The sequence below is a fragment of the Leopardus geoffroyi genome, chromosome D1, assembly GCF_018350155.1.
Source record: "Leopardus geoffroyi isolate Oge1 chromosome D1, O.geoffroyi_Oge1_pat1.0, whole genome shotgun sequence".
NCBI classification, from domain to species: Eukaryota; Metazoa; Chordata; class Mammalia; order Carnivora; family Felidae; genus Leopardus; species Leopardus geoffroyi.
In genome coordinates, this window is record NC_059329.1 from 61,250,553 (window position 1) to 61,374,893 (window position 124,341).

General features: G+C 38.2%; 7 protein-coding genes and 3 pseudogenes across 8 annotated transcripts; 4 read left to right on the plus strand and 6 right to left on the minus strand.

Moving 5' to 3' along the window:
* Window positions 1-7,670: 7,670 nt before the first annotated feature.
* LOC123602467 (olfactory receptor 52A1-like) lies at window positions 7,671-8,621 on the plus strand. The gene has a single exon (XM_045486951.1). The coding sequence runs from the start codon at window positions 7,671-7,673 to the stop codon at window positions 8,619-8,621; it is 951 nt and encodes a 316-aa protein (XP_045342907.1).
* An 8,070-nt stretch (window positions 8,622-16,691) lies between these two features.
* Window positions 16,692-22,824, plus strand: LOC123602468 (olfactory receptor 51G2-like). 2 transcript variants are annotated; one of them, XM_045486952.1, is made up of 2 exons: window positions 16,692-16,731; window positions 21,923-22,824. In XM_045486952.1, exons 1-2 carry the CDS (start codon window positions 16,692-16,694, stop codon window positions 22,822-22,824), a joined length of 942 nt encoding a protein of 313 aa, XP_045342908.1. The 2 variants fall into 2 exon arrangements, with proteins under 2 accessions (XP_045342908.1, XP_045342909.1); XM_045486953.1 differs by lacking the exon at window positions 16,692-16,731 and having other exon boundaries at window positions 21,892-22,824.
* A 4,157-nt stretch (window positions 22,825-26,981) lies between these two features.
* Window positions 26,982-27,941, minus strand: LOC123602470 (olfactory receptor 51L1-like). The gene has a single exon (XM_045486954.1). It carries the CDS (start codon window positions 27,939-27,941, stop codon window positions 26,982-26,984), a length of 960 nt encoding a protein of 319 aa, XP_045342910.1.
* Window positions 27,942-43,803: 15,862 nt separating this feature from the next.
* Window positions 43,804-44,781, plus strand: LOC123600426 (olfactory receptor 51G1-like). The gene is given in 1 exon segment (XM_045482485.1): window positions 43,804-44,781. A coding segment is annotated over 1 exon segment (978 nt).
* An 8,052-nt stretch (window positions 44,782-52,833) lies between these two features.
* LOC123600427 (olfactory receptor 51L1-like) lies at window positions 52,834-53,793 on the plus strand. The gene has a single exon (XM_045482486.1). The coding sequence runs from the start codon at window positions 52,834-52,836 to the stop codon at window positions 53,791-53,793; it is 960 nt and encodes a 319-aa protein (XP_045338442.1).
* Window positions 53,794-57,756: 3,963 nt separating this feature from the next.
* On the minus strand, window positions 57,757-76,390 carry LOC123600428 (olfactory receptor 52Z1-like). Its single transcript, XM_045482487.1, has 3 exons — window positions 76,123-76,390; window positions 74,723-74,900; window positions 57,757-59,153 (listed from the first exon to the last, which is right to left on the minus strand). Exons 1-3 carry the CDS (start codon window positions 76,388-76,390, stop codon window positions 58,136-58,138), a joined length of 1,464 nt encoding a protein of 487 aa, XP_045338443.1. The 3' UTR covers window positions 57,757-58,135.
* A 6,812-nt stretch (window positions 76,391-83,202) lies between these two features.
* On the minus strand, window positions 83,203-84,662 carry LOC123600429 (annotated as a pseudogene).
* An 11,967-nt stretch (window positions 84,663-96,629) lies between these two features.
* Window positions 96,630-97,568, minus strand: LOC123602471 (olfactory receptor 51V1-like). The gene has a single exon (XM_045486955.1). It carries the CDS (start codon window positions 97,566-97,568, stop codon window positions 96,630-96,632), a length of 939 nt encoding a protein of 312 aa, XP_045342911.1.
* A 5,901-nt stretch (window positions 97,569-103,469) lies between these two features.
* On the minus strand, window positions 103,470-104,389 carry LOC123600430 (annotated as a pseudogene).
* A 9,390-nt stretch (window positions 104,390-113,779) lies between these two features.
* Window positions 113,780-114,807, minus strand: LOC123600431 (annotated as a pseudogene).
* Between the last annotated feature and the right edge of the window lie 9,534 nt (window positions 114,808-124,341).

Consider the following 124,341-nt stretch of genomic DNA (forward strand, 5'->3'; position numbering starts at 1 on the left):
ACCATACTGTTTTGATTACTGTAGCTTTGTAATATATTTTGAAACCAGGAAGTGTGATGCCTTCAGCTTTGTTCACTTTGCTTTTCACCATTAGCGATCTTTTGTGGTTACACATAAATTTTAGTGGGTTTCTTTTCTACTTCTGTAATAATGCCACTGAGATTTTGATGGGAATCACACTGAATCTTTGATCACTTCGGATAGTACAGAAATTTTAACAATATTAATTCTTCCAATCAATGAACATGATGTCTTTGCAATTATCTGTGTCATTTTTTATTTCCTCCATCAGCATTTTATAATTTTCAGCATACAAGTCTTTTACCTCTTTGTTTAAGTTTAGACTTAAGTAGGGGCACTTGGGTGGCTCAGTCAGTTAAGCATCTGACTCTTGGTTTCGGTTCAGGTCATGATCTCATAGTTCGTGGGATCAAGACCCACATTGGGCTCCATGCTGACAACATAGAGTCTGCTTGGGATTCTCTCTCTCTCCCTCTCTCTCTGCCCCTCCCCTGCTCTCTTTCTCTCTCTCTCTCAAAATAAATAAACATTTTATAAAAAGTTTATTCTTAAGTATTTTATTCTTTTTGTTGCTATTTTGAATGGGATTGTCAGTTTTTCAGATAGATCATTGTTTATATATCAAAACACATATAATGCGTGTATATTAATTTTGTATTGTGCAACTATACTGAATTTATTTACCATAATAAATTAGAAAACTTAAACAAAGTATTCACTAGTAACAGAAGTAGCCATGGATTCTGGAATTTATTCTTGTCATGTTAGTCTTCAACTGGCTCTCCATCAGAGGTGCTAAACTCATTTATGTGTATTGGACTGGAAGGCTCCATCCCACATTGTCCCATATTATAATTGCTAATTTCCCTCAATGCCTAATTTTTTTTAGTTAGGACTCATTTCACATCCTCTAAAAACAGAGATAACTGGTTAATATTACACCATGTACTAAAGTTGAATTATTCAGATATATATTTACATGCATATGTTTATATAGCATATGGATATGGATATGGAACTATCCACTCAGTATTTAACTCAATATACATGCTTCCCAACCTGAAAACAAAGGTTTTACAACCAATTTTGGAATAAGTCATTTTCCAACTATGTAGAGAACAGTGATGTATTTACAGAAGCCTTCAGTTTCTGGCCTACAACGAAGTGCCCACTGTCCCAGGTAGGATGTTTCATTAAAAGATCTTATCAGAATTGAATGTGTGACAACAGAGATCAAGTCTTGCAACAGCATGAAACACCTATTTGTGCCCATATGCATGGTTGAGCATGGTGCCTCCTTCCTCACCACAGCTCCTTGCACGAAGTAAAAGAGATCTCTCTTTAAAGTAACAACAGGGAAGACACAGATAACAGTTATGGCCAAACAATGTACACATTCATCTGGCGACTCAGAAGTTTGGGGGGCATTGCATGGATTATCTGGAGGAGATAAGCAGTAAGAAGGGAAAAGACCCACAGAGACATGAGACAATAAAAGGAGGATTCTACTATATCTTATTGATCCAAGCAAATATTACATTATTTCTTGCTTAAATGATTTCAAACACTTTTTTAAAAAAATTTTTAATGTTTGCTTATTTTTGAGATAGATAGACAGAAACAGAGTGCAGGTGAGGGAGGGGCAGAAAGAGAAAGACACACAGAACTTGAAGCAGTCTCTGGGCTCTGAGCCATCAGCCCATCACAGGGCTTGAACCCATGGACCACAAGGTCATGACCTGAGCCAAAGTCGGTCACTTAACCGACTGAGCCAACTCATTTCAACTGATTTCCAACTGATTTCAAACACTTTTAACCTCAATTCTCAATACTTTCATAAAACATTTTCCTCTTCAAATACATACATATATTTAAATATTTCACTGCTCAAAACATGATATGGATTACTGTGGCAGATACAGTTAAACAGCAGGTTTGTGTATAAATGTGTATATGTATATATTTACATATGAATGTATATGTGTGCATACACACACACTAACTTGCTTCTCTATCTTCTACAATATTCCATATCATGCTCTGAAGTGTAATAATATTTAGTATGTACAGATACCCACAGCCTGTTTCAAGATGCTTCCTTTGCCAAATCCACCTTTCTGCTTGAAACTCTTATTACAGTTTGACACTATTAGTTTAAATTTATAACACAAATAAAATTTAAGTGAAAGTAATCTGTAGCAATAAAAGCCAATAAAAGTTGCTTGGAGTGGAGAGGGACTTGGACAATGACTGGAATATAGCATGAGGGAACTCTCTGAAGTATTGAAAATTTTCTGTATCTTATGTTGGGTGATGGATGGTTACACAGTAGTATACACACATTAAATCTCACTGAACTGAATAATTAAGACTCATTATCTTTTTTTTTAATTTTTTTAACGTTTATTTATTTTTGGGACAGAGAGAGACAGAGCATGAACGGGGGAGGGTCAGAGAGAGAGGGAGACACAGAATCTGAAACAGGCTCCAGGCTCTGAGCCATCAGCACAGAGCCCGACGCGGGGCTCGAACTCACGGACCGCGAGATCGTGACCTGAGCCGAAGTCGGACGCTTAACCGACTGAGCCACCCAGGTGCCCCAAGACTCATTATCTTTTCAGTGGATACTGGGTTGTCAGGGCTAGTCTGTAAATTATACTACAAGTCTTGTTATGGCCTTCTCTGTTTCTTTTCAGTAAATACCAAGTTGTAGAACTGCTGGGTTATAAGGGAGAGATGTGTATTCCTTTGCAAGAAAAATTCAAGGAGAAAGAAAGAAGATTAAACTATATTAATATAGGACCTGAATAGGAAAAACTGGATATAAAATATTATTTCAAGAACTAGGCTATAAAAGAAAATGAGAAAGGTCTCTAAAATATTTCTGGGCTAAAGATGATTGTATTCTTTTGATGAGAACTTCACAGTGATAGGTGCATATTGAAGAAAGGAGAGGGAAAAATTAAATACTCCAAAAGAACAGACAAATGATAGAGACCTTTTGAGAAAATTGAGATAGGCATAAAAAGAGAGAGAAAAGAAAAAAAAAAGGAAAAGAGAAAGAAAACAAGAAAGAACTGAAAGACAAGAGAGTGATAAAGAACAAAATAAGAATCAAAGGGTAGAGAAAAGAAGGTGGGATAATGAGGTGAGCAGGAAAGAAAGATGTCAGCCTTTAAGAATAAATTCCTGAGGAAACTGGGAAGAAAAAAAGAAAGGAAAAATCAATGAAAGATGACAACTGATAGCACATGAAAGGATTTTCTTCTCTTCATAGACCAAATTGATTTTGTACGGGTACTGAAGCTGGACCAAAAGTTCTAAACTTGGACAAGTACTCACAACTTAGTATCAAAAAATAAGTACATAAGTAAATAAACAGACTAGTGATGGTATCACATGAGACAGAGTGTCACACAGTTGATCCTCACTCAGAAGAAAAATATCTGGGCGGAAATCCTGCATTTTGGTCACTATCATCTAAAACGCAGTAACCCGCAAGCTTACTAGAGAAAAAGTTTGCCGCCTTCACACTGCCATCAGTTAATAATGATTTACTATGTCAAGTGAGCGAATTAAAACTCTGAGTCAGAAAGTAGCCAACACTTGAAATATCCTCCAGTCTCTAAGAGGGATAACCCATTACTGACAAAAACCTATAAAACTTGTCCTCTGGGGTTTGGGATGTTGTTACTAAATTTACTGCCATCACCTTTCCAAAAAAACAGAGAGAGAATGATACATTATTAAATATCTCAATGACCAGAGAGGCTTGAAGAATGTGGTCCTTGAAAAAAAAAAAAAAAGTACTTAAGGTTTATTGGAAGCTGAAAATTAGTATAAAATACTAGGCAACCGGAGTAACATTGTAGGAGGATCAGGAAGAAGAGAAGGTGATGAAATGCAAACAGTCTATCAGTAACGTAGCGGTAGCGGGAAAAAGGAGCGGCGGGTAGAGCAAGATTACTATAATATTTATCAGCACGAGAATATCTACCATAGTACTTCATCTACAGGTCCTGCCAGATAACAGAGGGTGGAAAACATAATGACACTTTCTTTATCTTAAGAAATCTCCATTTCCCGTATTCTAGTGATCTCACTCCACATTAGCTTATGCTCAACTTTCTCTGAAAGTAACGCAAGATCAGAGAGTTACAAATTCTCATTCCAGGAAGACTCCTTCCTTCTAGAATTCACAGTGCTCTCTGGACATATGTTGCTGGGCCAGACCAACACACTCCTGGGATCAGAAGGATAATGACACTCCAGGGGAATCAGAAAGGTAATGATGCTCTGGGATCAGCTCAGGCACTCAGGAAGGCCTAGCATCCTTTCCTTTAATATCTACCTCTGCTGGAAATTTTGCTGGAAACAAAGATGCAACTAGCCTATGCACATGCCAAATCAGTCCTCAGCTCTCTCCAGGTAAGGTTCTGCCCCTACAGTTTGGGAACTGGGAGTGAACAAGGGGCTGCAGTGGGTGTTTATCTTAGGAGAGAATGGATAGACTGAGGTTTTAAAATCTGGCTTTAGTCATTCATTTTTCTGTCCCTTGTCATGCTATTTCCATTCTCTGTGCTTAGAATCTTTCATCAACAAAAGAATTTGGGGGGGGGGGATTAATGTAAATCTAATATAATTTTAAAGAATTTTGCAGATATCTTAGTCCCATCTTCTTCTATTTATGGCCCTCGAGTAATTTATGATACATGCAAAGTGTTTTTTTGTGATTCTAGATACTGGTTACTTTATGCCTGTTAACCATAATGTTCTCAGGTTTACTGAAAATAAAGGATGAAACAATCAGCCACCTATCTACCCGCACAGGCAGATGTGGGGTGTTTGGGTGATATGAAAAAGAGGAGAAATACAGGAACACTGTAAACCATGAAAAGTTTCAGTATCTGCTCCATTTACACAGCATCTTAGTCCTTTTTGTGATGGGGCAAGGATACCCTAACCTCCTTTCTGACCTCTTGCCTCTGTTGGAGCTCACCTATTAGAATCTCTTTCTTCTACTCAGTAACTAACAATGAGCCTATCCCTTTTATGATAGCATTTATGTTATTTTGAAAGCTTGGAGTCATCAAATTCTGCCTTTATTGTTTCTCACTGTAATTGTATTTAATGTAATTCAGGTGCATTTTATTCCTATGAACTCACAAAGTCTGTAAAGGACTAATTGTTACAAAGATTTTTTTTAAGTCAAATGACATTTTGTAACCGCATGGGAATTTACAGACTAGTTTAAGACATCACCTTCTTATTTTGGCTGTGGTCAATCTTATATATAAGCAGATGGAAAAAAATGCTTTAGCTCTGGGATTTTCATCTTCTTGTAGGATTTTTTTTTTCATTTCTATCATCAAGGAATTTTCACTTTTGTGTGTTTTTTCTTGTCTCCTTGAAATTGTGCATCCTATTTCTGTCTTGACAAAACAGTTAGTCCTTTCATCAACTGTTATAAATATTATGTGAACTGTACCAACCATTGATGTATTCTCCATATGATCTCATTTAGCTCTGGGGTAAATAAGGATATTGTTCTTAATTTACAGATGGGTAAATTATGGATGATGTGTACTCTGGCAAGATTCCATAAAAGGTAAATGTGTGTATGTGGTGGGGGGTTCAGGGTGAGTAGCCAGATCATCTCTCAGACTTTGAAACCCTTGATTTTAACTGCTTGCTGATTACTAGGTAAATAATCTGATAAAGACATTATCATCAAGTGGATGCAGCTGAGCATAATATTTATTTTTGCCTTTACAGTATCAGCCAGTTAGTGAACCATTATTTAGGGGATCCTGATTTATTCAGATTTTGAGATTTTTCTCTTACCTTCTATCATTTCTGGCAACTCACATTCATAACTATTAGGAACACCCTCCACACATTTTATCATTTCTCCCACCACATACTTCCAAATACAACATGCGGACATCAGAGGAAATTATTTTTCACAATATTTGTTGCTTTAATCCATATCTTATGACCACTTTGACTATTGTTTGCTCATTGTATTGTTGCAAACAAGCAAAGAGATCTCAGTGTCTTTCTATCATTATTTTTCATTCATGTAAGAATTATTGCACCAAAAATTCCTTTGATATCTCCACAGATGTGCTTTAAGTGACCATTAAACTGCTATTTTTATGGCCATTTTCAAGTGATTGCCTCAGAGAGAAAGAGAGACTTCCACTGCTGTACGTAAAAGGCTCCATTTTCCAGGGCGTATGAATGTGACCAATTCAGAGGAAATCTCTTTGTGGGAGTGATTTCAATAAGTGTTTTGACATGAAAATACTATAATAAAATGTGAACTGGTTTAAAAGTAAGAGTATGATTAATGAAATTAATGAATGGCTTCATTAATAAATTAATGAAGGATTAATGAAATTAATGAATAATGACATTATTGGGAAAAAATGAGTTTCTTAAATGCAAAATTTGGTTCCTACTAAAGAGAGCTTAGATTAATTCTGTAAAAAGTATAAAACCAGGGTGATGTAAGATTAGCTCATTATATTCAAAGGTGCTTCAGCTTTCAAATAATAGCTAATTATCATAGTATAGTGTATAAAAATCTTAATAGAGAATCATAGTATAAAGTTATTAAGGAGAAAGTAGGATCCCCAATGTGGAAACCAGAAGGAGGTGTAAATTTACCGAGTGCTCCATTGACACGTAACTTGGGGGAAGAAAACATCACACTCATTCAGCAGTGTGGTATCTCCAAACTGGATAGGCTCTGCTTTTGACTACATCGCATCTTATTTTTAGTTGTTACTCTGTTTAAAGCATTTCTCTGTATTCTTCTAATTTCCTAAGCCCCTCTGTAAACCACATCCTCTATATTCCACCTTTCCTTCTCCACTCAGCAAATCTCCTTTACACCTAAGTGAACTTAATCCATTCAGAGAACGAACCATCCCTGGCTGCCTTTGAAAACAGACCACCTTCTTCAAATCTCCTCTAAGGGCCACACTTGGCCTCCTGTTAAACAGTGATTTGTTCAATATTTTTATGTGAACACTGAGTGAATGTAAGACAGCTATACGCTCTCCTACCAATCCCCATTGGAGACCTAATGCTACAGACTCAGGGATATATAACCTGCTTCCTGGGACCAGGAATAGTATTGGTTGAGGGTGAAGGCTCTCGTAAGCTACATACTTACCCACATGGGGACAGAAATGGGGTTCTTTTAGGTCCACAAGATGCCCAGATGGAATCTGCACTTGCAGCAAAACTGAGCTGGCATCTACAAGCAAATAGAAAAGGAAAGCCTACTGATGGTGTTTCAAACAGCCCAGCCTAGAGGTCATGATAAATACAAAAGATCAGTGTTCTCAGACTCATGGTTTCCATTTCCACAAAAAATAAATCAGAAATCCTGAACTTTCCCCTGTTCACCTATGACTTTACTAGTTTGAAGGATTGTTTGCTACTCTATGTTGGCATATAGAACAGAACCTCTGAATAATTCAGCCAAACAGAATAATCAGCCCTCCAAAGACTGAACTTATTTCTTTAATACTAAATGTGTCTGAACGATAGAGGGATCTGTGTCCTTTCATTTCGCACTCCCACTCTCTTTCTGTAGGTATGAGAATTAGTGGTGAAAAGAGAGATCACGAACTTCCATGGCATCCATTAATATGTCATATCTAGACCCCACAACACTGATGCTAATTGGGATCCCCGGACTACAGGACGTGCAATTTTGGATTGGATTTTCCTTCTTTGCAATATGCCTGGTGGCTCTTCTGGGAAATACTATTTTACTAATCATCATTCCTACAGAACACAGCCTGCATCAACCCATGTACGTTTTCCTGGCAGTGCTGGCAGCCACTGACATAGGGCTCTGTGTAGCCATTGCTCCCAAGATGTTGGCCATCTTCTGGTTTGGCTCATGCTCCATGGCTTTTGATGCTTGCTTAGCCCAGCTTTTCTTCATTCATGCCTTGCAGGGCATGGAATCTGGCATCCTGCTGGCCATGGCCTTTGACCGCTATGTTGCCATCTGTGATCCACTGAGGCACACATCCATCCTCACACCATCCATCCTGGTCACTATGGTGCTGGTTGTGGCAATTCGAGCAATGGTGCTTGTTGGCATTTTACCAATTTTAATCAAAAGACTACACCTTTTCCATTCCGTTGTAATTGCTCACTCCTACTGTGAGCACATGGCTGTGGTCAAGCTAGCTGCAGAAGACAACCGAGTCAATAAAACATGTGGTCTCCTAGTAGGTTTTACAATACTGGGATTTGACATGATTTTCATCTTCATTTCCTATATCCTTATTTTCCAGGCTGTTTTTCATCTACACCAAAAGGAGGCACGGCTCAAAGCATTTAACACATGCACAGCTCATATTTTTGTTTTCCTTGAGTTTTATATTCTTGCCTTCTTCTCCTTTTTCAGCCACCGTTTTGGACATGTTGCTCCTTCTACCCACATCCTTCTTTCTACCATCTATCTCCTTGTGCCACCTGCACTCAACCCTATTGTCTATGGTGTAAAAAATAAGGTAATTCGTAAGCGTGTGGCACAGATTTTTCTTCTGAATCGTCACTCCCAGCAGTAACCTATTAAATGCTTATGCTCATGTAAGAATACTTTTGCTTCCTAGGGATGAAGACAGGTTGAACTCTGTGTGCACATTGTTGGGGGATTCACTTCAATGTGTGCAAACTTAAGAGATACATTAAAAGGTATTTATTTCACAAACTATAGTTAGAATGAAATAAAATCTGTTCAGGTTAAGACTGATATTAGCGGTCTTCATTCATTTTAATTCTAATTTTCTTTCTCCTGTCCATCTGTTTTATTTCATTTGCAATTATTTAATAAGAAAGCTTACTTAATAAAATGTAACTTCACAAGTGCCATGCCTCTGCCTCTTTCACGACTGCATATTCAGAGAAAAGAAAGGTCAATTTCAGAGTCGAAAATAATGTTGAATCCTAAAGAAAAAAAAAAATCCTACCTGAACTGGGATCACCTCAACCAACAAATGCCTCTGAGATGGTTTGTGGTCAAGACCAAATTGTGCATAGTTCCTAGAGGCAAACTTCTGATATCTGAGGTTCTTCTAAATACCCTGGCAAAGATCTCTTTCCATAACGGGACCATCACTTGCCCTTTTACAAAGTCCACCACTGCCCTGCCTTCTTAACAGCCTGTGCTCTGAGGTTACCTAGCTCCAAGGGCCAAGAAACACAACTTGCCAGGATATAAAGGAGAGTTACAAAACACAAAGTTGCATTTTGCTAAGTGCCTAGAGCAGTAACATACTTATAATTTAGCTAAGTGCTTTAGATTCATTATCTTGCTTAAATATGGCCCCAAATAGATATGGTTTATCATTCCCAATTTATATAAGAGGAAATTAAGTCTCAAAGGACTATTAGTTCTTAAGCAAAGAGTTATGAATATCACACCTGTTTCTCCATTATAGAGGTCATTATTTTTACACAGAAACAGGCTGAAACTAATGAGTAAATTTTTCTTAGATTAGTGCCCAAACCAGGTATGTTTTCTTTTTTCTACATATCTATTAAACAATAAAATTCCCGGGGTGCCTGGGTGGCTCAGTCCGTTAAGTATCTGACTTTGGCTCAGGTCATGATCTCCCAGTTCACAGGTTGAGCTCTGAATCGGGCTCTGTGTTGACAGGTCAGAACTTGGAGTCTGCTTCCTCATATATTTGGAAAAGCAAAGATCAATGAATGTGTTTCATGAAACTGAAATTTACATATGAATATATATGGCTTTCAATTAGATATATATTTCCCCCGTCAGAATTATGGTCATAAGTACCTAAACTTTTTTTAAAAGAAGAAATAAAAATACAATACCAGATTTCAAGACGTTAAAAGTTAGAGAAGGAACAAATGGTGATAAAAATAGATGAAACCAAAACAATAAAAATAACTTTAGAAATAGTTATTTAGAAGTTTTACAAGGTAGATTTAATAATTAAACCTAAAAGTATGACTTTTGAGATCATTAGTATATTTAGCATATCAAGATATGGCTAAGAATGAAACCATTTTTGAAATTAATAAAATGTAACTTCACAAGTGCCTGATTCTATCTCTTATATGACCGCATATTCGGAGCGAAGAAAAGGATATTTTGAGGCAAGAAAAGAACATTTCGTTCAAAGCAAAAAAAAATAAATAAATAAAAATCCTACCTGATCTGGGGGCACTGCAGACCTCCATCCGCTGATTTAGGGCATTTGCCGTCTCCTGGAGGAAGCCACCCAATCTCCGCTGGTATCACCTCCTAACTAGCAATTCAGCAGCACCTTCTAAGGCTGTTCCATCCCTTGTAGGCCTACAGCTTCTGGGTCATGTGATATGTAAGAAGACTAACAGGTGCCATGACCACTAGCCCAGAGCTACATCTCCAGGCTACAAAGTTGGATGAGATCTTATCTGGGAGGATCAATTGCTTTGTAAACCTTCAGTTACTTTTGTTTGCTGAGGTCCTAAAAACAGAGAAGGCAATTCCATAGAGTAACTGACTGAATACAATCAACTCCAATCATGATGAATTGCTGATTCTTTCAGGGCAAAAGAGGTCCATTGTAACTAACCTGACACTGAGTGGCTGGTTGGTGTCCACATCAGCTGTTTCTGGAAGGCTGCACATTCAGCAGCAACGATGACAGTAGCCCTGGTGTGTGGGGACCCACACAGTTGGATTCATGCACAACTTCCATCTCTACCCTCATGTCTACTGCATACGTTTCACACTTGTTCCAACACTGAGGGTGACCGATGACAGAGGATGACTTCTGGCCACACCATTCTGCCTAACTGGTTGTTTCAAGCTCCTTCCATGCTTGAAGCTCTCTGGTGGATATTAACTGTAAACACAAACACCTTTACGCGGGTGTCCTCTGCTTTGGGTCAGCTGTATGTCTCTTCTACAGAACGCTTTTGTCCAGTGTTTCATTACTTCTCTGTCCAACCTCCTGACCAATTAGTCTTTCACAATTTTCTGGCAGTCTACATATATTCTTACCGCAGGTCACTTCTTTTTAAACACCAAAGGATGATCGGGTACACCTCCTGAAGCTGTAACTATTGGGCACATTTGCCTTTGCTGGAAGTTCCAAATCTCAGGTGTGTTTCCCTTCACTTTTATCTGCCAAGGACACTCCTGAGTGCTACTGTAGTGTAGAGGCAGTCTATTTTACTCAATCAGTCTAGACATTTCTTTCTCCTTTAGCTGGTCATAAGTAACTATTATCGGACAACAGATGTGACTTGAGGGAGAAGTGGAGGTATTAGGAGTGATAGTCGATGTGGCGACCTGGAACACTGGCTTGTGCTTGTGTCTTCTGGCCCCACTTGTCCCTGATCCAAGGTAAATGATTCCCATCTTATAATGAACTGGGATGAACCACATAATTTTCTTGATCTCACAGAATTTGGGGAATCATAGGTAGTCTGGCCAAATAGTCACATTTTGTTCCATGGGCTGGTGTTCTGTATCTCTGTACCTACCAGGGTCAAGTAAAATAACAACAAAAAAATTGTTAATATTTTGTTTGTTTTTATTTGCCTAAGAATTACTATTTATATTCATTTCCAGATCAGCTCAGAAGTTTCTTTAGGTGAATAAGAAAATTGGGTCTGTTTCCAAAATAAAGCACATGGGAAGAGAGAATTTCCTCCTTGATATTACGGGCGAACTACCTTCTTAAGGCTCTCAATGACTTATTGTGGAGGGAAGACAAAGGAACATATTCAGTACATTATTTCATTAATGGGTGCCTGGGTGACTCGGTTGGTTGAATACGGAAACCTTGACATGATCTCATGGTTCATGTCAAGCCATGCTGAATGTTGAAATCTTGGTCATGATCTCACGGTTCATGGATTCCAGCCCTGCACTGGGCTTTGCACTGACAGTACAGAACCTGTTTGAGATTCTCTCTCTCTTCTTCTCTCTCTGGCCCTCCCTCACTCATGTGAGTTCTCTCTCCTCTCTCAAAGGAGATAAACATAAAAAATATATATTTCAATAAGTGGGTAAGGGAAAACATAAGCTAGAAACCTTGTTTCTCTACTACTAAAAAAAAAAAAAAAAATACATGAAAAAGTGAACAAGGATCCCAGCAACCCAGAGCATCTGACAAACCCTTCTAACCCATTCTCTACACTGTCCAGTAATTAACATATTTAAACACGAACCTTTGCCAAGTCATCTAAGATTCCTAAAAATGCATCAGCCTCGGTGTTGAACTCACTGAAACCTGGTAAATCCTAATGGTATCTAAAGTACAGCAAGCTAGAGGAAGAAGATCCCAGTTGGATGGGATGAGTAGGAAGGGCAGGTGGTCTCTTGCAGGTTGGAGAATGTTGCCTGCAGTAAATGCTGCTGCACATGCTAGGTCCTTGCTAGACTGTGAACCACAGGGAAAGACCACGAACAGAGTTGGAGTTCACAGGCCTCAGGCATGTAGCTCCCAAAGCTCAACCACTTCTCCTCAGGCTGGCTACAGAGAGCAGATCCCCACCACGCCCAGGACTGAGGGTGTGCTGGCACACTAACACCTCATTTGGGGGCACAAACATGCAACTCATACTGCTTACCCTCCTTGGTGCCCATTTTCTATCACCTGTTTTAGAGATGTTCAATGCCTTGCATGAACATAGCATAGTAAGTTTCCTTATTGACCCTCAACATAAATACTGTAACATTGTATCTTTGCTGAGAGAGTGTAAGGAAGGTCTTGGAAAGCAAGCTGACAGCCCAAGGCCTGTGGAAATAAAAGGGGCCATAGCTGGGGGGAATAGCTCATCAAGGACTGCTTTGGGGGAAATCCTTTCATACACTACTAAAAGGAGAGTCCAAACACCGTCAACTCTCCCGGGACTCCTCCTCCCTTTACTGGGGATTATAGACAATGAAGTAGGGTCGGCAAAGGGAACAACAGGAGGCTCCTGGCAGGAGAAACACCTCTGAGAATGGTGGCCAGAAAGAGTTTCTGGAGAGACAGGAGGCTGGCACAGACGTGAAAGGAAAAGGTGGGGGTGAGTGCAACAGGTAAGGACAGGAGAGTGACAACACAGACAAGGCCAGAGCCAGAAAAGGAGTGGCTCAAGAATAAAAGGAACTATTTTCCCCCTAAACATGAGTGTTTCTTGCACTAGGACAACTTGGACTTCACCAATGCCTAGCTTCACGGGGCCTACGGTTTGACTCATGGCACAAAACAATTGTGAACCTGTGCTATAGCCCCGGGCTACTTTCCAAGACAGCTACAGAAAACCTGCCTTGCTATAAAACTGAGTCCCATTTCTTTTTCGTCCCTCTCTGCCTTACTTTTTTCCAACTTCCCGCCTTCCTGGGGCTTCTCACCGGGTCAGACGCTGAGGGCCAGGGATGAGGACCCAGGGCTACATCCAACACCGGCCCACACAGGGAGACAGGGCCACGCGGTCAGCCGGGGATAGCAGGGTCGGCCAAGAAGGGCTTGCCTCAGAGTGGACAGAGAGGACCCGATTCTTGGCTTCGAGATCCCTCAAGCCACCCTCACTTGCCTGCAGGATCCGGGACTGCATCGCCTCCGCTGTCTCTCCACTGTTTCCAGGCGCCCCTTTCCTGCCTCTGGAATCTTTCCAGCCAGAGACTTCCAGGAAGCACTAAGGCAGCCAGGCCTCGCCCCTCCTTCCGCCGCCCCTCCCATTGGTGGAGAGGACCATTTCCCAGCCAATCACTTGCCCGAACACCTGACTCCACCCCTCAATCCCAGGCTGGGGATATGTGATTGGCCAGACTGGAAGAGCTCTCACCCCTCCCACCTCAGTAAATTCTGTTGGCCTGGGGCCGGAAGAAGCACCTGAGTTGGGTGCTCCATTCTTCTCAGGGGAGGGTGCCCTGTCCCTGGAAACTCAGGTTGGCTTCAGAAACTGCCGCTGCTACTGGTTTTTGTTAGTTTTAATGGTGTATATTTTTTTCTGCACGTGGCATGGCTTTTCTCAAGTATTACAGAGGTCTACAATGTGATTCTCTACTGGAATTAACCATAAATTCCACATGATATCTTTCCACTGGTAATATTATAACAGCCTAGAGACTGCCAGGTCCATGGCCTAAACCCTCAGGCTGTGTACACTGCAGCCAAGACCTGCTTCGTAACTCTTTCTTGCTTTAAACCTAACCCGAAGGTTAAAGTCTTTTGTGTGACTTGATAAATGGTTTGCAGAAAGAATTCCACCTGCAAAATATATTGTCTCAAGCACATGAAAAAGTATACCATGAATCGTGCTTAATTTTTGTAATGGAAAATGTCAGTTTCAAACATTTATCCTTAATTTGAGAACATGTCTGAGACAGCCTCTTCAAAAACTCGCTGTTGAAATAATCCACTTAATATTCAGAAGTTTTATTTCCCACTCTTTCGAACACATGTGTCTTACCAAGGCCGCCAACAACCTTTTCAATTATGGCTCAACGAATCTTTTAACATGAACCAAGATGACATCCTCCGTTGAAAATTTTGGGATGGGTATCGGGGAGGGCACCTTTTGGGATGAGCACTGGGTGTGTATGGAAACCAATTTGACAATAAATTTCATATATTGAAAAAAAATAAACACATCAACAAAAATAAATAAATAAAAGAAAAAAAAGAAAATTTTGGGCATGACTATATTTATATTATGTTGTTGTTTTCTTTGTGAGTGTGCACTATTTATTAACTTTCTTTCTGATAGGATTGAAAAATAACACATCTGCCAGATCAATATCTACATGTCATGTAGCTGAAAAATCCAGCCAAAACCAACTTCTGGCATAACAGTTGCAATTGGTACCATTAATTGCTTGTGTTTTCAATAGTTCACTGACCCACTATCTATCTCCAATATTTGCTTAAACAGAGACAAAACATGTAGCTATGTTATACTATATATACTATACTGTATATAATATATTTTTCTATATATATTGTATACTATATATATTTATATATAGTATTATATTTTATATACAATATATATGTATATGTATTATTATGTATTGTATTATACTGTATATAATATATTTTAATATATAAAATATTCTGTAATACCTTACATGGGTGCATAGTTGGCTAGTGGTTTATTGGCATTGCAGAGTCTCTCTACTCTATCATGTACATCTCTCTCAGCATTTTTGTACAATTGCATTTCTAGTGCTTTATTTCAGTCAGTATGGATCATCATTTTTCCAAGCTTCCAAGAGCCAAATTAGCAACTAATTGGCACCATTTCCCAAGGTTCTTGGGAAAAAGTTAAGTCTTCTGTCATAAGGGATTGCTCTCATATAAACAAACTTTCTCCATCTAACTTTTAGTCCCCCCATTGTTGTTGTTGTCATTTTATTTTCTTTTTGTGTTTTAAGCTGAATTTTCAAAATTTTCAGATTTTCCAACTCAGATGTCTCCATTTTACACCTCCATGCCCCACTCTTTCCAAAACAGGAGATGGAACTTAGCATAGAAGACTTACAAGGTTTGAGAATTTTGCCTTCCCTGGAGCTTCACTACTCCTAGAAGTTCTCTGCTCTCCACGTATTTTAGGTGAGTGCTGATTGCATTCTTCCAAGGATGTCCTCTCTTCTTCCAGCTTTATCTTAAATTAGTGGTTAAAAATGGTCTCATGTCATTGTCCTTCTCTATTGCATCAGTGGCCCTCAGACATACAATTCTGTGGTTCTAAGGATTAATGTGTTTGGTTTGTGTAGCCTTCCCCAAATGCATTTGTTACAGCTCTCTCTTTTGTCCATGTTGTTCCCCACACACTGTTATTGTATCTGTCCTTAAATAACTTGAGCTTTTCTCTACCTCCAGGTTTTTGTTTTCTTTTGTTTTTTACTTACTCTTATCCTTTCCATAGATTTTTCTTTCTCCAGCTTTTCAAAAAATGCTTCCATTATATTATAGATCGCTGCTGATGGATAATCTGATCATACTATCTAAAGTAGCCCCCATTCAGGGTGGCTCAGTTGTGTAAGCAACCGGCTCTTGGTTTCTGCTCAGGTCATGATCTCATGACTCATGGGATCCAGCCACACGTTGCGCCCCGCACCAACAGCATAGAGCCTGCTTAGGATTCTCTCTGTCCTTCTCTCTGTGCCCCTCCCCCACTCATGCATGTGTGATCTCTCTCTCAAAATAAACAAACATTAAAAAAAGTAGTCTCGGGGCGCCTGGGTGGCTTGGTCGGTTAAGCGTCCGACTTCGGCTCAGGTCATGATCTCACAGTCTGTGAGTTTGAGCCCTGCATCGGGCTCTGTGCTGACAGCTCAGAGCCTGGAGCCTGTTTCAGATTCTGTGTCTCCCTCTCTCGTGACCCTCCCCCATTCATGCTCTGTCTCTCTCTGTCTCAAAAATAAATGAAGGTTAAAAAAAATTTTTTTTAATAAAAAAAAATAAAAATAAAAAGTAGTCTCATCCTTTGTACTCTCAGAGCATCTCATCCATTTTTATAACACATTTTCAGAATGCGAAATTCTTCACTCAACTTACCAGTTACATAATTTATTTTATGTAATTTCCCAAATGCCCTCTCTCCATTAGATCAACATTTTATGAAACCCATCTGCTTCATAGCAGCCTTGTTTTTTTACTACATCCTCAGCACCTACTACCATGCCTACATTAGAGCAGAATTCTAGTGTGCATTCATTGAATGAATCTTCTTTGATTGACTACCTGGCTGACCTATTGTGTGATAGGTAGCCTAGGCTCCTGACTACTCCAGAATAAGTGTTGCCATTGATCTATAAATAATTGAAATTATTTCTTCAATATTAACTAAAATTCACACCAAAAACAAAACAAAACAAAAAAAAAAAACAAAACAAAATTCCCCAAACAACAACAAAATACTTTACCTATGAGAATGGGATCATGAGCCAAAGTCATCACTTTTATATTAAGTAGAACAGTGTAGACTTAGAATAAACATGAATATGAAGATGCTTCTGAGGGTATCAGTCTGTTTTTTCTAACTGAACTCTTTTCCTTTTTAATTTCTTTTCCTTTCTATGTTCACTGGAAAATTTTCATCATTTTTTAAATCAGAATTAATAAATATAGACACCTAAACAGTGAAGTTATTTCCAATTTACCCATCTGATTCCAACTTAAACACTTGTCCAGAAAGAAGAAATAAAAAATTCAAGGTTAAAAGTGACATGATACTTAATAAATAGACATTGAGAGAGGTATTCTAGCCACAGAAGAAATTGCTAACCTATGCTATTAAAGGCTAATTTTGAACATTATCAGGAATACAATAGATCATAAAGAAACTATAATCTTTATATCACATACCCATAATGACTTACCCTACAAAATAGTCCATATGAATATGAGTATTGAACTTCAAAAAAAGAAAAAGGTATATCACAGTCAAGAGTAGCTAGAAAAATGAATTATAAGGAAATACCATAACAGAATATTTCTCTATTTAAAATAATATATAAGGAGCAGATGGGATTAGAATATGCAAGATCATCAAATGGGAGAGGGGGCTATAAATATTTTCAAAGAATCAACTGAGTCAATTTGAACCGCACTGAGGAAACAGATAAAAGAATGGTAGGACAGTTTTTGATATCATCAGGTCTTCTGGAAGAGTGTTTTTAGGAAGAGATTTCATTTAAAAACTTTAAAAGAATTTTAGCTAGACAGAGTGAAATGAGAATATGTTACCAAAAATTCCAGGAAGAACTCTAGAAGGAACATCATGAGAGTTTCTTCATCTGTTCAGAAAATTTGGTCAAAATCATCCAGATCTCCAGGATTGCAGATTTAAAATACCTTCAGTCTTAGTGTTCAGGAGATATAAATAATCCCATCAATTAAGACCTACAAATGTACAGCATCACAATGAAAGTCAGAGATAATGAGTCAATAAAACACCTCTGATAAAGGAGATAAGACTGAACAACAGGATAGTCTTGTGGCAGCAAACATAGTAGATAAGACCACATAATAGTGGATATATTACATTATCAGGGAAATATACTAAGAATATATCATTTAAATCAGCCACCTTCCAAGCAGTTCTCCTGAGAACAAAATCTACTCAATGCTAATTAATACTTTAAATATTAAAAATAGAAGATATAGGGATTCAGGCTTTTAGAAAGAGGGTTAATATTTTTCCCCCATGTAAGTAAATGAATCTTAACAAAAGAATAGTTGATGAGGTTGTTGTTTCAGAATTTGTGAGAAGTAAAAGCTTGGAGGAATCGATCTCTGATCGTCTTGGTTCTTATAGATCATTCACCATGGATGGAGCAAGGAGGTAGATGCTAGCCACAAAGATGTAAATATGAGGAGCCATATGGCCACCAAATCTGTGAGTGAGGAAGGAGAAAAAGGCTGGAGCATAGACCACTAAGATCACACACACATGGGATCCACATGTTTCCAAGGTCTTGAGCTTAGCACCTTTGGATGGAAGATGGAAGACAGCGTAAAGGATGATAACATAGGAACATAGCATTAATATGAAATCTAAACCTCCAGCAAGGAAGGCAGCAGTCAGCCTGCAGATTCTGCAGATCCTTGTCTCTTCACAAGGTAGCCTGATCAGAGCCATAAATTCACAGTAAGTGTGAGAGATGACAGTAGTTCTGCAGTAAGGAAGCCACTGAGGCATGAAGGGTTGAGGACTGAAGAGCAAAACCCCATGGAGGACAATAGCTAGCCCCAAGTTCTTGATGACTCTATGTGTCAGGATAGCAAAATGTCTCAGAGGATCACAGATTGCCATATACCCATATACTGGTCAAAGGCCATGGCCAAGATAAACCCTGAGGCCATGTTACATAGTGAATGAATGAGAAACACTTGTGTGAGTGTTCTTCAAAATAGATCTCCCTACCATGGAACCAAAAAATGCTGAGGATTTGGGCACAGTGGTGATGGAGATGAACAAGTCAGCCACAGAGAGCGTACAGAGGAAGAAGTACATGGGGTCATGCAGGTTGGAATCTGTTCTGACAATAAAGAGAATTACCCAGCAGAGCACTCAGGTAGATAGGCAGAAGGGCCATGAGAGCCAAGTGTGGATGGCCTCCATCCCTAGAAGGCCAAGGAGAAGAAAAGTACTGGGGTGGAAATTGGTATTATTTGACAACGACATGATGAAAACCCCTGGCTCCACTCAGTCATGGGATGGTGCTGAGTCTTTCATACTCATTTGTCCATTCATTCTCTTCTGCCTTTATTTTCATTTATATAAAAGCCTTGGCGATGTTTTATACAACAAGGATACAGTGATAAGTAGGAGTGATCCCTAACTTTAGATATTAGCATTCTAATAGTGGAGAAACTTATGCAAACCAAGGATTAAATTCCCAAGTGAACAATTCAGTGAAAGTTATATGAAGAAACAGGGAGACTTATTCCACTTGTATGAGCCAGAAGATTCATAGTGAAGATGCTTAGTCTTGGTTCTGAAGCATATTGGACCTTTAAAATTAAGAGAAAACTATGACTACAATAAAGTTCACAGTCAGAAGACATCAGTGCCTCCACTGAGAAGATTAAAGAATCTTCTTTTGCTGGGTGCCTGGGTGTATCAGTCGGTTATGCGTCCCACTCTTGATTTTGGCACAAGTCATGATCTCAGGGTTTGTGAGGGGGAGCCCATGTTGGGCTCTGTGCTTGACAGTGCAGAGCTTGCTTGGGATTCTCTCTCTTGCTCGCTCTCTCTCTGCCCCTCCCCTGCTCACATGCTCTCTCTGTCTCTCAAAATAAATAAATAAACTTAAAAAATTAAAAAAAAAATAACAATCTTCTTTTGTTTGTATGTGGGTGAATCTGGAGTAGTTGTTTGAAACATAAGCTTTTATGTTTATTTATTTTTGGGAGAGAGAGAGCTCATATGATCAGTAGAAGGGCAGAGAGAGATAGAGGGGAGAGTGTGAAGGACAGAGGATCTGAAGCAGGATCTGGGCTGACAGCAGAGAGCCCGATGTGGGGCCCGAACTCACAAGCATGTGAGATCATGACCTGAACTAGGGTCAGATGCTTAACTGACTGAGCCACCCAGGCACTCCAAGACATAAGCTTTTGTCTATGGCTGCTTCCTCATGTTATCAAGCACAGAAGTGAAGCCATCATGATACACTTTTAATTGATTAAAGACACTTTCTATGAATTAAACATTATGTGGTTGCCTAAAACATATCTTTTGTATACACCTCGGCATCATGAGAAGTCTGAAACATTACAAACCAATCTGTTAGCAGAGATTGGGAGTTGTAAATCCAGGGAGATAGAAACAAATATTGCTTCTTTATAACAATCCTGCATTTTTTTCCTTTGTGAAAAAAAAGTTATGTGTTAGTGGTTTCTCACTAATTCGAACATGTTTTGTTTTCATTTTCATTCGCTTTAAACTATTTTCTAATGTTTCTTTTGATTTCTTTGACCCACAAACTATTTAGAAGTATGTTATTACTTTCCAAATATCTAGGGAGGGGGCTTCAAGGGAAATTGCTATTACTTTGGAATTATCATAGCAGAACTCTGACCTTAATTGTCTCACCCCAAATTAGAATTCATTTTCCCAGAACTGCTTCCAAGATATATTTGATGGCAATGAAACTGTAGACTGAAGAGAACAGAAGATTGTTTCCTAAATTTCACCTGATTGTCCACTATGCTACATATAATTAGTATGTATTGATAAATAATATTAATTTCATGTATTCTAGATTCTTTTTCCAAGGAGTGAGAGCTATAAGAGTGACAGCAAAATGTCTTAAGCCAGGGCATATCTCCATCTATCTCCTTAAACTAAGCAAAAATGAGGAAATCAGGAGTTAATGAAATTAGAACCTGAGTTCTGAACCTAATCTCTAATTCCCAATAGCTTCTTTCCCTGACAGCATGGGCAGGCCATCCCCCTCTATGCCCTTGGGAATCTTTGATGTTAGGAAACATGTCTAGAGCTGAGCTCATTTGGAAAAGCCATAAGTCATGAGAGAACTGAAGGTCTCCACAGGTGAGGTGACTGCTCATCTTTATCCCCACAGAACCTCTGGTGAGGTAAGGCAATGCACAGTGGAGCTCACTTGTGTACAACTTCAGATGTTAGTCAGAACTCTTTAAAGTTCATTTTTTATGTGTCCTGTGTATTAATTATGAACTTCTTGGACTCCAGTCTTATTCTTTCGTACACACCTTTAAGGTGAAGTTGAGAGAGAATAAAGATACAGAAATAATAGAGTCAGCATCTTATCCTAATAGGACCTTGGGATTATGTGTTGATAAAGATTCTAATTTAATCAGGGATATGAGGGATATGAGGCTATTCTCACTGCAAAGACTCTGTATGGATGACATTCCTACTTCCCTAACTGTCACCATCAATTGCTTTCGTGGCCAAGAAGACAGATAGCAAGCATAAGAATCAAGAGAGGTTTCTCCCCTTTCCACCTATTTCCCTAGACTTTAATCTTTAAAGTAGTTTTAGATTGTCCTTGCCTAGCAACCATGCCACAGGTTATCTGAAAAAAATGGAAGAAAAATTTAGAGACTGTTTTCATATGATTTTTCATGTCTTTATTAAGATAGTGTTATATGTGGAAATTAAATAGCTCATATGAGTTTCTTCTTATGATCTCTCGTCTATAAGTTTACTAGTGACTTCGTGTTTCTCTTTGACTACAGCTTTGAATAGGTGGTGAAGGGGACTTGTGTAGTCAACAGCACAAGCACAGAATGTAAACTTCATGAAATAAGGATCATGGCGATGGGGTGCTAATCCAGACTCTCTTAATCTATATACAAAGGTTGTTGATTTCTGCGCTCCAAATGACACATCATGGTCTTCTTCAATGGTAGTAGCTACAGACCTTTTCTTCTGAGTGGTTTCCCTGGTCTGGAAGACTCACATCCAGTGATTTCCATTTTGTTTTGTGCCCTCTACCTGATTGCCCTAATGGGTAACATCACCATCTTAGTGGTTATTAAAGTGGAACGGTCACTTCATACACCCATGTACTTTTTTCTCTCCATGCTGGCTGCTAGTGACCTTGGAATCTGTGCTACCACCCTGCCCACCCTGCTCAAGCTTTTCTGGTTTAATGTTCGGGAAATAGACTTTGATGCCTGCCTCATCCAGATGTTCTTTATCCATGTGTTTTCCTTAATGGAGTCAGGCATCCTCCTCACCATGGCTTTTGACCGCTATGTGGCCATCTCCAACCCACTCAGGTACACTACTGTTTTGACTGATTCTACCATTGCCAAGATAGGTGTGGGGCTTCTGCTACGGGCTGTGGCTGTCATCTTCCCAGGACCCTTTCTCATCAAACGACTGAAGTTTTGTAAGGCTAATGTGCTCTCCCACTCATACTGCCTGCATCCAGATATAATCAAGCTCTCTTGTTCTGACCACCGAATAAATAGCATCTATGGCCTCATCATCATTCTCATCACCTTTGGTGTGGACTCTGTACTCATTCTCCTCTCTTATTTGAAGATCCTGATTACTGTGCTAGGCATCGCCTCCCGGGAACAACAATTTAAGGCCCTTAACACTTGTGTCTCCCACATCTGTGCTGTGCTTCTGGTTTATGTCCCTATGCTGGGTGTATCCATTATCCATCGCTTTGGGAAACATGTTCCATCTATGGTGCACATTATCATGGGTTATATATACCTATTGATTCCTCCTGTTCTCAACCCTGTTGTATACTGTGTTAAAACCCGAGAGATACGTACCCGTATTCTAGGTAATCTACTGAAATTATAGCTGAAGTACTTTAGAGTCATTTATTATTTCTAGAATAATCCTTATGAAATTAATTTCTAACTTGAGAAAATGAAATATATATCACTGAGAAACATTCATATATTCACAATTCCCATGAACATATTTTTCTCTCACTCTTCTGGAATTTTTGAAGATAGTATCAATATACTACGACTTTTCATTTCCCTCAAGTAACTCGACATAGATAGATGATATATAATCGTACAAATAAAGAGTGACTTCTCAATCATCTATATTGTCAGAAAGCTCCAATATCCATGGAAGTCAGTGGATTAGTTGGAAGATGTAAGATGCAAAACATAAGGCATCCAGTAGAGGCCATGCTATCATCTGACTCGATGTAGTCTGCAATTTAACTTCTGATGACACTTCCCACAAATGTCTCTTCCATGATTTTTTACTATCCATCTTTGAAATTATATTTAATTTTTGTCAGCTTTCACTAGTGAGAGATCTTTAGATATGACTTTACAAATGTGTTAATCTATTTTACCATGCACAGGCCCAACTTCTTTGATATCTGCAGGCACACATGTAACATCTAGAAAACTAAACTAAAAATTATAGCAGACTGAAAACTTGACATGAACTGGTGTTTTGGCATGCCAGGTACTACTCTTTGTCTCATACTTTTTATTTGCTAATGAGTATTCTGCTGATTTGTGAAATTATGTAACTAAGCTTATATAAAAGTAGGCTATTGACTGTCAGTAGCTTTTGGAGAGTGTGTGTGCTGCTGAGAATATTTGATAGAGGACAGTTACTTTTATTTGAACAGCACCAACTTTAAATTGTTTTTGCCTCCAAGAAGTTATTAAAATAATGACAAAAAAAGAGAGAAATAACAGTGTTTCCAGTTGGTTGCATTTGCAGCATATCCTGCCAAGAATAAGATGGAAATATTTCATGAGTCAGGAGATCAACTTCTTAGAGGCGATAGGGCTTTATATATTCCTCTCTCTCAAGGTTTCCTGATTTCTATGGCTATCCTGTACCTACTGAAGAAAAACAAACAAACAAATTTCTACAAAATTATGTTTACAAAGATTTCCAGACAGGGGCACCTGGGTGGCTCAGTCAGTGAAGCGTTAGACTTCAGCTCAGGTCATGATCTTGTGGTTTGTGAATTTGAGCCCTGCATTGGGCTCTGTGCTGACAGCTCAGAACCTGGAGCCTGTTTCAGATTCTGTGTTTCCCTCTCTCTCTGTCCCTCTCCTGCTCACTCTCTGTCTCTTTCTCTCTCGAAAATAAATAAAAAACATTAAAAAACCACAAAGATATCTGGACATAAATGGGAATTTCATAGTATTTCTAAATGTATGGTAAAGTAGGACCTTGTAAATTTAACTATTGCCTCACCTGTGCCTGTAAACAACCTATTTCCAGCTGTAGACATTCCATTTAGACACTTTGGAAAGCCAATGAACATTTCCTACCATTGTTATTTTTAGTTTCTCATTTACCATTTTCATCTTTCATATAATTCCAGAACTCTTTATTTTTTAAACTAAATGCCTTTATCTTACCTGGGAAACAATTGTGTGTGTGTGTGTGTGTGTGTGTGTGTGTGTGTAGAGTATCTGAATATTTCTTTCATTAAGACACAAAACTTGTATCTTTCACTGAGTATTCATACTAACAAGAAATACAGCATACATGTGATCTACAAAATATGTATCAGAAGAAAAAGAAATAAATATATGGTCGTATATTATTTGAGATATAAACCACAAAGTAGACAAAAAACATCAAGGCCATGGTCTAAATAAGGAAAAATTACATAAATCTTCTGGGCAATAGAGAAAAGCAGTTTATTTTCTTTTGGAGCAACTGGGACATTTACGGTTAGACACGACTTTGAGATCAATGGCAAAGGTGAGGCTGAGACCTGCATTTGACCTGTAGGAAAATTCTAAATGAAGATCATATTATTGAACTCTACCTTGAATGTTTTTCAGTGGAAAATGTGGCTTAGTATTATATTATCCAGTGTTTTCTGACTGATAATTAATAATTTCTCAAGTCTGGTAGTGAGGTAGTTAATAGGTGTCAATAGAAGAATTTCAGGATAATTTCATATTGGTGAATTAAAATACATGACTTACTATATCCCTTTGAACTACGTACGAGGGTATGTAATTTCAGAGTTCAGGAGTACCTGAAGGCACAAATATAATTAATGTAAAAATAAGAATACATATGAAGACAAACTGCATTGATTTACATCTCTAACCATTGAGTAGCGTCATAATTATGTATCTTCACTAAAGGAATGTTCTTAGCTTATTGGTATTCTCTTACCATTGCAATAAGTTGTCTCACTTCTCTGGATCATCAACATTCAATGAATTCATTTTTGTTTTTCTCTCAGGTAAGCATATACATGTAGACTCCTTTTAATTAATAATGTGTATATTTCTTTAATCTTATTATATATAATCTCCACCCAAAATCATGGTTAGTAATGACAGTTTTATTTACTCCTCTTCTAATTCAGGTGGTATATACCTAAACATGAACAGTTATTACTTGACCACTGGAAGCTGTTGTCTTGGTATTAGTTTATATATAGTACCAGGAATGATCAAATGATAGAACAGTATTGGAGTTGCCCATGAATTTTAACTGAAAGTTAGGCAAGCCAATAGCAGTCAACATCATCTCTTTCTCTTATTCTCCTCTGTAAATTGCATAAAGAACATGGGAATCTGTGCTAAACCGTTCGGGGACTAAACAGCTGATTGCAGTGCCAACCTTGAGGCAGGGGAACTTGACATAAGTGAAATCAACTTGTAGAAGTGGAAGTATCAGGGCACCTGGGTGGCTCAGTTGGTTAAGCCTCTGACTTAGACTCAGGTCAGGATCTCATGGTTCACAGGTTCAAGCCCTGCATAGGACTCTGTGCTGACAGTTCAGAGCCTGGAGCCTGCTTTGGATTCTCTGTCTCCCTTTCTCTCTGCTCCTCCCCCACTCATTCTCTCTCTCTCTCTCTCTCTTTCAAAAATAAACATTAAAAAAAGACTTCTACAAATATTGGGAACTATAAGGCATTTTAAAAGTATCATTTCCCCCTTCATTTTTTAATTTATTTTTTTGCCTTTAAACAAGTGTAGACCATGAACCAAGAAAATTCAGTTACATTTGCAAGGTTTTTTTTGTACCACCCTATGCACAGCTATGTGCTAGATAATTTTAGAATTATAAGGAAAGATGGTTTTGTATACTGAAAAGAGTTACAGATAAAATTGAGACCTAAATCTGTAACTGTCTCCTACTACCACAAATTTATAAGTAGCTACACCTCAATGAGTTATATTGTTACATGAATGAAATTCCTCATAGCCAAATTCATCAGGGATACATTTATTTTTACATTTGAATAAGTAGTGTAGTCCTAAATTATTATTAAGATACATTTGATCCAATGGATTATAGTCACTGGCTTCATATGACAATATCTAGAGGCTTTCAAAAATTACTGAGTCTCAGTAATTATTCTAAAAAATATTTCTTAAAATTAAGTAAAGGAAAAATATGCAGATGGAAATTTTCTATTCCTGAGGGAAACAAATCTCCTCAGAAAAGGCGGAACATGTGTACAGACTTTTAAAAGATGATGCTGACGTACCATGAAACTTGATAATTTCTGTTTTGAGCATTAATATTCTCTTAAATCAAGAAAAAATTTTCCAATCTTTAAAAAAGAGAGAATAAGTGGACATGCAGATATAGAAACACATTGATATAACAATAAAGGTAATATTAAATATCCTGGAAATATAAGTATCAGAAGCAAAGAAATATGGGTTTAATATATTTAAGGCAAACTTAATGGATAAATGACCTTGAAAGGGTTGGGATCAGAAATGGGAGGGAGCAGATAGAAATGATTTCTAAAACACTCAATACCAACATGTTCATATTTAAAGGGAATTTATGAAGCACTTGTTAAGTCAATCTGTATGGTCTCAGTGGACATCAACTCTCTCCTTTTGGCCATTCTGAGGATACTCTGTTAGCTCTATTTCTGCCTTTCAGTATTTCACTGGTAGTTCTGATGCCAACATACCTAGAGCAAACAATCAGTATGTATTTACATCATTTAGACTGATGTCATCATTGTTTTAAGGATATACCTACATCATAGTAGAACTGATTTTTGTGTGGAGAAGTAGGTAGAGGACGCCTTGACGGATCTGTTTGGTCTTCACACTATAGATGATTGGATTGAGCACAGGTGGAACCAATAAGTAGATGTGAGCCATGAAGATATGGATCAGTGGGGAGGAGTGTTTGGCAAAACGATGGACAATAGATAACCCAATCATAGGCACATATAGGATGAGTACAGCACAGATGTGAGACGCACACGTGTTGAGAGCCTTAAGCCGCCCTTCACGTGATGCAATTTTTAATATAGAGTGAAGGATGTACACATAAGACACAAAAATACCCAGAGAGTCCATTCCCCACAGCACACTGATTAGAACCAACCCATATATAACATTAAACTTGGTGTCAGCACAGGCAAGGCGGATCATGTCCTGGTGCAGACAGTATGAATGAGAAAGGATGTGAGAGTGGCAGAAAGGAAAGAAGGCCAGCCGAGCCAGAAGTGGAATCATGGCACAGGCACTCCTAAGCAGGGCTGCAATTCCAATTTTCGTGATAAGTCTTGGGGTGAGAATGGTAGCATATCGTAGAGGGTGGCAGATAGCCACGTAGCGGTCAAAGGCCATGGCCAAGAGCACAGATGATTCCGTGAAGGAGAAAGTGTGAATGAAAAACATTTGGACCACACAGGTACTGAACTGGATTTCCCTGGAAATGGACCACAACACCCTGAACAGTGATATCATGGTGGGCATGGACATGCCCATGTCGGTGAGGGAAAGCATCGCCAGAAAGTAGTACATGGGCTGATGGAGCCTGGGGTCTGTCCGAACAATATGCAGGATGGTGCAGTTACCCATGATTCCAACAAGGTACAGGAGACAGAATGGAATGGATATCCAGTGGTGGAATTCCTCATAGCCAGGGATACCTGAGAGATAGAATGTGGAGGACAGGGTATTACTGGAGTTTAAGGTTGTCATAGAGCTCGCTGTTAAACCACAATCCATTTTCAGGATCGTTCCAGTGAGGAAGGCAATGATAAGATCAGCATCTGAGTCAGGAAAAGAAAACAAAACAAAACAATGAAACTTCAGTACTTTCCTATAAGCACTCTTGAATTCATCCCCAAATTTGTGCTTTTTCTTTCTATATTTCACTGCTGAGTATTGTGTGTTAAGTAAGATATCTTCTTTATAACCACAAGGAGATTCCCTCCTGACTCTCAGATGCAGACTCCTTGACATTCTCTCAAAATATGGACAATCTTCTCCTAAAGACACAACCCAGACCAGTCCACACACAATCTGATCCAGATTACATTCTTCATTTTATAATTTTCCTCTAGAATTTTCTTGCCAAGCACTACCGATATTTTTTTGTAAAAGTGTTTCTCTTTCTTTCTTCTCCTTCTTTCTTTTCTTTCTTTCTTTCTTTCTTTCTTTCTTTCTTTCTTTCTGAGAAAGAGACAGGGAAGGGAGGAGCACAGAGAGACAGGGAGAGAGAGAATCCAAAGCAAGCTCCTTGCTATCAGTCCAGAACCCAATATGGGGCTTGATCCCAAGCACCCTAAGATCATGACCTCAGCCTAAATCAAGATTTGGATGTTTAACTGATTGAGCCACTCAGGCGTCTCAGGGCTACTGATCTTAACATTAGTTTTATTTTTTAACGATTTCTGCTGTGATTTACACACAATGTCTTTTTCTGCCTAAGCTTCCCAGCTTTTTCAATGATACTAGAACACCATATGTAGTTTCTTTACAGAATTCAGGCAAGTATGGTTCAGCAGCAATTATTACTATAAGCAGGTCTTACTAACATATCCACAGTTAAACCACATATAATTGAGGCCACATGCCTGGTCTGGGATTAGCAATCCCAGGAACTAAACATGGCTTAAAGTAGACTTAATTAAAACAATTTTGAATTTTAAAATTATAATAATGAACTATGTAATTTTTAAATGTAATTTTCTTACTGTAATAAAATATATAATTTAAGCAAAGTACAGCTGCCTCTGACTCTGATTATAAAGATTCACAACCTTCTTTCTATTATGCTTCAAATCTGATCAGTCATTTAGAGAGTGGTACCTTGTACAAAAAAAAAAAAAAAAAAAAAAAAAGAAAGAAAGAAAGAAAAGAAAATAGAAAATAGATAGGGTTTGTGGAAAGATTAAGTGGAAACTCATGCTTCAAGGCAAAAACAATACAAATAAACAAAAAACTATAGTGATCAGAAAAAGCTTCTGACCTTGATCCTAAATCTTTCCTACTAAGAACAAATGAGAAAACATATTTCCCCCAGCAGATTCCAGTATTTATGTGCTCAGGAAAAACATCTCTGAAGTAAGAAAGAGGAGCCACCTCTCAAAATCCCCATCAAGCGTCCATCAAGTGCCAAGAATCCTTGCTCACCAAAATGCTGTTTTGAGAATTTACAATCCATGAGACAGATTGCTTCCCCTTGTCAATGAATAAACTGGTATCTTCCTGTCTTGTGAAGTCTACTGTCCCACTTTTGGGGGAACTTCAAATCCCCTTCAATCTTCTCTAGTTCCATGCAGATAAACCCTGATTGTAGCAGATATTTGGCTGGAGTGATAAATAATGATAATTTTCTAGGAAACAGAAGACCCATAATGTAGAAATCAAACAAGCAAGTTCCAGAGAAAAATTCAGTCTTTCTGACGAACTCATATAACAATTCAATAGTGTCCACGTATTGAATGACCTGGTGATTAAGGTCCTGCTATTTTCCTCAATCTGCCTGGTTTATTACCACCACCAATCCCTGCCTCTCTTGCCTGGGGCTTGTCTGTATAAATGACACTGTCTGGCTCTAATGCTTGCTCGATTTTCAAGTTGAGCAAATGACTTATTTCCTTCTGTACCAAAGGAGCCTCATCTGTAAGCTGAAGATAAAATCATTGACAGGATGGACTAAGATTAAAGGAGATATAGTAATCAGAATACTTAGCATAGATTCTTTATATATAGTGACCATAAAATAATGGTAATTTGATGAAGACGACATATGACAACAACAGTATTTCTTTGACAAGTCACAGGAGGTAGGAAGCTATGAGGACATTCTGAAGTATCCTTCCAGAAAGGAAACACCCCAGAGTGGGCACCTCACAAAAGTGGCCTAAATTCAGTGGAGCCATAACATAAATTACTTCATAACCTTTTTCTCCACCCCCAAAGTCTTTGGGTAATCATGATGGCCTTACTTCTATACTTTTCATTCTACTCAGTGTCAGTTGTGGAGAAAAAAAAAAAAGTCAGAGCCCAGGATGAAATGGGAAGTCTCTCCAAGAACAGGAATGAGGTCTTTGGGACTACAGGGAGCCTGGAATCTGAGCAGCCATGTTACTGTTCTCAAATTGCCACAACATATAATCACTACATTCCATATATTCACTAGTGTTTGCTCTGCCTGTTTTTCCACAGCTCCTTACATGCTGGCCTTGGTTCAATTTTTGTCCAATTCCTCTTGTTTCTGATCCTATATTTCAAATTCATTCACATGGTCTTGTGATGTCTTCTACCATTTCCTAGAGGAGGAGGATTCAGTTTAAGGATTGAATTTAAGATGTCGAACATCAGAAGAAGTGTAATTCAGTTTTAGACCTCTGAGTCATATTAACGTCACCTTAAAAATCACTGATACTTGGGATTGGAAGGGACCTTCTTGAAGGTTATCTAGTACATCCTTATAGAATTCTGGAATCCCTATTCTGTCATATCAGAAAAAAAAATAATCCTTCTCCCGTTATAAGCATCACATCCCACCCATGGACACAAAGACCACCTACCATAAAGATCTAGGGCATCCTGGGCACGTCCAGCCTGAAAAGCCCGAGTCTGGCTTGAATTCTATAGGAATGAGCATGAACAATGAAGGTATTTTAGTGAAAATTATATCATCTGATGAACTGAGACTGTCTCTCTTCTCCAACAGTGTTCTGGTCCTCCTTCCCATACTCTGGGTGTCCACCTTCCTCTCTTTCGTCTCTCAAGTGCCCCCCTGTAATTTCCTCTTACCTCCCACTTTTATTTCCCCCAGGACTCACCCATGTACTTGGGAGAATAGTTCCACTTGTCATCAGAGACCATTCTAATTCTCAGAGGAAGAAGGATCAGTTCATAAGTCTCCTCCAGTCCTTTGAGATAGGAGGCCCCAGGATAAATGCAGGGCAGTGTTTGTAACCCTGTCAGTGCCACCACTTCAGTCTGTGTTTCTCTGGCTACAGCAGAATTGAGAGTTTGGGAATACAGGGGCAAGTAGGCTATTGAGAGTCTCAAATACTCTTGCATCTATGTCTAGAAGAAACGAGGTAGCACAACATGAGATGAGATATTAGTTTGTACCCGAGATATGATGGGGCAGTAATGATTTGTGGATATGGTGCAGCCAGTGAGAGGAACTTCTTAAGGACTTAAACTGAGGAGGAACAGTGATCTACTGTCAGTTCTACTGATCTACTTCAGTTCTATTATTATACACTGGATAAAAATGAGATTCAGTTATGATCTGCCTCCCTCAAAATCATACAATAGTGGAATATGGGAAATCTCTGTTCCTTCCACTCAATTTTGCTATGAACCTAAAACTGCTATAAAATATAAAATCTATTTTCAATACCTCATGATGTGCCATAAAACCAATGTAATCACTCAGATCTGATTGACCAGTGTGGTACTTTGTTCACCGTGCCCTAGAGCTCTTCCTGATGAAACAGATTAATATGTTTGATAGGATTAAAAATAGAAGCTTTTACTCAACCTTTAAAACTCTATTTTTGGTAACAATATTGTTTTCTACATGTCTGTTGGTGATTGAGCAGTACAGCAGCCTGGCATGTGCACTAACAAATGATCAGAAATCTCTAACTGGGGTGGGAGTTCCAATTGTAATGTCAGCCCTGTGTAGTATAGGAACTACGTTTGAAAATGTGGTCTACAGTTAATTTTTCCAACTCCGGTTTTGATCTTGGCAATATTGGTCTAATTATAACTCCTAACAACTTTATCATAGGTTCACTCAACTCAGATTTGTCTATTGCACATTTGTCATGACTCACTAATCTCTAGACATTGCTGTATTTAACACTTTCAGTTGAGAACTGTTTTTTTTCATACTGATGACCTCAATATAAATAATAGTTTTCCTAAAGAAAATGTACTCAATTACTAAAGAAATTCACCATCCACTGATAGTCTATGGAAATGAGACTCTTTATACTTTAACAGTAGAAAAATCCTCACAGTTCCATCTTCGAACATCTTCTTATGGAATTACCAAACAAATGATCTGAGCCTACTGCCTTCACTGATACTCAATGCCTCATTCTTCTCCTTTTACTTTAATTTCTTTTTATTAAAATTTTTATGTTTATTTATTTTCAGAGAGAGACAGCATGAGTGGGGGAGGGGCAGTGAGAAAGGGAGAGGGAAAGACTCCCAAGCAGGCTCTGCACTGTCAGAACAGAGCCCAATATGGGGCTTGAACCCACAAAGCCATGAGATCATGACCTGAGCCAAAACCAGGAGTCAGATGCTTAACCTACTGAGCCACCCAGGCGCCCTACTTTAATTCCCTTAATATTAATTTAAATCACTCTTCATGGATTTTCCTATAAAGCAAATAAGTAATAACATACATTTTAAAACTTCTGATGATTTACATAAGCCAAAATGAGGGAACTTTAGCCTATGGAGAAATTACCATGCATATAAATGTTTAGGTAGGAGTTATTTCTGTCATAAGACACAGCACCATATATTATTTCTGAGTTACTCTGCCTCAGCAAGGGCTACACCTGAACAAATACATAGAAGGTATCTTTAGGGACAGACAAGTGCAAGAGTATTTTGTTTTGTTATTGTAAGGCCCTGAGGTGATCTCTGTGAATATCTCCTTATTTATCAATAGAGAAGCTTTGCTAAATTTTACTAATACATTTCCACATATATTTACATTCATGTATATGTATCTATATGGAATTTTCAATATGATCTTTGGGTGGATGCTAAATGAGGGAAAATATCTGAGCACCAATATCCAGAGTTAAATGTACGAAAATCCAAAAATCTTCCATTTGGAAGATCGTGATACCACCTGAAAGCTGAAGAATGTTCATGAGTCTTAGGATTGGGGTACTTAGTAAGAAATAGTGTAGTTGTAAGACAATAAATAGAGTGAGACATGATGTGAGAGAAGGTTTTTGCTACAGAATAGATTTCCTCCATCTTCTTTTCTTTTTCTTTCTTTCTTTTGTTCTTTCTTTCTTTTGTTCTTTCTTTCTTTCTTTCTTTCTTTCTTTCTTTCTTTCTTTTCTTTTCTTTTTAAGATTTTAGTCTTAATAGTTTAGGGACATGCCAAGTTACAGGGTGGGGCTTTGAGATTGAAAAGCCAGAATTTTTGATGATGTGCTACTTGCTGTGGAATGAACAGAAGGAGGTTCGTTGGCACCAACATGAAGTTCATTCAGTGTGACGACAAGGTGAGCCCATTGCCAGTGTGCCGGGAAACCGACAGCTCCTTCCGTTGCTCCAGACTCTCCACTTAGGACACAATTTGTACTCACTCTGGACCTCAGCAGGCAAGACCTGCAACAATGTGGTTACAACCTGTATGGTGAGCTTCCTTCACTTCCTTCTACATATCCAGTTAGTCAAACAACTTTATGGCTTTCTCTCCATTCAGCTCCCTCTCTAAGCAGTCAGATTCATCCAAACTTCCCCTCAAGACCTTTCCTCCACTCTGCACACTTATGGATTGGCTCCCCCTCCCCCCACCCCATGCTGTGATTGGCTGACTATACTTGTCTCATTTCCTAAGATTTTAGAACAACATTGGGGCACCTGGATGGCTCAGTTTGTTGAGCATCTGACTTTGGTTCAGGTCATGACCTCCTGGTTCATGAGTTTGCACTCCACGTCTGGCTCTGTGCTGACAGCTCAGAGCCTGGAGCCTAGTTCAGATTCTGTCTCCCTCTCTCTCTGCTCCTCCCCTGCTCATGCTTTGTCTCTGTCCCTCTCTCAAAAAATAAATAAAGTTTTTTTTTATATATAAAAAGATCATAGAACAACATTTTGAAAGTCATACTGGTCCCACTGGTCCCATAATAAACAGCCTCGCCACCGCCCCCCTCCCACATGCGTTCTTTTTTTTTTTTTTATTTTTATTTATTATTTAAAAATTTTTTTTTCAGACGCTGAACAGTATTTTATTTATGCTGCCAAAAATGCTAGACCTTACAAATCAGTCTTCATTTTTGTCTTCAAATTAAAAAAAAAGGTAAGAAGATAACCAATTTTTAATAGCATGTTATATATTACCATGCTAATACACTCTATTCAGTACTCAAAGTACTGAAGAATATGGACTTATTTATTTATTTATTTATTTGTTTGTTTGTTTATTTATTTAATTATTTCTGATATAATTTATTGTCAAATTGGCTAACATACAGTGTGTAAAGTGTGCTCTTGGTTTTTGGGGTAGATTCCCATGGTTCATTGCTTACATACAACATCCAGTGCTTATCCCAACAAGTGCCTTCCTCAATGCCCATCACCCATTTTCCCTTCTCCCCCACCGCCCCATCAACCATCAGATTATTCTCTGTACTTAAGAGTCTTTTATGGTTTGCCTCCCTCCCTCTCTCTTTGTAACTATTTTTTCCCCTTCCCTTCCCCCATGGTCTGTCTTCTGTTAAGTTTCTCAAGTTCCATATGAGTGAAAACATACCATATCTGTCTTTCTCTGACTGACTTATTTCACTCAGCATAATACTTTCCAGTTCCATCCACATTGCTGTAAATGGCATGATTTCATTCTTTCTCATTGCCAAGTAGTATTCCATTGTATATACAAACCACATCTTTATCCATTCATCAGTTGGTTTGGGTTCTTTCCATAATGTGGCTATTGTTGAAAGTGCTGCTATAAACATTGGGGTACATGTACCCCTATGAATCAGCACTCTTGTGTCCTTTGGATGAATTCCTACTAGTGCTATTGCTGGGTTGTAGGGTAGTTCTATTTTTAATTTTTTTTTTAAATTTTTTTTTCAACGTTTATTTATTTTTGGGACAGAGAGAGACAGAGTATGAACGGGGGAGGGGCAGAGAGAGAGGGAGACACAGAATCGGAAACAGGCTCCAGGCTCTGAGCCATCAGCCCAGAGCCTGACGCGGGGCTCGAACTCATGGACCACGAGATCGTGACCTGGCTGAAGTCGGACGCTTAACCGACTGCGCCACCCAGGCGCCCCTATTTTTAATTTTTTGAGGCACCTCCACACTGTTTTCCAGAGTGGCTGTACCAGTTTGCATTCCTACCAACAGTGCCAGAGGATTCCCCTTTCTCCACATCCTGACTAGCATCTGTTGTTTCCTGAGTTGTTCATTTTAGCCATACTGACCAGTGTGAGGTGGTATCTCAGTGTGGTTTTGATTTGTATTTTCCTGATACTGAGTGACATTGAGCATCATTTCATGTGTCTGTTGGCCATGTGGATGTCTTCTTTGGAAAAGTGTCTATTCATGTCTACTGCCCATTTCTTCAGTGGATTATTTGTTTTTTCGGGTGTTGACTTTGGCAAGTTCTTTATAGATTTTGGATACTAACCCTTTATCCAATATGTCATTTGCAAATATCTTTTCCCATTCCATGGTTGCTTTTTGGTTTTGGTGACATTTAGTTTTGTTGATATTTTGAAAGTCATACTGGTCCCATAATAAACAGCCTTATCCCCCCTCCCATACACACGTGCTTTCTTCTTTTTATTTTTATTTATTTTTAATTTTTAATGTTTAGTTTTGAGAGAGAGATTGACAAAGTGTGAGCAAGGGAGGGGAGGGGCAGAGAGAGGGGGAGACACAGAATATGAAGCAGGCTCTAGGTCTTTTGCTCTACCCACTTATACATTGGGGGAGTTCTCAGGACCCAAGATCTCAGCCACCAACCAATGTCAGATTCTTGACTTGACTGGAGAAAGAATTCAAAGACGAGTTAGAATAAAGTGTAAGCATAAGATTTATTACAATGCAAAAGTACACACTCCCAAAGTGGAAGCGCGGGAAAACTCAGAAAATCCAAGTGATGCCAAGTGGATGTCAGGCTCTGATGCGTATGGGAGGTTATCATTTGGGGACTAAATATTCCCATGGGGTTCTGGGAATAGCAGGGGATATCTAGGAACTCTACATAGTATTACCCATGCTCTGTGGTCGGTACTATGCAGAGGCAAATTTTGCTCTTGCGGATACTCCATACGTGGCCAGGACCTACTAGGGGTCTTCTGGCATTCCCAGTGGAGGCGTCATTCTCAGTCATTTAGTGCAGAACTGGCTTTTTGTGCGCATGCATGCTGCAGTTAAGTCTACTTGCTGTCTTGAGAAACCACAGAGCTGTCACAGGTTGGCTTAATCACCACAAACTGTCAGATGTCAGACTCAGTTCCCTTTTTTTTTTTTTTTTGTTACTCTTGCAATTATCCAGCGCTTCCCTAGTCTGCCTGCCTCACCACTATTATAGACACCTGAAGATTATGGAGTCTTGTGATAAGGAAAAATAACCCTTAATTCACGGTCCATTGAAGAAAAGATTGGAATGCGTACAACAAACTGGGCATCGATATTGAGTTACAGTGATGACACGTGTGTTTCCACTTACTCTGTTGAAGTTTCATATCCAAAATTTCTGCTTACTGTGATCATTTGTACTTCAAGGTCCTAGGGATGGATATTCTCTTTTGAACATTTAAACAGATGAATATGTTGATATATAGTTGATCCTTGAACAGCATGGGGGTCAGGGGCTCTGAGCCCTGTGCTGTCAAAAATTTGCCTATTATTTTTGATTCTTCAAAAACTTAACTGCTAATAACCTACAGTTAGCTCTACAGATAACATAAATTGATTAACACATATTTTATATATTTATTATATGCTATATTCTTACAATAAAGTAAGCTAGAGAAAATGAAATTATTTTGTGTTTTTTTAATAAAGTTTATTTATTTTGAGAGAGAGCATGCACAAGCAGGGGAGGGGCGGAGAAAGAAAGAGTGAGAATCCCAAGCAAGCGCCACACTGTCAGCACAGAGCCTTACATGGGGCTTGATCTCATGAACAGTGAGATAATGATCTGAGCTGAAATCAAGAGTTGGCCACTTATCAAACTGAGCCACTGAGGAACCCCAAGAAAATAAATGTTAAAATAATCATAAGAAAGAGAAAATACATATACAATACTGTACTGTATTTGTTTAAAAAATCCATGTATAACTGGGCTCATGCCATTCTAACCCATGTTGTCCAAAGGTCAATTGTATAATATATGCACATTTGTAGTGAGAATTATATAAACCCAGAAAACAATTTAAAAGAATACATACCCAAATTAGGAGTCTTAAATGTAGGATGGATGGAAAAAAAGTATGGGAAAGGTATAATGTAGTTGTATCTCTGTGGTTTGATTTATTTTTTTTTTTTTAACAGAGCCAATGTACTCAGTATACTTGTGTTACTTGTGTAGCTTAAGGGAGGCAAGTAAATAATGCAGTTACAATTGTACTCATCAGAAAAAATATAAACCAAGAAATTACAAAGAAGATGCGGCCTCCCATGTCTTGTAAAACATTAAATTTTTCTATCCTCTTAAAATTCCTTTTCTATATCTCTCTGCATAGACAACTGGTCATTTACTTGGTTGATGAAGGTAACAACTCTGTGTCTTTGTTCATAGTGGTATTTCTTCACACATACATGCCCTCAGTAACTTGGTTAGAATTGGAGATTCTGCTCACATATCAGTTCCTGGAGTATAATTCTAGGAACTTTGAACCACCATAGACATCTGTCCTCATTCCATATGGCACATGAACTTGTCTTTTATTTCTTGCCATTTTATATTTTATATTTTTGTATGTCTTTCTCCTTTATTGTAGTGCACATTTTTCCTTAGCAGAGGCCATATCTTCTATATTTGCCATCATTTCAATGAATGAAAAAAAAAGAGAAGCAAAAAGAAAGCAAGGGAGTGTTATTATTTTTCTGTCCAATAATGTCAGTATAAATTTAAGACAACCAGTGAATTGTCACAAGTTTATTAGATTCCACACCAATCCCCAAATACTGTTGTACATTCATAGTTTACTGATTATAATATTGAATCTTTCAGACATAACCAGGGATCAGTCTCCAACAAAAGCAAATTCTGTCAACATTTTGCTACTTATTTAACTACACGTTGGAGAAAAAAGGGAAGAGAGGAAAGAAACTTCACATCTTATTTCCATGAAGAATAAGATAAATGGCCTATAATGTATTCTGGCTAAATCTTACATACTCTATCTATCTCTGTACAATAAATAAATAAATAAATAAATAAATAAATCGAAGAGATAACAAATATGTATTGAGCATATATGAGGGTTATGTTCGTTGTATTGTAGGCATTATCCCATTTGATACTTTTTTTGAGTTTTGATTTTATATTTTAATTTAATTCCACTATAGTTAATATACAATCTTATATTTGTTTCAGGTGTACGATACAATGATTCAAAAATTTTATACATTAGTCAGTGCTCATTGTGATAAGTATACTCTTAATTCTCTTCACCTATTTTTCCCAACCCCACCCACCTTCTCTCTGGTAACCACCAATTTGTTCTCTATAGTTGAGAGTCTGTTTCTTGGTTTGCCTCTCTATATCCTTTTTTTTCCCTTTGTTCATTTGTTTTGTTTCTTAAATTCCACATATGAGTGAAATCATATGCTACTTTTCTTTTCTAACTGTGTTATTTCACTTAGCATCATGCCCTCCAGATCCATCCATGTTGTTGCAAATGTCAAGATATCATTCCTTTTTATGGCTGAATAATATTCCATTATATTAGTGGATATATGTATATATGTCACATTTTCTTTATCCATTAACCTATCGATGGACATTTAGGCTTCTTCCATAATTTGGCTATTCTAAATAATGCTTCAATAAATCTAGGGTGCATATATCTTTTTGAATTAGTGTTTTTCGTATTATTTGTATAAATTCCCAGTAGTGAAATTACTAGATCTTATTGTAATTATATGTTTAATTTTTTGAGGAATCTCCATACTGTTTCTCATATCCAATTTAATTCTTAAGGAATTTTATTGATATGTAATCATACCATAACACAGTTAAGAAAACTAGCTAAGAATGTTCAGTTCATTTGCCTAAAAACTATTCTAGTATGAATTCATTGCACTGGAATTTGAACCCAAGTAAAATTACAAATTTTTTTTTTTTTAATTTTTTTTTTTCAACGTTTATTTATTTTTGGGACAGAGAGAGACAGAGCATGAACGGGGGAGGGGCAGAGAGAGAGGGAGACACAGAATCGGAAACAGGCTCCAGGCTCTGAGCCATCAGCCCAGAGCCTGATGCGGGGCTCGAACTCACGGACTGCGAGATCGTGACCTGGCTGAAGTCGGACGCTTAACCGACTGCGCCACCCAGGCGCCCCTACAAATTTTTAATCTTTACATTAACATTGTAAACTGAGGAGTCATATAGTTACATATTGTTAAGTTAAACTATTAGTTACGTTTGGAGGAGTCAACTTAAAAGATGAGCATGTCACAGGATTTTGTTAATGTAAAATGACATAATGAATTTAATACTGTTTTAAGCTGCATGAACCATTATTCAGATATCATATATTTCTAAAATTTGCTCAGAATATGGGATTGATGCATCTACTCTCCTACCCATCGCTCCATCGGCCTTCCTCTGATGGACTGAATTAAGCAGAGATGCCCATGCATAAATTCAATTTCAAGGGAGTTGCAATCTAGTCCCAAAATAGAGTGGAGATTCTGTTGCTTGTAAAACAGAAGCAGTTGTATAATTTTAGTATCCACAGAGCCTTTTGTTCTACTAAAGGCTTTTCAGTTGAAACTTGTCCACTCCTCTGTGTATGTATCTAAGCTTAGCCAGCTATCAGAGATACAGTCAGAGTTTCCTTGAATTTATCCACCTGAGTCTTTCTTGGGCAGTCTCTGTTCCTGTGGAAATCCCCACTGTCTCATCCTGAGCTACATTCATCCCTTATGCCCATGGGTCCCTACTCCTTATGTGGCATTAGTGGCTATGGTTCTCTCAGGCTTCCAGGAACCATCTATATCCAGGAAAAACTAAAAGCTTATTTTGTCTCAGGTATATAAGTTTGTAACTCCTATGGTGCTTAGGAAGCACCATCTCCAATTTGAGCACTCCATGAGCAAGAAAGCAAGGCACTGAAAGTTAATTAAGTAATGGGGAAATGCAAGTGGCTATAGACTTGAGTAAGTCTGTTATGGGGGAGGAGGGCTAAGCTTGGAGGAAAAACAATGACCAATTTGTCAATGGAAAAAGGGAAAGAAAATGTGAGTTAAAGAAAAGAGATTGTGGGTGGTTGGACATAAGGATTTGGTTGAGGTGAAAAAAAATGAATTTTGTGGGAAAAAAATACATAATGTGGTACAGTACTATGAGAGGAGATACGTTGCAGTATTTTAGATAAGTGGAAAGAGACTATTTGAATAGAATTATGAGGAGACTTGGATTATTATACAAACAGAGAAAGAAAGAATGTCGGTAATGTGGTGAACAATGGGAACAATAATGTTTTGAGGCTTGAAATAGTAAAACTCTCCGAGAGGTACTCTGGGGGATTTGAGCAAAAGGTAAAGAGGAAAGGGAGTAGGGGCAAAATCACATGTAGAAATCCATCTTCCTTTCCCCCACACACTGGAAAGAAGGGTCTTATGAGTAATGGCAATGGCTTTCCTTTCAACCTGAGATCAGTAGGCAGCAGTTAACACATTTTAAACACAGGAATGATTTACCTTGCTGATGTCTTTAAGAATTTACTGCTATAAGAAAAATTCATTTGAGGGAATGGCTCAAAAAAGAAAAGAATTAGATGCGTTAAATGGCTAATAAAATAGTTTAGAAGAGAAATCATAGTAGTGATAAAAAGCAGAAGTGAATTAGTTAAATATTCCAGACATAGGAACAAGAGGACATGTTAGTGGGTTAGGTTGAAGTGAGAAGAGTTGAATAATCAAGGACAATGCCTAGTTTTTATATTTGATCAGCTATGCAGCATGAGTTACATTTACTAAAATGGAAATATTAAGGCAATTATCAAGAATTCTTTCTTGGCCATGTGATCTTTGCTGTGCCTTTTAGACATACAAGCAAAGATATTCAGTGGACTGTTTCATACATCCTCACTCTTGTTGGAGATTCTTAGAGCTCTTCCCACTTCACTCCCTTCTCTGCCCAGCAAAACCTTTTCCTTTCACAACCTGCCTCCCTCAGTTTTGTTCTAGACCTATCTTTTTGGTAAAATTGTAAAGAAAAGTGAGAAAACAACAGGTAAAATTTGGGGGCATTTGCAGGAGAGCACAAGGGAATTACGTAAGGAAGCTGGGAAAACATGCTTTGCAGTCTGAGTAGGAAGGGCCATTTATGAATTATATCCATCACTCTAATTCCTAGTTGTGACTAAGGATCATCACAGTACAGAATCGGGCTACTTTCTGAAATAGGGTTAACATGTTTCAGTAGAAGTTACAGAAGGTTTAGAAGCAGGGGCTTAGATTCTACTTCTAATGATTCTTTTGTTTGCTCAGTAATATTTCTGAACCCAGGCTACTCATATATAACATGGCCTCTGTTGATCTCATATAGATATTTAGTAGTTCAAATATGATAATAAATGTGTAAATAATTTTAAAGAGTCTAAAATACTCTTAGATATTGGGATATGATTATAACTCATGAATAAACTTAAGGAATTAGATAATGATAACTTTTTTTCTTCTTTATGTAAAGATCTCCATTATAGGCAAATTTCTCTTATGAAAGAATCATTGCATTATGAGGAATAAGGCATAGATGGTTAACTGATGAGGGCTTTGGTAACAAACATAAGATGTTGTGTGTTTGTTGTGATAGAAAGAAGGCATGGCAGCAAAAGTACAGATGAGTAAAATACTGAGCTAGTGAAGCGTCTGAAGGAACTGAATTTATTTTAACATTGCTTTGGTATTAGGGACTGCTCACTGTAGTAGGCTGGACTTGGATGTTGACCAAGCTAGTCACAAGGCTGCAGCAACCAGACAGGTGATGCAACCACTATTCTGGGAAATTACCATCTACATCTGTGTGCCTTTAGGCAAACCATTTAAGTCTCTAAGCCTCAGTCTACTTACCTATAACATGCCTCTCTTTTGATGTAATTGGAGATATTTTATGGTACAAATATGATAATTAAAATGTAAAAATTCAAATTGAAAGAAGACTGTGGTAAGCATTTTCAAACATTGTTTAATTACCTGTAAAATATTGTGACATAAAGTTAAGTCACTTTGTAACTGAAATACACTAAAACTGAATGAGCAAAGAAGCAAAAATAAGAAAACTAGGAGAATGGCACCAGATATTTGCAATTATAATGAGCCACTGGATCAAAGTCTGAGGGTGTGGGGGGTACTAACTTCATTAGTTAGGATCATGAGAATGTGATTGCTGATATTTTTCTTGTATCTGTTAAAGATGGCCCAATGCCATGTCTACAGACAGGAGGATTAGAAAAAGAATTGAGTTCCAGTGACACCAAAAGGGAGGCTTCAGGATCAACAAGGCTGATGTAGCTCACAAATCAATTACATCAATCAAAAAAAAAATGATAACAATTCACTTAAGTAAAACTCTGGTCTGATTGTAGTATACGTACACATAAATGAACGTTGGGTAGGGAATGTGAAATGGAAACCAAACTCCAAACACCCATATTGAATAAGTGAGGTAAGTGCTATTTATCCTTGGATGTTTGTGGGCTTCTGGTTCCCATTTAAACCAGTTTGAGGGCTCATTTATTTCCCTTTCAAATTGGTAACCATACTCACACGTGCAATGTTTTTCAGGTATCCATTATATCCTATGATATGATTTGATTAGTCTTCTAGGTTTTTCCATTGGAAAATGGATTTTTTATGATGTGTTTATTACCTAAACTTTTTACAATGTTCCTTCTTTTTAAAAAAAAAAGATGTTTATTTACTTTTGAGAGAGAGAGAACATGCACAAGCAGGGGAGGGGCAGAGAGAGAGGGGAAGACACAGAATCTGAGGCAGGCTCCAGGCTCTGAGCTGTCAACACATAGCCCAACACAGGGCTTGAACTCGCCAACTGTGAGATCATGACCTAAGCCGAAGTCTGATGCTTAATGGACTGAGCCACCCAGGCGCCCCTTCCAATGTTCCTTCTCTATAAAGTGTCCTTGTCTGAGGAAAATTAATGCTTGACATGGAGAGATCAGAGTATTGGAAAATATCCATACTTAATAACATACACAAAAATAAATGGCAAGTAAATGAATCTACAAGTAAATAAAAACAAACCAATTTATCAAAATATTAGTAGAAAAGATAGGATAATACATTATAAATTTAGAGGAGGGAAGAATATCCTGTGAATGACTCAAAATCCAGAATTAGTAGAATAAAATATTGACAGAAAAAAACATAATGACCATAAACCATTTAAAAGACCAAAAAGTAATATATTAAAAGAGGGTGGTGACTTTGGGCAATTTTTCAAAACCATTTTTCAAACTGTGTAGATAATGTGTCTACAAAACAATAAGAGAAAAGAAAAAAAACTAAGGTAGAAATATGAGTTGTCTTCTCCATACTGTGTATTTGTCTTCCTTCTAGGAACCCACATTTTTGTGGTAGGAAAGTGGCTACTTGGGACAGACTCATGACAGGTTCTACCTCCAGTATGGAACAGTCTGTTTCATTCCACCTCACTGGGATTCCTGGCTCCAAGAATGTTAATCATTTTATTTCCATCCCCTTTCATGTGTGCTACTTGATTGGAATAGTGGGCAACTGTACAATCCTTCACACCATCCACATAGACAAGAGTCTCCACAAGCCCATGTACTACTTCCTGGCCATTCTGTCCCTTACTGACATGGGCCTGTCTATCTCTACCCTGCCCACAGTATTAAGAAATATTCTAGTACTAAAAAATCTTGATACTAGGAAGATTGAGGTAAATGCTTGTGTATCCCAGATGTATTTTATTCATACTTTTTCCCTGATGGAGTCAGCTGTGCTTCTAGCCATGGTTTTTGACCGCTATGTTGCCATTTGTGATCCTTTGAGGTATTCCAGCAAACTCACTCCACAGCACACTGTGTACATAGGGGTCTTCATTATAATCAGATGTTCTGTTGTCCTCCCTGTTATTCTTGTTTGTATTCCCACACTTTCCTTCTGTCACTCGCATGTTCTCTCTCACTCTTTCTGCTTGCATCAAGATGTCATCCAGATGGATCCATGGACATTGGATCCATGTCATCCAATGATGAATGACATCTCATTCAACATTTTATGTTTGTTTGTTGTTGGATTTTATTGGGGTGTAGATTCTCTAGGAATCTTCTTATCTTATGCATTCATCCTCCATTCTGTGCTAGGCATTGCATCCTAGGGAAGGAAGCTCAAAGCTTTCAATACATGTGCTTCCCACATTTGTGCTGTATTCATTCTATATGTGCCCATGATCGGGCTATCCTTAGTGCATTGCTTTGCAAAACACTCCTCCCCCTTTTTCCACATGAACATGGCCAATATTTACCTCTTAGTTCCAACAGTACTTAACTCAATCATTTATAACATCAAGACAAAGCAGATTCGCCAAGGTTTCCTAAGGGTACTATCACACAAAAGGGTTGGACTTACTCACACTTAAATGGGATAAGATTGTCTATTATTTTGACCTTCGCATCCATTTTCTGCATTCTAAAGACAACTTGTTTAGAATTTCTTGAGCACATTTGGTGCATAATAAGTACATGATAGTTAATAAATTCTACATGTCTCTGCAGAAGAATGAAACCGGACCACTTTCTTACACCACTCACAAAAATAAATTCAAAGTGAATGAAAGACCTAAATGTGAGAGAGGAAACCATAAAAATCCTATAGGAGAAAACAGGCATCAACTCCTTTGACTTTGCCGCAGCAACTTCTCATTAAACATGTCTCTGGAGGTAAGGAAAATAAAAGCAAAAATGAACTATGGGGACCTCATCAAGATAAAAAGCTTCTTCAGAGGGAAGGAAACAAATAAACAAAACTAAAGGCAACTTCCAGAATGGGAGAAGATATTTGCAAATGACATATTAGATAAAGGGTTAGTACCCCAAATCCACAAAGAACTTATCAAACTCAGTACCCAAGAAACAAAAATCCAGTGAAAAAATGGACAAAAGACATGAACAAACACTTTTCCAAAGAAGACATCCAGATGGCTAACAGACACATGAAAAGATGCTCAACGTCACTCATCATCAGAGAAATACAAATCAAAACCACAATGAAATACAACCTCACACCTGTCAGAATGGCTAAAATTAACAACTCAGGAAACAACAAATTTTGGCAAGAATGAGGAGAAAGGGGAACACTTTTGCACAGTTGCTGGGAATGCATACTGGTGCAGTCATTCTGGAAAACAGTATGGAGGTTCCTCAAAAAATTAAAAATAGAATTATCCTATGACCCAGCAATTGCACTACTAGGTATTTATCCAAAGGATACAAAAATGCTGATTTGAAGGGGCACATGTGCCCCAATGTTTATAGTGGTGCTATCTACAATAGCCAAATTATGGAAAGAGCCTAAACGTCCATCAATTGATGAATGGATAAACATATGGTATATATATGCAATGGAATATCACTTGGCAATCAAAATGAATGGAATCTTGCCATTTGCAACAACATGGATGGAATTAGAGTATATTATGCTAAGTGAAATAAGTGAGGCAGAGAAAGACAAATATATGATTTCGCTCATATGTGGAATTTAAGAAACACAACAGATGAACATAAGGGAAGGGAAGGAAACATAAGATAAAAACAGAGAGGGAGGCAAACCATAAGAGACTCTTAAATACAGAGAACAAATTGAGGGTTGCTGGAGGGGAATTGGGGGGGGGATAGACTAAATAGGTGATGGGCATTAAGAAGGGCACTTGTTGGGATGAGCACTGGGTGTTATATGTAAGTGATGAATCACTGGGTTCTACTCCTGAAACCAATACTACACTGTATGCTAACTAATTTGAATTTAAATGCATTAATTAAAAATGAAAATAAAAAATAAATTCTACATGTGTCTATAAGAAAAATATACGATCTCGCGGTCCGTGAGTTCGAGCCCCGCGTCGGGCTCTGGGCTGACGGCTCAGAGCCTGGAGCCTGTTTCCGATTCTGTGTCTCCCTCTCTCTCTGCCCCTCCCCCGTTCATGCTCTGTCTCTCTCTGTCCCAAAAATAAATAAACGTTGAAAAAAAAAATTAAAAAAAAAAAAAAGAAAAATATTATAAGAGTTTCTATCATTACTTCCTAGCTTGAAAGCATCTCCAAATCCTGGTACAAGGAGATTTAGTAAGAGGAAATTCATTGCATTCAAAAAATATGGAGATACTTGATATTCAGGTTTCAAAAAATATGGAGATGTTTGATATTCAGGTTTGAGAAGTCCAATTTTTTCATATTAAAGCTAAGACTTACAGAAGTTAATATTCAAAGGTAACAGAGGTAATATGTAAAAGAGTGGGCAATGGTAACCAGGTACATTTTCTTTCCATTGATGCAAAGTAGACCTTATTCTCCAGATTTTGAGCTAAATCATAATAAAATAGATGCTTCAATTTAGGTATAGAATAAATAAGAAGTTTGCATTTCTTTGTTTCCTTTACTTCCATTGGAATGAATGTCAGAAAAAGCTTGGGCAATGAATTAATTGAGATAGTTTTCACAAGACCAATCTACACTTCACACTTAAAGGGCTGTATACCTATGATGAAATAGGATTAAAATTATATCAAAATCCCTTGGTTAAGTGTACATTCCTAGTAAGGAAAATGTCTTCAGAACTTTATATAAACTAGAGTAAGAGAGATGCCAAAAACTTCCCAAGACTCTTGCTGTCCCATCTAATTCCCTAAGAAATAAGAGGAAACACATTTTTAATACTGAAGCTTAAAGGTGTACACTCCAATTGGAGAATAGAATGTATCTGAGGCAATTAGCATGTCAGTTCAAAGAAAATCTAAACTAATGTTTGTACAAATACTATTTTAAATCATTCCCCCCAAAACTCCCTTTGGTTAAATAATGGGAAGCTGAAAAACATAAATAAACACCTTTTATACAATATTATGGCTAGGATTCCCTGAAAAGAAGAAAAAATATAAAAACAATTAATGAAAAAATTAAAAACTTTGTCAAACCATAGTTTAATTTTTTTTTATTTAAGGAATAAAATTATTTCAAGTAACAATGAAAAAAATAACAACAGATTGTAGTTTCCAATGATTTTAAAAGCAAAAAATCTGTGAAAAATGCACTTTAAAGACGAAATGAGATGGGAAAGCAGATTTTGTAGCAAAGGCACAGATGAATGCTAGAGAAAACAGAATGCTAGAGAATAAATATATACATGCAGTTAAGGTCGATACATGACAAAGACCTTATTTTTAACATTCTGACCACGTGGTCTTATTTCCCACAACAAAAGTCTAAGCTCCAGTGCAATTCCCTTCTACTCTGGGAAGATGATTCCCATCTACTCTGCTCTATGTACATTGCCACTTGAAGAATTGATTCAACTTTTCTTTGTGAAAGAGGCCTCTTTTCTTCTTCTTCCCTAGGCTCATTCACTCTGTCTTCTTATCTTTTCTCAGTGCCAGCTTTTTCTAACTGATGTATGTAAGAAAAATAAGCATGCAATAATTTATCTGAAGTTTTCTCTTATCCACTTAAGTAGCTGGCTTCTCTAAGTTGACCCTCAATTTTGAAAAAACAAAACAAAACAAAACATTTTGTCCTTTTTAATAAAAAAAAATGGACATCGTGTTTCTTGTAAGAAAACAATGAAGAAAAATTTACACACATAAAAACTTTGGCATGTAATAAACTCCCAGAGAGTGGTAGTGAAGGTGATCAACACAGAGATGGAGAGTAACAGAAATGTATACCAGGTAGACATGACTCCTTTGTATTAATTAAGTTTTTCTTGGAAACAGATGCCACCCTCAAACTGGATAATTTCAAGAATTTAATAAAGAGGTCAGGAGTCATTAAAAATATATACGCAATATTTAGGAAAATGAAGAAAATTTGTATTCATATTTTTATCTCTATCTGTATATATATTTATTTTATAGTATTCCAGATGAGATGTTTGCTACCATCACTAGTCCTGAAGTGGCAAAGGAAAAAGAGTTTACCTAAACTCAGGAAAGGCATCATGTGGAGAAGGACACCTGATATACACTTGTCCTTTCTGTAGAGAGATACAGCCATCATGAAGGGTTGATAGGAACCCAGGGGAGTAAATATCTAAACTGTATGTTCTTCTGTATTCCTGTTTCCAGTTCCCATCACTGACCAAGTCAAATGAGAACCCAGATAGTGAAAGGATCCATTGAGGCAACCACTATGGTCAACACACAGAGCAGGGAAGATCTGGGAAATAGACAAAGCATGCCCGTCTCACAGAAACCACTTTGACTTTCATATTTATATCCACTCTCAGTCTTGTGATTTAGGTAGTGCTTGAATATGGATATCTGCCCATCACATTCTCCCCATCATAGTGAATCATTCAAAATTGAACTTATGACCTAATATTGTCAAAGATGTGGGCAGTGGAAAATAAAATTGTGTTCTTATTTCCTTCCATTGTATACCTGAGGAATATATAGACCATATGGCAAAGGAGTATGGATACATCGACTATTGAAAATCTTTTAATTTGGGATCCTTGATTATATCAAATTTATATGATATCAAAGTGATTTCAATTAATATCAAATAAATTAAGTATAAGGAGAATTGTGAAACATCCATCCAGTGAACACAGTAAGTTCATATCATTTGCCTGGCAATCCATTGAGAAGACATTTGAAGATGGAATTGTGAGGGTTTGCAACTGTTAATGTATAGATAATGTCTCATTTCCATAGAATATCAGTGGATGGTGAATTTCTTTAGTAATTGAGTACATTTTCTTTAGAAAAACTATTATTTATATTGAGGTCATCAATTCCTGAAAAATTCCGGTTGTGCTACCTCATTTCTTCTAGACATTGATGCAATAGTATTTGATACTCTCAATAGCCCTCTTGCCCTTGCATTCCCAAACTCTCAATCCTGCTGCAGCTGGAGTGGTGGAGAAAAACAAACTAAAATGGTGGCACTGACAGGGTTACAGATACTGTTTTGCATTTATTGCAGGGCCTCATATCTTGAAGGACTGGAGGAGACTTATGAACTGATCCTTCTTCCTCTGAGAATTAGAATGGTCTCTGATGACAAGTGGAACTATTCTCCCAAGTACATGAGTGAGTCCTGGGGGAAATAAAAGTGAGAGCGTAAGAGGAAATTACAGAGGGGCACTTGAGAGACAAAAGAGAGGAGGGTGGACACCCAGAGTGTGGGAAGGAGGACCAGAACACTGTTGGAGAAGAGAGACATTCTCAGTTCATCAGAGGATAAATTTTCAGTAAAATACCTTCATTGTTCATGTTCATTCCTATAGCATTCAAGCCAGACTCAGGCTTTTCAGGCTGGACGTGCCTAGGATGCCCTAGATTTTTATGGTAGGTGGTCTCTGTGTCCATGGGTGGGATATGATGCTTATACTGGGTGAAGGATTATTTTTCTGGTGTAACATAATAGGGATTCCAGAATGGGATTAGGATTGTACCAGATAACCTTCAAGGTCTCTTCCAATCCCAAGTATCAGTGGTTTTTAATATGACATTAATTATGACTCAGAGGTCTATGGGTGCCTGGGTGGCTCAGTCGGTTATGTGTCCGACTCTTAATTTCGGTTCAGGTTATTTTTTTTTTTCATGGTTCCTGAGATCAAGCACTATTCTGACTATGTTCTGACAGCACAGATCCTGCTTGGGATTCTCTATCTTCTCTCTCTCTCTCCTGCTCCCCTGCTTGCACTTTCTCAAAAAATTAAATAAACACTTAAAAGAAGAAAAAAATATTAATCAGAGTCTAAACCTCAAATTGTAGCTCTTTCTGGGTTTTTAGTCTATAATCTGACTCCTCAAAATCCATCCTCCTTCTCTGGGAAGTGGTAGAAGACATCACAAGACCATGTGAATAAATTTGAAATATAGGATCAGAAACAAGAGGAATTGGACAAAAATTGAACCAAGGCCAGCATGTAAGGAGCTGTGGAAAAACAGGCAGAGCAAACACTAGTGAATATATGGAATGTAGTGATTATATGTTGTGGCAATTTGAGAACAGTAACATGGCTGCTCAGATTCCAGGCTCCCTGTAGTCCCAAAGACCTCATTCCTGTTCTTGGAGAGACTTCCCATTTCATCCTGGGCTCTGACTTTTTTTTTTCTCCACAACTGACACTGAGTAGAATGAAAAGTATAGAAGTAAGGCCATCATGATTACCCAAATACTTTGGGGGTGGAGAAAGAGGTTATGAAGTAATTTATATTATGGCTCCACTGAATTTTCAACTGGATGAGATGGAGATGAAACTGGCATCATTCCCACCCCTCAGGTTACCAGGTTAGGTCACTTTTGTGAGGTGCCCACTCTGGGGTGTTTCCTTTCTGGAAGGATACTTCAGAATGTCCTCATAGCTTCCTACCTCCTGTGACTTGTCAAAGAAATACTGTTGTTGTCATATGTCGTCTTCATCAAATTACCATTATTTTATGGTCACTATATATAAAGAATCTATGCTAAGTATTCTGATTACTATATCTCCTTTAATCTTAGTCCATCCTGTCAATGATTTTATCTTCAGCTTACAGATGAGGCTCCTTTGGTACAGAAGGAAATAAGTCATTTGCTCAACTTGAAAATCGAGCAAGCATTAGAGCCAGACAATGTCATTTATACAGACAAGCCCCAGGCAAGAGAGGCAGGGATTGGTGGTGGTAATAAGCCAGGCAGATTGAGGAAAATAGCAGGACCTTAATCACCAGGTCATTCAATACGTGGACACTATTGAATTGTTATATGAGTTCGTCAGAAAGACTGAATTTTTCTCTGGAACTTGCTTGTTTGATTTCTACATTATGGGTCTTCTGTTTCCTAGAAAATTATCATTATTTATCACTCCAGCCAAATATCTGCTACAATCAGGGTTTATCTGCATGGAACTAGAGAAGATTGAAGGGGATTTGAAGTTCCCCCAAAAGTGGGACAGTAGACTTCACAAGACAGGAAGATACCAGTTTATTCATTGACAAGGGGAAGCAATCTGTCTCATGGATTGTAAATTCTCAAAACAGCATTTTGGTGAGCAAGGATTCTTGGCACTTGATGGACGCTTGATGGGGATTTTGAGAGGTGGCTCCTCTTTCTTACTTCAGAGATGTTTTTCCTGAGCACATAAATACTGGAATCTGCTGGGGGAAATATGTTTTCTCATTTGTTCTTAGTAGGAAAGATTTAGGATCAAGGTCAGAAGCTTTTTCTGATCACTATAGTTTTTTGTTTATTTGTATTGTTTTTGCCTTGAAGCATGAGTTTCCACTTAATCTTTCCACAAACCCTATCTATTTTCTATTTTCTTTTCTTTCTTTCTTTCTTTTTTTTTTTTTTTTTTTTTTTTGTACAAGGTACCACTCTCTAAATGACTGATCAGATCTGAAGCATAATAGAAAGAAGGTTGTGAATCTTTATAATCAGAGTCAGAGGCAGCTGTACTTTGCTTAAATTATATATTTTATTACAGTAAGAAAATTACATTTAAAAATTACATAGTTCATTATTATAATTTTAAAATTCAAAATTGTTTTAATTAAGTCTACTTTAAGCCATGTTTAGTTCCTGGGATTGCTAATCCCAGACCAGGCATGTGGCCTCAATTATATGTGGTTTAACTGTGGATATGTTAGTAAGACCTGCTTATAGTAATAATTGCTGCTGAACCATACTTGCCTGAATTCTGTAAAGAAACTACATATGGTGTTCTAGTATCATTGAAAAAGCTGGGAAGCTTAGGCAGAAAAAGACATTGTGTGTAAATCACAGCAGAAATCGTTAAAAAATAAAACTAATGTTAAGATCAGTAGCCCTGAGACGCCTGAGTGGCTCAATCAGTTAAACATCCAAATCTTGATTTAGGCTGAGGTCATGATCTTAGGGTGCTTGGGATCAAGCCCCATATTGGGTTCTGGACTGATAGCAAGGAGCTTGCTTTGGATTCTCTCTCTCCCTGTCTCTCTGTGCTCCTCCCTTCCCTGTCTCTTTCTCAGAAAGAAAGAAAGAAAGAAAGAAAGAAAGAAAGAAAGAAAGAAAAGAAAAGAAAGAGAAGAAAGAAAGAGAAATAAACACTTTTACAAAAAAATATCGGTAGTGCTTGGCAAGAAAATTCTAGAGGAAAATTATAAAATGAAGAATGTAATCTGGATCAGATTGTGTGTGGACTGGTCTGGGTTGTGTCTTTAGGAGAAGATTGTCCATATTTTGAGAATGTCAAGGAGTCTGCATCTGAGAGTCAGGAGGGAATCTCCTTGTGGTTATAAAGAAGATATCTTACTTAACACACAATACTCAGCAGTGAAATATAGAAAGAAAAAGCACAAATTTGGGGATGAATTCAAGAGTGCTTATAGGAAAGTACTGCAGTTTCATTGTTTTGTTTTGTTTTCTTTTCCTGACTCAGATGCTGATCTTATCATTGCCTTCCTCACTGGAACGATCCTGAAAATGGATTGTGGTTTAACAGCGAGCTCTATGACAACCTTAAACTCCAGTAATACCCTGTCCTCCACATTCTATCTCTCAGGTATCCCTGGCTATGAGGAATTCCACCACTGGATATCCATTCCATTCTGTCTCCTGTACCTTGTTGGAATCACGGGTAACTGCACCATCCTGCATATTGTTCGGACAGACCCCAGGCTCCATCAGCCCATGTACTACTTTCTGGCGATGCTTTCCCTCACCGACATGGGCATGTCCATGCCCACCATGATATCACTGTTCAGGGTGTTGTGGTCCATTTCCAGGGAAATCCAGTTCAGTACCTGTGTGGTCCAAATGTTTTTCATTCACACTTTCTCCTTCACGGAATCATCTGTGCTCTTGGCCATGGCCTTTGACCGCTACGTGGCTATCTGCCACCCTCTACGATATGCTACCATTCTCACCCCAAGACTTATCACGAAAATTGGAATTGCAGCCCTGCTTAGGAGTGCCTGTGCCATGATTCCACTTCTGGCTCGGCTGGCCTTCTTTCCTTTCTGCCACTCTCACATCCTTTCTCATTCATACTGTCTGCACCAGGACATGATCCGCCTTGCCTGTGCTGACACCCTGTTTAATGTTATATATGGGTTGCTTCTTGTCGTTGTGCTGTGGGGAATGGACTCTCTGGGTATTTTTGTGTCTTATGTGTACATCCTTCACTCTATATTAAAAATTGCATCACGTGAAGGGCGGCTTAAGGCTCTCAACACGTATGCGTCCCACATCTGTGTTGTACTCATTTTATATGTGCCTATGATGGGGCTATCTATTGTCCATCGTTTTGCCAAACACTCCTCCCCACTGATCCATATCTTCATGGCTCACATCTACTTATTGGTTCCACCTGTGCTCAATCCAATCATCTATAGTGTGAAGACCAAACAGATTCGCCAAGGAGTCCTCTACCTACTTCTCCGCACAAAAACCGGTTCTACTATGTCTTAAGGCATGATCTTAGACATTGATGGCATCAATCTAAATGATGTAAACATATACTTGTTTGTCCACACTAGGTATGCTGGCATCACAGTTGTGAACAAAAGAGAAAGAGGAGGTATAGAATCCACAGAGTATCAGGAGAAGTGCTTAAAGGAGAGAGCTGGGGTCCTTGGGACTATACAACTTAACATGTGCTTCATAAATTACCTTTAAATATCAGTATATGTAGGTGTTGAGTGTTTTAGAAATCATTTCCATCTATTCCCTTTCATTTCTAATCCTAACCCTCCATGAGCACTTACCCATTAAGTTTTCATTAAATATATTAAAACCAGGGGTGCCTGTGTGGCTCAGTCGGTTAAGCTTCTGACTGTTGTTTTAGGCTCAGGTCATGATCTTCAGTTTGTGAGATTGAGCCCCATGTTGCGCTCTGTGCTGGCAGCATGGAGCCTTCTATGTTTTCTCTCTCTCTCCCTCTATCTCTGCTCCTCCTCTGCTCTCTCTCCCTTTCTCTCACAGAAAATAAATAAATAAATAAATAAATAAATAAATAAATAAATAAATCAAACTCATGTTTCTTTGCTTCTTGATACTCTGTATTTGTTTGGAAATCTTATATTGCCCTTCTTGTTATAACAATGTGTTTATATATCTGCTATTCTTTCCTTCTTCAAGATGGAAAACATTTTATCTTGATATAAGAGCATATTAGGGTTCAAAGCAGAACTTATCAATCCTTATTGCGATCAGCATCATATTTTAAAGTTTATACACATGTCTGCCCTACTAAGAAATTTAGTTTGCTCAGGAATAGAAAAGGCCAACTGCATATTTTTTATTCTCTTAATTTTTAGAAATAATTTTAATTTTATAAAAATTTGAGACTCAGTAATTTTTGAAATACCCCAGATACCGTGATATGATGTCAATGATTATAATCCATTGAGTAAAATGTATCTTAATAATAATTTAGGACATACGATTTCTTTAAGTGTAAAAAAGTACTGGGGTGCCTGGGTGGCTCAGTCGGTTGAGTGTCTGACTTCAGCTCAGGTCATGATCTCAAGGTCTGTGGGTTCGAGCCCCACATCCAGCTCTGTGCTGACAGAGCCTGCTTCAAATTTTGTGTCTTTCTCTCTGCCCCTCCCCTGCTCACACACTCTCTCTCTCTTTCTCTCTCTCTTTCTCTCTCAAAAATAATGAATAAACATTAAAAATTTTTTTTAAAAAATTAATGTAAAAAAGTACTATCCTTGGTATTCCTGGCTATGAGGTATTTCACTTATGTAACAATATAACTCACTAGGTGTAGCTACCTATAAATTTGTGGTAGCAAGAAACAGCTACAGATTCAGGTCTCTTAATTTTATCCAGAACTCCTTTCAATATACAAAACTATCTTTCCTTATAATTCTGAAATTAGCTAACAAATGGCTGTGCATAGGGTTGTATAGAAAACTTGCAAATGTAATTGAATTTTCTAGTTTGTCTGGCTATACTTGTGCAAAGGCAAAAAGTAAGCAAAGGGTACAAATAAGATTTTAAAAAATGTGTTATAGTTCCCAGTATTCGTGTATTTGTGGAAGTCTTAATAATAATCTATTTTTACCTATCTGGTTCTACCTAGTATAGCAACTGTGCTTTGAAGAGTTTGCTACTTGTAAAGATGAATATATGCTTGGTATAAAAGTGACACCAAGTCTTTATTGAATGTAAATGATTAAATAAATGAATCAATCACTGAATAAAGGATACTTTGGATATTAAAGAAAATCGAGGAAAAGATTTGACATGTCATGAACCCCCATGTCATCTACTAAAAGAGATCTTACTAACTTAAAATTAGTGTTTCAAATTTCAGTCATATGGAGCACATCTACAATTTATTTCTGCTCCCTGGTTTTCACTCAACTATGTCTGTTTGCCCCTTTTATCCTAGTTCTTGATTCTAATTGCCAACTGCCCCTGTCCTTTTAGCATATTCACTTTGAATAAAAAATGTCAACTAAAAATAAAGCTATGTAAACATCAAAATTAGATAATATTTGTTGCAATAAATAATTAAATCAAATTGATAGGAAAAATTAAAATTTTGAGAATGAGCATTACCATCAGCCACACATTGTATATGTAACATTTAACTATTGCTAATCATCTTTAAAAATTAACACTTCAAATTCAAAATATATGTTGACCTTTCCTAGTCTTTGTGCTCTAAAAAACGAAGTCTTACTAGTTTTTATTTGCTAACGGAAATGTGTTTAAACTATTGCATACTAGATTTTGCATTTTACATGCCAATAAAACTATTTTAAATGAACACCTACATAGATAATCTAAATTTTGAGTTTACAAATTATTATTTACTATATTCACTTCTTAAATTTATTATTAGTATTACATTATATTCATAAAATATATTTTACTCTAAACATTTAGAAACCAGATATATTCAAAATTAAAATATTTCTTCTCAGTAAAATACAGTTGGTAGGGAGATAAGTGAATATAACAATGAATGAATGAGTGAACAAGGTTGTATTAGGAGTTGAGAACAGAAGCATTATCCTGTTTTGGAACCTTAATGGAGGCAGGAATTTAGTCTTCTGGCAAGCATCTGGTGCTCCAAAAACAAGAAGGTCTCTTGTTCCTGCCTAGAATTGCAACAATACGACTAAAGCATCTTTCTCACTTGTACGTGGATTTATAAATTAGGATACACTATTACTCATATTACCTTGTTTGACAAAGTCTTGAGTGGTTATTTGCCTTTTGAAAGCATTCTCTGCCTTCTTGCAGAATCTGTAAGATAACCAGAAGCCAAAATATCATCAGGCAAATATGCACTGCAATTATTTTCGTAATGTCAAATGTTATCTTATAAGTTATTCATTAATCATCTTGATGCTGCAGAAGGCTCTTGGTGGCAAAACACAATGGCAAGAAAAAAATAGTAGAGAAGATCACTATCCCTTTTGTCATCTAAGTATCTGGCATTTTCTTCTATACAAAGCATTGCACTGCAAAATACTTCATTATCCCACTTAGCCATTCAGTTATTCAATCTGATATCTTAAATAATAAAAGCATAATTTCCTTAGAAAATGTATATTATCATAATTACCTGGTTACACATAGAATCTAGAAACAGCCATATACATTTGTAAAGAGAATGATAACAATATAAATATTTTCAAGACACTCCATTCAATTAATTCAACCACTAGACCATTTATTATGCTCATGATGCAATTTTTTATTCTCTTATGCCAGGGGTAGATTTTAGGTCTTTTATTAATTGACAGGTGAATATTCTCTAGAGAGAAAAGGGATTACACGCAGGAATTATGACAGATAGATTTATAGATGATAGTTTGTCCCAGCTACTATAGAATGGAATTAGTAGGAATGTTTGGTGTGCAAAAACCAATAAACTAGAAAAATTGCAGGTGCTTATATAAAAGAGCCAAATGAATCCAGTGAACATAATCTTGACCATTTGCCACGATTTATCTTTTTTGAGAATTTCCCTGACACAATTTCAACCCTGTTAATCAGAATATCAAGTGCTGTAACAGATTGATGCAGTTTTAACAATATGACCCAATATGGGGCAATTAGCCTGGCTGTGTCCTTCCTGAGTCACAGATATTTAAATTGCTTGAATGTATGCCATGCCTCATACTGTTTTTCTGTTTACTTAATCTAACCAAAGTAAGTTTCATTTGTGTGTAACCAAAATAATCTTTATTACACCAAGTATTAAAGGAGATAGCAACATTTTCTGAAAGATAAGGGAAAGTTTTTTAAGAGGAAAGGAAAGAAGTATTTAAAGTATAGGTGTTATTTAATACATAAGGACATAGTAGGGAGTTTGCTACATAAAATTATTAGCATTTGGCTTTTGACTTGGTAATGCATTTATCTATTTAACAATATTTATTAATTTTTTTTATATTCTAGGTTCTGTGGATATAATGATGAAGCTGTAATCTGAACTAAGCCATGACTTACAGAGTTTACATTTTGTCCTGTCCATAGCAAACTGACATAAAGAAGTAATTGTGTATTTAAAAAGGATATTTAAGTCCCCTGTGCTTACAGTGACATTCCACTGATTTTTACCTCATTATGTTGAGATATTCCTTGATGGTACTGAAGCAGTTCCCTATTAGCTTCCTGTTTACCCTATGTCGGGAAGACAGCATTTAGAAATGTGACTATTTTAAGCTCTATTCAGAGGTTAAGTGTTTTGAGAATGGATCTGCCCAGGTTGATTCAGACTTGACATTTAAGCCTGATCCCCATCCTGGACTTACCTATTCCTTGTTGCTTCATAACCTTTGAGTCATTTTGGTTTGTTACAGAGCCCTAGTACATGCATCCTTATCTCCTTTGTCTTTACTCCATAAACAATGGGGTTCATAGTGGGTGGCACCAGTAAGTAGAGGTTTGCCAGGAGGATAAGGACATGCTTGGGTACATGATCTCCAAAGCGATGGGTAAAGAAGGAAAAGAAGGCCAGAGTATAAAATATCAAGATGACACATATATGAGCTCCACATGTTGCAAAGGCTTTTGTCCGGGCTTCCCTAGAAGGTAGTTGGAAGACTGTTCTCAGGATTAGCCAGTAGGACAGGGAGATGAGAACAAAGTCTAGCCCTGTGGTGAGGAGAGCAGCAGTGAGCCCATAAATGCTATTGAGGGCAATGCTATTACAGGCCAACTTGGCAATGCCCATGTTCTCACAGTAGGTATGGTGGATGATGTTTTCCCGGCAAAAGTGTAGCCGGAGAATGAGGAGGACACCAGGAGTGACCACAGCCACACTCCGAGTCACCAGAGCCAGACCCACCTTGCTAATGAGAGAACCTGTAAGAAAGGTTGCATAACGGAGTGGTGTACAGATAGCCACGTAGCGATCAAAAGCCATGGCCAAGAGAACAGCAGATTCAGAGAGGAACAGAGCATGAACAAAAAACATCTGTGTGAGACATGCAGGGAATGTTAATGGGGAAGGACCCTGCCAGAAGATAAGAAGCATTTGGGGCACTGTCACAGTACAAAGGAGAACATCATTGAGTGCCAGCATGGCCAGGAAGAGATACATGGGTTCATGGAGGTTCCTGTCCCCAACCACCACTGCCATAACCAGGCCATTGCCTATCACAGCCAAAAGGTACATGAAGCTGAAGGGGATGGAGATCCAGATTTGGAAGTCTTCTAATCCTGGGACTCCAGTCAGCAGAAAGGCAGTGAGGTGAGTGGATGTAGAATTGGATATTCTTGTAGACAGGTGGCCCAAGTCTGTTACATGAAAATTAGAGAGAAAATAGCTGGAGTAAATATTAATAGAAAACACATTCCTTCATCCTAGTTAAGATCTAACCATTAATTCTGGGATAAGGAAGTAGAAACAGAATAAAATCATCTGAAAAAAATTATTAAAAATCTGAATGAGGGTGCCTGGCTGGCTCAGGCAGTAGAGCATGTGACTTTTGATCTTGAGGTCTTGAGCCTGAGTTCAAGTCCCACTTTCGGCTTACATCTTACTAAACACACACAAACACAACAAACAAACAACCCCCCCCCCCCAAACCTGAATGATTATGGGCAAACCACTTCCCTTTTATGGGGCATCTTGTTCTCTCTGAAAAAAAAAATATGAATCAGAACAATAAGTGGTAAACCTTTATTTTTGTAAACTTAATTGTTACAAACACATGATTTAGGTATATGTCTTTTGAACTTTCAACTGTGGTATGTATATAGTTTTTGCCTTTTTAACTTGATAATAATTTATTAAATACCAAGAAGTAATTTGTATTTATTTTTTCTATGTAACACTGAATAGAAGACTGGAGAGAGTTAATATTCCATTGTTTGACAAAGTTAACGGGAGGACGTGGGTTGGATGGTCAACTAATACATAATGAGTCAGCATGAAGATTCCAATTCTTATTTTCCATCCTGATGGTGTGAGTGATGTTTCCTTGGCTTACTTTTTCTACAGTAAAGAAAATGTTTTATTCTGCCTCTCATTTCAACTCTTGAAGACAATAGTTTAACTACCATGAAATTTAAACTGCTTTGCTAAAGTTGTAGTGTTATTCAAACCCTAACAAGCACAAACATTCAAGGATCATGAAATGGAGTCAAGGAAGACGAAGACAAATGAAACTCCAGAGTACAGAATGTTCTCATTCAGAACAAGACAGTCACTGAAGATGTCAAGGCCCATGATTATTCAATTCCTATTATTGAAAGACCCAACCGCAGAGTAGAGTGACTAAAATGTTCACATTCACAAACAAAAGAATAAGATCACATTTTAGCAACTTTAAAAAAAATTTAATGTTTACTTGTTTTTGAGAGAGAGAGAGAGAGGGAGAGAGAGAAAGCGAGAATGGGGGAGGGGCAGAGAGAGAGAGAGAGGGAAGCACAGAATCCGAGGCAGGCTCCAGGCTCTGAGCTGTCAGCAGAGAGCCTGACACAGGGGTTGAATCCACAAACCAGGAGATCATGACCTGAGCCGAAGTCAGATGTTCAACTGACTGAGCCACTCAGGCGCCCCCACATTTTAGCAACTTTTTAAAGTAGCAGCAGTTCTTACTTTTCATATATCAAAAAAATTTTGAATAAAAATAGCTTTTGTAAAAAAAAAAAAAAACACCTCAAATATCTTTTCCCAGGGCTTATAAAACACAAATTCAATTAGTCAAGTTTGTAATCAAATGCAATACTTTTGGTAAAGGCACCAAGTATGTTTATAAACACTTTTTGACTACAAATCATGAGAGGTTTCAAAAAGATGGATGATAAATTCTGTTTTCACTAAAAAGAACCACCAAAATCTAGAATCTGCAAAGGATCCACTTTTCATGTTACACCGCCACGAGGATGGAAAACTACACTGTAGTGCAAGATGTCTGTCATCCCTTTAATTGTTAATTGAAACCCTTTTCAGATTATCCCAACCCTTAACAAAGAAGTAGGACACATTATCACATGAAGTAATACATATTTATTCTATTGTCCTTCACACTGTCTTCACTCTCTCTCTCTCTCTCTTCCTCTCTCTCTCTTTCTCTATTGAGATGATGAAGAAAAGACAAAATTTTTCATCAAAAGGCAAAACATAGAAGAGATGAAATGGTTTTTAATGCAAGTCCAAGAGAGAATTTTTGAATGGTTGTTTTGGAGGTATAACCACAACTTTAATTAGCCTGGTAAGATTGAGGCTTTGCTTCTTTTATCTGGTTGTTTCCCAGCAGTGCCTGGCTTTGCCATGTAGCAGTCACACAGAAAATGTCAGCATATTTAAATAGAAGACATATCACATTTCAGCACAGGGATGGGCAATATGGCAGTAATGGTAAAAATAATAATTATATAGATGTATTAATGCTTACCATGTGCTAAGCATTTTCTTAAAACTCATTCTAATCACTTTACATAGATTATCCATTTTAATGGTAACAACTACTATATGAATAACTATTGTTAGTACCTAATTTTACACAGAAGGGAACTCAGGTACTCAAGGACTTTCCCAAGGTCACATCACTAAGGAGTATGTAAATCCTGTTTCAAAATCAGGGATCTAATTGCAGCACCCACAGTATTAACCACTAAACTATGCTAACTTACCTTTTAGATGCATGAGTTTTCTAAATCATTGGGAACATAAAAATGCAGATCTTGAATTTCCTCTTAGCACTGTCCACAGTGGTATTCTTAGGTCTTAAGTAAAAACGTCATGTCTAGCTTATAGAGATTCAGAGAACATGTCTATACATATATATACCACCTGCATTTTACATAGATATCTATAACAACAATTGAAATCACCTCGGGGCCAAGAAGTCTTTTGGGTATTTTACCTGATGAGTGATTGTTTTTGCACCTGAGACCCATAGTTTGTATATGGAGTAGCTGATTAAACCAACCTTTCACACTTGTGAAGTTATATTTCCCAATTTTGAAATGCATTGTGTAATTTTCCATCTCAAACCAAGTACCTGAGCAACATCTCTGCACTTTTTTGCTAGTTCAGTATGTAGTCCTTGAGGGATACTATTGCCTGACTATTCTGGAATAAGGATATCTTTTATGATAAAGACCAACTATTGAGGCTATTTTAATACATGTCCCTACATGGCCCGGTCTCCTTTAGTGACATATTTTGAGGTTATTCCAAAGGAAAAGCACGGCAGAATATTTGAAGTTTTGAAATATTCAAAATAATTGAAATATTTTAAACATTGAAGATTTAAATATATATATAATCACACATATATATATATATACATATATATATATATTACTTATAAAGCAGTTTTAAGTTTATAGAAAAATTAATCAGAAAGTACAGAGTCCACACATAATCCTTTCACTACAATCCACACGGTTTCTCCTGTTATTAACACATCACATAGGTGTGATCCAACAGTTATAACTTATTAGCCAATATTGCCACATTTTTGTTAGTTAAAAACAATAGTTACATGAGACCTCACTCCTTAAGGTATACATTTTATGGTTTTGACCATTTGTCAAATGATGACATGTATCCCCTGTTACGGCATCGTACACCACAGTTTCACTGCTCTACAAATCCCTTGTATTCTACATGTTTACCCATCCTTCCTTCCAAGCCCTTTGACAACCACTGATCTGTCTCTATAGTTTTATTTTTTTCACACTGTCATATAGTTGGAAACATGCAGTATTGGTGCCCTTTCAGATTGGGTTCTTTCCCTTAGCAATAAGCATTTAATTTCCTCTGTGCCTTTTCGTGGCTTAATAACTCATTTATTTTTACTGGCAAATAATATTCCATTGTATGGAAGTGCTACAGTTTATGCATTAACCTACTGAAGGACATCTTGGTTGCCTTCAAGTTTTGATCATTATAAGTAAAGCTTCTATAAATATGTTGGTACCAGTTTTTGTGTGTAAAATACGTTTTTACCTCATCTAGGCCCATACAAAGGAGTGTCATCACTGGAGCCTATGGTAAGATTACATTTACTTTTGTAAGAGCAGCCAAATTGCCTTCCAAAGCGATTTTAGTGATACAGTAACTATCAAAACAGATATTCCTCCACCTGCATTTTAAAGGATGGAGGGCAGTCTGACAGGAAAATACTCAGGTGAAATCCACAATATATCAGAAATAAGAGGCTTTTGGGATCAATATTACCATAGTTTATTTGTTCCCAAGGATACATGATCTGGGACCCATTTTCTCCATCTTCTGGCTGGCCATCCACTTGTGTGTCACAAACTGGCCCCATACATTGAGGGCAGGAAAAAAAGAAAGAGGCAGACCACTCTAGACAGATAAGTGGCAAGTTTAATAAGCAAGGGAACTTGCTTATGAGGCTTATCTTGGGTGGCCACAAGATGAGTAACTCCCTACACCAGCCCACCAGAATCTTAAAAGTTCATATAGAGGCCCTCATGGAATTTGGTCATGTATAGCCTCCAGGCAGTCTCAGCAACATGTTACTCTCTCAAGGCTGTGTCCTTGGAACAGGTCCTAGTCAGAAATGGTGGGCAGAATGTATATTCCAAAGACAGTGGAGTGGGTGAGAAGCCAGCAATTGCCTGGGTCTAGCTTGTGGGTTAACCAGCCCTCAAGTTCTCTTGATGACCTCCTTCAAAAATATGAACACAACATTGATAATAAAACAACTATGTGTTTCATCTTCCTTGAACTACATCTTCCAGAATTTTTCTATATCATTTCATTATTTTTCAATAAATATTATGTGTGGTTTATCTATCAAAAAAACCTCCCCTAGATTATTTACAAACATGCCTGAATCCTACATTCTTGTCTTGTGCATTTAGGCATATTTTTATGCAGCTTCCTGAGAAAGGGAAGACTAGAGGAATAACAAGATTGTGGAGATTGGAGTTCAAGAATTCTGATTTAGGGGGCGCCTGGGTGGCGCAGTCGGTTAAGCGTCCGACTTCAGCCAGATCACGATCTCCCGGTCCGGGAGTTCGAGCCCCGCGTCAGGCTCTGGGCTGATGGCTCAGAGCCTGGAGCCTGTTTCTGATTCTGCGTCTCCCTCTCTCTCTGCCCCTCCCCCATTCATGCTCTGTCTCTCTCTGTCCCAAAAATAAATAAACATTGAAAAAAAAATTTGAAAAAAAAAAAAAAAAAAAAGAATTCTGATTTAGAAGTATTAAGTTGAAATTCATATTATATACTATATGGAGATGTCAAGTTGTATGAGTAAAGAAATATAGGTCAGGGATGGTGATATGCACTTGGAAATTATCAGCACATATTATTTGTGGTCATAGGAATAAATGTGGTCATAGAAGGAAAGACTATAAATATGTAGAAGGTAAAGGCAGAACAAGAAATAGGGGCCCTACAGATCAGGAGAAAATGGGAAGATATGTAAGGAGGTAGATAATATGAAGTATCTCCACTGATTCCCTTTTTCCTACCTTCTACATTCATTTCAACAGACAGCTTTATTTATTCTACCTTTCATTGATCTCAAATTTCATTTTTAAGTTTATTTTGAGAGAGAGTGAAAGAGTGTGCATATGTGTGCATATGTGTGTGTGTGTGTGTGTGTGTGTGTGTGTGTGTGTATACATAAGCTGGGGAGGGGCAGAGAGAAAGGGAGAGAGAAAATGCCAAGCAGACTACCGCCTGTCAGTGCAGAGCTGGATGCAGGGCTCGATCTCACAACTGTAAGATCATGACCTGAGTTGAAATCCAGAGTTGGCAGATAAGTGATTAAGCCACACAGGCACCCCCGGAAATATTATTTTGAATTTTTTTATTGCTGATTTCTTCCCCTTCAACATATGTTTCTCACATCAAGGGCTTTGTCTGCTTTGTTTATTACACTGCCGTTAGTTAGAATATTCCCCTATTACCTAGTGCTAAAAAATAGTTGATTTAATGAATGAAAGAGCTGATTTAATGAGTAAATGCAGGAATGTGAAAAAATTCCATGTGCATGGTGGTGGAATAAGAGATCTTAAAACTTCTTTGCAGGGTAGTGTTCAAGCAATAGATATGTGTAGTTTTGTCTTTCTTTTTTCTATATTTCTGATACATTCCTATCATATTTTCATAAAGAATTGATCTTCTTCATATCTCTTCCTAATCAGTATAACAATAAAAATCAGACATATATCTAAGAACTGGAAAATGGCTAAATGAAGTATAAAACATGAAATTAATGAACTGTTTTGCGACCCTTAATATTGTAATTCCAAAAACTGTAGCAGTAAAAGCAGTCTTTACTGCATAATATTTTCTCATTGGAAATCAGGAATTATGTATGTGCAACCATGTAAAAAATTATTATGTAAAGCCAATGTGATTACAAATTTGAAAGAATTTAGTGTGAGAAACAGATCTGTAAAGTATTTTTGACCAACAAATACACCCACACTGAAATTAGTTTTATCGTGAGACAAATTCTACTAAAGAAATCATCTGTTTTCTTTCCCTTTTCATGGGCCATTAATAAAAATAGTGGGAGAATAACTCTGAGGATTTGGTGCTATCTTCTGTTCAAGAGTCTCTGCTCCAGCATAGTTGGGTTCCACAGGGAATGCATGCACAGCTGGGCCACTTTCTTGGCTTCCCTGAGGCAGTTCCAGAACTATTAATATAGTTGTGGTTAGCTGAAAAGGCAGTAGATTATAATACAGTCAGGTCAGCAGCTTCTGATGATACAGGACAAGTAAGATCAAGGATAACACAACCACTTCAGTGTCTCACTTCATCACTAAAAGTATGGAACATGAGACACCGAACACTTCATCAATGTCAGCAGAGTCAGAGAACAAAATAGCATTGAAGATTCAAATGTTCTCTAAGGCAATAGGAGGGAGGAAATAATGGGATGCTGATTAGTATCTTCTATGAAGGAAATTCCTCATAAAATTGACAAGATGCCATAAAATTGTGGGGTTTTTTGTTTTGTTTGTTTTGTTTGTTTTGTATCTTTCTCCTTAATTCTATCAATGCAGGTCCCGAGTGCCACAACACCTTACCTCTCTTTAGAATTCTCCTTTTCTCCAGAAGCTTTACACTATTCCCATCTGATCTTGTCTCTAGGAAAGGCAGGCAACCCAGCTGAGGTTTTCTGAGGATAAATAATGGCAGTGAAAATAAAAGACATAAAAGTAGCAGCCCCTTGACCTCCTATTTAGTCAAATCCTAGGGCAAAGCATAGACATCAATATTGTTATGTACAACAGAATCAAGGATAACCCAAGTTATTTAAATTTTTTTTAATCAAAGATCTGATAGTGAAGAATTCTAGGCTGTGATACAGAAACACCTGGAAAGAGAGGGGTTGTATCAGTTTACTCTCTTTATCCAATTCTGTATCCTCAGGAAGGCTACCTGCATATGTCATATCTGCAGTACATAATTATTGTTGAAGTGAGAAGCAGGGACTTTGTGATCTATTGAAAAAAAGTCAGTTCCTATAGTGCCACAGTGACACAGAGAAAACTATTCCAAGCAAGTATTGTACCATGTGGCTTCTGGGGAAATGGACTAGATGACAATGTCCCAAATAGAATCCAGGCTGCCTGCCTCCTTCATGTTCTTACACCTTACTACAAAAAACTCTAAGGGCATCTGAATTGCTCATTCAGACCCTCATCACTAAGTCTCCAGAAGAAAAAGAAGACCAAAAAATGGTGAGACAAGGGTTGATGAGTATGGAAAGATAATCTACACAAAAGAATAACCTCTTGGCAGCAGAGCTAATGGGCCAAATAATTCTCTAATGTGAAATGTTATGTGGAATTTCATGCTAAATATTTTAATTGCTACTTTGCATTTGTAAATTTGCTTAATTATCCATTTAGTTTTTCTTAACTTTGATAGAATCTTATCAGATTTTGCCCTGTTTTAAATAGTATGCTCTTATTTTTTTTAACTGTCCTGCCAGATTCCACTTTTTAAAAACTTTCATTATTTTCTTATTCCTATTTTTCTAGAGATTATTGTTGGTTATTTTGAAATTCTCAATTTAATACTTCTTTATTTATTTCTCTTTTTTATCATTTATATAATAAAACCAAAGAAGTCTATGATTTTACTACAAACTAAGAATCGGAATTGGCCATCCAGATGACAATGTTCTCATATTTTACAATTTCATAGGACTGTACTTTGAACTTGATTTACTCTTTCATTGAAGAGCTGCTCTGAAAAGCAAATTTAATTGCACAATGATGGGTGTGCTTTACTTACCCTTTACATACTTCTGTCTCCTTTCTAAACTATTGTATTTGCCGAAGTAAAACTAATATTCAAAATACATATTGAACTGTATATATTCAGCAAATTTCCAATTTCATTACCAAGTAATTTGAGATTTACTTTTTTGTCTGTTGTCTTATTCATTCTCAGAGAGAAAGATCAGCCTATTCTCAGTAGTTGCTAACTCCAAAATTGAGTGATATATTTATTGTCCCCCCACCCCTCTCTCTCTGCCATCCTCCAGGCTTCAGGAGTATTAATTCTATTAATTCTCTGAGCTACACTCAAAGCAAGTGTTGAGGAACAGAGCTATGAGAAGCCATGAAATTTCTATGTATTTCCTATCAAAGATGAACTTTTTCGCTTGATCACCCTTTTGGTCATATTAGACCTGGCATAGAAAGTTTTAATGTCACTCTTCTAGCTTTCATTCCTTGGAAAAGGAATCTAGAATACATAAAATTAATATTATTTATTAATATATGCTAATTATATGTAGCATAGTGGACAATCAAGTGAAAGTTAAGAAACAATCTCCCGTCCTTTTTATTCTACAGTTTAATTGCCATTTAAATAAATTTTAGAAATATTTCTGGACAAGTGAATGCCAAATTGGGATGAAACTATTAAAATTAGTGTTCTGCAGTGATAATTCCAAAGTAATAGCAATTACCTTTGAAGCCACCTTCCCATATTTGAAAAATAATAATATTCTTCTAAGTACCCTGTGACTCAAGAAATTAAAAAAAAAAAACTTAGGAAGTAGTTTGAAGTGAAATAAAATGAAAATAAAACATCTTAGAATTAATGAGAAACCACTGATGCATTAAGTTTTTTTTTCAAAAAGGAAAATAATCTTGTTTGTTATACAACTTCTTTCAAAACAAGGGTTGTTCTAAAGAAGTGATATTTTGTTTGCATCTTCCTGGATGTATAACTCCCAATCTCCGCTAACAGATTGGTTTGTAATGTTTCAGACTTTTCACTATGTGGAGAGAGATGTATACAAAGGATATGTTTTAGGCAACCACATTATGCAGAATACATAGAACATTTCTTTTATCAATTAACAGTGTACCATGATGACTTCATTTGTGTGTTTGATAAAACAAGGAGACAGTCGTAGAAAAAAGCTTAGGTCTCAAACAACTACTCCAGCTTCACCTACATACAAACAAAAGAAGATTCCTTAATATTCTCAGTGGAAGCACTGATGTTTCTGATTGTGAACTTCATTGTGGTTATAATTTTCTCTTAATTTTAAAGGTCCAATATGCTTCAGAACCAAGATTGCTCTTCAGTCCTCAACCCTTCACGCTTCACTGGCTTCCTTACTGCAGAACTACTATCATCCCTCACACTTACTGTGAACTTATGGCTCTGAATTAGCTAGCTTGTGCGGAGACAAGGATGTGCAGAATCTACAACCTGACTGCTGCCTTCCTCACAGGAGGTTTAGATTTCATATTAATCCTATGTTCCTATGTTATCATCCTTTACACTGTCTTTGGTCTTCCATCCAAGACTGCTCGGCTCAAGACCTTGAGCACTTGTGGATCCCATGTGTGTGTGATCTTAGTGGCCTACGCTCTAGCCTTTTTCTCCTTCCTCACTCACAGATTTGGTCACCCTATGGCTCCTCATATTCACATCTTTGTGGCTAACATCTACCTTCTTGTTCCACCCATGGTGAACCCAATGATCTCTATGGTGTAAGAACCAAGAGACTCAGAGATCGATTCCTCCAGGTTTTTGCTTCTCACAAATTCTGAAGCAAGCAACTCCCAACTCTTCCCTTAAGAAGTTTCTTTGGCTTATGGGAAAAAAAAAAAAAGGAAAAGAAAAAGAAAAAGAATGAACTTCTTTCTAGAATTCTGAATTCCTACATCTTCCATTTTTAATATTCAAAGTATTAGTTTAAATTGACTAGATTTTGTTTTCCTCAGATAATTTGCCAAGGAGATGGTTGACTTAGATTACTTATTCTTAATATATTTGCATGACAGTGCAATATCTCCACTATTATTTGTTCTTATATGCTATGTTTGCTCCCAGGAGACTATCCAGTCGTTCAGTCTTATTGCCTTTGTCAGAGGTGTTTTTTTATTGACTCATTATCTCTTACTTTCAGTAAGAAGCTGTAAATTTGTATATATGAGTTAATGGGATTGTTTGTATCTCCTGAACTGTTAAGTCTGAAAGCATTTTAAATATGTAATCTTGGAAGTTGGGATGGTTCTAGCAAAATATTTTTTCAACACATAAATGAGGAAACTGTCACGATATGCTTTCCAGAGGCCTTCCTGAAATCTTTTTGAGACATACTTTACTCTAGCTAAAATCTTTCTAAAATTTCTAAATAACATTTCTTCGCACACACACTCCTCCAAAAATCTTAATGGTATGCAGAATTGTCCTACCATTTTTTCTTTTTCTCTTCCCTCAGTGTGGTTCAAGTTGACTTGGTTGATACTTTGAATATATCTATAGGGGTGCCTGGGTGGCTCAGTTGGTTAAGCGTCCAACTTCAGCTCAGGTCATGATCTCGCAATTTGTAAGTTCGAGCCCCATGTCGGGCTCTGTGCTGACAGCTCAGAGCCTGAAGCTTGCTTCAGATTCTGTGTCTGCCCCTCTCTCTGCCCCTCCCATGCTCATGCTATGTCTCTCTCTGTCTCACAGTAATTGAATAAACGTTTAAAAAAAGATTTAAAAAAAGGTATTTATAGCTCCCTCTCCCATTCTTTGATGACCTTGCATATTCTAATCCTATATACTCCCAATCTATATTATAAAATAGATGAATACTCTTTTCTGGCATTTCCTTATAATTCATCTTTCTAGTTACTCTTGATTGCAATATTGCCCCTTCATTTTCCTTTTTGGAAGTTCAATGATTCACATTTGTATGGAATATCAGGTAGGATAAGTCACTGTGGGTATATAATATAAAGATTATGGTTTCTCTAAGATCTATATTATTCCTAATAATGTCCAAAATAGTTTTGTCATTAGACCCTAGTAGCATATTGTATCAAGTTCTTCTGCAGCTGGAGTACCTCTCTCAATGTGAAGTTATTCAGGATCATGAGAGTTTTTCCCTTGGTTGTTTTATTTCTTTTTTCCAAACAAGTGGGTTGTCAGGTGTCAGGAACTCCATGACCACTTTTTGTTGGCTGACATGTGATTTTGTACCTTCTCCTTTGAAAGTACCATGTTAACTGTTTGCTCATATTTCTGATTGTCTAAATGTATTTTATTGTCTTATACGTCACACTGTCTTGGTGCAGATGGAATATCCTTGCATATGGAAAATTCTAAGACAGGCAATAAATGGTACCGTTTAAGACAACTACTCTCAAGTCATACTGCTCAGTTTTGAATCCTAAAACAGCCACTTACAATCTGTGTTGCCCCTCAGGTTATGGCGCTTCTCTGCCTCAGTTTCCTTAGTGGCAAAATGGAGATATTGACTGTAGCAATTTCAGAAAATAATTCTGACATTTAAAAAAAAAAAAATTCCCTGCACGCGATTAGGTTCCCCTGGTGTTAACTTATGAGGAGTTTGAAAAGTTAAAGCATAGAATTAAAAACAATTATCCAGCAGCAGTGTTTAAATTGGAATCCAGAACAGTAAACTGAAGATAATTAGACCATTTTGGTGTCTGTTTTTATTCATTTTGATGAAAAATGCTAAAAATTTGAGTGAGCATAGAAAAGAAAAGGCTTCAAGAAATAGGAAAAGAGCACTTAGAAAAGCTGGACTGATATTCTCAGAATCATCTTCCTCATCATGTTTTCACTGAGTATACACAGGCCTACTTCAGATGCAAGTCATGCCTTTGGTTCATGGTCCCACTCTCCCTGGTAAAGTTGTGTGTTTTTTTTTTTCTTTTTGACTGTGAATTTTGGTAATATTTAAGAAGCAGCTTCAATTACTTCTAGATCAATAGCAACACTTATTCTGCAGTAGTCAGGAGCCTAGGTTACCCATCACACAATAGGTCAACCAGTTTCTCAATTAAAGATTCATTCAAAGAATGCACACCAGAATTCCATTCTGCTGCAGGCACAATGGTAAGTGCTGAGGATTCAGTAATAAACAAGGCTGATATGAAGCAGATATAATTGCTTCATATAATGTGTTTCTGATGGGGAGGGGGCATTTGGGAAATTGCATAAAATTATTTAACATGTAAGTTGAGCAAAGAATTTCACATTCTGAAAATGCGATAAAAAATGGATGCAGTCCTCTGAGAGAACACAGAATGAGGACTACTTTAGATAGTGTGATCAGATTATCTATAAGCAGAGATCTGAAATATAATGGCAACAGTTTTGAAAACGTGGGGAAGGAAAATTTCACGCAAAGGAAAGAGTAAGTAAAAAATCCTGGAGGCAGAGAAAAGCTCAAATTGTTTCAGGACAATTAGAAAAACAGTCTTGGGAACAACATAGACAAAGGAGAGAATCTTAACAATGTATTTGGAGAAGGCCCCACAAACCAAACACACTAATCATAATCCTTAGGAACACAGAATTGTATGTCCATGCTGGGGGCCACTGATATAATGGAGAAAGAGTGAAATGAGACAGCAAAGTGACCATTACTAGGCACTAGTTTATTGTAAACCTGGAAAGTTGGAGGACCTCCTTAGAAGAATGCAATTGACCCTCATTTACCACATGAGAGAGAGAAGAGAACACTTAAGAGTAGAGAAGCTCCAGGGAAGGTACAATTCTTAAAACTCATAAGCCTTCTATGTCAAGTTCAGGGTCATATTTGGGAAAGAGTGGAACACTGAAATACAGAATGGAGATATTTGAGGAGGCATACCTGAAAATTTTGATAACTCAACTTAAAAAACAAAAGAAAACAAAATGACAATGACAACAATTGGAAGAATGAATTAAAAGTCAGTTTAGGGGGTGTCTGTGTGGCTCAGTGAGTTAAGTGTCCAACTCTTGATTTTGGCTCAGGTCATGATCTCACGGTTCCTGAGACTGAACTCCGCATTGGGCTCTGCACTGTCAGTACTTGGGATTCTCTCTCTCCCCTCTCTCTGCCCCTTCCCCACTCTCTCAATCTCTCTCAAAATAAATAAATAAACATTATTTTTAAAAAGTCAGTTTGGAAAAAGCTTATGGATAATGAAGCAATCCCCTATTACAGAAGATTTAACTTCTTCGCAAAAACCTGGGAAATGGTGCTAATATTGGCTACTTTGGCCCTTGGAAGCTTCAAATAATGATGTTCCACACTTAAAGAAATAAAAATGTTAGGGGCGCCTGGGTGGCGCAGTCGGTTAAGCGTCCGACTTCAGCCAGGTCACGATCTCGCGGTCCGTGAGTTCGAGCCCCGCGTCAGGCTCTGGGCTGATGGCTCAGAGCCTGGAGCCTGTTTCCGATTCTGTGTCTCCCTCTCTCTCTGCCCCTCCCCCATTCATGCTCTGTCTCTCTCTGTCCCAAAAATAAATAAACGTTGAAAAAACTGCAATTTAAAAAAAAAAAAAAAAAAAAAAAGAAATAAAAATGTTAGAAAGCCATCTTACATGATACATAAATGTATGAAAATGCTCAGAGAGATGGGCATGTTAGAATAAGCAGATTCTAAAATACCAATAAACCACTAACCAATTATGTTCCATGGAAGATACTAGAGAACATTTTATTAAGTGAAGCCAGAATGCATTCAGGAGAGAGGTGCCAGCTTCACTGAGAAGTCCAATGATGACTGGCCTCCACGCACTAGATGAAAGGTAGCAGGTTCTGTTATAGAATTGGGAAGTAGAAGATACAAAAATAAAAATGAGCAGGTGGCAGTACTTAATCATTTGAAACAAGGTGTGGGAGGTTTTTTTTGTAATGAATGTCAAGACCAGAGTAACAGCCAAGGAGCCTGATGCAGAGAGAGACATGGAGCTGCTTAATACAGTATGACATAACTAGGCTGACATGCATTTCTCAAACTATACAACCAGAAGAAACCAAAGGCAGGTCATCAGGAAACTGAGGGCAGCTACTTCAAGATAAATGTCACAATACTTTGCTCAGTTTCCAACATGAGACATTTTCCAGATCCAGAATCCACTGACTAAATGATGTGCACTAACCATGTCTCCAAGAGGAAGAATATTGCAATAGTGTCGCAAGTACATTTGGAAATACGTGTCCCAGTTTTCTGCAAAGATGCAAAGATATCACAAAGACTTGTGTTCTGAATTGACATAATCTCAGAAATTCAAAGCATCATGATAAACTCTTATAATGAGAGCAAATGGAGGAAAGTTTAAAATAGAAGCCTGTTGCAACTTTGACTCACAGCAGATTAACAAAATTGAATCATTATTTGCATGCTTCCCAAAAGTGTATTTGGAAAGGACATACATAACCCTTAACAGAAACTCCCATTCATTCTTAGCCAAAGTATAAGAGTTATTATAGAAGAGAAAGTTAAGGAGGAGACTTTGCAACTGCCTTTACCCGCCTCCAGATAGTAAATAAAACAATATTGCTTCTTTTGGGGAATGGCAGAGATTAATACAACCATTAAAAAATCTAAGCATTACAGGGGTGCCTGGGTGGCTCATTTGGTTAAGCATCTTACTCTAGATTTCAGCTCAGGTCTTGATCTCAAGGTTGGAAGTTCAAGCCCTATGGTGGGCTCCATGCTAGGTGTGGAGCCTCCTTAAAAAAAAATTAAAGGTTGCAGAGCCATTTACCCCTTTCATATCCTCATTTAATTCACCAATCTGGCTCCTACACAAGTATAACATAGCTATAAGTATTGTCCCCGTTTAAGCAAACATAAAAGTTGGACAATGGGTTAGTGGACTATTGAAAACACAAGCAATTAATGGCACTAATTGCAACTGTTGTGCCAGAAGTTGGTTTTGTTGGATTTCTCAGGTACATGATATGTAGATATTGATATCACAGATGTATTATTTTTCAGTTCTATCAGGAAGAAAATTCATTAAGAGATCACACTCACATGGAAAACAATATCATATAAATACAATCATGCCAGGATTTTCAATTCTCCTAATGCCCTGATATAGTTCAATAATCCATACATTCTGGAGAATGTCCTCTTGGTTCATTTTAACAAGACTAGTTGAGCCATATGTGAAGAGTTTGTCGGAGGTCTTAATAAGACAGGTGTTCCAAAGAGTGGGAAATAAACCTTCTGAAAATTAAGTGGCCTATCCCAATAGCAAAGTTTTTTTTTTTTTTTTTTTTTTAGAGGCTCAGACATGTTCCAAAATGAAGAATGAATGTTTGCATCTTACACCTTTCACCACAAAATGAAGCACAATTCATGGTGTACTTTCCCATGTACTAGAGACAACATATTTCACATGTGGAATGACATCTGCAAAACCATCTATAAGTCACACAAAACACTTTAACCTTCAGTTAGGTTCAACGCAAGAAAGAGTTAGGAAGCAGGTCTTGGCCGCAGTGTACGCAGCCCAACGGTTTTGGCCATGGGCCTAGAAGTCTCTATGCTATTAGAATATGAGCGGTGGAAACATACCAGGTGTAAATTATGGTTAATTCCAAAAAAAGAAAAAAAGAGAAAAGAAAAGAATCACATTACAGACCTCTGTAATATTGAGAAAAGCCATGCCACATGCAGAAAAATATATATACACCATTAAAACTAACAAAAACCAGTAGCAGCGGCAGTTTCTGAAGCCAACCTGAGTTTCCAGGGACAGGGCATCCTCCCCTGAGAAGAATGGAGCACCCGACTCAGGTGCTTCTTCCGGCCCCAGGCCAACAGAATTTACTGAGGTGGGAGGGGTGAGAGCTCTTCCAGTCTGGCCAATCACATATCCCCAGCCTGGGATTGAGGGGTGGAGTCAGGTGTTCGGGCAAGTGATTGGCTGGGAAATGGTCCTCTCCACCAATGGGAGGGGCGGCGGAAGGAGGGGCGAGGCCTGGCTGCCTTAGTGCTTCCTGGAAGTCTCTGGCTGGAAAGATTCCAGAGGCAGGAAAGGGGCGCCTGGAAACAGTGGAGAGACAGCGGAGGCGATGCAGTCCCGGATCCTGCAGGCAAGTGAGGGTGGCTTGAGGGATCTCGAAGCCAAGAATCGGGTCCTCTCTGTCCACTCTGAGGCAAGCCCTTCTTGGCCGACCCTGCTATCCCCGGCTGACCGCGTGGCCCTGTCTCCCTGTGTGGGCCGGTGTTGGATGTAGCCCTGGGTCCTCATCCCTGGCCCTCAGCATCTGACCCGGTGAGAAGCCCCAGGAAGGCGGGAAGTTGGAAGGAAGTAAGGCAGAGAGGGACGAAAAAGAAATGGGACTCAGTTTTATAGCAAGGCAGGTTCCTGTAGCTGTCTTGGAAAGTAGCCCGGGGCTATAGCACAGGTTCACAATTGTTTTGTGCCATGAGTCAAACCGTAGGCCCCGTGAAGCTAGGCATTGCTGAAGTCCAAGTTGTCCTAGTGCAAGAAACACTCATGTTTAGGGGGAAAATAGTTCCTTTTATTCTTGAGCCACTCCTTTTCTGGCTCTGGCCTTGTCTGTGTTGTCACTCTCCTGTCCTTACCTGTTGCACTCACCCCCACCTTTTCCTTTCACGTCTGTGCCAGCCTCCTGTCTCTCCAGAAACTCTTTCTGGCCACCATTCTCAGAGCTGTTTCTCCTGCCAGGAGCCTCCTGTTGTTCCCTTTGCCGACCCTACTTCATTGTCTATAATCCCCAGTAAAGGGAGGAGGAGTCCCGGGAGAGTTGACGGTGTTTGGACTCTCCTTTTAGTAGTGTATGAAAGGATTTCCCCCAAAGCAGTCCTTTGATGAGCTATTCCCCCCAGCTATGGCCCCTTTTATTTCCACAGGCCTTGGGCTGTCAGCTTGCTTTCCGAGACCTTCCTTACACTCTCTCAGCAAAGATACAATGTTACAGTATTTATGTTGAGGGTCAATAAGGAAACTTACTATGCTATGTTCATGCAAGGCATTGAACATCTCTAAAACAGGTGATAGAAAATGGGTGCCAAGGAGGATAAGCAGTATGAGTTGCATGTTCGTGCCCCCAAATGAGGTGTTAGTGTGCCAGCACACCCTCAGTCCTGGGCGTGGTGGGGATCTGCTCTCTGTAGCCAGCCTGAGGAGAAGTGGTTGAGCTTTGGGAGCTACATGCCTGAGGCCTGTGAACTCCAACTCTGTTCGTGGTCTTTCCCTGTGGTTCACAGTCTAGCAAGGACCTAGCATGTGCAGCAGCATTTACTGCAGGCAACATTCTCCAACCTGCAAGAGACCACCTGCCCTTCCTACTCATCCCATCCAACTGGGATCTTCTTCCTCTAGCTTGCTGTACTGTAGATACCATTAGGATTTACCAGGTTTCAGTGAGTTCAACACCGAGGCTGATGCATTTTTAGGAATCTTAGATGACTTGGCAAAGGTTCGTGTTTAAATATGTTAATTACTGGACAGTGTAGAGAATGGGTTAGAAGGGTTTGTCAGATGATCTGGGTTGCTGGGATCCTTGTTCACTTTTTCATGTATTTTTTTTTTTTTTTTAGTAGTAGAGAAACAAGGTTTCTAGCTTATGTTTTCCCTTACCCACTTATTGAAATATATATTTTTTATGTTTATCTCCTTTGAGAGAGGAGAGAGAACTCACATGAGTGAGGGAGGGCCAGAGAGAGAAGAAGAGAGAGAGAATCTCAAACAGGTTCTGTACTGTCAGTGCAAAGCCCAGTGCAGGGCTGGAATCCATGAACCGTGAGATCATGACCAAGATTTCAACATTCAGCATGGCTTGACATGAACCATGAGATCATGTCAAGGTTTCCATATTCAACCAACCGAGTCACCCAGGCACCCATTAATGAAATAATGTACTGAATATGTTCCTTTGTCTTCCCTCCACAATAAGTCATTGAGAGCCTTAAGAAGGTATTTTGCCCGTAATATCAAGGAGGAAATTCTCTCTTCCCATGTGCTTTATTTTGGAAACAGACCCAATTTTCTTATTCACCTAAAGAAACTTCTAAGCTGATCTGGAAATGAATATAAATAGTAATTCTTAGGCAAATAAAAACAAACAAAATATTAACAATTTTTTTGTTGTTATTTTACTTGACCCTGGTAGGTACAGAGATACAGAACACCAGCCCATGGAACAAAATGTGACTATTTGGCCAGACTACCTATGCTTCCCCAAATTCCGTGAGATCAAGAAAATTATGTGGTCCATCCCAGTTCATTATAAGATGGGAATCATTTACCTTGGATCAGGGACAAGTGGGGCCAGAAGACACAAGCACAAGCCAGTGTTCCAGGTCGCCACATCGACTGTCACTCCTAATACCTCCACTTCTCCCTCAAGTCACATCTGTTGTCCGATAATAGTTACTTATGACCAGCTAAAGGGGAAAGAAATAAGTCTAGACTGATTGAGTAAAATAGACTTCCTCTACACTACAGTAGCACTCAGGAGTGTCCTTGGCAGATAAAAGTGAAGGGAAACACACCTGAGATTTGGAGCTTCCAGCAAAGGCAAATGTGCCCAATAGTTACAGCTTCAGGAGGTGTACCCGATCATCCTTTGGTGTTTAAAAAGAAGTGACCTGCGGTAAGAATATATGTAGACTGCCAGAAAATTGTGAAAGACTAATTGGTCAGGAGGTTGGACAGAGAAGTAATGAAACACTGGACAAAAGCGTTCTGTAGAAGAGACATACAGCTGACCCAAAGCAGAGGACACCCGAGTAAAGGTGTTTGTGTTTACAGTTAATATCCACCAGAGAGCTTCAAGCATGGAAGGAGCTTGAAACAACCAGTTAGGCAGAATGGTGTGGCCAGAAGTCATCCTCTGTCATCGGTCACCCTCAGTGTTGGAACAAGTGTGAAACGTATGCAGTAGACATGAGGGTAGAGATGGAAGTTGTGCATGAATCCAACTGTGTGGGTCCCCACACACCAGGGCTACTGTCATCGTTGCTGCCGAATGTGCAGCCTTCCAGAAACAGCTGATGTGGACACCAACCAGCCACTCAGTGTCAGGTTAATTACAATGGACCTCTTTTGCCCTGAAAGAATCAGCAATTCATCATGATTGGAGTTGATTGTATTCAGTCAGTTTCTTTATGGAATTGCCTTCTCTGTTTTTAGGACCTCAGCAAACAAAAGTAACTGAAGGTTTACAAAGTAATTGATCCTTCCAGATATGATCTCATCCAACTTTGTCGGGTGGAGGTGCAGCTCTGGGCTAGTGGTCATGGCACCTGTTAGTCTTCTTACATATCACATGACCCAGAACCTGTAGGCCTACAAACAATGGAACAGGCTTGGAAGGTGCTGCTGAATTGCTAGTTTGGAGGTTATACCAGCGGAGATTGGGTGGCTTCCTCCAGGAGACGGCAAATGCCCTAAATCAGCGGATGGAGGTCTGCAGTGCCCCCATGCCCCCAGATCAGGTAGGATTTTTTTTGCTTTTGAACAAAACGTTCTTTTCTTGCCTCAAAATATCCTTTTCTTTGCTCCGAATATGTGGTCACATAAGAGGCAGAATCAGGCACTTGTGAAGTTACATTTTATTAATTTCAAAAATGGTTTCATTCTTAGCCATATCTTGATATGCTAAATGTACTAATGATCTCAAAAGTCATACTTTTAGGTTTAATTATTAAATCTACCTTGTAAAACTTCTAAATAACTATTTCTAAAGTTATTTTTATTGTTTTGGTTTCATCTATTTTTATCAGCATTTGTTCCTTCTCTAACTTTTAACATCTTGAAATCTGGTATTATATTTTTATTTCTTCTTTTAAAAAAAGTTTAGGTACTTAAGACCATAATTCTGACGGGGAAAAAATATATCTAATTGAAAGCCATATATATTCATATGTAAATTTCAGTTTCATGAAACACATTAATTGATCTTTGCTTTTCCAAATATATGAGGAAGCAGACTCCAAGTTCTGACCTGTCAACACAAAGCCCGATTCAGAGCTCAACCCATGAACTGGGAGATCATGACCTGAGCCAAAGTCAGATGCTTAACGGACTGAGCCACCCAGGCACCCCGGGAATTTTATTTTTTAATAGATATGTAGAAAAAAGAAAACATACCTGGTTTGGGCACTAATCTAAGAAAAATTTACTCATTAGTTTCAGCATGTTTCTGTGTAAAAATAATGAACTCTATAATGGAGAAACAGGTGTGATACTCATAACTCTTTGCTTAAGAACTAATAGTCCTTTGAGACATAATTTCCTTTTATCTAAATAGGGAATGATAAACCATATCCATTTGGGGCCATATTTAAGCAAGATAATGAATCTAAAACACTTAGCAAAGTGAGCTACTACATCTTAGGCACTTAGCACAATGCAACTTTGTGTTTTCTAACCCTCCCCTATATTCTAGCAAGCTGTGTTTCTTTGTCCTTGGGGCTTGGTAACCTCATAGCAGGCAGTTAAGTCAAGGCATGTGCTTCAGATTCTGTGTCTCCCCCACTCTCTGTTCTTCTATTGCTTGCACTCTGTCTCTCTCTTTCAAAAAAATAAATAAAAACTTAAAAATTTCAGAAAAAAAGGGGTGCCTGGGTGGCCTGTAGGCCAAGCATCAGACTTTGATTCAGGTCATGATCTTGCAGTTCGTGAGTTCAAGTCCTGCATCGGGCTCTGTGCTGACAGCTCAGGGCCTGGAGCCTGCCTCGGATTCTGTGTGTGTGTCTCTCTCTGGCCCTCTTCTGCTCACACTTTGTCTCTCTCTCTCTGTCTCTGTCTCTGTCAAAAATAAATAAACATAAAAAAAAAAAGAAGGCAGGGCGGTAGTGGACTTTGTAAAAGGGCAAATGATGACCCTACTATGGAAAGAGATCTTTGCCAGGGTATTTGGAAGAACCTCAGATAGAAGCTTGCCTTTGCGAACTATGCACAATTTGGCCTTGACCACAAACCATCTCAGAGGCTTTTATTTGTTGGTTGAGCTGATGATCCCAGTTACTGTGTTCATTCAGAGCAGAGCAAAAGGAAAAGGTTCCTTTGCTATTGACGCTTAATTCCAAGGTATTTTCCAAATTCAATTTAAAGTAAGATTAATAATGATTTTGCCCATTTTTTAAAAATATTGTTTAAGTTTATTTATTTATTGTTGAGGGAGATAGTGCAAGTGGGGGAGGGGCAGAGAGAGAGAGAGAAAGAGAGAGAATTCCAAGCCGGTCCTGCACTGTCAGTGTACAACCTGATGCAGGGCTCGAACCCTCAACTGTGAGATCATGACCTGAGCCAAAATCAGGAGTCCGATGCTTAACCTACTGAGACACCCAGGCGCCCCTGATTTTGCCCATTTTATTCACATTGCTCTATCCCAGTGTTTTTACTGTGTCTGGTAGTAAGAGGTGAATAAATATTGAATGAGAGTTATTAATTTGCATAATATAAAATGAATTAGTTTCTCCTTTCTTTGGAGATCTTGCAGTAAAGGTCATGTAGAACAATTTTACATCTGAAGAAAGACATAGCACAAGTTCAGTTTTAATGAAATTCAAGATGAGTTCTTACCATTGCTATTGGAGAATTAATAGAATTTGTTCAGTGGTAGGTATCTTTATTTACAATCAGATTGTTAATCTTTTAGGACATTGGCTTTTTGAATTATTGATTCTATAGCACAGTATATATAGACATACTTCCTCTTCCAGATTTTCTTCTTATATTTTATTGTTTGGCCTTTTGGATTAAAATTGAAAATAAATCTGCTATCTAATTTTTGTATATGGTGTGATGTTGGCATTAAGATACACTTAGGAGTATTTTTTCTCCATACAAATATCCAGTTTACTCAACAACATATGTTAAAAAAGAGAGCATTATTCTCTATTGCACTGTGTGGCACTTTGACATATCTAAACAGTTGTCCATTCTAGATTTCGTGTTTATCACATTGGCCATTTTCAGAAATTTTGCATCAATACCACTTTGACAAAATGGATACAGACTTTTGCGTGAAGCACAGTGAAGCCTAGTAGGAGTACAGAGGTTGGCTTTAGTCATTTGAGGACCTGGAGGTATATTACAGAGTAAGGGAATAACTATGTACAAAACAAATGTCCTCATACTGAAAACACAGAACACTTGCCTCAGTTAAAAATCTCCTAAGGACAGGACATAATTTATATTAGTGTGTCTGTTCTTCTTACTTGCTACAACTCATCAGGGGTCTTTATTGGCATCCTCTGTGCAACCTCTGTTTGAGAAGTTCAGAGAAGATAGGATTTACACCTAGGACTAAGTGTTTCTTTATGGGGAGTCATGGAACATTCTGGCTAACATGATTGTCTTCAATTTGCTTATATTACTGTTGTAAAGTTAATTGCATTTCAAAGGGATTTTTGGAGATATGATAATGTTCTACAACCCTTTGAACACTGACCAGAGTTATAGATTGACCTGGCAAAGTGGCTGGCTTAGAGGAAGAAATCAGATGAATAAATTTAGGGCAAGAACATTTCAGTTCTAGAAGGTTAAAGCATCCATCTCATGTTAGGTCCTACTGTGAGAGTACTAGGAAAAGAGATAACTTGATTAGGCAGTTAAAGCAAGTGATTATCTGGTTGCAGCAGTAATGACAGCTTTATTGTTCACGAGTCAGTACTGAGCAGTACTGTGCACCATGGTATGTAGATCTGCAGTTGGACAGCTGACTCCGCTGTTTAATTGGGAAAGATGGCTTGGGCACAGTTTCCCTCACCTGTTACTACTCACATCTAAGGACCCAAATTCAGAGAAAGGATTATTACAGGTAGAATGAAAGTAAATTTGAGCTGAGACTTACCCTCTCCACTTATGGACCATAAAAAGGTACTAGACATGGGACGCCTGGGCGGCTCAGTCGGTTAAGCTTCCGACTTCAGCTCAAATCGTGATCTCACAGTTTGTGAGTTTGAGCCCCGCGTCAGGCTCTGTGCTGACAACTCAGAGCCTGGAACCTGCTTCAGATTCTGTGTCTCCTTCTCTCTCTGCCCCTCCCCCACTTGTGCTCTGTCTCTCTCTGTCTCTCAAAAATAAATAAATGTAAAAAAAATTTAAATGTTACTGGACATATCTGAGATAATGCGAGTGATAATGCCATTGGGGTGAATGATGATTACTGGCCAAACCAAGCCACGTCACCTGGCTAACATTGGGAAGATGTACCTGCAAGTCCATATACCAAAAGGCCAACAGGTTTTGGATTTATTAATACTAGATTAGTGTGAGGTTCCCTGGCAGGAGATGGGACAAATATTAAAGCTAAATGTCAGATCACAATGCTAGTCGGGGGTGTAGGAAATGAAACTGAGCACTTAGTGCTGCAGTGACTTAGAAACAGCTCAACGGCAGAGCTGTGGGTTGTCTCTCACTCCACTAGAGCTCCAGCTCACGGAGAATCACCTAGGAACTTCTGTATATCTGTCTGAGGGCTGCAGTTTTGGTAGAACAGCCAGACTCCTTGGCCAGATGCAACAATGATGGTGCCATTTTGACCTGGGTGGTGTTCTAGAGGCAACAAGGGTAATGCCATAGTCATCACTGTGCAGTTTGATAGCAGCTTTTATAGCGGTGACTGTTACACCAGGATATCTATCCTAGAGCCTAACCAGCATTCTCTGCTTTTATCTGGTAAGGGATATTGGAAATGGCGGCCTACAAAGCTCCCCAAAATGAGAGACACTGACTTGGCATGTTTAAAGTTAAAGCTGGGAAGTTATGAATGACGGTTTCTTACTTTGTTACTGGAAGATGACTGAGCTTTAGGGAAAAATGTCAGTAACTGTGACATGCAGCGAAAGCAGGAGTTGAAGAGAAACCTCAAGCTTAAAATGCAAATATCCCAAAAGATGTAAGTTCAAAAATCAGTAAGCTTTCGTATCAAGAAGTAAAAGAATGGCAAGTTAAGTAAATAAAAGGAAGGATGTGATAAAGTTAAAACTAGAGTTAAAATGAATGAATAGAGCTAATATCAGTCTTCACCTAAAGATATTTTATTTCATTCTAGCTACGGTTTACGAAATTAAATGTCTTTAAGTGTGCACGTATTGAAGTGAAGCTCCCAACAATGACCACAGAGTTCAACCTGTCTCCATGTTTATGACGCAGAAGCATTTTCTCCATTAACTATTTATCCACTGTTAACCATTTAATAGTTTACTGCTGGGATTGATGATTCAGAAAAAAAATCTCTGCCACACACTTACGAATTACCTTATTTTTTATACCATAGACAACAGGGTTGAGTGTAGGTGGTACAAGGAGGTACATGGTAGACAGGAGAATGTGGGTAGGGGGAGCTATATGTTCAAAATGGTGGCTAAAGAAGGAGAAGGAGGCAAGAATATAAAACTCAAGGAAAATAAAAATATGAGTTTTACATGTATTAAATACTTTGAGCCATGCCTTCTATTGATGCAGATGAAAAATGGCTTGGAAAATAAGGGTATAGGAATTGAGGGAAAAATCATGTAAAACCCCAGAATTGTAAAACCAGAAAGAGACCACATGTTTTATTGACTCAGATGTCCTCTGCAGTTATCTTGACCATGACTATGTTCTCACAGTAAGAGTGGGCAGTTACAGTGGGAAGGAAAAGACGTAGTCTTTTGATTAAAATTTGTAAAATGCCGATGAGCACTATTGCCCGAATTGCCACAGCCAGCAACATAGTGACCAGGACGATAGGTGTGAGGATGGATGTGTGCCTTAGCAGATCACAGATGGCAATATAGCTGTCAAAGGCTATGGCCAACAGGATGCCAGATCTCATGCCCTGCTAGGCATGGATGGGAAAACACACACACACACACACACACACACACACACACACACACACATGCACACACACACACCTGGGCTAAGCAAGTGTCAAAAGCCTTGGAGCACTAGCCAGACTAGAAGATGGCCACCATCTCGGGAACAATGGTTACACAGAGCCCTACATATGTGGTTTCCCAGGCCTGCCAAGAAAATGTCCATGGGCTGACACAGTCTGTGTTTTTCCAGGATGATGATCAGTAAAATGATGTTTTTCAGAAGAGCCACCAGGCAGAATGCAAAGAAGGAAACCCCAACCCGAAATTGCACATACTGTAGTCCAATGATACCAATCAGCATCAGTATTGTGGGTTTCAGATATGGCAGATGCCATGGAAGTTGTGATCTTTCTCTTCACCAGTAATTCTCATACCTAGAGAAAGAGAATGGGAATGGGAATGGGAAAGGACACAGACCTATCATTCAGAGACATCGAGCATTGAAGAAATAAGTTCAGTGCTTTGGATGACAGTTTGGCCAGATTATTTAGAGGTTTTATGCTATATGGCAAGACAGAAGAAGCAAACAGTCCTACAGAACTTCTGTTAGAGTCACATGTGAACAGCAGAAAGTATCAGGATTTCTGATGTATTCTTTGTGGAAATAGAAACCATGAGTTTGAGAACACTGATATTTGCATTTCCCATGATCTCTAGGCTGGGCTGTTTGAAACACCATCAGTAGGCTTTCCTTCTCTATTTACTTTTAGATGCCTGAGATTTTTTTCTCTTAGCTTCTGTCATTTCTTACAACTCACATTCATAACTATTAGCAATATCCTCCACACATTCCGTCATCTCTCCCACCACATACAGACATCAAAGACATTTTTTTTTCATAGTATTTATTGCCTTAATCCATATCTTGTGTCTATTTTGACTACATTATTCTCATTAATATTGTAGCAGGATCACAAGCAAAGAGAGCTTAGTGCCCCCTATTAATTATTTTTCATTAATGTAAGAATTACTGCACTAAAAGTTCCTTTGATACCTCCACACGTGTGCTTTAAGTGACCATGAAACAGCTCTTTGTATGACTGTTTTCAAGAGACTGCCTCAGAGAGAAAGAGAGACTTCCCCTGCTATATGTAAAAGGCTCTATTTTCCAGGGTGTATGGATGTGACCAGTTCAAAGGAAATCTCTTTGTGGGACTGATTTCAATCAGTGTTTTGACATGGAGACTGGACTAAAATGTGACCTAGTTTAAAAATAAAAGAATGATTAATGAAACACACACTATTAGGAAATAAAAATGAATTTCTTAAATGTGAAATTTGGTTCCTATTGAAGAGAGCTCAGATCAATGTTGTAAAAAGTATAAACCCAGGGAGATGTAAGATTAGCTCATTATATTCAAAGGTGCTTCAGGATTCAAATAACAGTTAATTATCATAGTATGGTGTATAGAATCTTAATACAGAGTCACAGTATAGTGTAAAGTTATTAAGAAGAAAGTAGTATCCCCATTGTGGAAACCAGAAGGAGGTGCAACTTTACCAAGTGCTCTGCCAACACGTAACTGTGGGACGAAAACATGCTCATCCAGCAGTGTGGTATCTCTAAACTGGATAGGCTCTGCTTTTGACTACATACTATCTTATTTTGAGTTGTTACTGTTTTTAAAACATTTCTCTGCATTCTTCTTCTGATTTCCTAAGCCCCTCTGTAAAACACATCCTCCATATTCCACCCTTCCTTCTCCACTCAGCAAATCTCCTTTACACCTAAGTGAACTTAACCCATTCAGAGAATGAACCATCCTTGGCTGCCTTTGAAAACAGACCACCTTCTTCAAATTTCCTCTAAGGGCCACACGTGACCTCCTGTCAAACAATGATTTGTTCAATATTTTTATATGAACACTGAGTGAATGTAAGACAGCTATATGCTCTCCTACCAATCCCCATTGGAGACCCAATGCTGCAGACTCAGGGGTATATAACTTGCTTCCTGGGACCAGGAGTAGTATTGGTTGAGGGTGAAGGGCTCTCGTAAGCTATGTACTCACCCACATGGAGCAACAGAAATGGGGTTCTTCCGGGTCCTCAAGATGCCCAAAGGGAATCTACACTTGCAGCAATACAATAGCTGTTTCATGGTCACCTAAAGCACATGTGTGGAGGTATCGTAGGAACTTTTAGTGCAGCAATTCTTACATTAATGAAAAATAATCGATAGGGGGACACTAAGATCTCTTTGCTTGTGATCCTGCCACAATAGTAATGAGCAGAATTTAGTCAAAATAGACATAAGATATGGATTAAGGCAATAAATATTATGAAAAAAAATTCCTTTGATGTCTGTATCTGTGTGTGGTGGGAGAGATGATGGAATGTGTGGAGGATGTTGCTAATAGTTATGAATGTGAGTTGTAAGAAATGAGAGACGCTAAGAGAAAAATCTCAAAATCTTAATAAATTAGTAGGTCGTAAATAATCATTCAATAACAGGCTGATATTGTAAAGGCAAAAATAAATATACTTAGCTGCACCCACTTGATGATAATGTCTTTATCAGATTATTTATCTAGTAATCAGCAAGCAGTTAAAATCAAGGGTTTCAAATTCTGAGAGATGATCATGAGCTCCCCCTGCCCGCCCCCCCCCACCCCATGCCACACACACACACATTTACCTTTTATAGAATCTTGCCAAAGTACTTTACATACCACCCACAGTTTACCCATCTGTAAATTAAGTACAGAACCCTTAGTATCAACCTATGAAGGTGATGTCCTAACCAGTTTATGGATTTCCGACAGTTAAAAAATTTCACATGATTTTGAAAAAATCTTGTAGCAATTATTATTTATAGAATTTGTTTTAATATGGATAAATGAAGCAATCCCACTGCACCTGAATTAAATTAAATACAATTCTTATGAGAAACAACAAAGACATGAATTTGATGACTCTTAGCTCTCAGAATAACCTAAATGCTATCATAAAAGGGATTGGCTTATTCTTAGTTACTGAGTAGAAGAGAAAGAAAAGGTTTTTAATAGATCATCTCCAACAAAGGCAAGAGGTCAGAAAGGAGGTCAGGGTATCCTTTGCCCCATCACAGAAAGGACTAAGATGCTGTGTAAATGGATCAGAGATACTGAAGCTTTTTGTGGCTTAAAATTTTCCTATATTTCTCTTTCCTTCTATATCATTCAAACACTCACATCTCCATTGACATAGGTGGTTGGTCGACTCATCCTTTTATATTTTTAGTAAACTTGAGAACCTTAGAGTTAAAAGGCATCCAGGTGACGAGAATACAGAATCATGAAAAATACTTTGCATGTATCATAAATTATTCAAAGGCCACACATATAAGAATATGGGATGAAACTATCTGCAAAATTATTTCAAATCTAAATTATATTAGATATACATCAATCTTCCTCACTCCCAATCCTTTTAGTGATGAAAAATTCTAAACACAGAGAATGGAAATAACATGGCAACGGACAGAAAAATGAATGACTAAAGCAGGATTTTAAAATGTTAGTCTTATCTGTTCTGTCCTAAAATGGACACCCACTACAAGCCCCTTGTTCACTCCCAGTTCCCAAACTGTAGGGGCAGAACCTTACCTGGATAGAGCTGAGGATGATTTGTGTTGTGCATCGGCTAGTTGCATCTTTGTTTCCAGCAAACTTTCCAGCAGAGGTAGATATTAAAGGAAAGGATGCTAGGCCTTCCTGAGTGCCTGAGCTGATCCCAGAGCATCATTACCTTTCTGATTCCCCTAGAGTGTCATTATCCTTCTTCCCACTCTTCCTTCACAGGAGTGAGTTGATCTGGCTCCACAACATATGGTCAGAGATTTCTCTGACTTCTAAAAGGAAGAAGTCAGCCTGGAGTAAGAATTGGGAGCTCTCTGATCTTGAATTAAGTTCAGAGAAAGTTGAGCATAAGCTCGCGAGGAGTTAGGTCACTAGAATGTGAGAAATAGAGATTTCATAAAATGTAGCGACAAAGCGTAACTATGTTTTCTATCCTCTAATCTGGCAGGGCATGTAGATGAAGTAGCATGGTAGATACTCTTGTGCTGATAAATGTTGTAGTAATCTTGCTCCACCTGCTTCTCCTTTATGTGCTACTGCAATTCTACTGCTATCCTCTTACTCCTATTTCTTCTTCACCTCCTCCTCTTCCTGCTGATCCTCCTACAGAGAATGTTACTCTTGTTGCCTTATATTTCATAGTAATTTTCAAGTGGACTTTAAGTACTTTGGTTTTCAAGGAAAACATTCTCCAAGCTTTCCCTAGTCATTAAGATATTTAATGAATCATTATTCTCTTCTCTTCTCTTCTCTTCTCTTCTCTTCTCTTCTCTTCTCTTCTCAAAAGAGTGGGCACTAACTTCAATGACACAATTTTTACTGTGTCACAGTAAAACCCCAAGATGAAAAGTTTTATAGGTTATTGTTAGCAATAAGTTATTCCTCTCAGAAAGTTGAGGATGTTTCAAATGTCAGCTGCTCTGATCCGGAGTTTTAGTTCAGTCACTTGACATAGAAAATTATTAATTAACTGATTGCAATATGAATGTGACAAACTGCCTGTCTGTGGCTTTCCTGCAGCTTACTGGCTTTTAGATCCTAGTGCCCCAAATGCAGGGATTTCCACGTAGGTCACTTTATTCTGAGTGAGGCTCAACTGTCTGACACTCCATTAGTATTAATATTACTCTAACATTATGTTATAAATATTAACTGCATTCTGCAATTCTTTATTATGATGAAAAACTGAATTATTTTCTCTCACATCTGCTTGGTTTTTACCACGTAGACAATGAGGTTCATCATGATGGGAACAAGGGGATACCTGTTGGGCATGGTGACACAGATGTGTGAGGGAAGCCTCCAGCCAACCTGGTACAGAATATCGACAGTATCATGGTTGTGAAACAGAGGACCACAGAAAAAGGTTGGGGAATACAAGTGTTAAGGCACTTGCACAGAAATCAGAAGACACAATCCTTGGCACAGGTTTCAGGATCAGTATGTAATAAATAAGAATAAGGGAAGAATTGATTCCCAAGTGGAGAATATCACCAATAGTTCAAATATGTCATTGATTCTGGTGTTAGAGCAAGGGAGCTTCATGATATTGGGATGCAGGGAATTAGAACAAAACATACATTAGACTGACAGAAGCATAAGCTTCTTAATAGTATAGGAAGGGATATCTCTACTGTATACAGTTCATGTTTGCCCAGTAATGGTCAAACTGACTCTGACCATTAAACTGTTGGTAAAGATGGATAGATGAATAGTGCATTGGATGCATAATGACCACAGAGTGGTCGAGAGCCATTTCCAGAATGACAACATACTGAAAAAAAAAGTGTGAATGAAGAACATTTGGGTGAAGAAAGCAAGGAAGAAACAAGAAAAGCCAAGATAAACAATTTAACCTTACACATAAGAGAACTAGAAAGAAAAAAAAAAAAGAACAAAGTGCAAGATGAGCAGAAGGATGGAAATAATAAAGACCAGAGCAGAATAAATGATATAGAGACTTAAAAGAAACAGAAAAATTCAAACTAAGAAATAGCTCTTTGAAAAGATAAATAAAATTGATAAATTCTTAAGCAGACCTATCAAGAAAAAAAGAGAAAGGACCCAAATGAAATCATAAGTGAGAGAGGAGAAAGAACAACTGACATCACAGAAATACAAAGGATTATAAGAGAACGTAATGAAAAACTATATGCCAAAAAATTGGACAACGTATAAGAAATGGATAAATTCCTAGAAGCATGCAGTCTTCCAAAACTGAACCAGGTAGAAATAGAAAATCTGAACAGATTACAAGTAATGAAATTGAATCAGTAATGAAAATAACTACTAACAAGTAAAAGTCCAGGACCAGATGGATTCACAAGTGAATTCTACCAAACACTTAAAGAAGAGCTAATACCTATTCTGCTCAAATTGTTCTAAAAACTAGAAGAAAGAAAGCTTCCAAATACATTCTATGAGGCCAGCATTACTCTGATACCAAAACCAAAGACGTAACAAAAAACTATAGGCCAATATCCCTGATGAATATAGATTAAAAAATCTTCAACAAAATGTTAGCAAGACACATACAATACATTGAAAACATCATTCATTATGATCAATTGGGATTTATTCAGGATGGTTCAATATTTACAAATTAATCAGTGTAATACACTACCTCAACAAAAGGAAGGATAAAAATTATATGATCATCTCAATAAATGCCAAAAAAGCATTTGACAACATTCAACATACATTCATGATAAAAATTAACAAAATTATATACTTTAATATAATAAAGACCACATATGAAAAACATACAGTTAACATCATACTCAATGGTGAAAAATTGAGAGCTCTTTCTCCAACATCAGGAACAAGAGAAGGATGTCCACTCATTGTTCTGGAAGTCCTAGCCACATCAATTAGACAGTAAAAAGAAATAAAGTGTATCCATATTGGCAAGAAGAATTTCAGCTGTCACTGTTTACAGATGACATGATACTATACATAGAAAATCCTACAGACTCCACCAAAAAACTGCTAGAGGTGAATTCAGTAAATTGCAGGATACAAAATTAATACCCCCAAATTAGTAGTATTTATACTAATAATAAAATAATATACTAATAACAAAGTAGCACAGTGAGAAATTAAGAAAACAACATTATTTATAATAGTACCAAAAGAATAAAATCCTAGGAATAAACTGAACCAAAGAGGTGAGAGGCTTGTACTCTGAAAATTATAAAACACTGGTGAAAGGAATTGACTACACAAAGAAATGGAAAGATATCCCATGCTCATGGATTGGCAGAACTCATTTTTTTAAATGTCCATATTACCCAAAGAAATATACAGATTCAGTTCAATCCCAATCAAAATACCAACAGTATTTTTCATAGAACTAGGACAGATGATCCTAAAATTGGTATGAAACCACAAAACACCCCAAAAGTCAAAGCAATCTTGAGAAAGAAAAGCAAGCTGGAGGTATCACAATTCCAGATTTCAAGATACACTATAAAACTGTAGTAATAAAAGTGTATGATACTGGCATACAATAGGCACATAGATCAATGGAACAGGACTTGATCTTTTTTCTAAGGAAAACATGCAGATTGGCCAAGAAATGCATGGAAAGATGCTCAGCATCACCAATCCTCAAGAAAATGCAAATTAAAACTATTCCCTTATACCTGTTAGAAAAGCTAAAATCAAAAGGACAAGAAACAATAAGTGTTGGCAAGGATGTGGGGAAAAAGAAGCCCTCATACACTATTGGTGGGATTGTAAATTGGAAAACAGTACAATTGCTTCTCGGCCTTTTGGCTAAGGTTAAGTGTAGAAAACTGTACATAGGTTCCTAAAAAAAAAAAAAAAAATTAAAAACAAAACCATGTAGTCCAATAATTCTCCTATTAGGTATTTACCCAAAGAAAACAAAAACACTGATTTTAAAAGATAAAATCCACCCCTATATTTATTACAGTAGTATTTACCTTAGCCAAGATATGGAAGCAACCTAGCATCCATTGATAGACAAGTGGATAAGGAAGGGGTAGAATGTATACACAACAGAATGTTACTCAGCCTTAAAAAAAAAAAAAAAAAAAGGATGAGATTGTGCCATTTGAGACAACATGAATGGACCTAGAGGGTATTATGCTAAGTGAAATAAGTCAGACTGAGGAAGACAAGTACCATGTGATTTCACTCAGATATGGGATCTAAAAATACAACCCAAATGAATAAACAAACCAAAAGCAGAATCAGACCCATACATATAGAAAACAAAGTGATGGCTGACAGAGGGGAAAGGGGTAGGGGATGGACAAAATAGGTGAAGGGGAGGGGGAGATACAGGATTCCAGTTATGGAATGAGTAAGTTAGGGGAATAAAAGGCACAGGATAAGGAGTATGGTAGATGATATTGTAATAGCATTGTTTGGTGACAGATGGTGGCTACACTTGTGGTGAGCACAGCAGAATGGATAAACTTGTTGACTTGCTGTGTTGTAGAAGTGAAACTAATGTAACACTGTTAACTATAAAACTTTAAAAAATGTGCACCTAGCACCTTGAGGGAAAAATATTGGTTAAATTTTCATTGTGAAAGTGACATTGGTACTGTGTAATGCTCTAGTAATGCTCTAGTAATGCTCTAGTAATACCCCATGGAAGTATTGAGTATAAGTCCTCAAACCCTCAACTGTCTGGAGAAGTGGTTTCCTTCTTAAAATAGATGTATCTTATTCTGAGTGTGGGAATCTGACTGTGTAATTAGGAGAAATCTCCTTCATTGACTGATAATTCAGCCTGAGCTGGGTCTCAATTGATAAAAGAGCAGCCTCAGGGTTCTCCCTGAGAGGAAGTTAGTGGCTGAAGGCAATGTTCCTCTTTTGGAGAGAACACATCTCTTGAGAAGTGGAAATACTTTCCCAGCAAAGAAACTGCTGCTCCAAATTTTCCATTACTGATTCAGTATTCAATTCCAGTTTCTGTGTCAGGTGCTGCTGTGGAAAAGACTGTCAGTGTCATGAGTATTCTGCAGACTGCTTAATACAGCAGGTTATGCATGAAGGCAGTATTAAATAAGTTTGAACTTAAAAAGTAAAGAAAGAAAGAGAAAGGAAGGAAGGAAGGAAGGAGGGAGGGAATGAGGGAAGGAAGGAAGGAAGATCACGTAAGCATCCATCCAGAGGCCCTCAGCATTGAGGAGATGGTGAAGGGAGACAGAGCCAGATTAGAGGCAGCTAGTATGTCCAGGAAGAGGTACATAGGAACATTTGCCTGCTGGATACCATCATGATGATCACTTTGTCTACCATTGAACAGAAGGGTACGGTGATCCAAATGTGCACAGCCTCCAGTACAAGCCTGCCTGTTATCAAAAAGGTGGAAAATATGGAGTTTGTACTCCTGAGAGGAAACATGACTTCACAGGGCTACCTGACTTGCTTGGAATGAAATGCAGTGTCTGGAGCACAGACTAATATTTCATCTAATATAGGTTTTTATAATTTAGAAGTAAATATCTGGGTCTTAAATGACTGCTAGTCTCGTTGATGCTTTTCCCTTCAACTCACCCTGATTGTATGGATAATGTAAATAAATCATTTCCTAAGATTATACCTTCTTTAAATCTACACTAAAGGAACATGTGTTTATTTTGATTGTTTTCCCCAAAATAACATGGCTCCCATTATTTTTAAAACTCCATTTTATTAACTTTATTTTAAAATTGGTGTTTTAGGGGTGCCTGGGTGGCTCAGATGGTTAAGTGTCCAACTTTGGCTCAGGTCGTGATCTCACTGTTGGTGGGTTCGAGCCCTGCATCAGGCTCTGTGCTGACAGATCAGAGCCCGGAGTCTTCTTCGGATTCTGTGTCTCCCTCTCTCACAGCCCCGCCTCTGCTTGCGTTCTGTCTCTCTCTCAAAATAAATAAACACTTTAAAAAATTAAAATTGGTCTTTTAAATATTTTAAAAGACTTTTTGAATAGTTTTAGATTAGAGAAAAATTGAGACTATAATTCCCATATATTCTTCACACACAGTGAAATTTGCTACATTAATGAACCACTATGAAAATATTAACTAAAAATTAAAATTACTCCTGGGGCACCTGGATGGCTCAGTCAGTTAAGTGTCCGACTTCGGCTCAGGTCATGATCTTATGGTTCGTGGGTTCGAGCCCCACGTCAGGCTCTGTGCTGACAGCTCAGAGCCTGGAGCCTGTTTCGGGTTCTGTGTCTCCCTCTCTCTCTGCCCCTCCCCTGCTCATACTCTGTCTCTCTCTCTCTTTTTCTCTCTCTCAAAAATAAATAAACATTAAAAAATAAAAAAGCACTAAAACATTAAAAAAATACTATGTCTTTACTTTTTACCTAATGTACTTCTTCTCTTCTAGGGTCTCATCCAGGGTAATGCATTGTGTTTCCTTGCCATGTCTCCTTAGTCTCTTGGCTGTTTCTCACACTTACCTTATTTTTGTGGACTTGAGTAGTCACGAAGATTAGTGGTTAGGGATATTGTGAAATAGCTCTCAGTTGGAACTTGTCTGATTTTGTCCTCATGATGAGAGTGGGGTTGTGGATTTTTTGGAGGAAGATTACAGATAAAAGAGATCACTTTTATCACATTGTATGAGGGACTTACATTGTCATCATGTTTTCTGACTGGTGATGTTAACCTTGATCACCGCACTCATGTCAGTTTTGAAGGTTTCTCTGTTGCCACCTTCATACACTGTTCATGGCAAATGTTTCTTTGTTCTTCTAAATTTAAAGAATATTTCTCAGTACTCAGTGTAAGACACTGTCACACAATTTTGACACACTTGTTTCCCTCTTTAAAACACTTTTCCAGGGGTGCCTGGGAGGCTCAGTCTGTTGAACGTCCAACTGTTGATTTCGACTTGGGTCATGACCTCATAGTTCATGAAATCCAGCCCCAGGTCAGGCTCTGCATTGACAGCACGGAGCCTACTTGGGATTCTCTTTCTCCCTCTCTTTCTGCTCCTCTCTTTCTCTCCCTCTCAAAATAAATAAGTAAACATTAAAAGTGGGGAGGAGCCTGGGTGGCTCAGTTAAGCATCTGACTCTTGATTTCAGCTCAGGTCATGATCTCAGGGTCCAGGAGTTCGAGCGCCACATAGGGTTCTGCTCTGACAACGTGGAACCTGCTTGGGATTCTCTATCTCCCTCTCAAAAACAAATAAATAAACTTACCAAAAAACAAAACACTTTTCCATTTGGATTCATTGACATCATACTTCCTTAATCCTTTTATTGCTTCCTTTTCAGGCTATTTTTGGGGATTCAACTGCACCCTGTTTTAATGTTCAGGGTTTTTATTTAGCATACTTATATTATTTCCTTTACTTACTCAAGTTGTCTGCTCTCATAATCTCAAATACCATGTTTATGACCTTGATTTGCAAATTCAGTATCCAGCTCTACTCCTCTCATCTGATACCTGATACCTATATCAAACCCCAGGCTGGATATCTCTCCTTAAATGTACCTTGGGTGGATCACATACGTAAAAAAGAATATTTCTAACACAAATGCCATTCACCCACACCTTCCTTATAACAGGACATTGCTATAGGATCTCTGTAGTTTCTCATTCCAAAAACCTCAACGTGATTGCCACTTCCATTTCTCTTATCCCTGACAACCACCAACCTTATGACCCCACCCATTAAACACATTTTATATACACTCACTTCTTGCAACTCCTGGAACTGACCCTTGCTCAGTCACTACTCTGTCCTTTTATTGAGACTCTTTTATCTTGTCTTCTGCTGTCAAGTCTTGGCCTTCTCATTATTCGGTACAGGACTGATGTTCTTAACATAAATGATTGATGATTTCACCATTCTAATTGCAATACATTTGTAGTCACATGTTGCCCTAAGGATTAAAACTAAATTACAATCTCATCTTTTCTAACCTCGTATCTGTCTGCTATTCAGTTTTTACAGCTGAATCTCTTAGTCATTTATTCACCTGTTTTTCGTACAGTCCAGTGTATTCACAATTTTGTTTTTCTCTTTGTTTTGCCTGAAAATTCTTTTTCTTATATTCCTCAGGTTATGTATCATCAATCTTCAAGCCTCAATTACATATTACTTCCTCAAGGGAGTCATTACTCAAGTCCTTGTATTAGATTACCATCCCCTGTCAGGCTGCCTGTGCACTCTTCATTTCTGAATAGCATTTCTCAGGATGTTAATGTCAAACTTTGCTTAATAATTTTTGTCTGTGTCACCTGTTACACTGAAGGCAAAGTACTCATTTTGCTCCCCAATGTTTTCCTGTACCTGAGCAGTGTCGTGTCTAGCACTGTGTATGTGACATTTGGGAGTACTTACTAAACTCAGTATTTTCAATGGATATTTATCAAAGTTCCAGAGATATCTCAAATGCAGTGTGTTCAACATAGCTTCCACCATCTTATCACATAAATAATATTCTTTCTTTGTCACCATCTCATTGAACAACACACCATTGACTTTACTTCACAAACCAGAAACTTGAGCATCAACTATGAAACCACTCTGGTCACCAAGCCATAAACAATTATTAGGTATGCTCATAGATCCTAAATATTCTCATACCCCTTATCATATTTCAGTTCTCACAGGCACCATCAGTTCTTAGTTGTGCTTTTGCTATAGTTTCTAAACTGTTCTCTTACAGATTTATAAAGAATTTAAAATGCCATGAAGAAATGCTAATGATAGAATGGTACAAAACAATGTAAAATGAAAAGTTTATATGCACTAAGGTCATGTCTTCATGGCATGGACAGACTCTAAGAAATAAACATTTGGAATAGAGGGATTATATATCTTTTAATTCCAAAATTCTTTAATGGGCTTGCAGTAAGTCACTAATGGGGAAAAAATAATAAAAGTGGGGGAAGGCTCAGCATCATAGTTTTAGATGTTCCTCAGGTCACCTCTAGGAATGAAGAAAGTCCAATTTCATTGTGTCCTGTATTTTGATATAATGACCAATTGACAGAATAAACAATAGTCATGATTCCAAAATTTTAGGTAGACACATGTCTAAATGGGTGGACATGTGTCTAATGCATTAGAAAGCCTCTTGAGTTCTTTAATAATCAGGTATCATAAAAGACCATGAAGTTATGACATTATTATTCAACTGGTAAGTTGTTGCACACATGGGAAGTAGCATTACTCTTCTGATCTTAAAACATTCTTGCTGATCAACCCAAGGGTTTTACTACATTTTCAGGGAACACCACTTCTTCATCCTGCTTCGGATCTGCTGGGTCTTTACACTGTAGATGATTGGATTCATCAGGGGTGGAAAGAGAATATAGATATTGCCCATGAGGACATGGACCGAAGGGGAGAGATGCTTTCCAAAGCGGTGCACCATGGTGAGGCCAATGATGGGGATGTAAAAGACCAGGACAGCACAGATGTGGGACACACAGGTCTGCAAGGACTTGAGCCTCTCCTCGCGGGATGCAATTGCCAGCACTGTGTGCAAGATGAAAACGTAGGAGATGAGAATAAGCACAGCGTCTAACAACAAGGTACAGATCACCAGAGCCAGGGCATAGAGGCTGTTGAAGCGGATGTCAGAGCAGGCGAGCCGGAGCAGGTCCTGGTGCAGGCAGAAAGAGTGGGACAGGATGTGAGGGCGGCAGTAATGGAAGAGCTTCAGGCGAATGATGACAGGGAGAATGGACAAAGCTGCCCTCATCAAAATGGCCACCATGAAATGAATGACTCTACTGTTAGTCAGGAGGGATGTGTATCTCAGAGGATTGCAGATTGCAGTGAAACGATCAAAGGCCATGGCAAGAAGGACCCCAGACTCTATGGAGGACAGACCATGGATAAAGTAAGTTTGGGCAATGCAAGCATCTCGACTAACTTCTTGGTTGAGCCCCCACAGGACCCCCAGCACCGTGTGCACTGTGGACAGCCCCATGCACAGGTCAGTGAGGGCCAGCATGGCCAGGAAGTAGAACATGGGCTGGTGCAGGCTGGGCTCTGTCCGGATCACATGCAGCACCATGCAGTTTCCCAGGAAAACCATGGCATAGATGGAGGAGAAGGGAATGGAAAACCAGGGATAGTAGTGGTCCAGGCCAGGGAACCCCGTGAGAATGAATATTGAGGTATTGATAATGGAAGCAGAAGCAGGCATGATATTTGAAGGTAATGTTCAAGATGAGATCAATATTTACTGACAGTTTTGTCAAAGTGTCTGCTGTGTGGGAGCAGTTGAGTCTAACACAGGTCCTCACACTGTAGCACAGGTCAAGCTAACGTAGACGCCAGGGAAGCCCCCTCTCCAGGAGGAGCTACAGCACAGGACGGTCTCACAGGGAAGCTCCTTGGTATCAGGTCTCAGGTTATGGGAGCAAATCAATGTCCTGACCGTTGTGGGCAAATCAGATCATGCCCTTCATTTGCTTTTAGTCCCTCTGAGCCGCTTGCAGGACACACAGCAGGTGACAGTGGCAAAGCCATTGAGAGCATAGGGCTGCTCCTGTTCCGCTGTCCCCAGGAAGCCTCTGTACGCTGTCCTGTGGCCAGTGCTTGTGACACAAGGAGTCAGAAGGCTCCGGTTTATGAGGAAGGAATGAGAGGATTGTGTGGGCCGGGTGGACCCAGGCTCCTGGGAGGCACTCTTCCCTCTTGGTGGCTGATGCAAGTGGAAGATTCCACCTGGTCACTGCAGGCTAGTGGCTCCCTGGGATTGAGAGGACTGGGTAAATGGCAGAATTTTCCAGATCTTTGTCAGGGAGAGAGATTCACTGGGTCGACTGAAAATTCAATACCTACTCTGAAGGAGATGGAACGAGGTAAACAGGGAGAAAGGGTGTATCAGTATACCAAATAATTTTGAGTCTCCATATCTATCTGAATCAATAAAAATGTTTATATAAGGCTTATTTATTTCTTCCCCAAATTTCACCTTTATTTTTCACTGAATCCTTAGTAAACATTTCTCCATTTTCTGAGCCCCTCAGAAAGGGTAACAATTGTGAAATATACCCAGAGGACTCTGTATAACATAGACCAATGATTTTGAGGAAAAAGACTGCCTCAACCTTATCCCAATTGAGGGAAAGGAATACTCTTTGGTCCAGCTGCCTCAGAATTCCTGTCTCATCTAAGGACAACAGGGACCACCATTCAAAGATTGTGCATCCTCAGCCAGAGAGGGAAAAAAAAGGAGCCTGGTGGTGGTAGAGGGGGAGGAAGACCACTGTGGAAATCCTTGTGGAGGTCACTCCTCTGAGAAACAGACCCAGTAAAATCTCAGAAGCACTAAGACGTAGTTAGAAGATTGTTGTATGCTTGCCTTCTCCATCTAAGGTCCCTTATCAGCAACCCAACAGTGGTCCAATAAAATAACAATTGATCACAGCTAAAAGATCTGTAAAATACAGATTTTCTCTAAGGAGGAATACATTGGAAAAATTAACGTCACAAGGGGTATGAAGAATGGGGACAACAGCTTCTCTATAGCTACAATAAACACAGCTCAGCTTCTAGCTGCTACAAACCTTCAGTTTGTAAAACACACATTACCTGCAAAGTACAATCAAGAGAAGTACAATAAAAAGAGGTATGCCTGTATATTGGTCTATATTATCCTTTTCTTGTAATGTCTTTGTCTGGCTTTGGTAGGAGGGTAATGCCGTTTCATAGAATGAGTAATAAAGTGTGCCCTCCTCTTCAGCGTTTGAAGAGTTTGAAAGCATTGGGCAGTATAATTTTTAAGAGTATCAAATTCAGTTTCAAACTGACCTCATTACAAATCCCAGTTGTGCCACTTTCTAACAATGTGATCAATTACTAAATATCTCTAAGCTTCAGTTTTCACCTAAGAATAAAAAGTATTAGATTTTCATCATTTGAAAAATATAAGAAATATTTATAAATTACTTAGTATATTTTTGCCATTTATTTAATTGCTCAATAATTGATTAGTTGTTAGAATTTTGTCATGCAATTCATGTAACAGGCAATTCAGAAACGTACCACTCATTATTTAATTTATCACCTCAACAATTTGTTCCTAATTTTTTATATTCCAAGCACAGGGAATGGAGCAATGGCCATGTTCTTAATATGTCTTCTCTAACCCTTCTGTTCCATCTAATTAAAATTAAAAAATATATATTTATGTTGAATGTTTTCTCTGTCCATTTAAGCACAATTTGGGTCATTAGTCAACTAAATATGCTTAATTAAGTTTTAAAATAATTGCTTTTTAAATAATTTTTAAAAAAATTTCCAACAAGCAAATATGTCTTCAGTCACCTTACATACTTGCTTTTCTGAGTTTAGTTATTATCCTCAGCTTTCTAATATTTTATGCCTAAGAATGCTTCATGGCTCTTACCATATGAAATTTCACACTTGTCCTGTGCCCATATGAAAGTGGAGGAAAGGAGAAGTATAAAAGTTTTGCAAAGCAACTATTATTTTTATTGGGAAGATAGCCAGTTTGTCTCAGACTGAAGAGAGATAAGTATTATCCTCTTGTCTGGTACTTCTGTAGAGCTCCTTTCTGCTCTCATTCTCTATCTGCTTTCTTATAAAGGGTGGCTTATGGCACACCTTCCTGAAGGAAAACTCAAAAAGTCTCAGCAATTTCCTCACTTGGTGAGTTTAGGTAGCTTTTATCAGTGTGCCTTGGACTCCTTTTGGTACTTTTTTAATGTATTCAGAGACAAAGAGAATATATGCTAATTCTTAATCTACCTGGAGGGAATTACCTGAAAACTTTTTGCAATATACCTTTGAGGGAAATCTAAATATCTGCACCATATAGGTCTACTGTTGTTGTTATAGAGATTTGGGAAGGGAATTTTTATTTCCATACACTCTGACTTCAATTACAGAATGACTATTATTACATTGTGTTTTCTTATATCTGTCTATCATCTATCTATCTATCTATCTATCTATCTATCTATCTATCTATCAAACAGATCCTTCTGTTCCTCACATGAATCTCACTTCTCTGCCTCCCATTTTCAGTTTCAATAATGACTAATCACCCCAGATCAGAGTCCGTGACATGGAAGTGTGCTTTGCTATTGGGTGATTTCCAGTTATAATCAACTATTTGAGCCATGAATATTGTTCCAATGGTCTCCCCATTGTCCAGCTATTTGACTGTAGAAAATTAGTTTCTGAGACTTTTTCTGCATGGCTAAGCAGACACTTAGCTATTGGACCAACAATGAGGCCCTTAAGACAGCAAGGGACCATTCTATGGACAGGATTCTGTAATTCAGGGTAGTGTGCTGATAGGAACATATACCCACATTAGCATGACTGCTACTACTTTTGCATTTGAAGTAGTTGAACTGAGCTTACCTTATTTAAACTGTTATGAGCCTTGTGAAGGAACAATCTCTTCACTCCCTTATCCTTCTTGGAGTCCATTAAAAGCAGATACTTTCTCATTGACTTAATCTTGATTTCTTCAGTGTTTATTCTCTGGCCACTGCTTATTCTTCCTTCCCTCGAAATCCTTGGGCAATAAAGTCCTTGTGATTGTTTTAGCTATCACCTACATACTAATTATTAACACATCCGTATTTGAAGTTCTGACCCTTTCCTGAGCTCTAGTTCAGAGCTATATATTAAGCTATTTTCTGTACATAATTGTTTAATTACCTGCAGAAAACTCACACTAAACAATGCAGAATAGAACTCTTCATCTTTTTTTTTAATTTATTCACTCTGTGTGTGAGGGGGAGTGCGTTATTTACTTTGTGGGGAGGGGGTGAGACAGAATACATGGGAGGGGCAGAGAGAGAGGGAGGGAGAGAATCTCAAGTAGGCTCCACTCAATACAGAGCAATGCGGGGCTAGAACTCACAAACCATGAGATCATGACCTGAATCAAAATCGAGTCCGACGCTTAACTGACTGAGCCACCCAGGTGCCCCTGAACTCTTCATCTTCTCGTCCATCTTTATTTATAGTGCCAGTAAAATATGCTGTCATCTCTGGTGAGGAAGCATAAGGCAAGCTGACACCCTGCAATCCACTCCCCACCCCCAGGTGGGATAAGTGTGATATTCCTCAGGCACTCCTGGCTGCCCAAGAACAAAGGAAATGACAAAAACAAATGGTTAAACTGATAAAGTCTCCATCAGTTTACAAATATTTTAGTAAATTACAAGAAAAAGGCGATCTTATCAATAGCCTAATCTCCGGAATCTCCCTACTGCTAGAGAGAAAAACAACCTTAGCTTGACAATAGCTAGGCCTCCAGTAATCTGTGAGTCTTCTTTAATGGAAATCCCTTTAAGAAACATCCTCTTGGGGCACCTGGTGGCTCAGTCAACGAGGTGTCCCACTTCACATCAGGTCATGATCTCATGGCTGGGCTTGAGAGTTAGAGCCCTGCCTTGGACTCTGTGCTGACAGCTCAGAGCCTGGAGCCTGCTTCAGATTCTGTTATCCCTCTCTCTACCCCTCCTCCACTCACGCACTGTCTCTCTCTCTGTCTGTGTCTCTCTTTCAAATATAAATAAACATTAAAAAAGAAAAGAAACATCCTCTTGACTTCATCTCCTCCAACTCCAGGGTATATAAACAGTCACTCTTCACAACCCCAGTGCAGCTCTTTCTGCCCAAAATTATAATTTTGTTGTTTTGTATTTTGTGTTGTAACATCCATCCACTTACTACTTCCATCCCCCACTGTGTCTCTAAGTTTCCCTCTTAATCTATTGTCAGTGCAAAAGCTAAAAGGGAAGGTTTTACAAAGTATGCACAAAGAAGTAGCCACAGCATTCAGTACACAGGCTATAGCAATGAAATTCACATGTTTTATTTTCAAAGCATCCTTCATTTATAGTTACGTCCAAAACTGATGAGATTTTTAGAAAAAGCCTACAGAGAAGATAATTTTGCTTGAAATTTTTTTCACTCTTGGTATTTAAAAATATGTGTTGAAAAAAATATGTGTTGGTAACTGTGAGTTAGATAACCTTACCATTCTTGAAATTTCTATTGAGATGAGAAAAACAGCAAAATCCTAAAATTCCCTTAAAGCAAAATTAAGAAGTCCTCGTAGGTTTGATTCTCACATATCTGCAATTACATTCATTGCCTGTGAACATTTCACCCTTGCAAGTGATACAGGCTGGCTTTGTCGGAGGACTCAGAGAGTGGGTCCCACAGTACCAGCCAAAAGGGTCGTTGGCTTTGCACAGGATAGAAATCAAATGTGAGCTGGTAGGAAGTGAGAGCAGTTTACTGAAGACAGAGAGAGTGCAGATACAGACAGAACTTCTGGGAGACTCAAAAAGGAAAGGAAAGTGAGTCTCCTTTTTGCTTCGGGTGTGGGTTTTTATTGAGGGCTGTGGTTTGGTGCACGTGTCTTCTCAGGCATCCGGAGTGCTTAGGAGTACCTTTTTGTGGAGTGCTTTTTGTGGAGTCCTTTTGGTTTGCCTGTTTCACAAATGTAGCCCCCCCCCCAATCATTTATTTATTCAGCAAATACCAACCAAGTACCTAATGTATAGGAAAGGGCTACCTTCAGGAAAAGGGATGCAATCTTTAGCAAGAGAGAATGAATGCCTTTCTTCGTGGGGATTATTTTTAGTGGGGATTTTCCAGAATGCTTCTAATATAACTGAATTCCAAATATACCCATCACTCTATTTGTCAAAAATTCTTTCTCCTGAACTCTGAGGCAAAGCCCTCATGTGCATTTTTATGCATTTGTAAAGTTCCTAAGTTGTTCTTTCAAACGTTTTCTATTTAAATTGGTTTTCCCCTTCATGAGTCTTAAATATCATGAGGTTTTCCTCTAAAACAGTGGCTGTATCTTAAGTTTCATTTGTATTTCCAAGGTCAACAATAGTGTATTTTACAGAGTAGGTGCTCAGTGAATTTTTGTTTTATTAGAAATAAGTAAAGGAGAATGTGGTTATTTTTTTCCCATGCGTGAGAACTTCATAAAAAGACGATGCTGTCTCCTTGTTACATTCTTCTCCTCACAATGGTATTTTATATTAAATGGCTCATTACACAACAACTATGACTTTCCCTCTCTACCAAAGATTTAATGAGCCTGAGGGTCTCTGATGCCAGCCCCACCCAGCCAGAAGAGGCTTAGCATCCTCAGCCGGATCTGCTTGGTCTTAATGATGTAAACCGCTGGATTGACACCGGAGGCGTGAGAAAATGAAGATAGGAGAGCAGCACACGGCTGGAAGGGGAAACCGCCTTCCCAAATCTGTGGATCACGGACAGGCCAATCATAGGCGTGTAGAAGAGCAACACAGCACAGACGTGGGCGACACAAGTGTTGAGGACTTTGAGGCGCTCAACATTGGAAGCAATGGATAGCATTGTTTGGAGATCAGCCCATAGTAGAGCACAATGAGCGCCACAAAGAGACCATAGGCACTGTTGATGTGGGTGTCCGCACAGGCCAGCTTCATGACATCTGGGTGTAGGCAGTAAGAGGGGGAAAGCAGGTGATTCTGGCAGTAAGGCAGCTCCTTCAGCATGATGGGGGCCGGGATGTGGAGTCCGAAGCTGTGCACCACACTGGCCAGGCCCAAGCTGGCAATGTGGGAGCTGGTGAGCATGGTGCTATAACGCAGGGGGTTGCTAATGGCCACAAAACGGTCAAAGGCCATGGTCAGCAGCACAGAGGGCTCCATGAGGGAGAAAGTGTGGATGAAGAAGAGCTGGGCCAGGCACATATCCACCACCACCTGTCTGAGACCCAACATGTACAAGGGGAGCATGATGGAGGGGAGCGTGGAGGCAGATAGGCCCAGATCAGTCGCTGCCAGCATCGACAGGAAGTAGTACATGGGCTGGTGCAGAGTGGGCTCTGACTTCACCACCCACAGGATCAGGCTGTTCCCTGCCAGAGAGGCCACATACATGGCACACAGAGCTGTGCACAGCCTCAAGGCCTGGGAGCCCTGCTAGGAGGAAGGAACTACCAGTGTGGTTGGAGTCTGACATGGTGACCCAGCAGGCAGAGTTCCAGGCAGAAATGCCACCACAGGCCCTGAAATCAGAGGAGTTGCTGGGTCAGAACCTCCACCATGAACCAAGACCTTGCAGTAACTCCCCAGAGTATTTCCCTGACAACCCTGGCCTTGTGATTTCTAAGGTCTTTCCCCCAATTCCTAGATAACGGCCCTTAAGCAAAGGTGAGTTTGAATTATAAAAGGAAATCTTATAATCATGGTGAGCCTGGCTCGGGAACCACACAGCAAAATTTACCACAAAAATCAGAGTTTGAAACATGGATCTAGAAAGGGTCTGAGACAATATTGGTCTCAACTCTTCACTATATACATCCTGGGATGTGAACTCTAGATCCCTATATAGTTAGTGTGTCTGATCTGGGAGCAGAGTACAAGCCCCTGTCAAGTTCTCCTTCACACTGTCTTTAAATAGGTACTTCAGGGTGGTGAATATCCCAATCTTGCAGACTGACATCTTGTTTTATAATTAAAACAATTCAAAATAATTCCCTTTCACATGTTAGCCCACCTGTGTGAGCACACAAATACAACTTTATCACCCACATGGTTTAAAATGTCAAGCTATGGCAAAAATTCTAGATATTTTTCCAAATATGAGCCATTCTCCAATTGACCTGTGTCTGGGGAACATTAAATAGTATGATCTCTAACTCATAGAAAATTAAAACTACATTGAAGCTTTTCTGTAATTTTTTCAGCATTATATTGATGAGCATATAGAAATCAGAAAAAGATATTTATGTGTGGAGGAATCAGAACTTAGATCCCCTGATAAAGTGATATCTGGAAAAATACAATAATGGGGGACTACATTTTCTGTCTTTGCTGTGTTCACTCCCATGTGCTTTAAGCTCCTGTTTCATTCACTGCCAGTTGGGCTCCCTCCTATTCCATCCATCGTGAGTTCCATTTTCTGAGAAAGCACTCAAAGGACTGCCTGAAAGCTTTCGCCTTTCCTCCTAATCATAAACAAAGGAGGGAGATTTCTGGAGTATCCCAGGAGTACAAAGCTGAAGAATAATATCCAACAAGGACAACTTAATTTTTAGGAATCTTAATCATACATTCAGAGATTTGTTATGTTTGGTCTTTTTCCAGTGATACTGATTTTTCATTTTATTGCCTTTTCTCTCATGTATTTGAGAATAATCTAGTATTTGTTCCTCTTTCTGGGATTTCCACATAATAATGAATTCTGTCACTTTTTCTTCAGCAGGTAAAAATGTGCAAGTGTAATTTATTGCTTCCATATTTCACCTAAAGTAATTTACAGAATGTTCTCTGATATTTGATTATAAAGCATCTCAACCCTTAGAAGTTAGATCAGTTTTTGCAGATTAAGAAACTTAATCCTTAAGAATTCAAGTATATAACTTTACTCAAGTCCCATCAATTGAAAGGATAATCTAGGACTGGAAAAAATTCTCTCTGACTCAGTGTCTTTTACTCTGGATATTGTTGTTTGAATGTAAAGACAAATGCCAGCTATTAACAAACAGATCAAGACATTCACAAACCTTATCCTTACATCTAAGGAAATAAAAAATTCCCATGAATCTGTGCTTAAAAATTTACTAGGTGGCCATTTCTGGTTTTCCTCTTAAAAATTTCCTGTATGATGGCTTTTCTGGTTTTCTTCTTCTAGTTTACTTTATTTCCTCCAGATTAAATGCCCTCATTTTCATTCAATAATTAAACCATCTAAGGAACTGTTCTAGACACAGATATTAATAAGATTCCAATAATAAGGGAAGCATGAATCAATATTTCAAGTATGTGAAGAAAATAAAACAGTGTGGAAAGAGAAGGGCATATGATTTTCAATAGTGAGTTTAGGTGAAAGCTCTCTGAAGAAGGGAGAATTGTAGACAGGGCAAAACAGAAAGAGGGAGCAAAACTGTACCTGTCCGGTGAGTGAGTTCTGATTGGCAGGGAATGTATGAAGGTACATCACTAGAAACCTGAAGTTGTTAGCGAACAAGGTAGCTATGAGATAGGTATTTGTTAAAGCTGGAATTGTGATAGAAATAGGAGAAGTTAAGATAATAGAGATAACCTTCCAGAACCAACACGATTACTTAAGAAAACTACATTTCACTTGACTGGGAGTGGGGAGGTATTTTCTTCTGTGCTTCAGCACATACACCTAGTGGCTCTGACAGTGTGGACTCTGGGCTGGTGGCACCAGCAGCACAGGACAGCTTGTAATAAATACAAATCATTAGGTTCCACCCCCAACCTACATGCCCATCAGGATATCTCCAGTTGAAGTCCTGCATTTGGTGTTTTAACAAACTCTCCAGGTGATTCTGATGCAAACCAAAGCCTGAGAATCACTGAGGCACATCGTTAGTTATAGTATTTTTTGTAAGCAGATGAGTGCTGTCGGAAAAGCAAGGAAGCGGGAGAGAAGCAGAGGTTTGAATTAACAGAAAAGGGACATTCTTAGACAAAGAAAGAAACCTTGTTCCCAGTGCTAAGAAAATCTGCAGTCTGTTAAATTCTGCTGCTGTTGGAAGCTGAACAGGCTGTTTTAGCTCTCTATATACAGATGTATGAATTCCTAGTCAGTTACTGACAGAGGAGCGAGCGTGAAATAAGACAGAGAGATTTTTGAGGACACTGGGAAGAATTGTGTGTTCAAATTAAGTGTTTGAATGTCACGTATGAATTCTTCATCCTGTGTTCATGCTGCACTGTTTCTTTAAAATTAGAAAACAATCTTTAAGATTTTTTTTTTTTAACAGACTGAGAGTTCTCTCCCTTAACCCATAGATTTCAAATGTGGAGATAGAAACAAAATGAATGGACATAGTGCAAGCATAGTCATAACTTCTGGACATTATTTCACTTAGCATTTGAGAAAATGGACTTATTAGAAAAGGCCCTGAGGTTCTCATATATGTGGAACATATTATTTTTGTATATTGCATTAAGCTGACTGTGCAGAAGAGGAAGAGTTTGGTGAATTCATGTGTGTGTGTGTGTGTGTGTGTGTGAGATAGTTTTTCTTAATTTTTAAGAAATACTTGTGGAATGAAAGGATTTTATGATAAGAAACAGAAAAATATAGGTGAAAAGGCAGGGCAACTGGTTTCTGGTCCTGGCTTCAGCACGAAACACTGGAAAACAAAAACCAAACAAACTTGAGCAAACTTAGACTTAAGCGACAGCTATTTATCCAAAAGTAAGAATGCAGTACGAGAGGGGTGCTAGGGTGGCTTGTCCTTTAAGCGTCTGACTCTTGATTTTGCCTCAAGTCATGATCTCACAGTTCATGAGATCAAGCCCTGTGTGGGGCTGTGTGATGACAGTACAGAGCCTGCTTGGGATTCTCTCTCTCCCTCTCTCTCTCTACCCCTCCCCTGCTCCTGCACACATGCTGTCTCTCAAAATAAGTAAATAAACTTGGGGGAAAAAAAGACTGTGCTGTGACCTCCTTTACAGAAACTGTTCCTTTTGGCTTGCCAGCAGATTTTCAATCAGGTATCAGCCTGCAGCATCATGGAATAAAGTGGGGAACTATGGAATAAAGTGGTGGTTTCTAACACCAATGTGTTTTCTTCTGGAGTCACATTTGGATTCAGATTAATATTAAGTGTTAACAGCCAATATTCTGCAATGCCATTAATAAGAAATAAGAGAATAGATGTACACAAAGGATTCTCCTCTCATACCATATATCTACACTTACGTATACAATGCTTATTTCACTTTTCCTATTGTCTAAATAATGGAATAGGGTGAATTGTACCAATTCTCACAGCATACCAATCTCGTAGGTTTCTCTGATGATAAACTAAGACTGGGTGGATGAATTCCTAGTATTCTGTACAGCGCTTAGAAAATAATCACTGTTAATATGTGTGTGTTCTTTAGTTTTTCCTACCTTTACTTACCATGCTCAGAATTCAAGGAGCTTTTCCAAATAGGATTCTTCAAAGATTTAGAAGTAATTGCAATTAACCTTGATCACTCTGGATTTGTCTGTTCACATCATCATACAAATAGAAACAGACTGCCTTTTCAAACTGTCTTCACAAACGAGGAAATTTCCATTCCTTTCTGCTCCTCAAACTTTTCCTCATCTCAGCACGTCTCCCTTAAGGGGCATAGAATCCATCTGCCTAAAGTCTTAGGAAAACATAAATCAGGCTATATTTAAGGCATTGAAGATGTATGCTCGTTACCAGCTCATCTCCTAATTTTCAGCCGATCTCCTAATTTCCCATTTATTTGGTTTTATCTATTGTGACAGCACATTTGAGGAAACTTATCCAGTAGCTCCCAGATGGTACCCAAAGATAAAGAATATTTTTTTCTCCATCTAAATCTTTAATACTGTACTTTTTCAGGGTCTTAAAACATATTAACTCTATTCTTAGATGAGCACTAATAAGGAACCTTGGCAAACGGCTATACCCCTTTCCTCCCAAGCCCCGTGTTCCTGGCTCACCCACAAGGAGGACATAAGAGCTGAAGACATTTCTCACCCTCCCCCAGGGTACATTCCTGGATATCATCCCTTGATGAACACAGTGGGCAGCATGGGCTTTGGGGAGCAAATACCTTTAACCATGTCACGGCCAAAGAAGTTTTGCATTGCCTGTAAAGAAACTCCGTCGTGATTGGAAACTCTTTGGTCCTGTCCAAGTCTGTCTCAGTTTCTGACTCTACTTGTATTGTGATTAAAAAGTAATTAGCTGCTCGAGAGTGCAGGCTTCAACATCAGAAAGACCTGAATTGAACCTCTCGGTTTCCTTACCTGTGAAATTGAAATAGTGAAAGAAACTAATGTACAATGTTGTTGTGAGGATTAATTAAATCAGGTACTCACTTAGAAAACTTACAACAATGTTTCTCAATACTCAAATAATTACCTATTATTTTATCATTATTTTTCCATAATAACATTGTGGGTATTTAATATGATAGTATATGCGAACCATCCACTATCATTCCTAAAAAAAACAAAACAAAAAACAAAAAACAAAAAAAAAAAAGGACATTAAGCCCTTGATAAATGTGGTGATGCTGATGTTGATGTACATACAAATACAACAAAGAAACTTTCTCTTGTTGCCACGGAAATAATAAGAGTTGAATGCAATGAAGGACTTTCTATCTTTGAGGAAAATAGAAATAGAAAATAGAAAGAAACAGAACAGAAACAGGTTTAGCCACAGCATTGAAAACCAAGGCAGACAATTCATACTTGCCCCAAAAAATGTTTCGTAAAATTCTTTGTTTCACGATACAAGTACAAAACAAAAAATTGCAGCTCATTGTGAGCACATTTGTCAAACCTTTGAGTATGAATGAAAGAAAATCGTGAGGCTCCCAAAGCTTTCAAACTCAACGTTATAGGTCATAAAGAAGAACTGGATGTTGAACATATTCCAACAAATAAACGACTGTAACTCTGGGCAAGATATATAAAATATGTCAGGCATTGTAAAACAGACAGTGTAGAGCTGTGGTTCCTTGAGATAAAGGAAACAGGAAGTGAGCTAGATATCCATGCAGGTTCTCTGCCAGATGGTGCTTTATAAGCTCAGCCAAGGAAGTTGAATGCAAATTGAGGGCAGCTCTCTACCTACTGGAGGGAGAAGACCAAAGTGATTTTAGAGAGTGTGAGGGGTCAAAATTTGGGGCACCTACTGGATATAAAGAAGTTGAAGAAGGAAGGAGTCCTAGAAATCTACTTAGGTATCCGTTTGAGGTTTTCACCAAGTACTAAGCTGCAAATTCATGGGTCAAGAGTCCAAAAAGCTTGGCAGAGAACATCTCTGAGACAGAATGGGCTGTAAGTTGCATGGAAATTCTGGAGGTCATTCAGTATCGGGACAACTGGAGTTCCAAAAAGGGAGAGTGGACAGAGCTCTTTGAACACCTTGGACATTGACATGAAATCCTAGAAGGGCCATACCATAGGAATAGGAGTATATGGTATGGTTTCTGATTTCATGAAATTGATTCAATATCATGTGCTCCTTTGACATCTGAAACTGGGAATGCATCTAAAAGCCTAACAATAGCTGCCCTGCTCTTCCCAGATATGCCCCACATCCAGTGGACAAGGGTCCCCTCCCAGCTTGTTCCCCTAACAATCAAATATGCTGCACTCCAACTAATGGCTTTCACTTGCCTGTAAACCCATGAAATTATTCAAACAAACCACTCACATTCTCCTTTGGGAATGAGAGGAGTAACCCAATCTAGCTGTTACTACCGAGCCTGCCTCTCATGGCCCTTTGTTTGTTTGCTTTGTCCCCAAGTATAACCCAGGTGTGCCCCTTGCCTGGTGTGCAGTTTCCTCCTTCCCCCAGTCTATGAGTATCTATGTCTAATAAACTGCTATCAATCCTATCTTTCCAGCATCAAGTACCATGCTTTCATCTATTTCCATAACCCTACAGTAGAAATCCCTTTCTCACCAACAAGGTGAATAGCAGGAAATTAGGAGAGAATACTGTAACCAAAGAGTGAGGGCTAATTAGCATCAACCCTAATAAGGCATAAAGTCAAGATGCAAAAACATTAACATGATCCTGCCTGCCAGCTCAAATCAGATTCTCTTTATATAGGATAATGTGACCCATATTCTCAATAACATAGCATTTGCAATGCCTATGGGCACATTAAAACAAGGCAAATAAAAAGCAAAAAGATAATCAGAATAAAGTAAAACAGCTAATAAGAAGAGATTCAGGATGAACAGAGATTCTAGAATTGGGAGAAAAGAGCCTTAATAATTTTGAAACTAAATTTATGTATATGAGGGATGAAATGATGAAAAAAATAAATTATAGATAATGGTATCCAGATTTTTCACTGCCAGAGAAAGAAATTAACATATAAGAAATCATATTTTTAAAGTCATATAGGAAAAAAATCCTTGAAATTTACAATTCTAATCTAGTAAAATTTTAGAGTAAATATTAAACATTTTCAGACTGAAAGGAAATGATGACAGGTATAAATTTGCACATATACTAAGGGATACAGAGTATTACATGTGGCAAATGCGAAGGGAAGTATATGCAAATTGTGGTATATCCACAGTGAAATATTATTCAGCAATAAAATGGAATAATATAAAAACAACTCAAATAGAACTCAATATACTTATGCGGAGAGAAAAAAGCCAGACTGCTAGCAAAAAAGCATATACTTTATGAATACATTGATGTAAAATTTTAGAAAGATGTACACTAATCTGTACTAACAAAATCATCTCAGCCTTTGATGGGTTGAGTGGAAAAATGTACCGGGGAAGAAGAACAACAGGAAACTTGGGAGTAGTGTGTATGTTCATTATCTTGAGTTTGGTGATGATTTCATGGGTGTGTATGTATATTAAATTTATCAAATTGTATACTGTAAGTATGTGCAATTTCTTATATGTCAATTATTCCTCAATAAAGACATGCATGTGATATTAATAGATTTTGAGGAGGGTTACCCAACATAACAGAAAATGTGGTGGTATGCTAACAAAAAGCATCTTCAGGGGCACCTGGGTGGGTCAGTTGGTTGAGCATTAGACTCTTGATTTCTGCTCAGGTCATGATCTCAGGGTCATGGGATTGAGCCCTGAGTTGGGCTCGCTGCTGTGCATGGGACCTACTTAATATTCTCTCTCTCTCTCTCTCTCTCTCTCTCTCTCTCTGCGCCCCCCCCCCCACCTCCGCTGCCCGTCTCTACCATTCACTCTCTCTCAAATTAAGAAAAAAAAGGTGTCTTCAGTACCTTGACAATAGAGCTACATGTGTGGGGTGGGAGCAGTAGAGTGGTAGCAGAAGAGGAAGAGCATTGGATGTCGCGATCAGAGTTACAAAATGAAGTAACAGTCAGATGCCAGGAACTGTCAAGTGTTCATTAGGCACTTCAACTTTTATTGTGTTTCTGGAATGCAGGATCTGTTGAGAGATGAAGTCAAATCACAAGGGCTTTGTTTGTTGTCCTTATATATTTCATCTTTCCAGTCCCCACTTAAAATTCGTAAGTTCAAAGAGGTATCCTGAAATTTCATCATTCAATCATTCAAATCATTCATCATTCAAATGGACCCATCCTTCTTGTGTCCTCACCGGAAGCTGTGCTGTCTGTTGTCAGAGCACCTGTGACTCAATGGGGAATTATATGCTTACAATTCAATTTTCCCTGATGATTTAAACTTTTCACACTGAGCTAGAAATATTCTATTTTGTTTTCTTTATATTTTGAATAGGAAGTGGCCTAGTATAGATGAATAAATAATATTGAAATGAATGACTCTGTAGGAGAGAAATAAAATACTGGTAGTATGTTTCTTTTCTTTTCATCTCAACATTATAAATAACTTTACAGTGTGTTCTGATCCTAAATACTAGCACTTAGGTAAAAGTCTTAGTTGACTTGGTACTGGTTATGTTTTTAACAGGGCAATTCTATCAGAGAGGTTAGCTGAAGATTTAATCCAGAAAGAAAAAGACCATGATAAAGCGAACAAATCAGTTTCTCTAGCTTTGACTTGTTTATGAAAGCCTAGTCAGTTCTTTTAAGAATCTTCTTCCAGGAGGTCTACTTTGCTTATTTTTTCTAATAGTCCCTGAAACATTGAGAAAAAATTAAGTTCTACATGATACCTATCATTCAAAAATTATAGCATGCCATGGTAAGTTTATGAAAGCACAGAATATCTCTTGTATTTATTAGGAAGTGAGGAACAGCTTTCACTTCATTCAGAGAGCTGAAGAATATTGGAAGCTGTGTCCACCTTTCATGTATCATGGAGCTTAAAAAAAACCTGAACTGCCAAATAGTCACATTGTAATACATTTTATTATGGTAATTCAGGTATTTGTTTCTTTAAATGTATTTAAAAGTTCTGTAGCTCATTTGGTGTGTATTTTCCAGTGTAACACACATCTAAGGTTATTACGTAATTCATAAAAAACATATTTTGATTTTAATATTTGCCAAATTTTCAGAAAATTTACAAAGTAAAGCCCTCTTGAGCTAAAGTTTATAAACCTCTAGATTTTTAGTTGGAGGATATTTTAGATGTCTTTGAATTCCACTCTTCTAATCTGCTTGCTTTTTCATGTAAATGATACTCTTTCAAGTGGCTGACAGTTTCCTCTGTAAGAATCTGAGTCTTTCACAGGCTGATATTGATTTTTGCAGAATGAGCAACATGTTTTTTCTCATTAAATAGGTACTGTTTTAAATGGTATATATTTAAATACATAATATATTTCAGCCAGTTTTTTTAATAATTAATCAACATCAGATGGAAGCTGTATACTCTGTTTCCTCTCAGAGATGTGTTCAGTCAGCAGGCTGATTATCAAAACCAGTATTTTATCTCTGTGATTCAGAGTTTTTTTAGGTGAAGCATCTTCAGAATGCATGCCCGAATCTCTTTGGTTTTAACACTGTAGACAATTGGGTTGAGCATTAGAGGAACAAGAAAGTGTAGATAGGAGAGAAACATGTATATACCTGAGCTGGTAGCTTCTTTTTCCCAAAGTGATGGATCATCGACAGGCTGACCAGTGGGGTATAAAATAGTAATACAGCACAGCTGTGGGAAATGCAGGTGTTAAAGGCTTTGAGCCCCTCAGTGTTAGAAGAAATGCTCAATACTGTCCTCAAGATTAGCATGTAGGAGAGGAGAATGAGTACAGCATCCAAAGCCAGTGTGGAGAGCATGACAAAGAGCCCAAAGCCACTGTTCACAAGAGTGCTAGAACTGGCTAACCTTAAAACATCAGGATGAACACAATATGAATGAGACAGAGCATTCATAGGCTGAAATTGCCGTCTTCCAAGGATCAAGAACGGGCAGATGGGAGAGCAGCATTACCTATCACAATGGCCAGCCCAATGGTCCCAATGCGCTTGGTTGTGAGAATGGTGGCATAGCATAAAAGCTCTCGAATAGCCACATGGTGGTCAAAAGCCATGGCCAAGAGCACAGATGATTCAATAACTGAGAAAGTATGGATGAAGAAGAGTTGTGTAAAGCAGGTTGCAGCTCCCACCTCTCTCTGGCCCAGGAGAAAGACAGCTGTCATTGAAGGCAGTGTAGAAGAAGCTGAGAGGCCCAAGTCTGCCATTGAAAGCATGGACAGGAAGAGGTACCTAGGTGTGTGGAGGCTAGGGATAGGCTTGACAATGTACATTATGGTGATGTTGCCCAGCAAAGACACAACATAGATAGAGCAGATAGGAATAGCTGTCCAGCAATGAGAGGTCTCCAGTCCTGGGAGGTCCATCAGTATGAAGATGAAGCTGCTGGCATTATTGTTGTTAAGAACTGCCATAACTTTGGGAAGAGCTTGCCCTGGAAAAATTATGGAGAAGGCAAAAAGTTATTCTTTCACAGCATTTTCCTAGCATCTCATCCCACAACACCCATGACCCATGCTTGCAGAGTAATATCACTCTCCTCCTCTTTTTACAGCTCTGAATCCCATTCCTTTAGAGGTTCCTCTAAAGTACAATGCTGGATCTTTTCTTGGCTGCCACAAAGCCTAGTTTTCAGAGGCGTTTTGTGCCTTTCATAGACAGAAAATTCCTTCCTCATTTGAAGATATGTCAAGTTTTGAAAAATGGAAAGGGAAACTCTGTGGTGAGAGTGCGCGGTACAGATGCATAAACTAGATTAGTTTTAATACCAGAAAATCGGGCTCTAAAGAAACCTAGGTAAGGATAATTGTATTTAATGGCTGCCTGGGAGTTAGAAAGTAAAGTGTAAGAATGTTAATACTGACTCTGAACTCCTGATGTCACCAGAAATATCTTTTTCTCTGAAAGGGATTCAAAAGTTATATATGTGACAAGAAGACAAGCCCAAGGGTTTGGGCTTAGTGTGTATGTCTACTGGGTTAAATCCCTTCTCAATCTTTGTTATCACTCTCTGAAAAAGTGTTTGGATAGCTGGTTCAGATGTATGAGACGAAGAAGATGAAGACTAGATAATATTTGCAGCTAGAAATACATGTATTCTCTATGGCATCACACATTTACTGAGCTCCTACTACTTCATTTAAATAATATAATGACAGGCAATCTATAACTTATGCCTTTGAAGGTCTAGTAATCCACTGGTCAACACGGAACACATCCATGAGGGCAATGACCATGGGGCAGATAAAACATCCCCGCTGGGAATCTACGCTCTCCACAACTCACCTTTTTCATTTTTTTTTTTAAACTTTATTCAGTTTTGAGAGACAGAGAGAGACAGAGCATGAGCGGGAAAGGGGTAGAGAGAGGGAGACGCAGAATCCGAAGCAGGCTCCAGGCTCCGAGCTGTCAGCATAGAGCCGGACGTGGGGCTGGAACTCACGAACTGTGAGATCATGACCAGTGCCAAAGTTGGATGCTCAGCTGACTGAGCCATGCAGGCGCCCCAACCACAACTCACCTTTTTAAAGAATGATCCTGGTACCTTCAAAGACAGTTATTAAAGAAAGGAATACAGTGTGAAAACTGAGTACATAGAGTTCAAAAGAAACCTTGGTCACATATATGAAGTTCACACTGAATGATGATTTTCTTTGCTAATACCTTAGGAAAATTCTCTTAACGAGGGAATTTTCAACATGCTCTGGGCAGTCATGACCAGTAGGGGGCAGCCGTGACCAGTAGAACAATCTTCATTGTATTCCACGTTTTCATACGCTAATTATAATGTTGCCCATAAAGTCATGAAGAATACTTTCAACATGCTAACCATTAGTCTAAGGAAAACCTAGAGAAAAAATTCTGTGAAGAGTGAACAACGTGTCAGAATCAAAACAACATGGCATTTGAACAGTAAACAAATATTGGCAATTATTATAGGGCAAGTTGTGGAGGAGGAAGAAGTGTCTAACCACGCATAAGAAAGGCAAAAAGCAGAGGCAGGCCTATCAGATTTGAGAAAGGATCTGCAATGGAAAGAGGAGGACTGAGTTTCTGTGTGTTTATACCCATGGAGAAGTAAAGGTAGCTGAGTACTAGTAGTCATTTTTGTTCTAATAAAAACTCCTTCTGGTTCCAGAGGGCAAGGTGTGCAATGCATATACTTGGTATTCATTAACTTGCCTCAACAGTTTTTCTTATAAGCTGTTAATCGCAGTGTATTTTCAAAAGAAAAGAAAAGCATCCCCCTCCCAAAGTCATATACTAAAATTCTCATGAATGCAGAGAAGTTATAATTATTAGTCAAAATAAAACATCTGGGATTCAGCATTAATATTCCTGGGAGAATATTTAACAAGCTGCTATAAATAAAACAGCAAATCCATTACTGAACCATGACAAGTAGGAAAGAGGACAATTTTATATCCAGAAGACTAGATAGTATGTGACTAACCAGTGATCAATTCACAAGTAGGAAAAGTCTCAGGGGCTACTTGGAAGTCTTTGCCTTGACTCTACCTTCTAAGAATGTCAGGAAAGAAAGGCTGCTACTATCAGGCTCTAAAGCATGGTGTATGGATTCTATCTATGTGTCTCATTCTGTCCAGAATAGGTATTGAGCTGTGTAGTAACCAGTCATGTCAGGAATGCAAGCTTCCACCCTCCAAGGATTGTGGATCCTCGCCAAATATAAAGCTGAATGGGAAGAATCAAGGACACTAGGGATTTGGGGAATTGCCTGAGACAGGAAAGCAGAGAAAGAAAATAGTACCAGACACTCTATTCTGTGAACAGTATGAAGTAATTGTTTTCAGTATATTTCGATGTGTATTATGTGTCAGGCACATTACTGGACTTTGCAGAGAGGTAATGGTGTATACAAAACCTAATTCTGATAGAGAATAATTATCCAAAAAACATCATTTCATCTGAAATAGTTGTGGCAATCAGTGAGGAGAAGAGGGAGAGGTGTTTCTGACAGGCCCAGTCATGATGCCAAATGTTTAAGGACTAAGGAGATATAATCAAGCAGAAGTTAGAAGCATGTATTTCTCTGCTTATTTCTCCTCGCTGTCCACTTCTGAGTATGAGCATATGGGAGAATTAACCCTCCCACATGAACATTTGACAGGATGTTTATGGTCACAAAGTGAGCAGCAAAAATGCTATCTTCTTTATTTGAGCTTTACCAGGAAAAAAAAAAAAAAGAGAGAGAGAGAGAGAGAGAGAGAAACTTTGAAGATTTTTCAGTCATCTTGTCCAATTCTTGCTAAATTGTTACTGCAATATCCATAAAATAAATGTGAAACTCGGTCTCAGAAAGTAATCCATTCTATAGTGGTATTTAAGTAACTCACGAAAGACATCTTTCTGTGCTGCCTTTTGTGCGAATTGGAGACGTGTTCTAAGCCCTTATTTAGTAATTGACAGTCTAGATTGTACCCGATGAAATGAGCCACCTGGATTTCCTTTACTCCCATAGTCTGAAAGGATTTCTGTATGTTTAATATTTAGTAAAGAGTAACTATAAAATGTTGTTATTCTTTTACTCATAGAGAAGGGGTGCATATACAACTCCCTGGATTTGGACTCACAAAGAAATGCTAAAATAACAGGAATTAACAAGGAGTGGAAGGCAGGACACCTCTGGATAAAGGCTATGACTTGCAGTGAAAGCCAATGTTATGCTTGTCTCTTTTTTTATTTTTTTTTTGTTTTATTTTTTACAGTTTATTTATTTATTTTGAAAGGGAGGAGGGGCAGAGAGAAAGAGAGAGAGAGAGAGAGAGAGAATCCCAAGCAGACTCCACATTGTCAACATGGAGCCTGACTTGGACTTGAACCCACAAACCATGAGATCATGCTTTGAGCCAAACTTGGACACTTAACCGACTGAGCCACCCAGACTCCCCTGTTATGCTTCTCTCTGGACACAGTTCACTCCTCAGTTTCTTCCCTAAGTGTCTCATCATTATAAACTGAGGGGCGTTGACATTTTGTTGAATAGTGCTTAATATTCGTAGAAGATAGTGGAAATTTGAATTCCAAAAATCTTGTCTCAAAAATATACAACTTTCTGAGAAACACTGCTGTATTGCCCATACCCTATGGGGCTCTTTGGCTTTACAGACTTTCAAGTTGTTAATGCTGCTTCAAAGCACTAGATGGACAAAGATGGAGTCCTGGAACTGTTTGCACCTGCCCTGAGAAACACTACATGAACTAAGTCACATCAGTTCTTCAGGGAGGAAAACCAAGAAACAGACTCTTAACCACAGAGAACAAACTGATAGTTACCAGAGGGGAGGTGGGGGTGGGGAGGAATGTGTGAAACAGGTGTTAGGGATTAAGGAGGGCACTTGCGATGAGGACCTGTTGATGTATGGAAAGGTTGAAACTATATATATTGTACCCATGAAACTAATATTGCACTGTGTGTTAACTAAGTGGAATTTCAATAAAAACTTAAAACACCCCAGCATGAATGCAGAGCTATTATGCTTTCTAAAAAAATCTCATAGCCTAGGTTCCATTTTATCAATCCTTTAAATCATTTCTTTTAAGACAAGAACTCTACATAGCTTTTCATCCTGGGAGATTCATTAGTAAATATTTGGTGTTGCCTCTGTTATAATATTGTGTGAGAATTATGAATCATATTTTCAGATTTCCAGTTTCCCTCCTTCCCTCCTTTGCTTACCTCTTCCCTCTTGTCTTTCTTACCTAAATTATTTATCAATTATCTAATATGTGTCTTACATAAATGATGTTTGGGTTGGTAGTTGATCTTAAACTTTACAGGAAATAATTGAGTGATTGTTGGGTAAGGAAAGGGGGCCAGGGATTATTCCCCAAAACTATAGAATATATCATATAAGAGGATTAGAGGCACTGTATACCTCCAGTAAATGTTTTTCTTGTCTCAGAGATCCTCACACGGAGTTTACAACCATATCTAGGATAGCCCATGACTTTTCTTGACTTCCATCCCAAATATGCATACAACATGATTTAAGCTAAGCTAACGTCGTTAGAGGAGTTTCTATCACTCACCAGACCCCAGGTCAGGGACACAAGCTCTGTGGATTGTCAAGCAGCTGGGGGCTCATGAGGCCCCCTGCCTTGAGCATAGTGTCAAGTAAGCAAGTTTATAAAGCATTGGTTCTGGAGGCTCACAACCAATCCCAGCGAGACTCACACCCAATCCTTGTGGTATAGGATCTCAGACAAGCATCAGATGTTCATGTGCTAATCTTAGTGTGTCTTTGCCAGGCCTCTAGGTGAGGTATGATTATACACTTAGAACATGGAGCCAGTCCTTCTTTGAACTTCCTTTCTTCTTTTCCCACTCTAAGACATCCTTAGCCCCTTATAAGATATTTTTTAATGTTTATTTATTTTTGAGAGAGACAGAGAGAGACAGAGCATGAGATGGGGAGGAGCATAGAGAGAGAGAGAGGAAGACACAGAATCAAAACAGGCTCCAAGCTCTGTGTTGTCAGAACAGAGGCCGATGTGGGGCTCGAACTCACCAACTGAACCGTGAGATCATGACCTGAGCCAAAGTCGATTGCTCAACTGACTGAGCCACCCATGTGTCTTAGCCCCTTAGAAGTAGAAGTTATCACATTGATCCTAGCTTTTTTTGGTCATGGAAACATCTTGTGTCATATTCTGATCTCCAGGACATACAATCTTTATATCCTCCATGATCCCCCAATTCAGCAGATTTTTTTCCCTTCAATTGTATATATCTTGGGTGGTGAGAGTTGAATATCTGCAGCACTATTTTCATGAATGATAACATGACCAAGATTATATTGCACTGATCGGTCTTTGTTACAATAACATACAGCTAACTTTTCCCTAGTGCTGCCCCCTTTCCTCCTCCCTACTTCTTCAAAGTGAGTTTTCAAACTTACTGAGGAATGGGTGAAGGAGATTAAAAAGGATTCACCAGGAACATACGAAAGGGTCCTGGATTTTGTTTTGAAGGTAAAAAGAAGAGTGATATAGGATGCAAAGTTTGGTCATAGTAGGCATGGAGCTGGGCAGGAGTGGCCTGGGAAATTGAAGTAGGGACCAAACTGGGCATGAGGCAGAGGAAACATCCAGGGGTACCACAACCACTTGCTAGTTCAGTGGTTCACCAAAGCACTCATACAATTCAACAGAAAGTTATACTCACGGCTAAGATTTGACATAGCAAAGGACACTGTGCAGGAACAGCAGGAAAAAGATGTCCATTGTGATGTCAAGAGAGGCCACATACAGGCTTCCAACTGTTTCTTCTCTTTCTGCGAGGGTCACTGTAGCCACAAACCTCAGGGACACATGAGAGATGCCTCTGTCCAGAGAAGCCTGCTTGAGTTATGGAGTCCAGTGTTATTAAAGCAAGCCAGTTACATAGGTACATATCTGTTGCATGACCAGTGTGTGTAGACCCCAAACCAGGCAACAGGTACACATAATAAATTCTATATTTGTCTAACATATGCTACCAACCTGGTTCATATTGAACTACTGTTTTGGCATACATAATAACACTGCTACTCAGTAACTATGTGAACATTCCAGAGAATTATTTTTAGAGTTTGGTCAAGGACCACTCATCAACATGTCTACAGAGATATTCAAGAACTGAGTAAAATGGATCTGTTGCATTAACTCTTTTCTTGCAGGGATCTTCTGTGCATTTGCAGGAGTATGTTGTGACCATGACCACACTGAACATGGGTTGGAAATGTTTTCATTCAGCATGTGTGAAATATGAATAACTTTTAATGTGACCTAAACATAATTCTAATCCTAGATGACAAAATACAAAAAAGACTAGAAATATTAAATCAAAACTAGGTGGATTCCCATTGTGGATCCTTAAGTGACAAGGAGGATATTTAAGGAAGAGAATGTAGCTGGAACAATTGTAATAATTTGCTAGAGAGACAGCAGGTGGTTAAGTAAGAAGGTCATTTATTTTAGGGCATGGAGCATATAATCAGCGACAAAAATTTTGAGCTAGAAAATTATCAAAAAATAATAGTGGTAGCTGTGAGTAAAGACTAACCTGCAAGTGAAGAGGAGCAATGGAAAAGTTTAAATGAGTGTGCAACATAATCTTTAGATTTTGAGAGCTATTTTCAGTTCTGCTTGGAGTTGTTTGAGAATGAAGACAAGGAAGCCAACTAGCAGGATGGCTAAATGATCTACTTAATCATTAAGGTCTACACTGAGGCAGGAGGAGTGGAAATGTAAAAGTGGTGAAAAATATTAAGAGAGTAAAATCTACAATATTGATAAGGGATTGGAAATTACAAGTGAGACAAAGTGAGAACCATGTGTGGCACTTGGTCTGCATTTTTGGCTAGAGTGAGGGAGTAAAGGAAATGCCACCCACATACATGGAGAACACAAAAGTGGAAGCAGGAAGAAGTAGCAATTGAGGTTGAAGCAGAATGAGTAAGTTCTTTGGCCTTGTTGAGTTTAAGATTTCCATGTAGCATACAAAGGGAATTATCCCAGAGTGACATGTGAACGTATCTGAAATTCAGGAGGGACGCTGAGTTTGAGATTGATATGGCAACATTCATATTCAGGGGGTTAGCAAAAGAAGTGAAAACAGAAAGTGCAAGGAGTCAAATTATTCAGAGAGATCAGAAAATAAGCAGAAATGAGGGGTGTTAGAGAAGCCAAAAAGTACAGATATTGAATAACAAGTGAGTGGTCAACAGTGTCAATAATTGATGAGAGGTCCAGGGCTGAAAAGACAGATTTGAAATACGTTATTTGATTTGTTATTTAGATTTATTGATGACTTTTGCCCAAGCAATTTCAATAGAATTGTAGAAGCAAAATTTTGTGATAATGGCGTTGAAGAGGAAATGATTTCTACTTCAGTTAAATTGTTGGCAACTATGTTGTTTGAGGATGCATACTTAAATAGCCCCACTATAAAGAAAAACAATGAAATGAACAGTACAAAAGTCAGCATACTGGTTTAATGCGCTGACAGTGGTGAGGTTATGTTCAGGAAAGGCTGCAGAGAAAATTTAGGTGTTGATAATTTATTATTTCATTCCTTAGGTGATATTTATACAGATGCTCATTTAATAAAAATTTATTGAATTGCACATTTATTTCAATGCAACTTTCTATATGTACTTTATATTCCACCATAAAATATATTTAAATTTGACAAGGGGGAGAAAATTAAGACAATTAATGCATATTTTTTCAAGTAGCTTATTTATGCCAAAAAAATTTTATTGAAGTGAATTTTATTGAAGTGAATTTTATTGAATGGAAGTCAAGGGATGAGATAAGAGTCTTATATAAATAAGGATAGCATGTATAATGAAATTACCCCAGAAGGTTTCTTACAGAGATTGGGGTTGAGTCTGACAATGTTATGGAGATGGGAAGTGTTTGCAGAATTCTAGAAACCCTAATGATAATATGTAGGTAAAGCAAGAGGCAGAATTACCTGAAGAAACTGAATCTCTGGAGCTCCCTTTTATCTCCTAAACAACACAGGAATCTTTACATCAGTGAAAATAAATATATCCAAATAACATGTAACTATATGGGCAAATCTCAAAAGCATACATTTGTGACAAAGAATAGTGATTTTTTTTTTTTTTGGAGAACATTTAAAACAGTGCTATAAAGCACATACATGCTTATCACATACACTTTTGTGTATGCTTGTTATATACACACACATCCATTTAACATAATAAAACATGGAAAAGAAAGATAAGGAACAGAGTAAAATTGTATGATTACTTTTGGATATTGAGTTTAACATCTATGATTCAGAGAGATGCAAAGAAATTTTGCCTTTATTGTAATTTGCTTTACTTAAAAAATTCTGACTCAATTGAGGCAAAATATTATAATTCAATAGAACCATAGAGAAATTGTATGGCTTCTGTATGTTTTTTGTATTATTGTTTGCATCTTTTCATCCTTGAAGAATTTCATAATAATCATAATCATAATATAAACAAAAGGGGAAAGAGAGTAAGGTGGATGGCAAAATGGAGTGTCTCAGATAATATTAAAAGAAACACATTTAGAGATGGACATGTTCGACCATCTTTGAGTAAAAGAGATTACATTCTTTTTCTAATATTGGAAGGAAGAATTTTGATGGCATTTCTAGATATAGATTCTTTTATGTATGTGAAAGTGAAGAAAGGGTCTGGTGTGAAGCATAAGTGACTGGAAGAAAGTTGCAGGTATTTGAAATGGCAAGTGTGGATCATGAAAAATGTCACCGAGGGTTTCAAAAATATGCATCCAGACACTGAAAAACCAAATGAATTGAAGATCATTAATTTGTAGCCATTACAGTATGAAAACTCTAGTGTTATTCTTAGGGAGAACTCAAAAGCACAGATGTAAGACTAGAAAATACAAAATATTTAAATTGATTCCAAAGTTAAGTTTACAGTTGAAAAGTATTAAAAGAAAAAAAAATGAGTGCTGATGGAGCTTTTCCTGGAATATGAGTGGTCCATAGTGATTAGGAAAGTCAATGATAAAATGATAGCTGTCCTGGACTTAGAGAAGGTGAGGGATTTGGGACTAAAGATCTCAAGCCCAAAGTCCAAATGCGGTGAAGTCAAGGAGTGAACATTCTTGAAAGACAGAATATGATACTACAGATTGACATACTGGATTTAAACATTATACTTTTTCCAAATGAAGATGATTTTTAGAGTGTGGCAAGAGAAGTTTCATACGTCCAATATAGGTAGAGATTGTTGGTATTGTAAATTTCATGATTTTATAGTTTTTTAATAGCAATATTAGATATTCACTTGTTTGCTTCTTTCCTTTACTCCCTACTTCAACATCATCAATAAAACAAAGCACTTTTCAAGCAAGAACTTTGCTTAATTCATATTATATCTTCAGCTCCTCAAAAAGTCAAGGATAAAGTAGGTATTCACTAAAAAGTTAACACCATGTCAAGGTATATATACAGATGATAAGACCAAGTACTTTGTTCACTCTGTC

Bases quoted from the DNA above. Each gene is read 5' to 3' on its own strand.
- LOC123602471 (XM_045486955.1), bottom strand. From the start codon at position 97,568: ATGCCTGCTTCTGCTTCCATTATCAATACCTCAATATTCATTCTCACG.
- LOC123600427 (XM_045482486.1), top strand. From the start codon at position 52,834: ATGACAACCTTAAACTCCAGTAATACCCTGTCCTCCACATTCTATCTC.
- LOC123600428 (XM_045482487.1), bottom strand. From the start codon at position 76,390: ATGGTATCTACAGTACAGCAAGCTAGAGGAAGAAGATCCCAGTTGGAT. The intron at 74,901-76,122 runs GTGTGCTGGCAC...CCTCAATCCCAG, and splicing joins CACCACGCCCAGGACTGAGG to GCTGGGGATATGTGATTGGC. The intron at 59,154-74,722 runs GTTAGTTTTAAT...ACTAGGATGAAG, and splicing joins TGCCGCTGCTACTGGTTTTT to GAATGTGTTTTCTATTAATA.
- LOC123602467 (XM_045486951.1), top strand. From the start codon at position 7,671: ATGGCATCCATTAATATGTCATATCTAGACCCCACAACACTGATGCTA.
- LOC123602470 (XM_045486954.1), bottom strand. From the start codon at position 27,941: ATGACAACCTTAAACTCCAGTAATACCCTGTCCTCCACATTCTATCTC.
- LOC123602468 (XM_045486952.1), top strand. From the start codon at position 16,692: ATGCCTACATTAGAGCAGAATTCTAGTGTGCATTCATTGA. The intron at 16,732-21,922 runs ATGAATCTTCTT...GTAGCTACAGAC, and splicing joins TTCTAGTGTGCATTCATTGA to CTTTTCTTCTGAGTGGTTTC.